Source organism: Oncorhynchus keta, chromosome 1, assembly GCF_023373465.1.
Source record: "Oncorhynchus keta strain PuntledgeMale-10-30-2019 chromosome 1, Oket_V2, whole genome shotgun sequence".
NCBI lineage: Eukaryota > Metazoa > Chordata > Actinopteri > Salmoniformes > Salmonidae > Oncorhynchus > Oncorhynchus keta.
Genome location: NC_068421.1, coordinates 17,141,110 through 17,273,726, shown reverse-complemented (window position 1 = coordinate 17,273,726; position 132,617 = coordinate 17,141,110). Strand labels below are relative to the sequence as shown.

Below are 132,617 nucleotides of genomic sequence, written 5' to 3'. Positions count from 1 at the left end.
AGTATCATAGATTTGAAGTACAGTTTTGCTACCTCTGTAGTCAAACAATTTCGTATAAATCGGAAATTAGCTAGGTTGAATTTGGTTATCTGAATGACCTTTTTCACCTGCTTTTTAAAAGAGAGGTTGGAATCAAGTATGAGCTTCTCCCCTGACACATAGACATCTGGCTCAGTAGCATCTGTTGCCCTCTGTGAAGAACATGCAAACAGTTATTTTCACATTGAGATGCAAACATGAGTCACTGAGCCACTTTGTAACCTGGACCATTACAGTAGTGAGTTCTTGTGCAGCTTGTTGTTTGCTCTTTGCATGCACATATATCACTGTATCATCTGCATACATTTGAACTTCAGATCCAGTACAGACAGAAGGCAGATCATTAAATGTACAGGCTGAACAGGAGGGGCCCCAGTATTGACCCTTGGGGCACGCCCACATCATAGCTAAGAGTGGGCGACAGCTCATTGCTCACTCTGACACACTGAGTTCTAATGTAAATGTAAATTTCATCCATCTCAAGGCATCGGAGGAAAAGTTGAACTTGGACAATTTTGTGATGAGAATCTCATGGTTAACAGTATCAAAAGCCTTCCTTAGGTCCAGAAACCCAACAAAGCCCCCTTTTGTCCATCTTGGGCTTCACATTTTCCAGAAGAAAGCAGTTGTCCGTTTCTGTGGAGTGTTTTGCTCTGACTAAACTGCATGGAGTGTAATGTGAAGGAGCTGTTGTGAGGTGGGCAATCAGTTGTTCTGCTACACACTTTTCAACAACCTTTGACACCACAGGTAGTATACTAATGGGCCTGTAGTTACTCACGTCAGCAGGGTCACCCGATTTAAAGATGGACGTTAATTATGGCCGACTTCCATACCCTTGGAAACACCCCGAGACCAATAGATGTGTTGGTGACCTTAGTAATGGGGCCAATGAGTGACTCTGTAGTTTTTAATAAAGGTAGAGTTCAGCCCAAACACATCTTTTGGCTTTAGAGTTATTTAGTGAGCTAATCACCTTGTTCACCTTTGACTCAGAAACCTCCCTTATGATGAAGACAGGTTGAGTGTCATTCACTAGCACTGAGCTCAAGAAACCAGTAGAGGGGTTTTGTGTCAGTACCCTGACAGGGTCAATAAAGTAGGAATTGAAGGATATTGCTATTTCGACTGCATCCTGTGTTAGTTTGTTATTCACCATGATTTCTACTCTTTTTGCAGTGTTACTATGGTCTTTCCCTGTTAACTTTTTTAGATTCTCCCAGATCAATTTAGAATTTTCCTTTGCTTCACCAATTATGTTAATAAAAAACGTTTGCCTTGGCCTGTCTGATTTCTTTCATCACCTTATTTCTCAACATAGCAAACCTACGTCTGTCATGCTCTAATATGGATCTTAGGGCTATTTTTAGAGCATCTCGTTCTTTCATCAATTTCCATATTTCTCCATTTAGCCAAGGAAGAGGGCTCTTTTGGCCAGGTTTGGATTTGATTTTCTTTAGGAAACCATTTATTGTAGTCTGTATTGTGGATAGAAAAACCTGACTATCAGTTTCCACGTCTGTATAGGACAAGAGATCATTCCAGTTAATTTCCTTAATTGTGTTTTCAAAATAGTTTAATTCACTCTTAGGTATTCTTAGTTGATCTGGCTTTCTAACAGTAGAGAGGTTAAACCTGCTCTTAGACAGCTTTCTGTCTATAAGTGTCAGATTATGATCAGATAGCCCAGTAACCATCCATATTGAATGATTTAGTCACTCTCTCTGGTTTATTACTGAACACCAAATCAATCTGTGTTTTAGAGCAACAAGTCACCCTGGTTGGCCCTTTAACTAGCAGTGTAAGGTCAAAGGTATTAGTGATCCGTTTGAGGGTTTTCCTACAAAACTTGTCTTCATAATTCATGTTAAAATCTCCCATTAAGATGACCTCTTTCCCAAAGTCACATTCCCTAAGCATGTTATTAAACTGATCAAAAAACACACTTTTGGTGGAAGGTGGCCTATACATTCCAATAAGGGTAAAATACATTTGGGTCGACAGTGTAACGTTCAGGCCAATACATTCTAGTTCATTATCACATGACCACTCAATTTGTTTACATCGGATATGTTCTTTAATGTAAATCATCACACCCTCCTCTTCCTTCAATCCTGTCTCTCCTGAAGACATTGTAGCCAATCACAATCAAAGCAGCATATGGAGAGGTTTTATGGAGCCGTGCCTCTGAGAGGCAGAGGAAGTCAAGGTTGGAGACTGTGAGTAGATGTTGAATTTGATCACTTTTTGGAATGACACTACGAATGTTGACATTACATGGTGAGTCAACGCAGAACATTTCAAGAACTTTGAAAGTTTCTTCAAGTGTAGTCGCAAAAACCATCAAGCGCTATGATGAAACTGGCTCTCATGAGAACCGCCACAGGAAAGGAAGACCCAGAGATACCTCTGCTGCAGAGGATAAGTTCATTCGAGTTACCAGCCTCAGAAATTGCAGCCCAAATAAATGCTTCACAGAGTTCAATTAACAGACACATCTCAACATCAACTATTCAGAGGAGACTCAGGCCTTCATGGTTGAATTGCTGCAAAGAAACCACTACTTAAGGACACCAATAAGTAGAAGAGACTAGCTTGGGCAAAGAAACATGAGCAATGGACATTAAACCAGTGTAAATCTGTCCTTTGGTGTGATGAGTCCAAATTTGATTTTTTTTGGTTTCCAACCGCTGTGATGTTTGGTTCTCACCGTAAAGTATGGAGGAGGATGGTGTGATGGTGTGGGGTGCTTTGCTGGTGACACTGTCAGGGATTTATTTTGAATTCAAGACGCACTTAACCAGCATGGCTACCACAGCATTCTGCAGCGATACGCCACCCATCTGGTTTGGGCTTAGTGGGACTATCATTTGTTTTTCAACAGGACAATGACCCAACACACCTCCAGACTGTGTAAGGGCTATTTGACCAAGAAGGGGAGCGATGGAGTGCTGCATCAGATGACCTGGCCTCCACAATCACCCGAAGTCAACCCAATTTAGATGGTTTGGGATGAGTTGGACCGCATAGTGAAGGAAAAGCAGCCAACAAGTGATCAGCACATGTGGGAAGTCTTTAAAGACAGTTGGAAAAGCATTCCAGGTGAAGCTGGTTGAGAGAATGACAAAAGTGTGCAAAGCTGTCATCAAGGCAAAGGGTGGCTACTTTGAAGCATCTAAAATATGTTGATTTGTTTAACTTTTTTTGGTTACTACATGATTCCATAGGTGGTATTTCATGGTTTTGACATCTTCACTATTATTCTACAATGTAGAAAATAGTCCAAATAAAGAAAAGTCCTTGAATGAGAAGGTGAGTCCAAACTTTTGACTGGTACTGTAGGTCCTGGATTTCAGGAAGCTTGGCCCCAGTGATGTACTGGGCTGTTCAGCCCTTCTTTCTTATAATCCATGATCAACTAAATTGTCTTGCTCACATTGAGGGAGAGGTTGTTGTCCTGGCACCACACTCCCAGGTCTCTGACCTCCTTACAATAGGTTGCCTCATCCTTGTCAGGGATCAGGCCTACCACTGTTGTGTTGTCAGCTAACTTAATGATGGTGTTGGAGTCATGCTTGGCCACACAATTGTGTGTTAACAGGGTGTGCAGGAGGGGACTCTGCATACACCCCTGAGGGGCCCCATTGTTGAGGATCAGCGTGGCAGATGTGTTGTTGCCTCCCCTTACCACCTGGAGGCGGCCCGTCAAGGATCCAGTTGCAGAGGGAGGTGTTTAGTCCGAGGGTCCTTAGCTTAGTGATGAACTTTGTGGGTACTATGGTGTTGAACACTGAGCTGTAGTCAATGAACAACATTCTCACATAGGTGTTCCTTTTGTCCAGGTGTGAAAGGGCAGTGTGGAGTGCAATTGACATTGCATCATCTGTGGATCTGTTGTGGCGGTATGCGAATTGGAGTGGGTCTACGGTTTACGGCATCATGGTGTTGATGTGAGCCATGACCAGCCTTTCAAAGCACTTCATGGCTACCAACGTGAGTTTTACTGTGCGGTAATCATTTAGGCAGGTTACCATCGCTATCTTGGGCAAAGGGACTATGGTGGTCTGTTTGAAAATGTCAGTGAAGACACTTGACAGCTGGTCTGCGCATGCTTTGAGTACATGTCCTGCTAATCCGTTTGGCCCCGTGGCTTTGTGAATGTTAACCTTTTTAAAGGTCTTGCTCACATCGGCTACGGAGAGTGTGATCACGCAGTCGTCCGGAACAGCTGGTGCTCTCATGCATGCTTCAGTGTTGCTGGCCTCAAAGCGAGCATTAAAGGCATTTAGCTCATCTGGTAGGCTCGCATCACTAGGCAGCTCGTGGCTAGGATTCCCTTTGTAGTCCATAATAGTTTTCAAGCCCTTCCAAATCCGACCAGCGTCAGAGCCGATGCAGTAGGATTCAATCTTTGTCCTGGCGCTTTGCCTGTTTGATGGTTCGTATGAGAGCATAATGGGATTTCTTATAAGCATCCGAATTAGAGTCCAGCTCCTTGAAAGCTGCAGCTCTAGCCTTTAGCTCGGTACAGATGTTGCCTGTAATGTTGCCTTTAATGTTTAAGGACTCTTGAAAGATTAGTCCAAATTAGGACGAAAAAGAGATCCTAATAAAATCACATCTGTGTGTTTCTATAACAACACACTCTTGTCCTCCTACAGCCGGTCCACAACATGGGCTCCCGTGGTTATGGTAGCCATGGCAGCAACGGTTCCCACTGGAATTGGAAAACTATTGAGAACAGGAATGTGGTTGATGAATCAGGAAAATCCACACCGGTGAGTTGGTACCACTCTCTGCATTTCTTCTGGTTGTCTTCAGTATTCTAAATCATTGTCTTGTTATTTTCTCGGCTAGATCACTTACTCTGTCTCTCTTCCCCACTCAAACCATCTCTCTCTCTCTCGATCTTACAGAGGACATTCCAGGAGATCTGTAAAAGGGTCCACATGTTGAAGAGTCAGGACCAGCAGATTTACTTTCCCTCTCCCTCCAAACCTGAATCCAGGAAAACCACAGACAGTAAGTGGTGTTTGTGTGTGTTGGGAAATATTGACATTTTTTGAGTTTGTATGTGTGTGTGTGTGTGTGTGTGTGTGTGTGTGTGTGTGTGTGTGTGTGTGTGTGTGTGTGTGTGTGTGTGTGTGTGTGTGTGTGTGTGTGTGTGTGTGTGTGTGTGTGTGTGTGTGTGTGTGTGTGTGTGTGTGTGTGTGTGTGTGTGTGTGTGTGTGTGTGTGTGTGTGTGTGTGTGTGAGAGAGTGTGTGTTTGCTAACAGATGCATCTCCAGCAGGAGCACAGCAGCATAAGAGTCCTGTGACGTTTCTGAAGGACTCAGCGGTGCCACCTCTGCTTGTCAAGGACATTACTGCTACTGCCAGTGTGGAGAAGCTCACCTGTTATGACCAGACTGTCTACTCCTACCAGCAGATCAGCTGTCTGGACAGTGTCATCAGGTATCTGGAGAGCTACATCACCCCCGTCACAGTGAAGAGGATGTACCAGTTCTCCTCCTACACCGCATTCTCCATGCATGCTTCACGGTGGGAACTACACATGCATAGATCCTCTGTTCACCTACTCTGCGTCTCACAAAGACACGGCAGTCTCAAATTTGGACTCATCAGAAGTGACTATAGATAATAACAGAGACTAGCAGCAGTGTAAAAAGAGGGGGGCAGGAAATTGAAATTCAAATGCCATTTGATTAAATGTTCAGGAGTCTTATGTCTTGGGGTTAGAAGCTGTCTAGGAGCCTCTTGGACCTAGACTTGGCGCTCTGGTACCGTTTGCCATGTGGTAGCAGAGAGAATAGTCTATGACTAGGGTGGCTGGAGTCTAGCAATTTTTAGGGCCTACCTCTGACACTGCTTGGTATAGAGGTCCTGGATGGCAGGAAGCTTGGTCCCAGTGATAAAAAAAAAAAACTTTATTTAACCAGGTAGGCCAGTTGAGAACAAGTTCTCATTTACAACTGCGACCTGGTCAAGATAAAGCAAAGCAGTGCGACAAAAACAACAACACAGAGTTACACATAAACAAACGTACAGTCAATAACACAATAGAAAAATATATGTACAGTGTGTGCAAACGTAGAGAGTAGGGAGGTAAGGCAATAAATAGGCCATAAAGGAAAAATAATCACAATTTAGCAAATTAACACTGGAGTGATAGATGTGCAGATGATGATGTGCATGTAGAGATACTGGGGTGCAAAAGACCAATAGGATAAGTAATCATATGGGGATGAAGTAGTTGGGTGTACTATTTGCATATTGGTTGTGTACAGGTCCAGTGATCGGTAAGCTGCTCTGACAGCTGATGCTTAAAGTTAGAGAGGGAGATATAAGACTCCAGCTTCAGTGATTTTTGCAATTATTCCAGTCATTGGCAATAGAGAACTGGAAGTAAAGGCGACCAAAGTAAGTGTTGGCATTTGGGGATGACCAGTGAAATATACCTACTGGAGCGTGTGCTACGGGTGGATGTTGCTATGGTGACCAGTGAGCTAAGGTTAGGCGGGGCTTTACCTAGCATATACTTATAGATGACCTGGAGCCAGTGAGTTTGGCGACAAATATGTAGTGAGGGCCAGCCAATGAGAGCATACAGGTCGCAGTGGTGGGATGGCACTGTGATAGACTACATCCAGTTTGCTGAGTAGAGTGTTGGTTGTGCCTAACTATATATTCTCTCAGATGGGACAAATGGGACAGATGGATGAAATATGACAGCTGGGACAGATTGGTCAAATGGCTGCAGCACCTACACTTTTCTTTGTTCCTGAGCAGCCCCCATACCAGCCCCAACCAGCCTACACCTCCCAGCATCCCCATCCCCTGGAATTCCCACTCAGAATACCTTCAACCCCCAGCAGGTCTTCCATGCCCCTCAGATGGCTCACACTACCCAGCAGCCCTTCCAAACCACCTACTCTATCCAGCTGCCTTTCCCAGCACAGACGGCCTACACTACCCAGCAGGCCTTCCCACCCCAGCCCTCCTTCCCAGTGCAGGCTCAGTTTGTCCCCCAGGCTTCCTACCCCACCCAAGCCTTCCCCTTCGGCCTGCCTTCCGAGCCCCCAAAAGCACTGGCCATGGAGACCGGAGAGTGTCCCTCTCCTCCACCCCTTCCTCCACTGGACTGTTTGGTCCTTCTGTAGCTCAGTTGGTAGAGCATGGCGCTTGTAACGCCAGGGTAGTGGGTTCGATTCCCGGGACCACCCATACGTAGAATGTATGCACACATGACTGTAAGTCGCTTTGGATAAAAGCGTCTGCTAAATGGCATATATTATTATTATTATTATATTGTTTGTCTCGCTGCAGCTCGCCCCTGCAGCTCAACCTGCTGCAGCTAGAGGACAACATGGCACCCCCTAGTGGAGCAGTACAGCAGCACTGTACTGCAGTGTTTTCACTGTGAGAACTCTTCCTGTGACCAGCTGGACATCCTGCTGCATGATGAGACCGACTCATCCTCTGGCTCCGGTTCTGGATCTGGGTGTAGATCTTGGTCCTGCTCTGGTGACAGGGGAACATCAAGCAGTGCCTCTGGTAGGAGGAATGGTTAGCACAAACACAGCAGTCATCCGTACCTCACCTTGCCCAACCAAACTGCAACACTGTGTCTCTCTCAAACTCTCAACCTCACATTACCTCACATTATCCCTCTGTCTCAAGGATCATGCCTTTAAATATTCCTCTTGTCTTTAGGGAGCAATGACACCTGCAAGTACTATGGCCGTGTGGACTCCCTGGAGAATGACCCCAAGGCTAAGGCCAGAGAGAGAGTGGAGGCTGAATCCGAGGCTGGAGCCAAGTCCATAGTCAAGGCCAGGGGAGGGGGATGGAGAACACTTAATCGAGTATGTCCACCAGGAACCCCTTTGGCTGCTCATGGCCAACGCTGACGAGAACATCATGATGACCTAATGCTTTCCTAATTGACTGTGTATATTGGTTCCTAACTTCCCTGAAATGTTGCATATTGTGGGGACTATACGATGCTGGTGCAGTACAGGTGTTTTTGTGTTGGTCAAAGGCAGTCAAGTCTGGAGTGAACCAAGGTCTATATCTGTTTTTAGTTCTACATTTTTTTGAAAGGGGCATGCTTATTTAAGATGGTGAGGAAAGCACTTTTGAAGAACAACCAAGAATTCACTACTGACGGAATGAGGTCAATATCCTTCCAGGATACCCTGGCCAGGTTGATTAGAAAGGCCTGCTCGCTAAAGTGTTTTAGGGAGCGTTTGACAGTGATGAGGGGTGGTCGTTTGACCACGGACCCATAACAGACGCAGGCAATGAGGCAGTGATCGCTGAGATCCCAGTTGAAAACAGCAGAGATGTATTTAGAGGGCAAGTTGGTCATGATGATATCTGAGGGAGCCCATGTTTACGGATTTGGGGTTGTACCTGTTAGGTTCCTTGGTAATTTGTGAGAGATTGAGGGCATCTAGCTTAGATTGTAGGACCGCCGGGGTGTTAAACTGAGTTGAGATCTTTCTGCTGTAAAGTTATGAATCTTGTTGCTCCTTGCATCTGTCTATCATCGCAGCAGTGCGCTGGTCCATTTTTAGCCCAGTGGGCCTGTCTAACCTGGGTGTTTTTCCTCAACATTTTCATTATCTGGCAAAAAATTGGGTCCTCAATAGAAAAAATGCGCCTGTGTGGGGGCCTCGCAGGAAAAAATTTGGCCGCATGTTAGAAAAGGCCAGGGGTCCCAGTCCGCCCCTGGCAGTCATACTTGAACAACAGTGACAATCAGACAGTATAAATATATACTTACTACAGATGTTTTATTTTTCTTTCAAACAAAGCCAAATCAATTAATTCACCCAGACTATGCAGTCTCACACTCTCTTGCATATATAAGGTACTGCAGGTTGATCCTCATAAGTAATCAAAGTTACACCATTCTTTTTTTCAGTTTGTGAATGTCCTGTGTAACAGGCTGTGAATGTATAGTCTATATGTCTTCAGGTTTTACCTATATGAGATTATGTGGACTTGGCTTAGACAATGGACAGTCACCTACATAGTTATGTTGGTTTGAAGGAATGGATGCCATTTTAAAGTAGTCATTTATTGTTTTTTCCAAGAGTAGGCAGCTCAGTGGAGCAACAATATTTATAAAACTGAGTTCCTAAACCTCTACATTGTTAGTTAGCGTATTTCCTGTGGATACATGCACAGTGCAAATACTGTAATTTTCTCTCTTTTTTCATGTATAAATTTGAAATGTTGTTGTAAACCTTTACGTGTAAGTACTAGGGAGACTGTATTTTCCTCCGTGCTATTAATGGGAGGTGTGACGCCAGCGCTGAATAAACAGGATATTGGGAACCAAACCAGCTCTATATACAGTGAACAGGGATCCATGTCAATGCTGCTGGACATAAACCATATAGCAACTTGGGTTATGAATGCATAGGAAACTGCCTGGAACAATATCATTATCAAATCACATTTTATTTGTCACGTGCTGAATACAACAGGTACTTTGCCATGATATGCTTACTCACGAGCTCTTTCCCAACCATATAGAGTTGAAAAGTAATAAAAGAACAACAACAAAAGGAAATGGTAACACAATAACAAGGTTATATACAAGGAGTACCGGTACAGAGTCAATGTGCAAGGGTACAGGGTAGTTGAGGTAATATGTAGATGAAGGTAGGGGTAAAAGTGACTAGGCAATCGGCATCAGCGTGTGTGTGCGTATCTATTGTATGTGTGTGCGTGCCTATTGTATGTGTGTGTTGTAGTCTCAGTGTAGCATGTGTGAAAGTGTGGGTAGAGTCCAGTGAGTGTGCACAGAACCAGGGCAAGGAATGTCTGTGCAAAAAACAAATTCATATGTTAGTGTATATTTGTCAAATGGTATATGTCACTGTATATTTGTCTCATGGTATATGTCACTGTATATTTGTCTCATGGTATATATCAGTGTATATTTGTCTCATGGTATATATCAGTGTATATTTGTCTAATGGTATATGTCACTGTATATTTGTCTCATGGTATATATCAGTGTATATTTGTCTCATGGTATATATCAGTGTATATTTGTCTCATGGTATATATCAGTGTATATTTGTCTCATGGTATATATCAGTGTATATTTGTCTCATTGTATATATCAGTGTATATTTGTCTCATGGTATATGTCAGTGTATATTTGTCTCATGGTATATATCAGTGTATATTTGTCTCATTGTATATATCAGTGTATATTTGTCTCATGGTATATATCAGTGTATATTTGTCTCATGGTATATGTCAGTGTATATTTGTCTCATGGTATATGTCAGTGTATATTTGTCTCATGGTATATATCAGTGTATATTTGTCTCATGGTATATATCAGTGTATATTTGTCTCATGGTATATGTCAGTGTATATTTGTCTCATGGTATATATCAGTGTATATTTGTCTCATTGTATATATCAGTGTATATTTGTCTCATGGTATATGTCAGTGTATATTTGTCTCATGGTATATGTCACTGTATATTTGTCTCTTGGTATATATCAGTGTATATTTGTCTCATGGTATATGTCAGTGTATATTTGTCTCATGGTATATGTCAGTGTATATTTGTCTCATGGTATATATCAGTGTGTATTTTTCTCATGGTATATGTCAGTGTATATTTGTCTCATGGTATATATCAGTGTATATTTGTCTCATGGTATATGTCAGTGTATATTTGTCTCATGGTATATATCAGTGTATATTTGTCTCATGGTATATATCAGTGTATATTTGTCTAATGGTATATGTCACTGTATATTTGTCTCATGGTATATGTCAGTGTATATTTGTCTCATGGTATATATCAGTGTATATTTGTCTCATGGTATATATCAGTGTATATTTGTCTCATGGTATATGTCAGTGTATATTTGTCTCATGGTATATATCAGTGTATATTTGTCTCATGGTATATATCAGTGTATATTTGTCTAATGGTATATGTCACTGTATATTTGTCTCATGGTATATATCAGTGTATATTTGTCTCATGGTATATGGCAGGTGTCATATGTCTCATGGTATATGTCACTGTATATTTGTCTCATGGTATATATCAGTGTATATTTGTCTCATGGTATATATCAGTGTATATTTGTCTCATGGTATATATCAGTGTATATTTGTCTCATGGTATATATCAGTGTATATTTGTCTCATGGTATATGTCAGGTGTCATATGTCTCATGGTATATATCAGTGTATATTTGTCTCATGGTATATGTCAGGTGTCATATGTCTCATGGTATATGTCACTGTATATTTGTCTCATGGTATATATCAGTGTATATTTGTCTCATGGTATATATCAGTGTATATTTGTCTCATGGTATATGTCAGGTGTCATATGTCTCATGGTATATATCAGTGTATATTTGTCTCATGGTATATGTCAGGTGTCATATGTCTCATGGTATATGTCACTGTATATTTGTCTCATGGTATATATCAGTGTATATTTGTCTCATGGTATATATCAGTGTATATTTGTCTCATGGTATATATCAGTGTATATTTGTCTCATGGTATATGTCAGGTGTCATATGTCTCATGGTATATATCAGTGTATATTTGTCTCATGGTATATGTCAGGTGTCATATGTCTCATGGTATATATCAGTGTATATTTGTCTCATGGTATATATCACTGTATATTTGTCTCATGGTATATATCAGTGTATATTTGTCTCATGGTATATGTCAGGTGTCATATGTCTCATGGTATATATCAGTGTATATTTGTCTCATGGTATATGTCAGGTGTCATATGTCTCATGGTATATGTCACTGTATATTTGTCTCATGGTATATATCAGTGTATATTTGTCTCATGGTATATATCAGTGTATATTTGTCTCATGGTATATATCAGTGTATATTTGTCTCATGGTATATGTCAGGTGTCATATGTCTCATGGTATATATCAGTGTATATTTGTCTCATGGTATATGTCAGGTGTCATATGTCTCATGGTATATATCAGTGTATATTTGTCTCATGGTATATATCAGTGTATATTTGTCTCATGGTATATGTCAGGTGTCATATGTCTCATGGTATATATCAGTGTATATTTGTCTCATGGTATATGTCAGGTGTCATATGTCTCATGGTATATATCAGTGTATATTTGTCTCATGGTATATGTCAGGTGTCATATGTCTCATGGTATATATCAGTGTATATTTGTCTCATGGTATATGTCAGGTGTCATATGTCTCATGGTATATATCAGTGTATATTTGTCTCATGGTATATATCAGTGTATATTTGTCTCATGGTATATATCAGTGTATATTTGTCTCATGGTATATGTCAGGTGTCATATGTCTCATGGTATATATCAGTGTATATTTGTCTCATGGTATATGTCAGGTGTCATATGTCTCATGGTATATATCAGTGTATATTTGTCTCATGGTATATATCAGTGTATATTTGTCTCATGGTATATATCAGTGTATATTTGTCTCATGGTATATATCAGGTGTCATATGTCTCATGGTATATATCAGTGTATATTTGTCTCATGGTATATATCAGTGTATATTTGTCTCATGGTATATGTCAGGTGTCATATGTCTCATGGTATATATCAGTGTATATTTGTCTCATGGTATATATCAGTGTATATTTGTCTCATGGTATATGTCAGGTGTCATATGTCTCATGGTATATGTCAGGTGTCATATGTCTCATGGTATATGTCAGGTGTCATATGTCATGGTAAAAGACAAGCATCACACATTTCTTTCCACTGTCTTACACTTCTTTCTACCATTGTCTCTCCATCTCTCTCTCTCTCTCTCATGGTATATATCAGTGTATATTTGTCTCATGGAATATGTCACTGTATATTTGTCTCATGGTATATGTCAGTGTATATTTGTCTCATGGTATATATCAGTGTATATTTGTCTCATGGTATATATCAGTGTATATTTGTCTCATGGTATATATCAGTGTATATTTGTCTCATTGTATATATCAGTGTATATTTGTCTCATTGTATATATCAGTGTATATTTGTCTCATGGTATATATCAGTGTATATTTGTCTCATGGAATATGTCACTGTATATTTGTCTCATGGTATATGTCAGTGTATATTTGTCTCATGGTATATATCAGTGTATATTTGTCTCATGGTATATATCAGTGTATATTTGTCTCATGGTATATATCAGTGTATATTTGTCTCATGGTATACATCAGTGTATATTTGTCTCATGGTATATATCAGTATATATTTGTCTCATTGTATATATCAGTGTATATTTGTCTCATGGTATATGTCACTGTATATTTGTCTCATGGTATATGTCACTGTATATGTGTCTCATGGTATATATCAGTGTATATTTGTCTCATGGTATATATCAGTGTATATTTGTCTCATGGAATATGTCGGTGTATATTTGTCTCATGGTATATATCAGTGTATATTTGTCTCATGGTATATATCAGTGTATATTTGTCTCATGGAATATGTCAGTGTATATGTGTCTCATTGCCATTTTGAGAACCTGATATTTTAGCACAGTTCATTGCGTTTTTTGTAGGTGCATTAAAATGTTAATGTTTCCTTTCCCCCCAATGTTGATCTGGACAAGTAAGGGTTTGTTTTGTTGGGATGGTGGTCCATGGGGTTTTAACCCTACATTTGACTTGAATGTCAGCTGGAACCTGATGAAGACAATGAAAACCCAGATGGTAAGATTGTGACTATTGTTCAAAAGCAACAGGCAATTTCTAATATAGGCCAATTGGGATATTGGCTTCCCTGACTCAAATCAGTATAGTCTCTGGGAGGGTTATCTTTGTATGAGTGTTGTGCGTGAAAGCATCAAACACAGCGGGGAAAGCTCAAGTAACTGTCAGAGCGGTGAAGGGCTAGGCTGACGTGTTCTGTTGTCATGTCAGTGTCCCGCCCTGGCCATAGAGAGGCTTTTAGTCTCTATTTTGGTTAGGCTAGGGTGTGACTAGGGTGGGCATTCTAGTTTCTTTATTTCTATCTTTTCTTTTTATTTGTTTTTGGCCGAGTGTGGTTCCCAATCAGAGTGAGCTGTCTTTCTTTGTCTCTGATTGGGAATCATACTTAGGCAGCCTTTTTACCACCTGTGTTTTGTGGGTAGTATTTTTCTGTATAGTTTATTTGCCTTACAGAACTGTTCGTGTTTTCACTTTGTTATTTTTGTTTGAGTGTTTGAGTAATAAAGAATTATGAACACTTGCCATGCTGCGTTTTGGTCCATGCCATCCATAACAATCTGTGATTATTCTTTAGAGTCAAAGACAGCTGAGAGGAGAGACTCATCCAAGGATGAAATGGGAGTCCCAGGGGATCCGTTTCAGAACCATATGCTCCAATCCACGTTTGAAAGCCTCATGCCAACTGGCACCGGTCACTAACCTTTAACCGCGGAATTAAAATTCACCATCACATATCCGCAGCTGATGCGTTAGGATGATGTGCAATTGTTAATTTGCCTATATCATTCACTGGACGCTAAACTGAATTTTGTAATATCACCAACATGTGACCTTAGATTAATGGTGATTATGCGCCTTTATGATAAAGATGGGAGACAGACACGTGGTCCCTGTAATGATGCAACAGACTGCTTTATGCACATTTTGAAATATGGGTTTACCAAGCAGCAACAGGCTTTGAAAAACTAATTAGGAAAATGGCTCATGATACAGACGTCATGATGGCAAAAATCTAGGAATTGGTATTTTAAAAACGATATAGTCGTTTTGCATTAGCCTAAATGATAAATATGTGTTTTCCTACTCTTGAACCTTTAGGTCTACATTTCTCTCACTACGAAATGTCCTTTGACAGGTGCAAAGACGAATCAAAGCTATAGGCTACAGCTGTGTCTGTGTCTGTATCTCTCAATTCGCTGGCTTTGTCGCCATTCTGTCAAATGGTAGCCTGCCGATCCAAAGCTTTGATCATTGCGTCCTCTGCTTCCATGCCGGACGTTCCACCTCGTCAAATGTGTGGGCCAGGTTTGACCAGCGACAAACCCCCCATAGGCTGCTCAACGCTCATCCGACTCGTTAGCCATTCATTCCTTCATCAAAATATGACAACAGTCTGTGAATCTATTAATGTGTATTTGACAAATGCCAAAAGTGCCTGTAGTTGCAAAATCACCCAGCTATTTCAGTGTTTTTTTCCAGTGGACTTTAATCTTTATCATTGGCACTAAGTGTTAGGGCACAGTCGGTCTACTGTAATTGTGATTGAAACATGTCTAAGCAAATCAATGAGCAAAGGAGGTTGAACGTGCTCATACTCCACCGTGAGAGCCTTTAGGACCGGTCATGTTCTTATCAGTAGTCTATATGCAGCGAAGCCGAGTGCGTTTTCATGGTCAAAAGACCAAGTAGGCTAATTGCTTTAGCGCTAATATTCAATTCACAAATGTGTCTTTCAATATTGACTTCTACATGATTTGTGGACTCTGTTTCCAGGTGCTTTAAAAATACTGAATGATTAAATGCCTCAAGAAATGGATTTTGATTATGGGAGCATGGCGCTGGCCTTTCATAGGCCTATCGTTTTGTTTCAATGTCTTTTTGGCAATTGGTTAATTACCTGGCCAGTAAGATGCCTGAAGTGTTAGTTTGTTTCAGGCTGCAGTTACTCTTAATTGATTTGTTTGTCAATTGGGCGATTCCAATTGTCTTGTGATATTAGGTACTCTGCCAATCATTTAAAATGTTATGCAAACAGACGTCATGTCATTCAGCTTGAAATGCCTTTTAATTAGTTTACTTTTTAACCATTCTTTAAGATGGTGTAAACAATCTCATTTTACATATGAAGACTCATTTTCATTAAATTATTTTATTAATCACATTGACATTTTAAGGACAAAACATTCTACACATTGTTACAGCGTCAAGTGGTTGGGGAAATATACGTGTTTAAATGTTACAGGGCGAGTAAACAAGGGCCTTTTTTCTGTACGAATCTTAACTGGAAACATTTTTTATAGCCTATCCAAGGCATCACAATAGCTTTTTCTTATGCAAATCCTCTTTACATATTAAGATATTTACAAAAACAAACATGAGCAGTTCCCAATTGCGCAAAATAGGAATTGAATTTCCAGCGACACGCGCTTTCCAGGTATGTAACAGATGATGTCACAACCTGGGGCCAGGTAGACTCCAAACGTTTCTATTAAATCCCAAAGGCGGACAGTTGACCAGAACGGGCCACTACCAGGGCCTCCACATGGACTTGCAGTAGCTGATAGTGGGCATGTTCTGGGCCTGTTGGTTACCCAGTGCGTCGGTAGCGCCCTGGTTGTGCTCGCTGTCTGTCTCGCACAGGTCCTCACTGGAGGTGGTGGAGGCGACGGGAGAGAGGGCCGAGGAAGAGCCGCTGGATATACTCCTGCATCCGGGTGAGGTAAGTGCCGCGCACACTGCCTCGCCGGCTTGCCAAGTGCTGCCGTTGTTGCTGGAAGTGTCCGACATTATATCCATAACCATGTCCTGGGAGTGATCCTCGTTCAAGGGCATACACTCCAGCAGGTGGTTCAGTAGCTCGGCCGCCACCGTCGCGTCTATCCCGGGACAATTGGACACAAACATATGGACCTCATGCATGCACTGGATGTAGCCTGCTGCAAACCTCTCGCTGGCCTCCCGGTTCATGATGTCAGTCTCTGAGGAAGAAAGGAAATTAGGCCTACTTAGATTCAATTGCACTCCCACTTTGGGCGTTATGATAAGCAGCACCTGATCTATGCCTAAATGCAATTTAATGAGGGGATGGAAGGGTCGATAGTGTATGCCATTGCTCACAGATTACCTTGGGGACGATCCTTGAGAATATGCTCCACTTTTTTCACCGTCATCTCCAGTACCTCTGCGTTCTCCACCTTTGACTGAAACCGAGGGGAGACAAAGTGAAACATATTAGATTACATTCGCTTCTATTGTATGACAGGTGCGCCAGGTGAGTCTACAGCAGGGGAGGTGCGACAAACTCACGTCGGTGTCAGCGAGCAAGGTCCGGAGCTCCTGCAAACTCTCATTGATACGAGCACGCCTCTTCTTCTCCACCAAAGGTTTTCTAGCCTGTAACAATGACACATAGGCCAGTTAGTACCTTGTAACTGCATTACTAGTGTGGGCTACTCTATAGAATGGGATCAGCGACGCTACAACCACAGATGTCCGGTACCGTTCTATCCCCTTTATTAAGCCCGTAGTAGTCATCCTCATCCATGCCTAATCCGTTCTTGATGTGCAGAGCCGAGGGGGCCATGTTGGTTTTGAGCCCGAGCAGTGCAGTCAGTCTGAGATCCCTGTTTGTATTCCACTGCTATTTTCCCGATCCGTGAAAGAGAGCAGCTGGCAAACGGACCCGGTCAGAGAAAATCTAAACACGACAGGCGAGACGCCCTGTGATTATTGTACAATCGTTGATAAACGTACTGCTGGCGCTAAAGAGCTGATGTGGCTATTTATAAGGACTCATTTGCATATGAATGTGTGGTTTGTCTGCACTAGCCAGCGGACAACAGTGTACACACCGTGAGAGCCAATCAGAGCCCTTTCCTTTGTCTTCGGCCAGCCCTAGCTGAGCGGTGAGGATCAGTAGTGGTCACAATAGTTCATATATTGGGTTGCGTATTCGGCGTCAGTGTTTTTTGTTGTTCAACCGAAGGCTATTCATTTAGGCTAAAGTTTAATAATGACAATTGTGGAAAAAATACAAAAGTACCTTAAAAGTACATAGCATGTTAATAACACGTCTTTTGTACCATCTGTTTGTGTCTTCCATAACTGTACAGTATAGGCTATATTCTGTGAAAAGGAATAGGATGGGACAGAGGCTGCTATCACAAATTATATATCCATTTGTAACAGCCTTTGTTGGTGGAAGAAGGTGAGGACCAAGGTGCAGCGTGGTATATGTCCATATTTATTCCAATGAACACGGAAATAATGAAGAGAAACGACCGAAAACAGTTCTGGCTGGTGCAGACACACAACAGAAAACAGTTCTGGCTGGTGCAGACACACAACAGGAAACAGTTCTGGCTGGTGCAGACACACAACAGGAAACAGTTCTGGCTGGTGCAGACACACAACAGGAAACAGTTCTGGCTGGTGCAGACACACAGCAGAAAACAGTTCTAGCTGGTGCAGGCACACAACAGGAAACAGTTCTGGCTGGTGCAGACACACAACAGGAAACAGTTCTGGCTGGTGCAGACACACAACAGGAAACAGTTCTGGCTGGTGCAGACACACAACAGGAAACAGTTCTGGCTGGTGCAGACACACAACAGGAAACAGTTCTGGCTGGTGCAGACACACAACAGAAAACAGTTCTGGCTGGTGCAGACACACAGCAGAAAACAGTTCTGGCTGGTGCAGACACACAACAGAAAACAGTTCTGGCTGGTGCAGACACACAACAGAAAACAGTTCTGGCTGGTGCAGACACACAACAGAAAACAGTTCTGGCTGGTGCAGACACACAACAGAAAACAGTTCTGGCTGGTGCAGACACACAACAGAAAACAGTTCTGGCTGGTGCAGACACACAACAGAAAACAGTTCTGGCTGGTGCAGACACACAACAGAAAACAGTTCTGTCTGGTGCAGACACACAACAGAAAACAGTTCTGGCTGGTGCAGACACACAACAGAAAACGGTTCTGGCTGGTGCAGACACACAACAGAAAACAATCACCCACAAAACACAATAGAAAACAGGCTCCCTAAATATGGTTCTCAATCAGGGACAACGATTGACAGCTGCCTCTGATTGAGAACCATACCAGGCCAAACACAGAAATAGCAAATCATAGAAAAACTAACATAGACAACCCACCCAACTCACGCCCTGAACATACTAAAGACATAATAACAAAATAACTAAGGTCAGAACTTGACACCATTCATTATTCATTGGGTTATCAAAGCTCCAATGTGTCCAATGTATTTCACCAGGTAGGCCAATAGAACTATTTATGGCAGAACACAGATAGATATTATGCAGATACCATGGGTAGGAAAAAAAACATTTTAGAGAGACATTCCTTTGGATGTGGAGTATTTTGTAATATATTTGTTTATTTCAAATCCTGACATCTGATTATCTCAAGACTGAGTCATTTTTTTATCTTCTAATATTTTGTTGCCCTACCCAGTCCCATTTTTTTGTATGTCCCTGTTCAGGGCTCTGAAGATTTCCCCAGCGCGGGCTCTGGGATGTAACGCGATGCCTCAGTTGGCAGCTGCTGGCAGAGGCCCCTGGGCCTAAACTGAATCAGCCTGGGAATTAAGGGTCCTTCCCCAAAGAAAGCGACAGGTGTTAGCCTGCGCCTCATTTGTTCTCTCCCTTTGGTGATTTGGATTCAACTGCACTCTCAGATGCCACATTCCCTTTAAAACGCACAGAACAAATAGGTTCCCTAAACCTGCTAAATAGACCCGACTTAGTTTTAAATTATACTCTTTAAAAATCATGCATGTTTGTATTTGCTCATCACTTACAGTTATACCTCCAAAATAGCTTCAGGTTTTTGTTCAATAACAATTGGGTTATTATGGTTGTGTTCACACAGGCAGCCCCATTCTGATCTTTTGCACAATTATTGGCAAAAGAGCTGATTTGGTTGGTCAAAAGACCAATTAGTGTAAAAAATATCAGAATGGGGCTGCCTGTGTAAACGCAGCATATGTTATGTCTAGAAATGGACTCTTATCCATTATCCCCATTTCACTGTCTGAGTTTTTTTTTAGGTGTTTAACCATTTGGCGTCCTTGCATGTGTACATATGTACAGCGTATTGACATGCAAATGACATGCAATAGCGCATTTGTGTCTATCTAAACAAGCACGAAAATGTGTCCTGTCACCAGATAAACAACATGATACCATTACGAGTGAGTTTTACACACAAGGTTTTTGCTACAGCAATTAGGCACCAATAACAAATACACAACCTAAATGAAGGCCGTGTCCAGAGGCTTTGAAGTGGAGGGGTTTGGCACCTCGCCACCCCCACGCTCCGCTCCAGCTCTCCTCTAAATGGTCTGGACTGGGGAGAGAGCAGCTGTCTCGGCCCACTTTAGTTCGAGAAACCGCAGAGGGATCGGGCGCACTTCTCCATCTCTTCTCTTTTCTCCCCTCTCTGCCGCCACACGGTGGCTTCATTAGCTCTGTGGCCAATTATTATAGAGGGACCATGTACTACAGAAATGTTTTAAATGTTCGAATTCAATAATTTCTTTAAAATGCACCCAGCAGGCTTATGAATAACATTCATTTGTCGGAGAAAAAAAATGATTCACTATTGTAAACAAATAATGGTTTGCCAATACTGTAGTTGAAAATAATTATGAACGTGTTACCTTCTACTACTACCAGTAGGCCCTACACAAATATTACCAGTGATTAACCAAACACTCGTTTACTCAGGGGTTTCTTTTATTTTGACAGTTACCTGTACATTTATGGCCTGTCCAACTGGACCAGATAATGAATTTAATATTACTAAATCCAGTTGCTCATATTCATTCACACTGCAAACAAGAGTCTAATAAATGAAATACAATGAATGTTATAAGCCTAATCATTTTTAACCATTTAGAAATGTACTATAATATGTAGTAGCAGTAGGCCTCAGCATCATTCATATATTTTTAAACATGGATTAATATCATGATGTTGATAGGATCAAAACAGCCCTCTATATATAAGAGGGAGAAAGTGTGTGTGTGTGTTCACATAAAGAAAATAGATAACTGCAGAAATTGCATAGACATTTGTATTAATATTGGTTAATAATATAGACAAAGAAGGGAGCAGAACAAAAGCTATTTGCGACTAGAGCTAAGAAGCTAAATGTTTTTCTTATTTAATAAATAAAGACGTTAATACAATAAATATAAAAAAAATATGAATAAGCGCCTTCTACAATGCAGGCTACGGAAAATAGACTTTGGAGAGGAAGTACTGAAAGGTCTGTATATATAGCACACCCAGATCAGGAACACAACCGCCCCACAATCGAACACTATGTCTTCTGAGTAGCATATCTATAAGATACATAACAGAGGAGGGTCTAACGTAAAGATCCAGCACGCCAGTACAGTTTACCAGGGCCTCCACATCTCCAGCATGCCCAGGTGGGGGCTGAGGTGCTGGGGGCTCCCGAGCAGGAGCAGGGGGCTGTCCTGGGGCCCCACCATGTGGGACAGGGGCCCCTCCCTCTGTCCCTGCCTACCAGACCTGTGGTCCCCTCTGAGGGGTGTAGTGGGGGCTCCATGTCCCTGGCTGGGTGGGTGGGTGTCAGGCCTGAGGTTGGGGTTGGCCTGAGAGAGGCGCTCTTCACTGGAGCGGGGCAGGGATTTGAGCAGGTGGTTGAGCAGGCGGGAGCCAAGAGCTTTATCCATCCACTCGCAGCTGAGCAGCATGTTGTGGACCTCCTGCATGCACTGGATGTAGCCTGTGCTGTACTTCTGCTGTGCATCTAGGTCTAAGTTGGGCTCTGCTGTGGATGGGAGGAGACACTGGGTCAAACATGGGTCATAGCGTCATCTGTTGGTGGCAGGATGTATTGCATCCAGACTGGCCTATTGCCCAAAATAAATTAGTAATTATTATATCGATGTTTTTATTTATTTAACTTGTTAAGTCAGTTAAGAACAAACTCTTATTTACAATGAAGCCTACCCTGGCCAAACCTGGACAACGGTGGACCAAATGTGCGCCACCTTATGGGACTCCCAATCACGGCCGGATGTGATACAGCCTTGATTCGAACCAGGGACTATAGTGACGCCTCTTGCAGTGCCTTAGACCGCTGCGCCACTTGCATAATGCATTGCAGTGTTTAATCCTGTTCCTGAGCACTCAAAGGGGTGCACATGTTTTGTGTTTGTCGCAGCACTACAGGTGTGGAATCAGGTGTGTAGTGCTGCGACAAACACAAAACGAGTGCCCTGGACCAATATTAAGAACACTTGACGAATCAATTGTTTAAAGTTTAAACCAAGAAAGAATATGGATCAAAACTAAATTAAATAATAAAGCAAATTGAGTACTAATACTTACATGATTATTCTTATTGTTCTTATTGACTGTTATTCAATCACTGATGAAAATATTCCCACCAGTCTCCATTAAATGTGTCTAACATTCCAACGTGCTGACACGGCCCCAGCTGCTTACATAGAGTATTACATGCAGGCACAACTTTGAAAACTCTCCTGGCACTTGCGTGCTTCTTCAGTCAAGCCACTTGATCGGACACTTACCACTGAATCTATGAGTCTGAACATTCTGCAGGTGTTTCACTGTCATCTCTAGAATGTCCGCCTTTTCAACTTTCGATTGCTGTTTGGGGAAATGGAAAGTTCGGGTCAACGAATAACTTACACTGTGTCTTTCACACTCCATATAATTGAGCATTTATAACAATTAAAATACAGTGTATATAGGCCTACCCACATCAAGACTGAACGCCCCGACCACGGTTTCTTTCAGTTGATCCAAGCAGTTATTAATCCTCTCGCGTCTTTTCCTCTCAATTATCGGCTTCCGCAGCTAGAGATGGAAAGCAATGGGTTAATGGCGACCAGACAGTCACAAATTGGACCAGACAATCATTAAGTGTGAGCATATCCGATAAAATACACCTGTTGATTAGGTTTATATATATCCGCGAGAACAAAGGCAATACCTTTCTCTCCTTGGTACTCGATTGTTTCCCCACGTTGTGAGCCATGGTGCTAGCTGTCATCTATCCTTTACGCTCCGTATAGTTGTGTAGTTAGAGTATAGCTCTCCTCTCCCGGCTGAGTCTAGGGTCTGTAAGGCCCTCCGCACCACGCACCGCTCTTATTTATAGGGCAGAATTAGCATTTGAATGCTCGAGCTCTTTGGCCGAGGTATTTTCCCACACACGGGGTCGCTCCCAGCGCCCGCTCCCATCAGTCAGGGATGACAGGTCACTGCCTCTTTTCAATAGCCGAGCTACCCGCCCTGGAAAAAAAATACATGAGACAGATGTCCACCCTACCCCCCCATCCCCTCTATCCCCCTCGCTCTCTCTGACTCTCTCTCTTTCTCGTGACGCAAAGCGTGCGGGTCCCCTCAGGATTTTCATTCGCAGTGCCGAACAAGAGTGAGTAAATTCCGTGGTTACACCAGGGACCCCTTGACTACTCATGCCAATGAAATGGGACAGCGTTAGGCTTACCCGAGAAAAGGCGAAACCTATCCGCTTAAGTCTCACATAGAAAAAATACCCACAACGCCCTGTGGTCATTGTTATCAGTCTGTATCGTTGTCGATACTGGCAAGTGGTCAGGGAAGTGTTGATGATGAGAAACTTTAGTGACTAAATCCTGAGTCAAGAGTAAGCCGAAACTAATTGCTCTGAAAAATTAAGCCAAAAGCCTATAACGAAAAGTCAATATTTTTAATTGAATGTAGCCTATATGCTTTTCCTGAGATGTACCCTAAATGATGTTCGCGCAATGGCAAGGGATATTGTATATGTTCATGACTGAAAAGCCTATAGCAATTGCATTCAAAGTTAATGACGATTATATCAAACTATTTTCAACTCTGCCCTCGTTCAGCAATTTAGTAGGTCTAGGCTCCTCAACGGATTTTCTAAAGTTGGTCAGATTTCAATCGAATGAATTGATTAAAATTCAATACATCGATTGAAAGTGCTTGTTTCATGTTCTGAATTTCTTTGTAACCTACTGGTTCTGCAGGTGCGGGATATGGATGAGTGTAGTTAGGCCTAATTCCACATGAATTCCGATGCTCTTTGGGTTGTCTAATATCAACAAGGATAAATGACCTGGACATCCTGTCGGATATTGATCATGATTTATTATTAATGAAATATATATATATATTATACTTACAACTTTGATTAGCCTGAGCCAGACAGAGGAAGGGTTTGAAAACTGTAAGCTAAACATATGTTGTCATTTTTTTAAACTCCGAGTTAGGGAGAGCAGATGTCAGAGTGACCACACCGACAAATGTCCCTCCCGCGAGCCGGCCTTAGGCTAAGGGATTCACGGCGGCGGCTCTGTGTTTGACTTGAGCCACACGACTGCCGGGCGAACGCTAGAACGTGGGAAACCCCACCGAAAAATGGGCGGTATTCAGCCGAACCTAATCACCATGAAGAGAGTACTAACCCTGTGGAAGGACAAGTGGACGGTCCAGACTGGGAGAAGGCTCTCTCTCAGTGAGCCCCGGAGTAGGAAGTGACTAATGGGAAGTTAGGGCAGGTGCGCCCTGACAGCTGTTTTTCTGTCAGGTGTGTGACCATCCAGCATCACAATAAAGCGTCAGTATGAGCAATAGCTTATGTGTGGTCGTTGATCACTTTATTTGGATTATTCATGAGCTATATTTGTATATCACATTGTTATGCATGAGAATAGCATATGGGCCTAGTTGTGAAATTAGTGGTCATAACACTTGTTGAATGTGGTCCTTCTGTGGCTCAGTTGGTAGAGCATGGCGCTTGTAACGCCAGGGTAGTGGGTTCGATTCCCGGGACCACCCATACGTAGAATGTATGCACACATGACTGTAAGTCGCTTTGGATAAAAGCGTCTGCTAAATGGCATATATTATTATTATTATTATTATTATTATTATTGAATTTGCAAACATGAAACAGTGTAGCCTAAAGTGGTCAATTCGAATTGAAGACAGTCAATTCAGGAAGTAATTTGAATTTTTAATAAAAAAAATAATACAACTTTTGAAAATAAATAGCTTCTACTTTTCAGTTTATTAGAAGTCATTGAAAAATAAAATAATAATTGCATTTGAATTTCAGTTTGTTTCCTGAATCCTGAATGGTAGCCTAATAACAATACATGACATGTCAAAACAGTTAACCTAATTTTTGCATGAGCTATGGATGATATTGTTGTTTTGTATTTGATAGATTAATTTAGACTAAAGGGAATGTGGTCCTTAGAGCCTTAACGAACCTTCAGTAGGCAGTTGGCACTGACAGAAGACAGGCAAGTGTACAAGGCTTTGAATTAGTGGACCGGAATGATTTCACTTTCTAAACCACTTATAAATCCAGACAGTAGGCCTATACAGTCACAATGGGTGGCTTTCTGAAGAGGCTGTGTGGCTGATGAATTCAGTGGTGGGGTCTCTTGTGAAACTCCAGAAAACTTGGGTGACTTTTGGGGAGACATTTGACAATTCAAAGCCCAATGGGACATATGGTCACGCGACCCACGTGCAGGCAGCCGCTTGTCTCTCGTCACTCGGAAACCTTCTTCAGAGGGTCACACATAAATACCCCACGGTCGCGGCGCATGCGTCCTTTTCCAGAAAGTAGCGACCACCGACAGAAAAACTTGTTACGTTCACAGGACTGTATCTATAGTGTCACAAGGCAAACACATTTTCGTGGATCACATTTTTATATAGGCCTACCCAATTGATCCAATTGTCTATTCAAGGTTGGAGTGCCAATTTGTTACATTTTTGTGCAGGCACTATAATGGGGACTTATAGAAAGTTCCATCTTGTTATGGGTTGGTGGCAGAGAAGGGCCAAAAATCAACTCGTCGATCAAAATAATTGAGGCAACAGCAGAGAGAATATCAGAGAGCCCGAATTAAAAGGCCAATTTCTAAAGAGGTGCTTGCGCCCTTTCCTGCCGTTCTCTCTATTACCATCTGGTCACGCGTCCCCGTGATCAGAATTCGCTTGAGAATGACAATGCCACAATAGTTCCCATTCCCAGACGCCCTAAACGGCGCTCGTTTTGGCTGCTAATTATGAGGAACACAATCATTCCTGTTGGGCCAGTGTGCCCGTCTACATCCTCTTTTTTAGGTTACTTATTCCGGATCTAGAGGCATATATATATATATATATATATATATATATATATATATATATATATATAAGGCAATTCACACTTGCAACATCAGATTTGAAATGCGCATTGGAAATGCATATAGAGGGACATGCACTACCACATCAACATGTATCTTTTTTTTAATAAGCCTTTAATATTGGCCAAATTGGAAGAAATTGGAAATGTAATATTGGCCAAATTGGAAGAAAATAATTGAAGTCGGAAGTTTACATACACCTTAGCCAAATACATTTCAACTCAGTTTTTCACAATTCCTGACATTTAATTCTAGTAAAAAATCCCTGTCTTATGTCAGTTAGGATCACCACTTTATTTTAATATTGTGAAATGTCAGAATAATAGTAGAGAGAATGATTTATTTAAGCTTTTATTTACAGTGCCTTGCGAATGTATGCAGCCCCCTTGAACTTTGCGACCTTTTGCCACATTTCAGGCTTCAAACATAAAGATATAAAACTGTATTTTTTGTGAAGAATCAACAACAAGTGGGACACAATCATGAAGTGGAACGACATTTATTGGATATTTCAAAAATTTTTAACAAATCAAAAACTGAAAAATTGGGTGTGCAAAATTATTCAGCCCCCTTAAGTTAATACTTTGTAACGCCACCTTTTGCTGCGATTACAGCGATTACAGCTGTAAGCTTTAACTTCCTGACTGATGTCTTGAGATGTTGCTTCAATATATCCACATCATTTTCCTCCTCATGATGCCATCTATTTTGTGAAGTGCACCAGTCCCTCCTGCAGCAAAGCATCCCCACAACATGATGCTGCCACCCCCGTGCTTCATGGTTGGGATGGTGTTCTTCGGTTTGCAAGCCTCCCCCATTTTCCTCCAAACATAACGATGGTCATTATAGCCAAACAGTTCTATTTTTGTTTCATCAGACCAGAGGACATTTCTCCAACCTTTTGAAAATGTTGTAGGTGGGGAAATAATTGTTGTATTTCGATAGTAGTAGGTTAAAGAGCGAGTCAGGATACGGAAGAAAATGGCTTCCTCTCATGTCTCTTAATACACACACAGTGTAAATACCATGTCAGCAGAAGGTGTATGATAATGCATTGGCAGGAAACACAAGGACAGCTGGTTGTTGTCCTGTTTTCCACAGATAGAAAAAAGCAAGAGGAATCAATTTGGTCAAGGATGGGCAACTTTGATGGGTGGGGTCACAAAAAATCTGAACTCTTTATGAGGGGCCACAGTGGCTAATATCTCAATATTATTTTGGGATGATATTATACCGATATTTGACTTATATAAACTTTTTTTGCTATTGTAAGTAACGTTAGATTGTGCTAGTCGGCTGTATCTGCGCCAAAACTCAGGTATTTTTCATCCTATAGCTTAGCTTGTAACTCCTTTTCTCATGCTCTCTTGTCTCTCTGCAGCAGACATATAGTGAGCCATATGTTTGGAAAATCAAATCACAAAATCACAATGCATATAGAATCGTGAGAATTGCATAACCTCGTATCAGCATTTAAGTGTAAACAGTAACCAAAAAAGTGTTAAACAAATCAAAATATATATTTTTAGATTTTAGATTCTTCAAAGTAGCCACCCTTTGCCTTGATGACAGCTTTGCAGACTCTTGGCATTCCCTCAACCAGCTTCATGAGGTAGTCCGGAGACACCTGAAACCCCACCTCTTTAAGGAATACCTAGGATAGGATAAAGTAATCCTTCTCACCCCCCTTAAAAGATTTAGATGCACTATTGTGAGGTGGCTTTTCCACTGGATGTCATAAGGTGAATGCACCAATTTGTAAGTCGCTCTGGATAAGAGCGTCTGCTAAATGACTTAAATGTTAAATGTAAATGTAAATGATAGCTAATGTAATTCCATGCCACATGATATACAGAATGTTTGGTGTGCCAAAAGCCTTTGGCCCTAGTGGGTGCATGATAGGCTGGCTCATTAACATATTTTGAGGCATGTCTTATAAGAGGCTATTGTTGGTAAGAGTGCTGTAGGCCTAACAATTTAACAAGTATGCGCTAATAGTGCACCATAATTTTAAAATGTATAGGGGACAGATTGGAGTGGCAGCAAGCCTTAAATCTGGTTGAGCATTTTGCCATGTCCTTTTAGTCTGTCTTGCCCTGTAGTCACTTACAGTTTGGATGCCGTTGTTAAGGCCTCTTGGAAGTGAAACAGCAAATATTCATTGATATGGTGTACCTCACAGCTGACCTGCTTGTACCAATCCCATGTGATTACAGTAAAATACTGTGACTTACAAACCCCAAATCCCCTCCATCAATTTCATTCGTCCATCCATCCATCCGTTAATTAATGAATTAAGATTGAGGTAGCATGTCCTTTTTTTAAAAGAAGTATAATAAAGTCAATTCTACGGTATTGTACTGTGTCATTACACAGTGCCTGGGTTGATACTGTATTTAGATTACAGAATATGTATTGCAATATGAAGGCTTCTTGCCACTATGGCGCCTGTAGTGACTTTCAAATTCGCGGCAACCCCTTTATAGTGTTGATGGCAGTAGTTATTCAACTTTTTAAGCATGGTGATGGAATGATGGCAGGGGTATTAGGATCTTGTTTTTCCCAACATGATCAAGCCACATTTGATCCAATATGCAACAATTGGCGATTACACTTGTTTTCCATAGGCCTAACAATGAACTATTATGGAATGTCCAAGTGAAAAGAACGTTGTGTGGGCAGTAGGCTATCGCATTTGCACTGAAACCTATTGATCAAGTGAATTAGCCCAATTGTTTCAATATTTCCAGCCCAATCTGAAGATTTGGTGCAGCCGGTGTCTCGGCCTAAACCTGCTTCAGTAGCAGTATTCAATTATATGTTGCAACTTTAGACTAGCTAAATATGGTTTTACAGACAGCCCTTATTTTACCGGAATAATAATGGGCTTAACCAGTTATAATGTAGTCTACTAATTGGTCTTAATTGATAGGCTAGCCTAACCTTGGCATATTTGCCTACGTTTGTAACAAATGTAGGCTAGCTACTTTATGGACATTTTCTTGTTGGTCGCATATGTTTTAAAGGCATTTTCAATCGGTGCTTGAAATCACTTTGAGCCTTTGGTCCGCACTCCAATTCACAGCCTAACTACATAACCGTCACAATTAGCATCTATTCACGTCTATTCACCACGCTGTTTTCTGCATTGAAACCCAAAATATATTTATTTCCCGTGCCTATTGTAGGTGGTCTCTTTTTTTATTGATTCCATAAATACACATTGAACTTGTAAATAGCCATTAATTTCTGTTGTAATATATAGGCCAGCCTAGAACAGCCCTGACCCAGTAAACTTGAATATAGGTTTACATAATTTATCCATTAGCCTATCAGAGTCAGCTGTCCATTATTTAGCAGATGCACACAGAAATGTAATACATTGTTGCATGTTCCTGTGTTGGCCAAAACTCAGGCATGTGATGACACTGCATCTGTGCATAACAAATACATTATTCAAGAGTGTCATAATAACAAGTAGAACATTACAAGAGTTCTAGAACACTACATTGTAGGTTACTTGCTTGATTTGTGATGGCAGTGGAGAGGGTAAATTTTAAAGTAAGGCAGTGAATGTATTATTTGTTGCCAAATTTGAACAAGGTGTCTTTAGAGAATATTTAAGTAAGCAAATGTTGTTTTTTCATTAACAAATGTTGTCTGTCCGGAATGTAATTTGGGGCCTTCTTCTTCCCTCCAGTGATGCAGACAGACGCTTGTAAGGAAGGGTACTGTAAGCCAGTGCGCAGACCCCGTCGTCGCTATATGGTAATTAAGAGCAATATAACGTGGCATATAGGCCTACAACTACCTGCCTTTCTTCTAAATGTATATTGTTTTTGTTGTATATCATTTCTGTAATGTTTTTCCTTAGTAGAGCTTTGAGATAACTCTGTAATGAAAGTGCTATCCTATTTAAATATAGCCTACTATTATTATTATCATTATTGAACATGTGTGATTTACACATGGATTTCCTTATTACCCTATCAGGTAAGCGGACCTATGCTATGGCTTAAAAACAAAACAAATGGTGTTCAAATGCTAGATACATGGATTTGAGTGTAATGTTCTCATGTCATTGTGCTCCCAGTTTGGTCATCTGGTCAGGAACCCAGACTTTGAACCCAGACAGTGTGTGTCCAGAAACAGGAACAGGAGACCTCAGGTGACTATGACACCAACGGGTGTTCTGCAGCCCATCGCTAAGAACCGAGACCCAGTGGAACAGAGCCCGAGACCACCCTCACCTGACAGGACCACCATCAACTGCCTGCCACACACACAGGTAGGACTCCAGTCCTGCAGCATGACCTTATAGTGTGTGTGTGTGTGTGTGTGTGTGTGTGTGTGTGTGTGTGTGTGTGTGTGTGTGTGTGTGTGTGTGTGTGTGTGTGTGTGTGTGTGTGTGTGTGTTCCACTGTGTTCGTCAACTTTAATGTGGCTGTAACTATTTGCATAATACCATAGTAATGTCTATGATTGAGTATTTTTATTTTATTTTGTTATATCCACCTCATTATAATAATTTGTACACTGCAAATTGACCACAATTAAACCCTAAAGAGATTTTATATGAAAATAACAGTCATTTCATACCTTGATTACATTGAGACACAATCACATACAGTATGTCTCTTATTTTATTAGTGGGAATAGTTGGGAACAAATTCCCTGAATTAAACATATTTTTAGCTGAATTCCTGATGATTTTAGTATTTCTCACCAAAAACTAAACTACCTGTTGCTGACTCCTATATGTGTGTGTGTGTGTGTGTGTGTGTGTGTGTGTGCGTGTGTGTGTGTGTGTGTGAATGATACAGACAGTCCCCCTATGTGAGGAGAAGGAGAAAGAGAAGGCCCTGTTGGTTAAAGCCAGAGAGAGAACCATGAGATACTTGAAGGAGGATGTGGCGTACTACCACGAGAAGGTCACCAAAGACCTGGGATCCCTAGGCCAGACCCTGGACAGAGCTCTGGAGGTGAACAAAAATGAAGAGGAAGCTAAACTGGAGGAGAGGATTGATTTTGAAAGGATGGTTAGGAGGTTTGGGAAGGGTGAGAGATTGATGAAGCCAGCGCTAGAGGTTGCAGGAAGAATTGACAGAAAAAGATCAAGACACCCAAAAGTAAAGAAGGTAATGAATGGGAGAAGAGCTGGCCACATAGTGAAGGTGGCAGAAGACGAAGAGAATGAAGCAGGTCAAAATGCGCAGCCAGTGAAAATTGACAAGGAAACGGCTGCGGAGTTCATGCACAAAGTCCAAAATGTGTTTGTAGGTTTTGAGAAAGTACAAGACATCGACATGTGTCACATGATCAGAAAGCAGATCAAGCAAGACCAGATGATGTTGGATGCTTGGAAGCTCCAGCAGGAGTTAGTCATGGGCTCTTTCAGAAACTACTGGAGAGAGCTGGAGGAGGGCATCGAACCCATGCTGGACAGAGTGCAGGAAATAGCCACTGTGGAAGTTGAGGTAACACCACACACCACAGCATGCTGTAGGTCAGCTGGCATAATGGCAAGAACAAGGAGGGAAGAATAGCATTCAGGTTTCTTTACAATTCACATTGTGAACTATAAAAGCCTTCAGTATTGCAGCAGTATTTTGGATTGGGTTAACTCATTGCCTTCAGTATTGCAGCAGTATTTTGGATCGGGTTAACTCATAGCCTTCAGTATTGCAGCAGTATTTTGGATCGGGTTAACTCATAGCCTTCAGTATTGCAGCAGTATTTTGGATTGGGTTAACTGATAGCCTTCAGTATTGCAGCAGTATTTTGGATTGGGTTAACTGATAGCCTTCAGTATTGCAGCAGTATTTTGGATTGGGTTAACTCATAGCCTTCAGTATTGCAGCAGTATTTTGGATTGGGTTAACTGATAGCCTTCAGTATTGCAGCAGTATTTTGGATTGGGTTAACTGATAGCCTTCAGTATTGCAGCAGTATTTTGGATTGGGTTAACTCATTGCCTTCAGTATTGCAGCAGTATTTTGGATCGGGTTAACTCATAGCCTTCAGTATTGCAGCAGTATTTTGGATTGGGTTAACTGATAGCCTTCAGTATTGCAGCAGTATTTTGGATTGGGTTAACTCATTGCCTTCAGTATTGCAGCAGTATTTTGGATCGGGTTAACTCATAGCCTTCAGTATTGCAGCAGTATTTTGGATTGGGTTAACTGATAGCCTTCAGTATTGCAGCAGTATTTTGGATTGGGTTAACTGATAGCCTTCAGTATTGCAGCAGTATTTTGGATTGGGTTAACTCATGTTGGACGCTTGTTAGGTTTTTATAAAAATGCATTGTGCATGTTATGTTTAGCCCAGCCAGGTCACCCATTATACAAGTTAGTATTCAATGTCCATCCATGTCTGAGGATGTCAGGAGATGACGTGGAAACCAGCCACTAGGGGCAACATTGATCACTGTTACCTTCAACTAGGTTTCGGTTTTGCTAGGGTGTTGAGGACAGGAATGGCAGATAGGTGTAAGCATCTGATTCCGAAGGTTGCAAGTTTGAATCCAGCGATAGAAAGTTGTTTTTTATATTTTTGTTTTAAGCCTATCCCAAACTTGACCCTTACCTTAACCATTTGGAGTTAATGCCTTACCTTAACCATTTGGAGTTAATGCCTAAACTTAACCTTAAACATTTCAAAATGTGACATTTGGAACAACTTTGAAAGTTGACGTTTGATAAACATGGATGAACGTCTAATTCTGACGCGAGACTGTGAGAGTTGGTAGGTTTAGCCACATAATCTAACCCTGCACCTCTGTCTCGCCTCTCATGCAGAATGACTTCGCTACACTTGAGTCAGTGGTAGGTTGTTTCCTGGATTCATACAGTATTAATACAGACATATATTAATTACTGATTCATTACTGCAGCTACAATATTGTCCCAGCATGTGAGACCTGTTAGGTTTTGATACACATGTACTCCCACTGGACACACACTGGTTAAATTACCGTTGTTTCCATGTCATTTCAAGACAATTATGTTGAACCAACATGGAGTAGATGTTGAACTGACGTCTGTGTCCAGTAGGCTGTATCTTGTCACTGTGATCTTGTGATTAATAATGTGAACTAATCTTATACCTCTAATCTTCCCATCAAGAGTCAGAACTACAGGTCACCTACTCCAGTGACTATGACCTCCTTGACCTCTGTCTCTCTGACCGCTACTACAGCCACTGCCCCCCTCTTCCTCCCCGTTATCATCCCTCCTTCTAGCCTCCAGACCACCGCCGCTCCACCCCTCCCTCTCCCCCATCGCCTGCCCCCACTGAAGGTTCCACTGCCCACCCTGGCATGGCCACAGACCACGCATCTGCCACCCATTTCCACCCAGACTGAGGGAGGGCAGACATGCAACACCGACAGGACTGAAACCCCGGTACTGGTAAGACGCCTGATAAGAACCAGGCTCCCACTCTCTCTGTCAGTCAGATCCACACACATGGTGTCACGTAGAGGAAAGCTTGTGTAGATTGTCAGATTATATCTGCACTGGAAAGATGTTTCAATGTTGTATTGTGTTTCTCAGGACAGTAATGGAGATCTGACAGGAGAAACCAATGAGATTGATGTTGAGGTAAAGGAGATTATCATCCTGCCTGATGAGATTGATTATGTTGAGGTAAAGGAGATGATCATCCTGCCTAATGAGACTGATTATGAGGAGGTAGAGGAGATTATCATCCTGCCTGATGAGGAAAGGTTCCAAGTGAAGCAAGAGAAGAAGGAAGAAGTGAAGGTAAAGGAGAAGAAGGAACAGGAGAATGAGACAGAGGAGTGGAAGAAATGCCACAAGACCCTCGAGAAGAAGTGAGATTTAAGTAGACAGAAGATAATTATATAGTGGAGGGAGGGAAAAGATAGCAGACAGACGGACACATAAAAGGAGGTAGTAAAGGATGGTGTGACCACAGGAAATTGGTGGCACGGGAGGACAGGCTTGAGTTAATGGTTGGAGCAGAACCAGTGGAATGGTATCAAATAAATAAAACACAAGGTTTCCATGGTTTCCATGTGTTTGATGCCATTCGATTCGCTCCATTCCAGACATTATTATGATCCGTCCTCCCTTCAGCAACCTCCACTGGGTGTGACTCACAATTTTGAAGTGTTGTAGTAGTGTCCACATTGTTACATTCATGTCAGTGGTTACTGTCTCCCTCACAGCTTTATCAGATGTCTGAGGAAGATGTTTTGCTGTGGAGGCTGCTCTCAGAAATGCTGCAACTGAAATCTTCATCACACTGCAACCAGAGACCCCAAAACACGCACACACACACACACACACAAATGTGCGCACACAGACATACACACACACACACATACACACCAGGGATTTATTTCATCCTATTTTTCAATAAACATAAAATCCCATCCTGTTGTTTGTTTTGTTCAGATTGGCAGGTCTTGTCAATTTATTTTTGTTTTTTTGTCCAGGGTTGGTTTTGGGAAGGCTCCAAAGCTAGTAGAATAGAGTGGTCCTATTCATTCATTACAACTTTATAAGATTTAGCCTCTTCACTCTGGGAGACCTGTACACATTTGTCTCCTGGAGCCAAGAGGCTTTATAAGGTTGTGCCTGAAGGGAAAGACTAGTATGAAGAAAAAAAGCTTGCATGCAGAATTGCTCACCAAACATACTTTTTGTCGAGGGTGTGTGGATTCAACATAGCCCTCTTTATTTGTACGTGGATTCCAATAATTTATATATACACCACAGGAGGTTGGTGGCACCTTAATTTGGGAGGATGAACTTGTGGTAATCAAATCAAATTGATTTATATAGCCCTTCGTACATCAGCTGATATCTCAAAGTGCTGTACAGAAACCCAGCCTAAAACCACAAACAGCAAGCAATGCAGGTGTAGAAGCACGGTGGCTAGGAAAAACTCCCTAGAAAGGCAAAAACCTAGGAAGAAACCTAGAGAGGAACCAGGCTATGTGGGGTGGCCAGTCCTCTTCTGGCTGTGCCGGGTGGAGATTATAACAGAACATGGCCAAGATGTTCAAATGTTCATAAATTACCAGCATGGTTAAATAATAATAATGGCTGGAGCTGAATGGTACCAAATGCATCAAACACATGGTTTCCATGTGGTTGACACCATTCCATTAGCGCCGTTCCAGCTATTATTATGAGCCATCCTCCCCTCAGCAGCCTCCTATGATATACATACAGTAAGTATGTTTATATACATAATTGAAGTCATTCATGCACTCTTCCTTGTGCATGAGCGCCTCCCTCTGGACACTCGCGAGGCCCCATGTGCAGATGTTATAGCGTTACACGACCAGCGTGGGGCGGTAGACCTCGATGCCCAACAAATTGCTAAACCAGTCGCACTCGTACACATGAAGGACTAGGAAATATACAACATTTCAAACAAGGGGAGGCGACAAATAAGGAAAACAAAGGAGCCTCCAATCCAACAAGACGAACCGGTACATAGTCGTTAGCGTTTCAGACATCAGTGGAGAGTGATAAGATCGAGTTTGTAAGGTTTGATATTGCATTTGTCATTTGGATAACACAATTAGCTGGCCTGCCTGCATTGGCCAATGATGTTCGCTAACGCCAGGCAGTTATCTGTCTAACTATCGACGTTAGCCAGCTAGCGGAGGCCTGTTAAAGCTTTCAAGCGTATCACGTTATTTGTTCGCTGCTACACGAGACGTTCAAGACCTTGAATGTAAAAAATAGCAAGCAAATTTTGATCTTCCTATCTTCAACTACAGTAGTTAGTACAGTAACTAGCTACCTGGCGCTGTTATAGCCAACTAACTAACTAGATTTCTGGTTAACGTTAGCTAGTTAGACAGCATTGCCGTTGTGGTAGTTAGCAAGCGAGCTAACTACTATTTAAAGGCCTGTTGTGTATTTAGGCCTCCCGTATGGACCACAATATGAGACGTCAGTTGGCAGGATTGCACGACTTTGTGGACACTACCGAGCAGTTTACAATTAGCCAACACGAAATATTGTGCGCAGACGCTGGCTGACATCTGCACCACACACCCTATTTTGAGGCTCCATGGCATGGATAACGAGGGCGGTTCCCTGTTTTAGGGCTTGCTGATGTTAGCTAAGCTACATTAGCAATGAGCGAGTGATGCAAGAATGTTTTGGTAGTTCATAGTTAGTTCGCAACTGCACACGTTGTCTTCAAACTTGCTAGCTACACTACTCTTCTTTCCAATGTCTATCTCCAATGCTAGCCCGTACTACTAGTTAAATTAGGGACCAATACCAGTCTAGTAGGCTACCATTATCGCACGAGTTGAACGTACTATTAACGTTACCAAAATCACAATGGAAATGCACCATGATGGTTTCCAAAGACACTGCTTGCTAGTTGGCTATGTATGCAATCTGCACAGATACAATTGTGAATTCGTTATTCTCTATATAGTACTTAAACATTTTACATCGGTGTTGTCCGCTTATCTACATCATTCTAATAACTAAAGGGGGTCACGTTGAAATAGACCATGGTTGGCCAAATTCTGATCTGGGGCCTCCCCTTCATCCACGTTTTGGTTTCTGACCTAACACTACACAGCTGATTAAAATAACCAACTAATCAAGGTTTGATTATCTGAATCCACTGTGTAGTGTTAGGGCAAAAAACAAAACGTTTGGGAAACCCTGGAGTAGAGGAGTGCTGCCTACATTAATTAACTTTAGCCTGCGAGTGAAATATGGATTGCCCAGAGATTCAGTTCAAACCAGGGGCGGGTGTCTGTGTTTCTATTTTAATCTGTTAACATGGGACACATCAGATATGACCAGGCTAGGTCTTGCTTTAGTGCTGGTTGGTTATATTCTTGAATCCAGTGCTGGGTTCTAATTCTAAATGTAGATGCCAAGACAGGTCAGAGACTGAGCAAGACTGTGCCAGGGTTTGGGTTCACAGGTCAGGGGAAGATCACAGGGTTTGGGTTCACAGGTCAGGGGAAGATCACAGGGTTTGGGTTCACAGGTCAGGGGAAGATCACATCTGGAAACGGGTTGCCAAAGTAGACTGACTGGTCTGGTACATCACCCTGTGTCTCGTTCATTAACCGTTACATTCTGGGAGTTCACTGGTCTTGGCTGTACACATAACAGTGCTATTGGAATCCATGTTGGGTTTTGATAGCTGATGAATGCTCAACTCTTCTCTTTTATATCGAGGAGAAGTTGATTATTGATAACTGGTTGTGTGATTTGACAGCAACAACTGAGTTGCCATCAATCAATATTTTTATCGACTACAATCACCTACTTTCCTGATTTGTGTTGCTCAACTCCGTGTGAAAGCGCTTGTGCCAACTGAATCTGTTTTATGTAGTACATCAAGGCTGTTGCGTCTCCAGTTAAGCAACAACGAGGAGAAAGTAGGTTGTATTCAATGAAAGTATGAATTTCAGTATTCCCCGTGAAAGGACCACAGTTAGTTACAAACGTAGGTACATGTAAAAATCTAAATTCTTAAAAACGCCGACAAGTATCGACTGAGGGGACTCAATGGTGTTGCTATCAAATCAAGCAACCTGTTATTAATAACTCAACTCCATAATATAAGGGACTTGAGTGTTGTCATTGCATTGTCATGAATGTTCTAAAATGGGGTACATTTTCATTGAAAATAAGAATTTGTTCTTAACTGTCTTGCCTAGTTAAATTTGGGAATTCGAGGGGCCGCCAGTTGCCCATCCCTTGCCCTAGATAAAAGCTCAGTGAGAGAAGGTCTGACGTGTCCCACTGAGGGGCTCATGTATTCCCCCGGCTCTCACTGCTCTAGATACGGTTATAAGCACCTTACAGTTTGTCTGGGGAGGGGTGTGTGAGAGGATATGTGGTGGGTTTGTGTTTACACTAGTGGGGAGAGGCTGGAAAAGGGGAGAAGTACCGGTAGATGGAGGTTTCTGTGACCTTAACAACACTAGAAGGGGTCATGTAGGATAGGGCAGTGGACGTTCTACCTCTGTAATCATTGACTACCACTGACCAATCAGTCATGTCTCCATGTCACCTCCTCTTATCATGCAACTGGTCAGTAAACCAATCAATTTGATCCATAGTTAAAGTAAAAACAACCCCCGCAGTTAGCCTGCCCTTTCAACAACCTCATGCACAATTAGAGTAATGCTTAATATCAAATCTCAGTATGAGGGTGAGGATCAACATTTTGCTTCCACCTCTTTTAGCTGTTTCCTGTCTTCAGATCAATCTGTTTAGCCTGCCCCTCTACATCCTGTTGTTTCTTAGCACTATGAATCTTGGTGTCAGTGTGACTTATGAATTGTGAGTCAGTAGGTTATTAATTGTGGGTGAGTAGTATCTTTGTATCAGTATGATTCATGATGAATAGTGAGTCACATTGTTAGTGCCTTTACTGATTTGGCTCCTCCTCACTGAGCTCTGAGTCTGTACTGATGCAGTTTGAACAACTGTCACAGTTTGGTTTAGTCTTTCTCTGCAGAGCCCTTTCTTTCTCTCTTTCTCATTTATCATCTCCAGTTGATATTTTCTCTCTCCTCTGTGGATAGGTAGGACTGTGCACTCGCTGCTTGGTCGACCACGGTAACCACCACCATGCCGTTCCCCTTTGGCAAGTCCCACAAGTCGCCGGCGGACATCGTCAAGAACCTGAAGGACAACATGACGGTGTTGGAGAAACACGACATCTCTGACAAGAAGGCTGAGAAGGTAAACACAAAGACAGACAGTACCTCCAAGTTACACCTCTCTCCCACTTCTCTAACTTGATTAGTGACCTCAGAAATTCTATGGAAGCGATGGAGTGGGGAATTTCAAACCCCTCCCTCTAAGAGTTTGAATTGACGACAGTGTAAATAAATGAATAGGCAGGCCTCTCCAACTCTGTTCCTGGAGAGCTACCCTTCTGTAGGTTTTCATTCCAACCCTAGCTGTAACTAACCTGATTCAGCTTATCAACCAACTAATTATTAGAATCAAGTGTGGTAGATTAGGGTTGGAGTGAAAACCTACAGGACGATCGCTTTCTGGGAACAGGGTTGGAGTGTGAACCTACCGGACGGTCACTCTCTGGGAACAGGGTTGGAGTGTGAACCTACCGGACGGTCACTCTCTGGGAACAGGGTTGGAGTGTGAACCTACCGGACGGTCGCTCTCTGGGAACAGGGTTGGAGTGTGAACCTACCGGACGGTCGCTCTCTGGGAACAGGGTTGGAGTGTGAACCTACCGGACGGTCACTCTCTGGGAACAGGGTTGGAGTGTGAACCTACCGGACGGTCGCTCTCTGGGAACAGGGTTGGAGTGTGAACCTACCGGACGGTCGCTCTCTGGGAACAGGGTTGGAGTGTGAACCTACCGGACGGTCACTCTCTGGGAACAGGGTTGGAGTGTGAACCTACCGGACGGTCGCTCTCTGGGAACAGGGTTGGAGTGTGAACCTACCGGACGGTCGCTCTCTGGGAACAGGGTTGGAGTGTGAACCTACCGGACGGTCGCTCTCTGGGAACAGGGTTGGAGACCCCAGGTGTAATATGGTATCTGTGTTTCGAAAATATATATGAACAAAAATAATTGCCTGTCATGTTTGACTAGAGACATTGGTCCCAACAACCTGTTGAGGGTTTCCTTTCATAACAAACCATCTCTACACTCTGAAGAAAGTGTATGATGGGATAATCTCAGTGCAACATGGGATGGTGGGTGTTAGGGGTTAGCTAGGTCAGAGGAAACAGTATGGTGACTGATGGAGAGCTAGCTTATATAATGTAGAGAGCTCATTTCATCTGTGTCTGGCTCTGTGTGTGTCCAGGCCACGGAGGAGGTGTCTAAGAGCCTCGTGGCGATGAAGGAGATTCTGTATGGCACCAATGAGAAGGAGCCCCAGACAGAAGCGGTGGCCCAGCTGGCCCAGGAGCTTTACAACAGTGGCCTGCTCAGCACCCTCGTAGCTGACCTGCAGCTCATCGACTTTGAGGTGAAACACTTTTACACTGTGTTTGTTTGTCTTTGGGACAGATGCAGGGATATGAGAGATTTCTTTTGAGATGCTGACTAGAAAGGTGGGTCTCCTTTGGGAGGAGTGATATAGATGAGAGAGACCGATTTGTGTCGCTGTACAGAAAGAGTCAAGACTGACTGTGTTCAGTCTCTTCTACTGGCACATGGACATGCTTTCACAGGGACATGTTTTTTTCCTCACTGCAGTGTGTGTGTGTGTGTGTGTGTGTGTGTGTGTGTGTGTGTGTGTGTGTGTGTGTAGACTTCACTGAGTCAATGTGGTGTGATTCTCCTCTTCCTCTTTGACACGCTCAACCTCCACATCCTTCAGTTGGTCTGGGTCATTCTCACCCATCAGAAGAGACATCTGTCTTAGCTATTCCTGCTATAGGGAGGCTGAAATTGATAATGGGTGCAAAAACAACGCAATGATACTAATATGAAATGTTACAATTCACCAATGGTGCTAATAGGTGAATGTTTTTATCACCATAACATGTATAAGAACATTGAATTCAGAATTTCGGTTCAGAAAAACTTTATGGCTGACCCTTTGTGATTTTTAACACTTTTCTGACATGGCTTCATGTCATTTCTGTACAACATCAGGGTAAGAAGGATGTGGCTCAGATCTTCAACAACATCTTGAGGCGTCAGATCGGGACGCGGACGCCCACGGTGGAGTACCTCTGTACTCAGCAGAACATCCTCTTCGTGCTGCTCAAAGGGTGAGGCCTGGGGTGCCCAAACTCACACTACAACCTGTCATTTACAATGTTGGGGTGTCCTGTTTTTGTGTTGGTTACCACATTGTCTCAATACAAAATAATTAAATGCATCGAAATAGAAAGATAACAATTGCAGAAGTTGACAGAAAGCCGATATTGATAGTAATAACTGGAGACTTAACAAAGTCCTATATCAGGGATCATCAACTAGATTCAGCCATGGGCAGATTTGTTTATTTTTTATTGAGTGGATGGTCGGTCGGGGGCCAGAACATGATTACAAATCATTTGTAGACTGCAAATTTACTGAAAGAAACCCAAACAGATGTGTGTGACTAATACACAATCATTTCCAACCTTGCTTACATTTGTATACGATGTCTCTATTATGTGTGGGAATACTTAAACAGATTTCTTATAGTAAAATCACCTGGAACTGATTTTCTGGTGTTTTTACAGTCAGAATGGATAATTATTTTTTAAAGTACCGGACACTCCTGAACTATCTTGTGCTTAGCTGTTTTTAAAAGGCTTAGCCTGTATTCTCTTCTCTTTCTCCATTTGATAGGCTATATGAATGACCTTTGGCATTGCTTCATTGTTTTATGTGTGTCTTTCTCCCGATCAAACAATGAATGTAAAGGAGTTCCATTTCAAAGTAATTTTTCTCGCCTAATAACACAAGTTAGTCAGAGGACTAATAATGAGGGAGAACAAAGCATATCAATATTCTATAAAAACATCTAATAACCAGTTTAAGCTTAAGTAATGATCAGTGCAGACCATGAATATCCCTCCAAGAGAGGTTTAAAAGCTTTACGACAACTTAAAGTTAGAAACACCAGCTTATTTCCCAAATATTCTAGCCTACGAAGGAGTTGTCCTAAAGTTGTGTCTTTCATAAATAACACAAATGAATGTCTATAGCCTAAGACTAGGCATAGGCTATTTTCAATCACAGCTTTATGATAGATAGAAGAAACAACGTTTATTTTCCTATTTTATGAGGCATTTATTATCCAGTTGTGAAGACGGTAGATTGTTTCTATCCAGCCCATGATGTAGTCCTATAACCTACACTACATGACCAAAGTATGTGGACACCTGCTCGTTGAACATCTCATTCCAAAATCATGGGCATTAATATGGAGTTGGTCCCCCTTTGCTGCTATAACAGTATCCACTCTTCTGGGAAGGCTTTCCACTAGATGTTGGAACATTGCTGCAGGGACTTCAGCCACAAGAGCATTAGTGAGGCCGAGCACTGATGTTAGGCCTGGCTCAAAGGTGGCGTTCCAATTCATCCCAAAGGTGTTCGATGGGGTTGAGGTCAGGGCTCTGCAGGCCAATCAAGTTCTTCCACACTAATCTCAACAAACCTTTTCTGTATTGAGGTCGTGTTGTACACGGGGGCATTGTCACGGTGAAACAGGAAAGGGCCTTCTCTAAGCTGTTACCACAAATTTGTAAGCACAGAATCATCTAGAATGTCTTTGTATGTTGTAGCATTTAAGATTTCCCTTCACTGGAACTAAGGGGCCTAGCCCGAACCATGAAAAACAGCCCCAGAACGTTATTCCTCTTCCACCAAACTTTACAGTTGGCACTATGCATTGGGGCAGGTGTTTCCACTGCTCCAGAGTCCAATGGCGCCGAGCTTTACACCACTCCAGCCGATGCTTGGAATTGCGCTTGGTGATCTTAGGCTTGTGTGCTGCTGCTTGGCCATGGAAACCCATTTCATGAAGCCCCCGACGAACAGTTCTTGTGCTGACGTTGCTTCCAGAGTCCGGTTGGAACTCTGTAGTGAGTGTTGCGCTTCAGCACTCGGCGGTCTTGTTCTGTGTGGCCTACCACTTTACAACTGAGCTGTTGTTGCTACTAGACATTTCCACTTCACAATAACATCACTTGTGCCCCAGTTGACCGGGGCAGCTCCTGCAGGGCAGAAATTTGACGAACTGACTTGTTCGGAAGGTGGCATCCTATGACGGTGTCATGTTGAAAGTCACTGAGCTCTTCGGTACGGGCCACTCTACTGCCAGTGTTTGTCTATGAAGATTGCATGGCTGTGTGCTCAATATTTATATACCTGTCAGCAATAGGGGTGGTTGAAATAGCTGAATCCACTAATTTGAAGGAGTTTCCACATACTAGTGTAGCTCACTTCAGTAAGACAGCCTGTTCCTCATGACAGTCAGTCACTGCTCCATCACAGCACACACACCTGCTCCTTGCTAGAGCTCCTCCACAATAAAGGAATGTTAGAAAAGATGTACCTGCTATTAGCCTCTGCCCAGGCGTTCAATAACATTCTCTTTTGTCATGATTCATCCCGTTGTATTGGATTTCACGCTGTAGCCCGACTGTCGTTTTAACTGTTTTCTTTTTCCAACAAGATTTTTTTGTTGTTGGGGGGGGTTGGCCAATAGGGGGCGATAGCATCGTATGTCAATGTTTTATGGGTACATAATTACGTTAGGACAAAGGTTGACATCGCCCAAGCCTACTTGCGTCTTAATAACGGGATACCTCCTTCCTATTCAAATGTCCACCTGGTAGGTACGAGTCTCCAGAGATCGCTTTGAACTGTGGCATCATGCTGAGGGAGTGTATCAGGCACGAGCCGCTGGCCAAGATCACTCTGGGGGCCGAGCAGTTCTACGACTTCTTCAGATACGTGGAGATGTCCACGTTCGACATCGCTTCAGACGCATTCGCCACTTTTAAAGTGAGTTTTCCAAAATGACTGCCGTTTTTCTCAGAACTGTAATATCTCAGACCCCCTAGGACCGTGGGTTTCTTGGGACCTAAATAGAGGGCCTGCATTTTTATCTCATTGGTTAAAATACCTGTATATTTTCCTCTTCCAGGACTTGCTAACGAGACACAAGATTCTGAGTGCAGAGTTCCTGGAGCAGCATTACGACAGGGTAAGTCCTCCACATCGTGCTGAGGTGTCCTCGCCGGGTTACATATCTCCATGACGCGTTTCTTTGAATTCAATTTTTTCTGAATAGCAACCTATCCTGGTTAACGGAGCTTTTTAAGACTGAGGTCACGCCAGGATAAGCTGAGTTTATTTGCGCTAAACCCCAGCCTGACAACGGAGTATTTCAGAGACATCTGAGATCCATGAAAAGTATACCAGGGAATATGGAAATTACCTTGGCAGCACAGTACTCAGTACCTAACAACAAAAAAACAGGCATTCGACACTGGCTGTTTTGAATACAAGGCAGCTCCCTGTCTATCGGTGTGAGAATGTCACTAGTTGGCTTGTCACTGAGTTTGCAAACAAGCAGATGCACTCTGAAATAGCGCTTGACATTCACTATGATTCTTTCTCCTCCCCTCCCTCCAGTTCTTCAGTGAATATGAGAAGTTACTCCACTCTGAGAACTACGTGACTAAAAGGCAATCCCTCAAGGTAAGAACGTTGGTCCTGTTGTCGTAAACCGCTGTCAATTGTATTTTGATGTATACCTGTTTTTCAGGGCTAAGTATAGATGGTCTTTTACATGGTGTTTGGTTACTGAATATCACCAAGCTGACTGATGTTGCATCAGTCTGTGGATGTAGTAGGTTTTAGTTACATTTCATCTGCCTGGTAACGTCCTCTTATTTTTGCCAATGCATAGCAGTATCTTCACTTTGCCTTGTGTAAACCCAACTATAATGACTATCTGTTTATTTACATTTACATTTACATTTAAGTCATTTAGCAGACGCTCTTATCCAGAGCGACTTACAAATTGGATTTATATAGTTTTAGCTGAATCTTGTTTCAAACCTGGCATTTAAATTAATTATTACTTTATCACCTACCACAGACTAATTGCAATTATTACTTCATGTTTTTTTGTCACACTGAAACAATCTAGTTGCTGGGAGAGCTTCTTCTCGATCGACACAATTTCACCATCATGACGAAATACATCAGCAAGCCAGAGAACCTCAAGCTAATGATGAACCTTCTTCGAGACAAAAGCCGCAACATCCAGTTTGAGGCCTTCCATGTCTTCAAGGTAAAATAAAAAAAGGAGAGACTAGCATAAGGCTATAGCAGGCGGTGCAATTTGACGAGTTTAGTTAGATTGTAAGAATAATTTGTCCTTCCTTCCCCTGTAGGTGTTTGTGGCCAACCCCAACAAGACACAGCCCATCTTGGACATTCTTCTGAAGAACCAGACCAAACTCATCGAGTTCCTCTCCAAGTTCCAGAACGACAGGACGGAGGACGAACAGTTCAATGATGAAAAGACGTACCTGGTCAAACAGATCAGAGATCTGAAGAGGCCGTCCCCCCAGGAGGCCTGAGGGAGGGGCTTAAGGGGTCCAGACAACATCTGGATAACGGACTCATCAGCAGCCGCTGCTGTTCTGGTTTTTCCACCATTTTGAGGAAGAAAAAAAATAACTCGCCCACATCAAGTCATCAGGAAGTCTCCCGCTCATTCTGCTGTTCAACGCAATGGACATTAGATTTATTTTTTTCTATTTTTATTTCTAGTATCTCCTTTTAAAAAGATGAACATAATAGATGCTGCTTGTTTCTTCCACATTAAGACATGTGGAAGGGTAACATCAACAACACAACAAAGGTCATTCAAACATAGTAACAACGAAATCTACATTTGAGTGCTATGCAGACTTCTGACACACACGTAGTGCTATAATATGAACATAAACGTTGAGGTGAAAAGGTACTAGCAAAGTGAGCATGGTTGCATGCCTTGTTGGAATGTGACAGATCCATCGCTGTACTTGGCTAAACGCTGGCCCTGTCTACTTGGTGTCACAGTCTGCAAAAAGCACGTACCAGCTACAACTCTGATCTATGCTTTCATCGTATACAGCAGCAACAGTGATACATTTTGAAATGGGTTCTCCAATGGCCTCATACCAAACCATGCAGCTATTGGTGTGTTGTGAAACAGCACAAAGCGAATGATATGGGTAAAATGCTAGATATTATTTCGGTACAGGCCTGACTTGTTCTGGGACAGGGTGAACATGTACATATTGACTTTTATTTTTGCTTTGTAGATTTTGTTGAAACATTGACAAATGAATATATATATTTTACCTTAAATCAAGTTTTACGGTAATTCTAATCAAATTCATTTTTAAGAGGAAAAATCTGTCTTTTTTTTGCATTTAATTTTACTGCTGAATTTAAATGGTGGCTGTTTTTTTTTTGTACATAATGTCCAGCCAGGGCCAGCTCTTACATTGTTAACCTAGAGGACATTACTAATAATTAGTACAGCTGGGGAATGTAATGGTATTAGCCCAGATCTCTTAATCCTCTTATCTTTCCGTCTGTATTTCAGTAACTCGGACGACTAAAATGTGCTGGGGTGCCAGGACAGTGGGGTGGAGGGGAGGCCTGGAGGGAATGGGATGGGGCAAGGTGATAACTAAAACATCAAGCCTGTGTGTTTGTGCTGAGCAGCCAGCCAATGGTCACCTTACCCTGCTCAGACATTGCATGTATCAACCAATGGTTGCGTGCCACGTCATCCACTGAGAGATTGCTATAACATATGTGGTTAGCTGATACGTAAAATATATCCTTTTCAAGCATTGTAAGATCTGGCAGGTGTCAGCAATGCCTGGGTAGAGGAACACGCCCTCCATCACCCAACTGGAATCTGATCCGGGAGGGGGGGTTGAGGGGGATTTCCGAGAATCGCATCATTCTTCCCCCCACTCATCCACTCTGGTTTATTATGATATTCACTGCTTTCTGGGGGTGTTGCACCATATCTAGTGAGCTTCAGGAGTTGACAATTATTTGGCGCATTCAAATGTTTCCCCTTCACCACCCAGTTTGAGCCCTTTTCATTGGGATTGAAATTCCAGTACAATTCCAGAGCATTAAATATGTTCTTTGGAGATTGTTTAAATGTTTACTTTACACTGACTGAGCTAATCTGCCATTTCAAACACCGGATTTATTTGAGGGATGGAGTTGATTGGATAATATGAATATATTGCATATATACCACTCAAAAGACATGTTTACTTGCAGTGAAGGATATGGTCCAAGAGTGATGTTGAGCCAAGTGCTTTTGACTGAAAGCTCAAGATATCCCAATAGATGGCAGATCAACCATTTCATTGTGCAAACCAACAGAGACCAGTATTCCTCAATGCATACTTAAATTGCATGTTCCTCTACTGGCTGCATGGTACTCTCTACAAGCAATGTTGTACTGGAATTTTCTTCCAAAAATAACAAATGACCATTTGAGAGAGCTTGAAATTATTTGGCTATGTCTAACCTTTGACTCCAGTCCCAGCACATTGAGTGTGTGGGTGCTTTCAGCAGTGTCAAAGGCTTTGGCCTTACCATCTAAACATAAATAAATGAAAAACATTTGGAATAAATTTAACCATTGCTCAGTGTTAATTGTTTCTCATTGTCCTTTCCTGTATCTGTCTGCTGAATGTATGGAAGAGTAAAATCTTTATTTTTATTTTTTATCCAGCACTCAATTTACGGTATATACCCTATCCTGGATGTTGACGACGTGTGCGTTATTTAGCTGTACTTGGCTATTGTATACTTTTCTTTTTATAAACAGAATCTGCTAATGATACCGCATAATTATCAGTTCCTCCTTTCTCTATTTTTTTCACAGACGGTACTCTTCACACACTACTCATCATCACGTAGACGTAACTCATTCCAGTGCCTGTGCCTTTAAGTGGGCTTAAAAGTCAAACTTCCGGTAGATTGATACCACCAGCTATATTGTATCAGTAACAACAGAAGAGGCTCGCAAACGAAAGGGGATCTAGCTACTGTAGCTAGAAAGAATCGAAACCCACCCGACCAGTCTTTGACAGGGACAGCCATGGTCAAGATCACTTTCCAGTCCGTCGCGGGACAGAAAGCCGAGAAAGAGCAGAATGATGGCGACAAGACCGATATTCTCATAACCCATCCAATGGTAAATTAGTGATGCATTTCTCTGTTGTGGTTGGCAACATATATCGCTTTGTGTGCTGTGCCCTTCGATAAAAACAGCTAGCCAGCGCTACCTCCAGCAATTATGAAGTGACGCGCGGTGGGCTGTCAAGCGTCTGCAGGGCATTTTACCGGTACAATCATCGACGTAACAGGAGCATTTTTAACGTTATTTGTCAGCAAAGCAGCCATTGTCATTTATAAGGAAATAAAACGATGCTGTGCGGCTAACGAGCTCTTAGTGGACATTTAGCCAAATAGTCTACGGATAAAGGGGAACTGCTAACATTACTATTGAACATAGTTAAGTGGATGTTCTTAGACCGATTAGCTTTATTGACATAAATTATTTAGGCCAACGTTAGACTCTGAGAATTTAACTCTAATGTTGTCAATATTGGAGTTAAATTCTTAGCTCTAAGAACCTAAACCAAGAAGGATCAAATTGTTATTTAAGCATAGGCCTATAATGTTGGCTGTGGGTTATGAATAATTATATCTCTTGGGAAATGTGAATGGATTACAATAAAAACATGTTTACCAAACACAGGCAGCAGACAAAATGGCAGCTGGAGGTTACTGCTGGCCATGCAAGTGTTATTTAATAAGGAGCATCACTGTGCCAGCAGTAGGCTACATTTCTAAACTTGTGATTCAGTCGTTCAAGGAAAGCTTGGCTTCTCAGCATCCTGCTGTTTCAAATCCAATAAAATATGCCTTTCTTTCAGTCAGCCCCCTGCATTCAGTAATGAACTACAATGAAAGCCTGAGACAAGTATTTGGTCAAAGGTTTGAAATCTGCATCTTCACCAATTAGGCTGTATGTGTGCCTGTTTTTATCTCAAGGGTAAGTTGGCAGTGACCTGTTGGCAGTTACCTTCTATAATATAGTGTTTTGTTGGAAATGTAGACAGACTATCGTCACATTTTCAGTCCACCTAAGGCCCTCCTATCTCAATCAGCAGGGAAGAACACTGGTAAAAATCTGTCTCTGTGGGGAAAACGCACACAGACAGTGAAAATGATGCCTAGTCTATCCCTTCATCCTTGTGCATCTTATCTCCTAGTTTATCCTTCACCACAGGTTGTCATAACACTAAGAGTTTTGCTTTGATAGTCTGTGAGCTGTTTTCATACATAGGCAATAGCTGCGTCAGGAGATTTTTCAAGTACCAGCTAAGAATAGCTTGCTTTGTTGTCTCCTATGCACAGAGCTCATCCTCCAGGATAAATGTACCTGTACACCCACCTATCCACCCACGTAGTTGCACATATACGGTAGAAAGGATTTCCGTTCACATCCGTCACATGTTATGTTAATTATCATAAATGGTTACGTGAGCGGTGTAGGCTACAATCGTGCGCCTATTGCCAGCCCGTGCCACCCTGCCAACAAACAGGTTGAGCGTGTGACAGAGGCAGATGGGGTGAGAGACTGGGGGTGGTGTTACACTTTGTCTTTAGAAGTGCCATGTTACTAGCCACTCTGTTATCCATCTCTGCCTCCCACGTTGCTGTTCCCCTGCTAAAACATGCAGATTTATTCTATCTAAGACCAGGAACATAATGCACTCTTAACCCCACCTGACTTAGTCTTCCCTGTTCTGATGTGCCTCCATATAATATCTGTGAAACACTAGCTTTTCACCAAGTACCAAAGCCTTACCAGTAAGCTTTGTCTGAGCTTCTTCTGTAGTGTGAGGCAGCCTGCTGTAGAAGTACACTGCCTGGACAGGACACTAGCCTGTGTTTAAGTATGTGGCCCTGTGTCTCTCCCTGTCAGGAGGATGAGGAGGAGCTGGTTCTGCCTCTGCGCTCAGGGAGATCTCCTCTGAATGGCCTATGCTGCCTGACCTTTGGCCTGGTGGTCTTCATGTCTGGTCTGGTGTTGGCCTCCATCTATGTCTACCGCTACTACTTCATACCCCAGGTACCTAGAACCTACATCCAGTGACTGCATGAGACAATACTCTATCGCTCTGTCCTCTATGGTCCTACACTATATATACAAAAGTATGTGGACACCCCTTCAAAATTGTGGATTTGGTTATTTCAGCCACCCCGTTGCTGACAGGTGTATCAAATGGAGCACACAGCAATGCAATCTCCATAGACCAACATTGGCAGTAGAATGGCCTTACTGAAGAGCTCAAGGACTTTGAACGTGGCGTCGTCAGAGGATGCCACCTTTCCAACAAGTCAGTTCGTCAAATTTCTGCCCTGCTAGAACTGCAACGATCAGCTGTAGTGCTGTTATTGTGAAGTGGAAACGTCTAGGAGCAACTGCGGCTCAGCCAAAAAAGTGGTAGGCCACACAAGCTCACAGAACGGACCACTATAGCGCATGGCATGTAAAAATTGTCCGTCATCGGTTGCAACCCTCACTACCGAGTTACAAACTGCCTCTGGAAGCAACATCAGCACAATAACTGTTCGTCGGGAGCTTCATGAAATGGGTTTCCATGACCAAGCAGCCGCAGACAAGCCTAAGATCACCATGCACAATGCCATGTGTTGGGTGGCGTAAAGCTCACAGCCATTGGACTCTGTAGCAGTGGAAAGTCCGACAGACAAATCTGGGTTTGGCAGATGCCAGGAGAACGCTTCCTTCCCGACTTTATTGTGCCAACTGTAAAGTTTGTTGGAGGAGGAGTAATGGTCTGGGGCTGTTTTTCATAGTTCGAGCTAGGCCCCTTAGTTCCAGTGAAGGGAAATCTTAACGCTACAGCATACAGTACGATGACATTCCAGAGGATTCTGTGCTCTCAACTTTGTGGCAACAGTTAGGGGAAGGCCTTTTCCTGTTTCAGCATGACAATGCCCCTGGGCACAAAGCGAGGTCCATACAGAAATGGTTTGTCGAGATCAGTGTGGAAGAACTTGATTGGCCTGCACAGAGCCCTGACCTCAACCCCATCAAACACTTTTGGGATGAATTGGAACGCCGACTGCAGGCCAGGTCTAATTGCCCAACATCAGTGCCCGACCTCACTAATGCTCTTGTGGCTGAATGGAAGCAAGTCCCTGCAGTAATGTTCCAACATCTATTGTAAACCCTTCCCAGAAGAGTGGAGGCTGTTATAACCGCAAAGGGAGACAATCTCCATATGAATGATTTTGGAATGAGTTGTTGTTCGAGCAGGTGTCCACATACTTCACATGTAGTGGGTCTTCTGATGTTGAATTTCTAAATGTGCATCCTGGTTTAACTGTCTCTGGTGGTGGTATAACGTACATTTTGAGGTCAGTTGTTTATCAGACATTGGTCCTTCTTTCCCAGTCTGAGATCATGAAATGTTCAATAATAGCAGTGACTGATAATGAGGATGGTAGTTAGTGATAGCCTTGCTAACTGTTCCCCTGGGCCTTGACCTAGATCCCAGAGGAGAGTCTGTTCCACTGCAGGGTTCGTTATGAGGACTCTGTGTACGCCCCTCTGAGAGGCAGACAGGAGCTGGAGGAGAACGTGGGCATCTACCTGGAAGACAACTATGAGCAGATCAGCGTGCCTGTGCCCCACTTTGGAGGAAGCGACCCTGCTGACATCATCCACGACTTTCACAGGGTGAGGAGGACTAGTCACATCCACGCACGAACCCACACACCTGATGTAGAGCCAATCGGCCAGGTTTTTGACATGCATAGTTTTATTTAGTTTAGTTTCTGTCTGTCATCAGGGACTGACTGCCTACCATGACATCGCTCTGGACAAATGCTATGTCATCGAGCTCAACACCACCATCGTTATGCCCCCACGGAACCTCTGGGAACTGCTGGTCAATGTTAAGGTAACATAAAGCCTGTCTCTCTCACTTTCTGTTTGAGATGCCATCTCCCATTTTCCATCTCCCATTTTTCCTCTTTGTCCCCGTCTCTCTCTCTGCCTCTGTCTTTCTGTCTCTCTCAATTCAAGGGGGTGTAATGGCTTGGGAAACATGTTTGCAAAGGGCTTTAATGGCATGGGAAACATGTTTACAAAGGGCTTTATTGGCATGGGAAACATGTTTGCAAAGGGCTTTATTGGCATGGGAAACATGTTTACAAAGGGCTTTATTGGCTTGGGAAACATGTTTACAAAGGGCTTTATTGGCATGGGAAACATGTTTACAAAGGGCTTTATTGGCATGGGAAACATGTTTACAAAGGGCTTTATTGGCATGGGAAACATGTTTGCAAAGGGCTTTATTGGCATGGGAAACATGTTTACAAAGGGCTTTATTGGCATGGGAAACATGTTTACAAAGGGCTTTATTGGCATGGGAAACATGTTTACAAAGGGCTTTATTGGCATGGGAAACATGTTTACAAAGGGCTTTATTGGCATGGGAAACATGTTTACAAAGGGCTTTATTGGCATGGGAAACATGTTTACAAAGGGCTTTATTGGCTTGGGAAACATGTTTACAAAGGGCTTTATTGGCATGGGAAACATGTTTGCAAAGGGCTTTATTGGCATGGGAAACATGTTTGCAAAGGGCTTTATTGGCATGGGAAACATGTTTGCAAAGGGCTTTATTGGCATGGGAAACATGTTTGCAAAGGGCTTTATTGGCATGGGAAACATGTTTGCAAAGGGCTTTATTGGCATGGGAAACATGTTTGCAAAGGGCTTTATTGGCATGGGAAACATGTTTAAATTGTCAACGCAAGTGAAATAAACAATAAATTAACAGTAAACATTACACACAAGTTTCAAAGGAATGGAGGCATTTGAAATGTCATTATGGCTATGTACAGTGTTATAATGTGCAAATATTCTCTCTCATTCTCTCTAACCCTGTCCACCCCCCCTCTGTGTTTAGAAGGGGACATACCTGCCCCAGACCTACATTATCCAGGAGGAGATGTTTGTGACAGGGAAGGTTCACAACATGCGCCAGCTGGGGCCCTTCATCTACCGCCTGTGTAACGGCAAGGACACATACCGCCTGAAACGCCGCGCCCGCAGACGTGAGTCGGGAAGGGGGGGTTCAGAGCTTTGTATAAGGTTGTGTGGGTCATTCAGGGTCTGAATGGTCTACCTATTCTCTTGTCTAATAAAAGTCTTTCACTGTCTGACCTGTAGGCATCAACAAACGGGAAGTGGCGAACTGCCATCGCATCCGCCACTTTGAGAACACGTTTGTGGTTGAGACAGTCATCTGTGATGGAGTGTAAACTGTTACCTCAGCATGACCTTCTGGCACGACACCCTAAGGCATAGCCACCTCTCCAGCCACTGTAGCGCATCCCTGTGTAGATACTTAGAATGACCTTTCAGTTGCACTTTAACTATGGTTTTGTCACTTTTTCCATATGTTTAACTCTTCTTTATAAACTATATTAGGAATTGTCAGTAGTGAGGTTTTCCTTGTGTTTCCTGGCTGCAATAATACATGTTTTTCTCTAATTTACCTTGGATGAAATGGTTTCATGTAGCAGAACCACTAAGCCAATTATGTTGGGGAGGTTTTTCCACTTAAGAGAACTGTGATGGCCTTGGCTGTCAGGGAAGACAACAGTTTCCATGTGTTGTCATGGCGACTACTTGATTTCCCTGCTCTTGAAATTACTGCGCGTGTGAAATCCTGCTACTGTCCCCCCCAGCACACCTCATGCTTCTCTTTTGTATTTCTTCTTCTTTAGCTCAGTCACCCTATCAAAGTAAAGGAAAACATGAATGTGAGTTTAAGAACCCTACAAAGTGAGTTAAGAACCAGTGTCCCTACAAAGTGAAGTAGACAAATTGGCCATTATTATTCTTTGTGTGTGTTTGCACCTGTATGTAAGGCCTCAAAAGTATAGAATCATGTACATGATGCTTAATGTAGTTATGTAATATTATAGCAGATTATTTCCAGCCAAGCTGCCCTTCTCCCTGTGAACGTGTCGGACTGTTTCTCCCTCCTTATTGATGCCCCTCTCATCACCTCTTATTGTTTATATTTCAGGGGAGGTCGAGCTTCTCCCCCTTCATTTGCACTCTTTATCAATGCTTTTGTGAGTCATTCTAGTAGAATTCTGTCATTTATTTTTCACCCTGCATGTGTGTTTCTCTAAGGATAAACTGCACTCTTAGAATCTTTTCTAAGAGCACGTTTAAAGCCTTGGTCCAGAGTCAGAGACTGGACTAAAGTAATGATTGCTGTGAGGGAGTTTATTATATCATATGCTAATATATACCTTAGACAGGTCTGTATATTTTGTCTGCTGGTGAAATCTTATCTGTGAATAAATTAGTTAAAACACCCAGGGGCTTCTATCCCTTGTTCTTTCTAAATAACTGTTACCACAAGGCACTACAGAGGGTATTGCGTACATCACTGGGACTCATTTTCCTACCATCCAGCACCTCTATACCAGGCGGTGTCAGAGGAAGGTCCTAAAAATGGTCAGACTCCAGCCACGCTAATCATACTGTCCTCTCTGCCATCGCATGGCAAGTGGTACCAGAGCGCCAAGTCGAGGTCCGAGAGGCTTCTAAACAGCTTCTACCCCCACAAGCCATAAGACTCCAGAACATCTAATCAAATGGCTACCCAGACTATATTCATTTGCCCCCCCCCCCTTTTAATGCTGCTGCTACTCTCTATTACTACTATGCATATAGTCACTTTCATATCTCTACTGCACATTGACTGTGTACCGTACCCTGTGTATATTGCCTCGCTATTGTTATTTTACTGCTGCTGTTTAATTATTTGTTACTTTCATTTCTTATGTTTTATTTTAAAACTGCATTGTTGGTTAAGGGCTTGTAAGTAAGCATTTCACTGTTGTATGTGACACAACATTTGATTTGTTGCGGGCCTTCATGGAACATTTTGCTGTCCCGATTCTCTTTGGTTCTCTGCGTGTGTCACCAGCCTTGTTTCAGTGTCTCGACTCTAGAGGTAACGGATCATATTCTTAAGTGTTAGTGGGTGAAAGTGTGAATCTAGGTTACTTAAAGTGGAGAGTTGTGGTATGCTCTGAGCTGTCTTTTAATAAGGGAAAGTGTAAACAATATCATGCACTGACCTGGTTTGGGCATAGTGGAAAAGCAACTTTGTTTTTCACACAGTTAAGTGTCGCATAGGAGTGGCGCCACCTGTCGGAAGACAATGACTCATTGGATGAATTTATTTGAATGGCACCTTTACACTGGCTTTCCTATACTAGACTCCATAGTGACTTTATGTCCTGTCTGTCTGTCATATAGCCTGTGCACAGATGTCCCTCCATATGGCAGGGCTCTGAGCCACAGAGCTGTTGGGTGGCTGCTGCTGCCTGCCTGGCTCCTCAGCCAGAAACTTCATGAATTATCAACAAAGTCACATGACTATCTGATGGTTGAACCAATCAACAAAGGGAACTGTTGGGCACCTGGCTCCGCATGTGAATGAAAGCCTTCGTAATTATTAGTACTTTGGGGGAAATGACACTGGTCGCTGTACAAAACCTATATACAGTAAATGTCAATGACTTCAGTCTTAACCATCAACATCACGAAGATAAGAGGTAAAATGTTTATTCTATAGAACAATTGTATTGGCACATCTTAAGTACAGATAAGCTCAATTAATCTTACAGAAGAAGAGATGAACTGTTACCACAAAAAGAAAAACTATAACATGTAATTTGACAAAATATCATTCTATATTTAAATATAAATTGTGGCATATTTAGGGACACATTTTGATGCTGTTACCTCAAACTATCTCCACTGGTAGTGGTTTCTCACTGTGTTCTCACCCTTCATCTACTTTCATGTGATGTGGCCTGAGAAACCTCCATGTCAGAACCCTCTTCTTCCAGAAAGCATCTAAAGAGAAGTACTACAACAGTGGATCTAGACAACAGTTGACGCTGGCCAGACAGAACATGGGCATGATAGCCTGCCTGATTTTGAATGACACGACGATGGAGGAGGGCAGGAAGAAGACAAACATCAGAAGGTTGATGGTGAAGATCAGCATGACGTTCATCTTGTTGACCCTGGCGGCATCACAGATGTTAGTGGCATCACAGCTCTTTATCTGACTGATCTGGTAGAGGCTCTCTGGAATGATGACTGCCACTATCAGGACCCAGATGAAGACGCAGGCCTTCCAGGCGTTGGTGGTGGTGCGGAGGTTACAGGACCTCAGAGGGTGGACCACAGCCTGTCCAGGCCAATGAAGGTGATGAAGACAGCGCTGGAGCGGATGTTGTTGTGGAACAGCATGGTGGTGGCTGTACAGGCCTGGATGCCCAGGGGCCAGGTGCCCGTGACGTAGAAGTAGACCCGGGTGGGCAGGGACAGGAGCAGCAGCAGGTCGGACAGAGCCAGGTGGCTCATGGAGACAGCGCTGGAGGATTTGAAGCCATGGCGGCAGAGCAGAACCCACAGTGACACGGCATTGAGCAGCAGGCCCAGCACCACCACGCAATGGCAGAGGCTGTCAGATAATAACTCCCCTCAGAGGAGAGTGCTCCTAAACTATCATTGTTGTTGTTCATGGTGTCTGTGCGTGTAATTTGAAAAGAGACAGAAACCACTCCCAAACCACTCACTCAATATTCTGGTTGCCACTTCCTGTCAGAGCAGTCTGCATAGAGGTTGAGCTGTTCTTAACTTCCGGAATGAAAGTGTTGAAACAGGAAGTGAGGGCGATTTATTTTCTCAGGAAGGTCCTCCCATCCTCTCTGCTGATAAGGTTGAAGACTCTTGACATCATGAATCATGTCTGAGTAACAAACTATCAACATGAAGAATCTCCGATCTCTGACCTATACAGACAGTCTGATAATTTTTTTACGAAAAGTGAGTTATTTGTAGTGAATAGTTATAAACAAACGTGTTGATCAAGAGCAACTGTCTAAAAAATGTAAATACCGTTTTACATTTTGAAATGGTCTGGATGTACACATCTTTACTGTCTAGATTGAGAGTGGGTGGATTGCATCTGAACAGTACATATCTGAACAGTGTATAATTATGTAGAAGCTTCTATTCAGTATGAATAAATGACAAGACTCAGGGTTGTAAATCCCATGCCTTTTGTTGATCAGATCAGTTAGTGTTAGATATGCCCTCTGAGATATTCTGTGGAACCTCTTTGAATCTCAGCCTCCTAAAGGTAAGAGGTAAGACTAGGACCAAAGGCCATGTGTGATGAGTGAGAATACAATGGAAGGCTGGATGATTGATTTAAAAACATTTATTCCAAGTGCTGGCCATTTATTAAATCTTCGAGCAACTTGTCTCCTCTGTCTGCTGTGGGGATCTGAGTTTTCCATTTCCCAGGTAGAGGTGATAGCCATCCATCTACAGGGGAAATGTCTCCACCCTGCTCTCTACTCTGCAGGCACCAAGAGGGGATAAGCCACATCTATCTAGCAAGTCCAATTGATCTCCATTGACCTGGGTGTCTGATCCTGTCTCTCCAGGTTCCTTGACCTTGATGTTGTCCATTGGATGCTGGTTGATTTCCCTGAGCCTCGCCACTGCGTTTCCTCTAGTGGACATCCTCCTCCTCTCCTTGCTGGCAGTCAGCAGGTTCTCCTTCAGGATGAAGTAGTAGCAGACCCCGTCCGTCAGACAGTTGATGCTGCCCAGACACATGCTGATATGGACGAAGTCTCTGAGGGGGTTGATGACGTTCGGGTCCTCCGTGCGGTTCTTGGCCAGGAAGTAGATGACTGCGGCCACGTGGTAGGGGATGAAGCACAGCAGGAAGGCCACCAGGTTGCTCAGGACGATTTTCACAGACTTGTTGTTCCTCAGCTTATCGTCCAGCGGGTTCAGTCGCCGCATGCCACTCAGGATCTGCATCACGCGCACCGAGAAGAACACCATGGCAACCGTGCTGATTGAGAACACTGTCTCTATGGCGATGATGATCCATTTCTTCTTCCAGGTTTCACTGGAGAACTTCTGGAAACACTTGGTTTCGTTGCCTTTGTGCATTCTGGTGTCGTTGTTGTTTTTGTTGTGGAGCTCATAGACGGGTGTGGTGAAAGCGAAAACCATCACCCACACGGCCAGGCATACCAGGGCAGCCTTCCGTGGTGAGTGCAGACGCTTGCCATTGATTGGAAATCGCAAATAAACATAGCGGTCGCCAGAGATGCACACGATCAGTATGATGCTCCCATAGATGTTGACGAACACCAGGCTCTCCAGGAAGGTGCAGAATCCCATGCTCAAGCCCCAGTTGTGTTCATAGGCGTACATCTTGAAGGGCAGAGAGAAGATGAGAAGGCTGTCGTTGATGATCAGACTGCTGAGGTACACCGTGGACTCAGTCCATCGACGCATCCTGAAGAGGAGGAGCCACAGAGCGGCCAGGTTGAGGGGAAGACCCACCATGAACGTGGGGACATAGACAATCCACTGTATATAGCACACTTTGCTGTCACACAGTACCATTTTACTGCAAACAGAGAGGGAAATACATACACATGAATGTAATTTCACTTATGACTCAATAATTTTTAACCAATACTAGAGGCATCAATCAGGATGGTCACTGTGCAAGAGTAAAGAGATTTATAGGGATAGCTTGGGATTCAGGAACCGCATGCTAGCTGTTAATTAGCTAATTAGCAACTTACAGGACAACAACTGAACACAGAGACATAAAAATGGTATCCACGAGTTCATCTGACTCTGGGGAAGTAGATAAAGAGCCTCATTGACAAAATCCTGAACTATCCCTTTAAGCCGCACTGAAATGTGAATGTAGGCTACATGTTATACTAACTTGAGGGGATATCCTTTAGTAAAGCTCAAGTGCATTGGATAATAATGAACCAACTAATCATTTGGATCACAACTGCCATCTCATAGACTAGGCATAGTGTTACTACCTACTAGGCGACGGTAACTAATTTCATCTTAGTGTACCAGGTTGGAGCTTTTTAGAGGTCCATTACTAAGTGGCAGTACTCAATTCCTCTGTAACCCTATAAAAGGGGAAAGGAATTGGCATTCTTGGAAAGGCATCTTATCTGAGATTCTGGGATGATCTCAAAACGCACACTCCATGTGTCCTCTGTCCTCTCTCTTTAAAACCCATTGGAGGAGAAGGTCAGAGGAGCGAGACATCTGGTTTTCTCATCCAATGAATTTTGAAAAGGAGATGAGGAGAGAGGATGTTAGAAGTTTGAAATTGTGATCTTACCTCGTTTGGGCCAAGTCAAAGCTGGATTACTATATTGTCAAGATGTCCTCAAAGATGAAAGGCTGGCATGAGGCAGCAAGATCAGGTGGGACCATTCTATCCAATGAGAGGGGGAGATACGTGTGAGAACAACAGGCAAAACTCAGATATAAAGTCCTTTCCTTCAAAGTTGATAAAATCCCACGTCAGTCCACCTATATCAGTGCATTTGTAACAAACGAACCATTACGAAATGTATTTTCAATCAAATAAGCCTCACATAGCAAATTAGCAATTAAATGTTTTGTTGACCAAATTTTACACTCTCTCATGGACTTCCATTCCTTACATTGTGGTCTTATTTTTGTTGACAGATTTTGAGATGAGTAAACCTTCTCGCTTCGACTCTTCCTCTCTGGCCACGTGCTGTGTGTGTGTTTGATTGTCATGTTTAAGGGGTTGATGGGAACTACTGTGAAAGTAAAGAAGGCCTATTTATAAAACGGCAACACCAGCCGCTGTCCTTTGTGTTATCGGAACAGAGTTGTGTTTAAAATGTTAGAAAACTACTTCCCGTAGCCTGATACATTAGCTTGTAATTTAGTGGGATAGGCCAATAGTTTACCCTTTTGCAGTATGACTTGTCAGACATTTATCACATGTTCAACTGGTATTGGTAGTTAATTAGATTTGCAGTGAAATCAGTGTGGCATTCATCATAAACTGTGTGCAGTGAACCACTTTTATATAGACTATCTCTCTATTTGCCTGTAGCGACTCATTGTAATCAAGCTATTTGTTGTTTTGTACATTAAATACTTCCCAATCAATGATCAGCACTGTACCATTGCTCATCAAAATCGTTATATGTCACATTAAAGCAATTTTGTATAATTCTATCATTCATTTGGTAGGCCTGTTGGGAACCATCTCTTCGTTTGAAGCTCCTCTTTGTTCCTGTCTAAATCAAGGGGTGTTGTACCGCTTATGTCTATGACTATCATCCCACAGACACAGGGCACAGACATCAGTTCAACGTCTAGTTTTGATTTACATTTGGTTGAGTTGTCAACTAACGTGAATTTAACATGAAATCAACAAAACATTTCATCATGTCAGTCAAATTAAGTTAAAAGTTGGGTGAAAAAAATGAAATTTCCTTATGTTGATGACTTTTTTCATATCTAATCAGTTTTCCACGTTGATTTAACTTTATCACATAGAATTTTCGTGTTGAATTATTGTGGAAATAACATTGATTCAACCCGTTTTTGCCCAGTGGGATGTCACATTAGGTTATAGCCTACCACTGTCCTATCTATGCATATAAATATGTCAGTGTAAGTTTAGTACCATTTTACAACTACAGTTGAAGTCGGAAGATTACAATTAGTAGCATCATAGTGAGCGCTAACAGGGATCTACTGTCCATGGGTTATAAATACAGTTGAAGTTGGAAGTTTACACACACTTAGGTTGGACTCATTAAAACTTGTTTTTCAACCACTCCACAAAATTCTTGTTAATAACAAACTATAGTTTTGGCAAGTCAGTTAGGACATCTACCTTGCGCCTGACACAAGTAATTTCTCCAACAATTGTTTAAAGACAGATTATTTCACTGTATCACAATTCCAGTGGGTAAGAAGTTTACATACACTAAATTGACCGTGCCTTTAAACAGCTTGGGTAATTCCAGAAATTATGTCATGGCTTTAGAAGCTTCCGATAGGCTAATTGACATCATTTGAGTCAATTGGAGGTGTACCTGTGGATGTATTTCAAGGCCTACCGTCAAACTCAGTGCCTCTTTTCTTGACATCATGGGAAAATCAAAAGAAATCAGCCAAGAAAAACAATTGTAGACCTCCACAAGTCTGGTTCATCCTTGGGAGCAATTTCCAAATGCCTGAAGGTACCACGTTCATCTGTACAAACAATAGTATGCAAGTATAAACACCATGGGACTACGCAGTCGTCATACCACTCAGGAAGGAGACACATTCTGTCTCCTAGAGATTAATGTACTTTGGTGCGAAAAGTGCAAATCAATCCCAGAACAACAGCAGAGGACCTTGTGAAGATGCTGGAGGAAACAGGTACAAAAGTATCTACATATAGAGAATAGAGAATGCTATATAAAATGAGTCCGATATCGACATAACCTGAAAGGCTGCTCAGCAAGGAAGAAGCCACTGCTCCAAAACCGCCATAAAAAAAGCCAGACTACGGTTTGCAACTGCACATAGGGAAAAATATCGTACTTATTGGAGAAATGTGCTTTGGTCTGATGAAACAAAAATAGAAATGTTTGCTCATAATGACCATTGTTAAATTCGGAGGGAAAAGTGCAAGTTTGCAAGCCGAAGAACACCATCCCAACCGTGAAGCACGGGGGTGGCAGCATCATGTTGTGGGGGTGCTTTGCTGCAGGAGGGACTGGTGCGCTTCACAAAATAGATGGCATCATGAGGAGGAAAATTATATGGATATATTGAAGCAACATCTCAAGACATCAGTCAGGAAGTTTAAAGCTTGGTCGCAAATGGGTCTTCCAAATGGACAATGACCCCAAGCATACTTCCAAAGTTGTGGCAAAATGGTTTAAGGACAACGAAGTCAAGGTACTAGAGTGGCCATCACAAAGCCTTGGCCTCAATCCTAGAGACAATTTGTGGGAAGAACTGAAAAAGTGTGTGCAAGCAAGGAGGCCTACAAACCTGAGTCAGTTACACCAGCTCTGTCAGGAGGAATGGGCCAAAATTCACCCAACGTATTGTGGGAAGCTTGTGGAAGGCTACCCAAAACGTTTGACTGAGGTTAAACAATTTAAAGGCAATGCTACCAAATACTAATTGAGTGTATGGTAACTTCTGACCCACTGGGAATGTGATGAAAGAAATAAAAGCTGAAATATATCATTCTCTATACTATTATTCTGACATTTCACATTCTTAAAATAAAGTGAATTTTTACTGGGATTAAATGTCTGGAAGTGTGAAAAACTGAGTTTAAATCTATTTGGCTAAGGTATATGTAAACTTCCGACTTCAACTGTATGTCCACTGTTGACATGGAAACAAGGAAATAGTTGCCCACCAAGAGGTTAAAGGAAAACTCCACCCAAAAACAATATTTTGGTGTTTGTTTTATAAGTCCATTGTTGACATAGTCCCAAAAGGTTGTGTAACTTTCAAAACACAGAAATCATCCCTTCCGAGTGGCGCAGCGGTCTAAGGCACTGCATCTCAGTGCAAGAGGCGTCACTACAGACCCTGGCATGATTCCACAACCGGCCGTGATTAGGAGTCCCATAGGGCGTAACAATTGGCCCAGCGTCATCCGGGTTAGGGTTTGGCTGGGGTAGGCCACCATTGTAAATAAGAATGTGTTCTTAATTGACTTGCCTGGTTAAAAAAATATATATTTAAAAAACTCTGTTGCAAAATGCATCATACAAGGGTGATTTAGAGCTACATACCTTGACAACTTGAGTGCTGACAAGCTAAATATTTTGGGACTATGTCAACAATGGGCGAATGAAACAAATACCAAAAGATAGTTTTTGGGTGGAATTATCCTTTAATGCGTGATGGTCTGCTATGACTGTTTATTCAACACCATAAGAAAATGATCAAATACATTGTTTGTTTGCATCCTACTAAGATGAACATTTACTGTATATTAAAGTAATAATGAGTTCAAATCCATTGTTGATATACATACGTTTTTTAAAAACTAATTTGAATGTCGCAGGTTTAAATTTAACATGATGTCTGAACCAATGACTGTATAGGTCTGAACAGTGTGATTTTTCCCCCCTTTGTAGAATGTGCATGAGTTTAAAATGTGTTTCCATTGTTGTAGGGATCATGACATATGAATTTGTCTAGATGATTTACGATTATATGGCACAGTATCTCCCAACAGCATGGCAGAAACCTCAGGTGATTGTAAAGATAGAATTAGGTTAACTAAGGCATGCACAGTGAAGAACTGGGTGCAAAACTCCAGTCCAAAACCATTACAGTAGGCTACTTTAAAAAAACACTCACCGAAATCGCTTGGGATAATTGTCTCCTCTCAACTGGAGCCGAACCTCGTGGCTTTGAGTCCTTGTTTGGTCAAACAGACTTTAACCTACAGTAAATAGCCCATGTCGTGCCAATATGTATTCCTCTGATTGATAGTGAAACCCGTTGTGCACGCTGCTTTCCAAAGAGCACTACACAAACCACACTGGACCTGCAATCTGCTCGAGGCTAGTACCGCTTTGATTGACTAGTTTGCATTGACTAGGTTAAACGAAGCAGTGTATTTCAAATGAAACTACTATAATCAGATATACACATGCAGTAGCTAAAAGAAGACACTCTTCACTTGCTGTGTGTATTCATACCCACCACTTCTGCTTAGGCCACAGACCTGGTTAATCACGCTCAGTTTTTTTTGTATGTAAAACTTTTCACTACCTTTGTTAGATATGTAGGTTAACAGAAGGCGTTTCCCCTTTGACATATATACCTTTCCCACGCAGGTTTGAGGTTTTCATTTCGTCTTTTCTAGAAAGAACCAAGCTGTATATTCAATTGTAAATCTTTTTAATCATGATTCCATCAACTGTCATTGCTCATGCACACATTCACATACGAGTGGGTGACTTTCTAGAAAATAGTCTGAAACAGTGAAATATAATGTCGCTGTTTCGTATAAAGTTGCACTAGAGGGTCCCCAGTAAGGGGACATTTTGAGTACTCTGTCAGGAGCCAATTCAAATTCATGTGTGTGTGTGTGTGTGTTTGAAATATCATTACTAGTGGTGAAATCTAGCTCTCTGGAAACCGCCCCCTTGTTCTTGCCTGAAAGTACAAGTAGACTTTTGACTGTGAAGTCTGTCTGATAATGTAGGCCAGAGAAAAATGTCGTTATGGCATAGAGTCCAGTACATCACCACCACAGCCACATCCTCATTTATTTTCCATCTTCACTTTTCATACTTTGAATGAGTGATCTTCCAGTCATTGTCAAACTAGTCATCATTGCCTGGGCCCCCCATACTTTTTAATGAATCCTCTACAGATCAGTAATCCATATTTGGTCTAGAAAAGCAATTAAGGCCTACTCTACATGTCTCCTGTCACATTTCCTCTCAGCCTAGTGTACAGTGCATTCGGAAAGTATTCATACCCCTTCACTTTTTCCACATTTTGTTACTTTACAGGCTTATTCTAAAATGGATTAAATCGTTTCCCCCCCCCCCCCAAATCAACCTACACACAATACCATATTATAACAAAGAAAAAACTGGTTTTTAGAAATGTTGGGCAAATGTATATAAAAAAAATGTAACATCACATTTACATAGTTATTCAGACCCTTTACTCAGTAATTTGTTAAAGCACCTTTGGCAGCGGTGACAGCCTTGAGTCATCTTGGGTATGTCACAACAAGCTTGGCACACCTGTATTTGGGGCGTTTCTCCCATTCTTCTCTGCAGATCCTCTCTAGATCTGTCAGGTTGGATGGGGAGTGTCTCTGCACACCTACATTCAGGTCTCACCAGAGATGTTCGAACGGGTTCAAGCTCTGGCTGGGCCACTCAAGGTCATTCAGAGACTTGTACCGAAGCTACTCCTGCGTTGTCTTGGCTGTGTGCTTAGGGTCATTGTCCTGTTGGAAGGTAAACATTCGCCCCAGTCAGGTCCTGAGCGCTCTGGAGCTGGTTTTCATCAAGGATCTCTCTGTACTTTACACCGTTCATCTTTCCCCCGATCCTGACTAGTCTCCCGGTCCCTGCCGCTGAAAAACATCCCCACAGTATGACACTGCCACCACCATCCTTCACTGTAGGGATGCTATTGGCCAGGTGATGAGCAATGGCCACTCTACCATAAAGGCCTGATTGCTGGAGTGCTGCAGAGATGGTTGTCCTTCTGGAAGGTTCTCCCATCTCCACAGAGTAACTCTGGAGCTCTGTCAGAGTGACCATTGGGTTCTTGGTCACCTCCCTGACCAAGGCCCTTCTCCTCTGATTGCTCAGTTTGGAACCACCAAGAAGAGTCTTGTTGGCTCCAACCTTCTTCCATTTAATAATGATGGAGGCCACTGTGCTTTTGGGAACCTTCAATGCTGCAGACATTTTTTGGTACCCTTCCCCAGATCTGTGCCTTGACACAATCATGTCTCTGAGCTCTACGGACAATTCCTTTAACCTCATTGCTTGGTTTTTGCTCTGACACGTACTGTGAACTGTAGGACCATTACAGTCCAGGCTGTATCACATCCGGCCGTGGTTGGGAGTCCCATAGGGTGGCGCACAATTGGCACGGCGTCGTCCAGGTTTGACCGGGGTAGGCCATCATTGTAAATAAGAATGTGTTCTTCACTGACTTGCCTAATTAAATTAAGGTAAAACATTTTTTTAAATTAAATAGTCAGGTGTGTGCCTTTCCATATCATGTCCGAATCAATTAAATTTACCACAGGTGGTCCAATCAAGTTGTAGAAACATCTCAAGGAGGATCAATTGAAACTGGATGGGCCTGAGCTCAATTTCAAGTCTCATAGCAAAGGGTCTGAATACTTATGTAAATAAGGTATTTTTAGTATTTTATTTATTTATTTATTTTCATCAATTTTTTTCTAAAAACCTGTTTTTGCTTTGTCATTATGGTATATTGTGTGTAGATTGATGAGGAAATAAAATCATTTGATACATTTTAGTATAAGGCTGTAACGTAACAAAATGTGGAAAAAGTGAAGGGGTCTGAATACTTTCCTAATGCACTGTATGTGTGCATTGTGCAATAGATACAATATACTGAATGTGGTAACACATTTGTCAAATTAATGAAACAAGGTGTAAGCCTAAGGTCATATTTCAAGACCATGTACAACACAGACAGCGATTGAGAGACCTACTGAGTTTTTGTCACCTGCGGTGATACTTGAACTTAACACGATTAACCAAACATTTTGTTTGATTAGCTACTGTACATAACCAAGGAGTTAACACTCCTTGTATCACATTTCCACACAGGCTGCCAAGACTGTGACATTAATAACATGATCCACCTGCCTCCTGTTACAGGAGCAATGGATGCAGGTGGAAGGTAACCAGTAAATTAGGCTTAATTATATTTAATTAACTAATTATCACCAGGGGTTTGCCAATATATTACTCTATTTTTATTTTATTAATCTTTTAATGTCATGTAATATTATCTTATGTTGTTCTTGTCTGTAACTGGTCCTTACTCAGTCATGTGTTTGTACATTTTATGTGGAAACCAGGAAGAGTAGCTGCTGCATGTTCAATAGCTAATGGGGATCCTAATCAATTATAGTGAGCTTCAAATGTATTGGGACAGTGACACATTTTTTGCTGTTTTGGCTCTGTACTCCAGCCTTTTGGATTTGAAATGATACAATGACTATGAGGTTCAAGTGCAGACTGACATTTGAGAGTATTTTCATCCATATCAGGTGAACCTTTTAGAAATTACACCACTTTTTGTACATAGTCCCCCCATTTTAGGGAACCAAAATTATTTGGTCCATCCTAGCAAGCAATGATTATGTTAAGCTTGTAACATTACAAACTTGTTGGATGCGTTTGCTGTTTTTTGTGTGTCAGATAATTTTGTGCCCAGTAGAAAATAATGGTAAATAATGTATTGCGTCAATTTGGAGTCACTTTTACTGTAAATAAGAATAGTATATGTTTCTAAACACTTCTACATTCATGTGGATACCACCATGATTAATACAAAACATCAGCTATGCTGGTTAACGCTGGACCTGATTGAATCCAGGCCTACATTTAACCAATAGTAATGCTTTTTGGTTAGTCAATAGCAGATGGAAATTGTGACTTTAATCTTTAATGATTGTAAGAAACTGTTTTGCACAATAAGATTATTTAACAGATGTGTCTGTTGGGGAGAGGTTTCCCTCTAGTGGATAGATTAGTAAATCAGATCAGGGTAAATTAGGTTTCCCTCTCATGGATAGATTAGTAAATCAGATCAGAATAAATTAGGTTTCCCTCTAGTGGATAGATTAGTAAATCAGATCAGGGTAAATTAGGTTTCCCTCTAGTGGATAGATTAGTAAATCAGATCAGGATAAATTAGGTTTCCCTCTCATGGATAGATTAGTAAATCAGATCAGGATAAATTAGGTTTCCCTCTCATGGATAGATTAGTAAATCAGATCAGAATAAATTAGGTTTCCCTCTCATGGATAGATTAGTAAATCAGATCAGGATAAATTAGGGTTCCCTCTCATGGATAGATTAGTAAATCAGATCAGAATAAATTAGGTTGCCCTCTAGTGGATAGATTAGTAAATCAGATCAGGATAAATTAGGGTTCCCTCTCATGGATAGATTAGTAAATCAGATCAGAATAAATTAGGTCTCCCTCTAGTGGATAGATTAGTAAATCAGATCAGAATAAATTAGGTCTCCCTCTAGTGGATAGATTAGTAAATCAGATCAGGGTAAATTAGGTGTCCCTCTAGTGGATAGATTAGTAAATCAGATCAGGATAAATTAGGTTTTCCTCTCATGGATAGATTAGTAAATCAGATCAGGATAAATGAGGTTTTCCTCTCATGGATAGATTAGTAAATCAGATCAGGATAAATTAGGTTTTCCTCTCATGGATAGATTAGTAAATCAGATCAGGATAAATTAGGTTTTCCTCTCATGGATAGATTAGTAAATCAGATCAGGATAAATTAGATTTTCCTCTCAGGGATAGATTAGTAAATCAGATCAGGATAAATTAGGTTTCCCTCTAGTGGATAGATTAGTAAATCAGATCACGATAAATTAGGTTTCCCTCTAGTGGATAGATTAGTAAATCACATCAGGATAAATTAGGTTTCCCTTTGGTGGATAGATTAGTAAATCAGATCAGGATAAATGAGGTTTTCCTCTCATGGATAGATTAGTAAATCAGATCAGGATAAATTAGGTTTTCCTCTCATGGATAGATGAGTAAATCAGATCAGGATAAATTAGGTTTTCCTCTCATGGATAGATTAGTAAATCAGATCAGGATAAATTAGGTTTTCCTCTCATGGATAGATTAGTAAATCAGATCAGGATAAATTAGGTTTCCCTCTAGTGGATAGATTAGTAAATCAGATCAGAATAAATTAGGTTTCCCTCTAGTGGATAGATTAGTAAATCAGATCAGAATAAATTAGGTTTCCCTCTCATGGATAGATTAGTAAATCAGATCAGAATAAATTAGGTTTCCCTCTCATGGATAGATTAGTAAATCAGATCAGGATAAATTAGGTTTCCCTCTAGTGGATAGATTAGTAAATCAGATCAGAATAAATTAGGTTTCCCTCTCATGGATAGATTAGTAAATCAGATCAGGATAAATTAGGTTTCCCTCTAGTGGATAGATTAGTAAATCAGATCAGAATAAATTAGGTTTCCCTCTCATGGATAGATTAGTAAATCAGATCAGAATAAATTAGGTTTCCCTCTCATGGATAGATTAGTAAATCAGATCAGGATAAATTAGGTTTCCCTCTAGTGGATAGATTAGTAAATCAGATCAGGATAAATTAGGTTTCCCTTTGGTGGATAGATTAGTAAATCAGATCAGAATAAATTAGGTTTCCCTCTAGTGGATAGATTAGTAAATCAGATCAGGATAAATTAGGTTTCCCTTTGGTGGATAGATTAGTGAATCAGATCAGGGTAAATTAGGTTTCCCTCTAGTGGATAGATTAATAAATCAGATCAGGGTAAATTAGGTTTCCCTCTAGTGGATAGATTAATAAATCAGATCAGGATAAATTAGGTTTCCCTCTAGTGGATAGATTAGTAAATCAGATCAGGATAAATTAGGTTTCCCTCTAGTGGATAGATTAGTAAATCAGATCAGGGTAAATTAGGTTTCCCTCTAGTGGATAGATTAGTAAATCAGATCAGGGTAAATTAGGTTTCCCTCTAGTGGATAGATTAGTAAATCAGATCAGGATAAATTAGGTTTCCCTTTGGTGGATATATTAGTAAATCAGATCAGAATAAATTAGGTTTCCCTCTAGTGGATAGATTAGTAAATCAGATCAGGATAAATTAGGTTTCCCTCTAGTGGATAGATTAGTAAATCAGATCAGGATAAATTAGGTTTCCCTCTAGTGGATAGATTAGTAAATCAGATCAGGATAAATTAGGTTTCCCTCTCATGGATAGATCAGTAAATCAGATCAGGGTAAATTAGGTTTCCCTCTAGTGGATAGATTAGTAAAACAGATCAGGATAAATTAGGTTTCCCTTTGGTGGATAGATTAGTAAATCAGATCAGAATAAATTAGGTTTCCCTCTCATGGATAGATTAGTAATCAGATCAGGGTAAATTAGGTTTCCCTCTATTGGATAGATTAGTAAATCAGATCAGGATAAATTAGGTTTCCCTCTCATGGATAGATTAGTAAATCAGATCAGGGTAAATTAGGTTTCCCTCTAGTGGATAGATTAGTAAATCAGATCAGGATAAATTAGGTTTCCCTTTGGTGGATAGATTAGTAAATCAGATCAGAATAAATTAGGTTTCCCTCTCATGGATAGATTAGTAAATCAGATCAGGGTAAATTAGGTTTCCCTCTAGTGGATAGATTAGTAAATCAGATCAGGATAAATTCGGTTTTTCTCTCATGGATAGATTAGTAAATCAGATCAGGATAAATTAGGTCTCCCTCTAGTGGATAGATTAGTAAATCAGATCAGGATAAATTAGGTTTCCCTCTCATGGATAGATTAGTAAATCAGATCAGGGTAAATTAGGTTTCCCTCTAGTGGATAGATTAGTAAATCAGATCAGGATAAATTAGGTTTCCCTCTAGTGGATAGATTAGTAAATCAGATCAGGATAAATTAGGTTTCCCTCTAGTGGATAGATTAGTAAATCAGATCAGGGTAAATTAGGTTTCCCTCTAGTGGATAGATTAATAAATCAGATCAGAATAAATTAGGTTTCCCTTTGGTGGACAGATTAGTAAATCAGATCAGGGTAAATTAGGTTTCCCTCTCATGGATAGATTAGTAAATCAGATCAGAATAAATTAGGTTTCCCTCTCATGGATAGATTAGTAAATCAGATCAGAATAAATTAGGTTTCCCTCTCATGGATAGATTAGTAAATCAGATCAGAATAAATTAGGTTTCCCTCTAGTAGATAGATTAGTAAATCAGATCAGAATAAATTAGGTTTCCCTTTGGTGGATAGATTAGTAAATAAGATCAGAATAAATTAGGTTTCCCTCTAGTGGATAGATTAGTAAATCAGATCAGGGTAAATTAGGTTTCCCTCTAGTGGATAGATTAGTAAATCAGATCAGGATAAATTAGGTTTCCCTTTGGTGGATAGATTAGTAAATCAGATCAGAATAAATTAGGTTTCCCTTTGGTGGATAGATTAGTAAATCAGATCAGGGTAAATTAGGTTTCCCTCTAGTGGATAGATTAATAAATCAGATCAGAATAAATTAGGTTTCCCTCTCATGGATAGATTAGTAAATCAGATCAGGGTAAATTAGGTTTCCCTCTAGTGGATAGATTAGTAAATCAGATCAGGATAAATTAGGTTTCCCTCTCATGGATAGATTAGTAAATCAGATCAGGGTAAATTAGGTTTCCCTCTAGTGGATAGATTAGTAAATCAGATCAGGGTAAATTAGGTTTCCCTCTAGTGGATAGATTAGTAAATCAGATCAGGATAAATTAGGTTTCCCTCTAGTGGATAGATTAGTAAATCAGATCAGGATAAATTAGGTTTCCCTCTCATGGATAGATTAGTAAATCAGATCAGGGTAAATTAGGTTTCCCTCTAGTGGATAGATTAGTAAATCAGATCAGGATAAATTAGGTTTTCCTCTCATGGATAGATTAGTAAATCAGATCAGGATAAATTAGGTTTCCCTCTAGTGGATAGATTAGTAAATCAGATCAGGATAAATTAGGTTTCCCTTTGGTGGATAGATTAGTAAATCAGATCAGAATAAATTAGGTTTCCTCTAGTGGATAGATTAGTAAATCAGATCAGGGTAAATTAGGTTTCCCTCTCATGGATAGATTAGTAAATCAGATCAGGATAAATTAGGTTTCCCTTTGGTGGATAGATTAGTAAATCAGATCAGAATAAATTAGGTCTCCCTCTAGTGGATAGATTAATAAATCAGATCAGAATAAATTAGGTTTCCCTTTGGTGGACAGATTAGTAAATCAGATCAGAATAAATTAGGTTTCCCTTTGGTGGACAGATTAGTAAATCAGATCAGAATAAATTAGGTTTCCCTCTAGTGGATAGATTAATAAATCAGATCAGAATAAATTAGGTTTCCCTTTGGTGGACAGATTAGTAAATCAGATCAGAATAAATTAGGTTTCCCTCTAGTGGATATATTAGTAAATCAGATCAGGGTAAATTAGGTTTCCCTCTAGTGGATAGATTAGTAAATCAGATCAGGGTAAATTAGGTTTCCCTCTAGTGGATAGATTAGTAAATCAGATCAGGATAAATTAGGTTTCCCTCTAGTGGATAGATTAGTAAATCAGATCAGAATAAATTAGGTTTCCCTCTCATGGATAGATTAGTAAATCAGATCAGAATAAATTAGGTTTCCCTCTCATGGATAGATTAGTAAATCAGATCAGAATAAATTAGGTTTCCCTCTAGTGGATAGATTAGTAAATCAGATCAGGGTAAATTAGGTTTCCCTCTAGTGGATAGATTAGTAAATCAGATCAGGGTAAATTAGGTTTCCCTTTGGTGGATAGATTAGTAAATCAGATCAGGGTAAATTAGGTTTCCCTCTAGTGGATAGATTAGTAAATCAGATCAGAATAAATTAGGTTTTCCTCTCATGGATAGATTAGTAAATCAGATCAGAATAAATTAGGTTTCCCTCTAGTGGATAGATTAGTAAATCAGATCAGGGTAAATTAGGTTTCCCTCTAGTGGATAGATTAATAAATCAGATCAGGATAAATTAGGTTTCCCTCTCATGGATAGATTAGTAAATCAGATCAGAATAAATTAGGTTTCCCTCTCATGGATAGATTAGTAAATCAGATCAGAATAAATTAGGTTTCCCTCTCATGGATAGATTAGTAAATCAGATCAGAATAAATTAGGTTTCCCTCTAGTGGATAGATTAGTAAATCAGATCAGAATAAATTAGGTTTCCTCTCATGGATAGATTAGTAAATCAGATCAGAATAAATTAGGTTTCCCTCTAGTGGATAGATTAGTAAATCAGATGAGGGTAAATTAGGTTTCCCTCTAGTGGATAGATTAGTAAATCAGATCAGAATAAATTAGGTTTCCTCTCATGGATAGATTAGTAAATCAGATCAGGGTAAATTAGGTTTCCCTCTCATGGATAGATTAGTAAATCAGATCAGGGTAAATTAGGTTTCCCTCTAGTGGATAGATTAGTAAATCAGATCAGGATAAATTAGGTTTTCCTCTCATGGATAGATTAGTAAATCAGATCAGGGCAAATTAGGTTTCCCTCTAGTGGATAGATTAATAAATCAGATCAGGATAAATTAGGTTTTCCTCTCATGGATAGATTAGTAAATCAGATCAGGATAAATTAGGTCTCCCTCTAGTGGATAGATTAGTAAATCAGATCAGGATAAATTAGGTTTTCCTCTCATGGATAGATTAGTAAATCAGATCAGGATAAATTAGGTTTCCCTCTAGTGGATAGATTAGTAAATCAGATCAGAATAAATTAGGTCTCCCTCTAGTGGATAGATTAGTAAATCAGATCAGGGTAAATTAGGTCTCCCTCTAGTGGATAGATTAGTAAATCAGATCAGAATAAATTAGGTTTCCCTCTAGTAGATAGATTAGTAAATCAGATCAGAATAAATTAGGTCTCCCTCTAGTGGATAGATTAGTAAATCAGATCAGGGTAAATTAGGTTTCCCTCTAGTGGATAGATTAGTAAATCAGATCAGAATAAATTAGGTCTCCCTCTAGTGGATAGATTAGTAAATCAGATCAGGGTAAATTAGGTTTCCCTCTAGTGGATAGATTAGTAAATCAGATCAGAATAAATTAGGTTTTCCTCTCATGGATAGATTAGTAAATCAGATCAGGATAAATTAGGTCTCCCTCTAGTGGATAGATTAGTAAATCAGATCAGAATAAATTAGGTTTCCCTCTAGTGGATAGATTAGTAAATCAGATCAGGGTAAATTAGGTTTCCCTCTAGTGGATAGATTAATAAATCAGATCAGAATAAATTAGGTTTCCCTCTAGTGGATAGATTAGTAAATCAGATCAGAATAAATTAGGTTTCCCTCTAGTAGATAGATTAGTAAATCAGATCAGAATAAATTAGGTTTCCCTCTAGTGGATAGATTAGTAAATAAGATCAGAATAAATTAGGTTTCCCTCTAGTGGATAGATTAGTAAATCAGATCAGAATAAATTAGGTTTCCCTCTCATGGATAGATTAGTAAATCAGATCAGAATAAATTAGGTTTCCCTCTAGTGGATAGATTAGTAAATCAGATGAGGGTAAATTAGGTTTCCCTCTAGTGGATAGATTAGTAAATCAGATCAGAATAAATTAGGTTTCCCTCTCATGGATAGATTAGTGAATCAGATCAGGGTAAATTAGGTGTCCCTCTAGTGGATAGATTAGTAAATCAGATCAGGATAAATTAGGTTTTCCTCTCATGGATAGATTAGTAAATCAGATCAGGATAAATTAGGTCTCCCTCTAGTGGATAGATTAGTAAATCAGATCAGGATAAATTAGGTTTTCCTCTCATGGATAGATTAGTAAATCAGATCAGGGCAAATTAGGTTTCCCTCTAGTGGATAGATTAATAAATCAGATCAGGATAAATTAGGTTTTCCTCTCATGGATAGATTAGTAAATCAGATCAGGATAAATTAGGTCTCCCTCTAGTGGATAGATTAGTAAATCAGATCAGGATAAATTAGGTTTCCCTTTGGTGGATAGATTAGTAAATCAGATCAGAATAAATTAGGTTTCCTCTAGTGGATAGATTAGTAAATCAGATCAGGGTAAATTAGGTTTCCCTCTCATGGATAGATTAGTAAATCAGATCAGGATAAATTAGGTTTCCCTTTGGTGGATAGATTAGTAAATCAGATCATAATAAATTAGGTCTCCTCTAGTGGATAGATTAATAAATCAGATCAGAATAAATTAGGTTTCCTTTGGTGGACAGATTAGTAAATCAGATCAGAATAAATTAGGTTTCCCTTTGGTGGACAGATTAGTAAATCAGATCAGAATAAATTAGGTTTCCCTCTAGTGGATATATTAGTAAATCAGATCAGGGTAAATTAGGTTTCCCTCTAGTGGATAGATTAGTAAATCAGATCTGGGTAAATTAGGTTTCCCTCTAGTGGATAGATTAGTAAATCAGATCAGGGTAAATTAGGTTTCCCTCTAGTGGATAGATTAATAAATCAGATCAGGATAAATTAGGTTTCCCTCTCATGGATAGATTAGTAAATCAGATCAGAATAAATTAGGTTTCCCTCTCATGGATAGATTAGTAAATCAGATCAGAATAAATTAGGTTTCCCTCTAGTGGATAGATTAGTAAATCAGATCAGGGTAAATTAGGTTTCCCTCTAGTGGATAGATTAGTAAATCAGATCAGGGTAAATTAGGTTTCCCTTTGGTGGATAGATTAGTAAATCAGATCAGGGTAAATTAGGTTTCCCTCTAGTGGATAGATTAGTAAATCAGATCAGAATAAATTAGGTTTTCCTCTCATGGATAGATTAGTAAATCAGATCAGAATAAATTAGGTTTCCCTCTAGTGGATAGATTAGTAAATCAGATCAGGGTAAATTAGGTTTCCCTCTAGTGGATAGATTAATAAATCAGATCAGGATAAATTAGGTTTCCCTCTCATGGATAGATTAGTAAATCAGATCAGAATAAATTAGGTTTCCCTCTCATGGATAGATTAGTAAATCAGATCAGAATAAATTAGGTTTCCCTCTCATGGATAGATTAGTAAATCAGATCAGAATAAATTAGGTTTCCCTCTAGTGGATAGATTAGTAAATCAGATCAGAATAAATTAGGTTTCCCTCTCATGGATAGATTAGTAAATCAGATCAGAATAAATTAGGTTTCCCTCTAGTGGATAGATTAGTAAATCAGATGAGGGTAAATTAGGTTTCCCTCTAGTGGATAGATTAGTAAATCAGATCAGAATAAATTAGGTTTCCCTCTCATGGATAGATTAGTAAATCAGATCAGGGTAAATTAGGTTTCCCTCTCATGGATAGATTAGTAAATCAGATCAGGGTAAATTAGGTTTCCCTCTAGTGGATAGATTAGTAAATCAGATCAGGATAAATTAGGTTTTCCTCTCATGGATAGATTAGTAAATCAGATCAGGATAAATTAGGTCTCCCTCTAGTGGATAGATTAGTAAATCAGATCAGGATAAATTAGGTTTTCCTCTCATGGATAGATTAGTAAATCAGATCAGGGCAAATTAGGTTTCCCTCTAGTGGATAGATTAGTAAATCAGATCAGGATAAATTAGGTTTTCCTCTCATGGATAGATTAGTAAATCAGATCAGGATAAATTAGGTTTCCTCTAGTGGATAGATTAGTAAATCAGATCAGAATAAATTAGGTCTCCCTCTAGTGGATAGATTAGTAAATCAGATCAGGGTAAATTAGGTCTCCCTCTAGTGGATAGATTAGTAAATCAGATCAGAATAAATTAGGTTTCCCTCTAGTAGATAGATTAGTAAATCAGATCAGAATAAATTAGGTCTCCCTCTAGTGGATAGATTAGTAAATCAGATCAGGGTAAATTAGGTTTCCCTCTAGTGGATAGATTAGTAAATCAGATCAGAATAAATTAGGTTTCCCTCTAGTGGATAGATTAGTAAATCAGATCAGGGTAAATTAGGTTTCCCTCTAGTGGATAGATTAGTAAATCAGATCAGAATAAATTAGGTTTCCCTCTCATGGATAGATTAGTAAATCAGATCAGAATAAATTAGGTTTCCCTCTAGTGGATAGATTAGTAAATCAGATCAGAATAAATTAGGTTTCCCTCTAGTAGATAGATTAGTAAATCAGATCAGAGTAAATTAGGTTTCCCTCTAGTAGATAGATTAGTAAATCAGATCAGAATAAATTAGGTTTCCCTCTAGTGGATAGATTAGTAAATCAGATCAGAATAAATTAGGTTTCCCTCTAGTAGATAGATTAGTAAATCAGATCAGAATAAATTAGGTTTCCCTCTAGTGGATAGATTAGTAAATAAGATCAGAATAAATTAGGTTTCCCTCTAGTGGATAGATTAGTAAATCAGATCAGAATAAATTAGGTTTCCCTCTCATGGATAGATTAGTAAATCAGATCAGAATAAATTAGGTTTCCCTCTAGTGGATAGATTAGTAAATCAGATGAGGGTAAATTAGGTTTCCCTCTAGTGGATAGATTAGTAAATCAGATCAGAATAAATTAGGTTTCCCTCTCATGGATAGATTAGTGAATCAGATCAGGGTAAATTAGGTGTCCCTCTAGTGGATAGATTAGTAAATCAGATCAGGATAAATTAGGTTTTCCTCTCATGGATAGATTAGTAAATCAGATCAGGATAAATTAGGTCTCCCTCTAGTGGATAGATTAGTAAATCAGATCAGGATAAATTAGGTTTTCCTCTCATGGATAGATTAGTAAATCAGATCAGGGCAAATTAGGTTTCCCTCTAGTGGATAGATTAGTAAATCAGATCAGGATAAATTAGGTTTTCCTCTCATGGATAGATTAGTAAATCAGATCAGGATAAATTAGGTTTCCCTCTAGTGGATAGATTAGTAAATCAGATCAGGATAAATTAGGTTTCCCTTTGGTGGATAGATTAGTAAATCAGATCAGAATAAATTAGGTTTCCTCTAGTGGATAGATTAGTAAATCAGATCAGGGTAAATTAGGTTTCCCTCTCATGGATAGATTAGTAAATCAGATCAGGATAAATTAGGTTTCCCTTTGGTGGATAGATTAGTAAATCAGATCAGAATAAATTAGGTCTCCCTCTAGTGGATAGATTAATAAATCAGATCAGAATAAATTAGGTTTCCCTTTGGTGGACAGATTAGTAAATCAGATCAGAATAAATTAGGTTTCCCTTTGGTGGACAGATTAGTAAATCAGATCAGAATAAATTAGGTTTCCCTCTAGTGGATAGATTAATAAATCAGATCAGAATAAATTAGGTTTCCCTTTGGTGGACAGATTAGTAAATCAGATCAGAATAAATTAGGTTTCCCTCTAGTGGATATATTAGTAAATCAGATCAGAATAAATTAGGTTTCCCTCTAGTGGATAGATTAGTAAATCAGATCAGGGTAAATTAGGTTTCCCTCTAGTGGATAGATTAGTAAATCAGATCAGGGTAAATTAGGTTTCCCTCTAGTGGATAGATTAATAAATCAGATCAGGATAAATTAGGTTTCCCTCTCATGGATAGATTAGTAAATCAGATCAGAATAAATTAGGTTTCCCTCTCATGGATAGATTAGTAAATCAGATCAGAATAAATTAGGTTTCCCTCTAGTGGATAGATTAGTAAATCAGATCAGGGTAAATTAGGTTTCCCTCTAGTGGATAGATTAGTAAATCAGATCAGGGTAAATTAGGTTTCCCTTTGGTGGATAGATTAGTAAATCAGATCAGGGTAAATTAGGTTTCCCTCTAGTGGATAGATTAGTAAATCAGATCAGGGTAAATTAGGTTTCCCTCTCATGGATAGATTAGTAAATCAGATCAGAATAAATTAGGTTTCCCTCTAGTGGATAGATTAGTAAATCAGATCAGGGTAAATTAGGTTTCCCTCTAGTGGATAGATTAGTAAATCAGATCAGGGTAAATTAGGTTTCCCTCTAGTGGATAGATTAGTAAATCAGATCAGGATAAATTAGGTTTCCCTCTCATGGATAGATTAGTAAATCAGATCAGGATAAATTAGGTTTCCCTCTCATGGATAGATTAGTAAATCAGATCAGGGTAAATTAGGTTTCCCTCTAGTGGATAGATTAGTAAATCAGATCAGGATAAATTAGGTTTCCCTCTCATGGATAGATTAGTAAATCAGATCAGAATAAATTAGGTTTCCCTCTCATGGATAGATTAGTAAATCAGATCAGAATAAATTAGGTTTCCCTCTAGTGGATAGATTAGTAAATCAGATGAGGGTAAATTAGGTTTCCCTCTAGTGGATAGATTAGTAAATCAGATCAGGATAAATTAGGTTTTCCTCTCATGGATAGATTAGTAAATCAGATCAGGATAAATTAGGTTTCCCTCTAGTGGATAGATTAGTAAATCAGATCAGGATAAATTCGGTTTTCCTCTCATGGATAGATTAGTAAATCAGATCAGGATAAATTAGGTCTCCCTCTAGTGGATAGATTAGTAAATCAGATCAGGATAAATTAGGTTTTCCTCTCATGGATAGATTAGTAAATCAGATCAGGGCAAATTAGGTTTCCCTCTAGTGGATAGATTAGTAAATCAGATCAGGATAAATTAGGTTTTCCTCTCATGGATAGATTAGTAAATCAGATCAGGATAAATTAGGTTTCCCTCTAGTGGATAGATTAGTAAATCAGATCAGGATAAATTAGGTTTCCCTTTGGTGGATAGATTAGTAAATCAGATCAGAATAAATTAGGTTTCCTCTAGTGGATAGATTAGTAAATCAGATCAGGGTAAATTAGGTTTCCCTCTCATGGATAGATTAGTAAATCAGATCAGGATAAATTAGGTTTCCCTTTGGTGGATAGATTAGTAAATCAGATCAGAATAAATTAGGTCTCCCTCTAGTGGATAGATTAATAAATCAGATCAGAATAAATTAGGTTTCCCTTTGGTGGACAGATTAGTAAATCAGATCAGAATAAATTAGGTTTCCCTTTGGTGGACAGATTAGTAAATCAGATCAGAATAAATTAGGTTTCCCTCTAGTGGATAGATTAATAAATCAGATCAGAATAAATTAGGTTTCCTTTGGTGGACAGATTAGTAAATCAGATCAGAATAAATTAGGTTTCCCTCTAGTGGATATATTAGTAAATCAGATCAGGGTAAATTAGGTTTCCCTCTAGTGGATAGATTAGTAAATCAGATCTGGGTAAATTAGGTTTCCCTCTAGTGGATAGATTAGTAAATCAGATCAGGGTAAATTAGGTTTCCCTCTAGTGGATAGATTAATAAATCAGATCAGAATAAATTAGGTTTCCCTCTCATGGATAGATTAGTAAATCAGATCAGAATAAATTAGGTTTCCCTCTCATGGATAGATTAGTAAATCAGATCAGAATAAATTAGGTTTCCCTCTAGTGGATAGATTAGTAAATCAGATCAGGGTAAATTAGGTTTCCCTCTAGTGGATAGATTAGTAAATCAGATCAGGGTAAATTAGGTTTCCCTTTGGTGGATAGATTAGTAAATCAGATCAGGGTAAATTAGGTTTCCCTCTAGTGGATAGATTAGTAAATCAGATCAGAATAAATTAGGTTTTCCTCTCATGGATAGATTAGTAAATCAGATCAGAATAAATTAGGTTTCCCTCTAGTGGATAGATTAGTAAATCAGATCAGGGTAAATTAGGTTTCCCTCTAGTGGATAGATTAATAAATCAGATCAGGATAAATTAGGTTTCCCTCTCATGGATAGATTAGTAAATCAGATGAGGGTAAATTAGGTTTCCCTCTAGTGGATAGATTAGTAAATCAGATCAGAATAAATTAGGTTTCCCTCTAGTGGATAGATTAGTAAATCAGATGAGGGTAAATTAGGTTTCCCTCTAGTGGATAGATTAGTAAATCAGATCAGAATAAATTAGGTTTCCCTCTCATGGATAGATTAGTAAATCAGATCAGAATAAATTAGGTTTCCCTCTAGTGGATAGATTAGTAAATCAGATGAGGGTAAATTAGGTTTCCCTCTAGTGGATAGATTAGTAAATCAGATCAGGGTAAATTAGGTTTCCCTCTAGTGGATAGATTAATAAATCAGATCAGGATAAATTAGGTTTCCCTCTAGTGGATAGATTAGTAAATCAGATCAGGGTAAATTAGGTTTCCCTCTAGTGGATAGATTAGTAAATCATATTAGGATAAATTAGGTTTACCTCTAGTGGGCAGATTAGTAAATCAGATAAGGGATAAGTGAGGTTTCCCTCTAGTGGATATATTAGTAAATCAGATTAGAACAGATTAGCTTTCCCTCGTGTGAATAGATTAGTAATCAGATTAGGATAAATGAGATTTCGCTCTAGTGAATAGATTAGTATATCAGATTAGAATAAATTAGATTTCTCTCTAGTAGATAGATTAGTAAATCAGATTAGGATAAATGGGAGTGACAATCCCTCATATTAGTAGGGGAGAGTGGGGTAAATTGTGCAAAAGGGTTCAATTGTGCTAAAGGGGTAAATTGAGCCAAAGGGGTAAATTGAGGGTCCCTTCCCACTGGGCACAGACGTCAGTTTAAAGAAAACGTTACGTATAAAGTGTGTGTTAGGTGTTAAATCTGTATTCAAATTTGCTTAAAATTAGAGGATTGTGATTGTGTTGAATTGTGTTTTGGAAATAAAGAAGACATTTAAAAAGGTAGTGGAAATATTTAATTCAGTACAGAAATGTGTAGGCGGCTTAATTTACCCTTTCCCGTTGTGCCACTCAACCACTTGCTTTGGACAAGCTATGTTTGTTAGAAAGAATACTACATTTCCCTTGATGGAGTGATTCTGAATGTAAAAATGGCTCAACTAAGCCCACTCTCCCTTACAGCTTTGACTGAGTTTAATTATTTCAGTCCCTTGTGAGGTGAAACACTAGCAAGCATCTCTCTCTCTCTCTCTCTCTCTCTCTCTCTCTCTCTCTCTCTCTCTCTCTCTCTCTCTCTCTCTCTCTCTCTCTCTCTCTCTCTCTCTCTCTCTCTCTCTCTCTCTCTCTCTCTCTCTCTCTCTCTCTCTCTCTCTCTCTCTCTCCTCTTCCTCCCCACTTCTCACCCATAAAAAAAGCTGATACGACACTTCAGCCAGAGGAGTTGATATACATTATGACTGAGTCCATAAAAGCACTTTGTAGACATGTTCTATCCTGGAGCATAAGTTAATAGTTAACCAGTAGGTGTCATATTATTCTCAACAGGCTTCAGGTGTGGAATTTTAACAATGCCTTGAGCAGGCAGATTAAATCCATCGCTCGACTCAGATAACCACACTGTGGTTGGAGTTTACAAACGGCACTCTTAACCTGTGAACTAGAAAGACAGGGCTTGGAGAGTGAGAGCAGAAATATGTCCAACCAGGTTACACAATACTGCATCCTCAGGGAGGGACATATTGCATACCTCAGATGTCTGACTTGAGCTCAAGGAAAATTCTCAGTGGACAAAACGCATTCCGCCCCGAAACCCATCATCTCTCTCTCTCTCTCTCTCTCTCTCTCTCTCTCTCTCTCTCTCTCTCTCTCTCTCTCTCTCTCTCTCTCTCTCTCTCTCGCTCTCTCTCTCTCTGTGTGTGTTCAGAAACCAACCTGTTCAATATACTGTTGACAAAGGGAGAATAAGAGTACTGATACAGTCACTATAAGTAAACATTCCTATTTGGATCACTGATTTGAGAAATCCTTTACACTTTCACTTCTCTCTCTTTTCTTTCTACTGTACCTCTCCTCCCTATACACGTTCTCTATACTGAAACATTACTGTAATAGAGATCTATCTGATTGGTTGGGTAGATCCAGTCAACAAAGCTGTGTGAATCACACAAACACGCCCGTCTGAGGAGAGGAGTCAGTAGGGTGAGTCTGGAAAAGTGTGGTGCCTTGCTCAATCTGCATTGTTATTTTGTCAGTGTGACGTGAGATTGTTTCTGTTGTTATTGAGACGTCAAGAGGATCTGTGTGCCTTATTGCGCCTCTAATATATTATTAGATATGAGAATCTTTCCCAGTGACACAATAACTATTGTAGTTGGATGATCAAGACAGAAACAGTTCTGTATAAGACATGCAGCTTCAGATAGCTTGTGTTGTTACTCTGTCAGCCTTCCTCGATTATCTTTTGGATGTTGTGTAAATGTGTTTGACCCCCAGACCCTCTCCATCTGGTCTGATTAGAGGGAAGGAGTTTGATGGTGCGAGGCGAACACTCTGCTCATACAACGAGGCCTCACTTAACCATTCTCTGCATAAAGGAGCCCTGGCATTCTCTCTCATGCTGCTGCGTGAACTGTACTGATCAGACAGCGGGGCGCAGGTTTACAGAGACCATCATCCACCACAGACAAGCAGGACAACAGGCTACATATCATCTGAACACACAGTTCTGTACCACACTGGAGGACCTACAGGAGAACTGGCAGGTGTACTGGCTTTTAGTGTGTTCTCTGAGGTGTGACTAACCCCTATACAGGAGAATACAAGGTATACACCACTGGGGAACACACTGAAGATCTTGAGAGGAGGGATATAAAGAAAAGGAGTACTAAAGGAGTGATCAGTGATCGCCATGAGGCTGAATTCCCTGGCACAGGTAAGTGGCTTTTCTGGTTCTCCAGAGCACAGAAGAGCAAAGCAGAGAGAGATGGCATGCAGGTGAGGCCAGGCCGGGCTCTGGAATATCTTTCAGCAGGCCCCATACAGACAGTACAGCAGTGTTATTCAAAGTCGGGGTCTGCAGTGGGGTCAGCAAATTAAAAATTAAGAGAACAGATTGTTGTATGGGACAATATACAAATGTTTTTGAGAAAGATTATTAGAAAAAAAACATGTTGAGTAAGTGTATTTTTTGGTTTCTTTTCATTTTGATAAGAGATGAAAATGTAATTAATGAAAGGATATTTGTTGATGTAAAAATAGAAATGTAACTATTTTAAGGTTGTGTCATTATATTTGGAGTGAGGTGGGATCATGAGAAAAAAATGGTGTCCCCAGAAATTCTGGTGGAAGAAATGGGGTCCCTGCTGCAAAAGTTTGAATACCACTGCAGTGCAAGGCGGTACACAGAGGGAGGGAGGGAGGGAGGGAGGGAGGAAAAAAGAGGGCGAGTCATACACAGAATCATTACAGCTTAGGGAGAGAGAGGGGGCTGACTCTGATTGGCTCCATGGCTGTTTGAGTAACTAACAACACTCCTGCCCCCCAGGCAGGGGGTGGAGGAAGAGGGAGGAGTAGAGAGAGAGGGGAGAGGAGAGAGAGGAGGAGGGACTAGGGAGAGCTACTTTGGCCTCACTGTGCCGGGCAGTCGCTAACCTATGTGAGACTGAGCCCTGAAGTGTGTGTTGTGTTGTTGTTGTTGTGTTGCCTCGCTGGGACTTGAGATTGACAGAAATGGATTTTCTCCTGGATTCTGGCTAACATTTGATGGATTCTACGCTCTCCTCTGCCCTGAAGCCAAACCCGACTGGAACTACCACACCATCCCGGATCTGAGAACAGGAGGGGGACACACACCCCACGGAGCCCATTGCCATGGCGATGACGGCCCTGTTCAGGGGCAAGTGGGGACAAAAGTCGCAGGAGCCACCTGAGAAGCAGCCCGCAGCATCGGTGCACTCCACCAACCACGAGGAAGAAGAGGAGGATGACAGGGTCATCGCCCCCATCCGCAGGAACTCCCGCTTCTACCGTTCCATGAGGAAGAAGAGGCTGGCCTCGTCAGAACAACTTGAAAGTAAGAATAGAATACCCCCTCTTCCCTTCCGCTCTGAATTTCACCAAGCAGAGGCTACCTGAGGCAGCAGGGAGCCTAGTGGTTAGAGTGTTGGGCTAGTAATTGAAAGTTTGTCTTTTGTCTGCTGCAGTAGAGTGTCATTACGTTTGAGAATACAATAAAGCATTCAGTTTGAAAATATCTGGGATTCAGGTAGCATGGAATGCTGATAATCTATGTGTACAGCAGTTTTACCACAAAAAATGACTTGAAAGTATTTTTACTTAGTTACTTTACACCACTGATCTTTATATCCCAGTGATGGACACAGGAACCCCTGACCTCTTTCCTAAAATCATCCAGCCAGTCTGTCTGGGGTATCATTGTTGTTATTCTGTGGTGTTTTATAGACCGCAGAACAGCAGCGGTTGTATTGTTCCACAGAGAACATAGGCTTGACGGTCGGACGGTCCTGAGAGCTAATGAAAGCTAATGAAACCAGAGGAACCGGTTCCATTGTTTTATAATATGTGTTGTTTTAACAAATCTGAATGAGCGATGCCTGTTCTTCTAGCCTACCACCTTTAACCTCCAGCCTACACACTTCATATAGCCTGAGGCTGGAGAAGAGGAGAGCTGCCGTCACGGAAATACACCCTTCCCACTGGGCATAAACTGGTTGAATCAACATGGTTTCCACGTCATTTCAATGTGATGACGTTGAATCAACTTGGAAAAGTGATTGGACTCTCAAAAAGTCAGCAACCCGGAAGGGTGAAATGTTTTGTTGATTTCACGTTTAATTCACATTAGTTGACAACTCAACCAAGTGAAAATAAAAACTCTACGTTGAACTGACGTCTGTGCTCAGTGGGTTGTTACACACCCTAATATATCGCTATTGTCAACAAAATATTCAGATACATGAATGTATAGGCCAATGGACTAAGAACTGTGCGACTACACCAGTGCATTCTACCACAGTTATGGTATGCTGTTTTTATTTCAGCCATTCAGCCATTCCCCTTTTAGTTTTTACCCCAAATAAATATCTGCACCATGTACACCTGTACATGGTGCAGGCTTCCAAGAATATACACAGACAGTTCATTTCTCCAGGACTCTTTCCTGGTCCCTGGTAGACTTTGCCCAGCCTGTGAGATAGGCTTTTAGGGTGTGAGGGACATTTCTTTATATATGACCAGTTAGGTCCGGAGAGTCAAGCGCCCTAGTTAAACAAGAGCACGTTGTAAAATTTTGTGGGACCATTATAAAACAGGATGAAAAGAGATGATGCTCTTCAAAGACTGTAACCCTTGATATTTTTTTGAGTCAAAGTCAAACCATTATTCAACCTCTAGTGAAAGCTGTTTACATTTTCTTTTAATTTAACTACGCAAGTCAGTTAAGAACAAATCGTTATTTACAATGACAGTCTAGGAACAGTGGGTTAACTGCCTTGTTCAGGGGCAGAACAACAGATTTTTACCTTGTCTGCTCAAGGATTCGATCTAGCAACCTTTGCGGTTACTGGCCCAACGCTCTAACCGCTAGGCTCCCTGCTGCCCCAAAGTTGGTTACAACTTTCAGTTTGGTAGATAACCTTATCTTATCTGATCAATTGCTTTTTCTTATAGGAATAGTACAATTGTTGATTAACTTTTTCATTCCTCATACTCTCTCAAAACAATCTTGAATCTACAGGAATGATATACAGTAATGGGTCGATGAGTTTAAAAAGATAAGTAGAGTTTTGTGTAAACGACCTACATGAGGTGTATGGGACTGGATTGGCTGTTCCATAGTTATTGAGGTGTATGGGACTGGATTGGCAGTTCCATAGCTACTGAGGTGTATGGGACTGGATTGGCTGTTCCATAGCTACTGAGGTATATGGGACTGGATTGGCTGTTCCATAGCTACTGAGGTGTATGGGACTGGATTGGCTGTTCCATAGCTACTGAGGTGTATGGGACTGGATTGGCTGTTCCATAGCTACTGAGGTGTATGGGACTGGATTGTCTGTTCCATAGCTATTGAGGTGTATGGGACTGGATTGGCTGTTCCATAGCTATTGAGGTGTATGTGACTGGATTGGCTGTTCCATAGCTACTGAGGTGTATGGGACTGGATTGTCTGTTCCATAGCTATTGAGGTGTATGGGACTGGATTGGCTGTTCCATAGTTATTGAGGTGTATGGGACTGGATTGGCTGTTCCATAGCTACTGAGGTGTATGGCACTGGATTGGCTGTTCCATAACTACTGAAGTGTATGGGACTGGATTGGCTGTTCCATAGCTACTGAGGTGTATGGGACTGGATTGGCTGTTCCATAGCTACTGAGGTGTATGGGACTGGATTGGCTGTTCCATAGTTATTGAGGTGTATGGGACTGGATTGTCTGTTCCATAGCTATTGAGGTGTATGGGACTGGATTGTCTGTTCCATAGTTATTGAGGTGTATGGGACTGGATTGGCTGTTCCATAGCTACTGAGGTGTATGGGACTGGATTGGCTGTTCCATAGCTACTGAGGTGTATGGGACTGGATTGGCTGTTCCATAGCTACTGAGGTGTATGGGACTGGATTGGCTGTTCCATAGCTACTGAGGTGTATGGGACTGGATTGTCTGTTCCATAGCTATTGAGGTGTATGGGACTGGATTGGCTGTTCCATAGTTATTGAGGTGTATGGGACTGGATTGGCTGTTCCATAGCTACTGAGGTGTATGGGACTGGATTGGCTGTTCCATAACTACTGAAGTGTATGGGACTGGATTGGCTGTTCCATAGCTACTGAGGTGTATGGGACTGGATTGGCTGTTCCATAGCTACTGAGGTGTATGGGACTGGATTGGCTGTTCCATAGTTATTGAGGTGTATGGGACTGGATTGGCTGTTCCATAGTTATTGAGGTGTATGGGACTGGATTGGCTGTTCCATAGCTACTGAGGTGTATGGGACTGGATTGTCTGTTCCATAACTACTGAAGTGTATGGGACTGGATTGTCTGTTCCATAACTACTGAGGTGTATGGGACTGGATTGGCTGTTCCATAACTACTGAAGTGTATGGGACTGGATTGGCTGTTCCATAACTACTGAAGTGTATGGGACTGGATTGGCTGTTCCATAACTACTGAGGTGTATGGGACTGGATTGGCTGTTCCATAACTACTGAAGTGTATGGGACTGGATTGGCTGTTCCATAACTACTGAAGTGTATGGGACTGGATTGGCTGTTCCATAACTACTGAGGTGTATGGGACTGGATTGGCTGTTCCATAACTACTGAAGTGTATGGGACTGGATTGGCTGTTCCATAACTACTGAGGTGTATGGGACTGGATTGGCTGTTCCATAACTACTGAAGTGTATGGGACTGGATTGGCTGTTCCATAACTACTGAAGTGTATGGGACTGGATTGGCTGTTCCATAACTACTGAAGTGTATGGGACTGGATTGGCTGTTCCATAACTACTGAGGTGTATGGGACTGGATTGGCTGTTCCATGGCTACTGAGGTGTATGGGACTGGATTGGCTGTTCCATAGCTACTGAAGTGTATGGGACTGGATTGTCTGTTCCATAGCTACTGAGGTGTATGGGACTGGATTGGCTGTTCCATAGCTACTGAGGTGTATGGGACTGGATTGGCTGTTCCATAACTACTGAAGTGTATGGGACTGGATTGGCTGTTCCAAAACTACTGAAGTGTATGGGACTGGATTGGCTGTTCCATAACTACTGAAGTGTATGGGACTGGATTGGCTGTTCCATAACTACTGAGGTGTATGGGACTGGATTGTATGTTCCATAACTACTGAGGTGTATGGGACTGGATTGGCTGTTCCATAGCTACTGAAGTGTATGGGACTGGATTGGCTGTTCCATAACTACTGAAGTGTATGGGACTGGATTGGCTGTTCCATAACTACTGAGGTGTATGGGACTGGATTGGCTGTTCCATGGCTACTGAGGTGTATGGGACTGGATTGGCTGTTCCATAGCTACTGAAGTGTATGGGACTGGATTGTCTGTTCCATAGCTACTGAGGTGTATGGGACTGGATTGGCTGTTCCATAGCTACTGAGGTGTATGGGACTGGATTGGCTGTTCCATAACTACTGAAGTGTATGGGACTGGATTGGCTGTTCCATAACTACTGAAGTGTATGGGACTGGATTGGCTGTTCCATAACTACAGAAGTGTATGGGACTGGATTGGCTGTTCCATAGCTACTGAGGTTTATGGGACTGGATTGGCTGTTCCATAACTACTGAAGTGTATGGGACTGGATTGGCTGTTCCATAGTTATTGAGGTGTATGGGACTGGATTGTCTGTTCCATAGCTACTGAGGTGTATGGGACTGGATTGGCTGTTCCATAACTACAGAAGTGTATGGGACTGGATTGGCTGTTCCATAGCTACTGAAGTATATGGGACTGGATTGGCTGTTCCATAACTACTGAAGTATATGGGACTGGATTGGCTGTTCCATATCTACTGAAGTGTATGGGACTGGATTGGCTGTTCCATAGTTATTGAGGTGTATGGGACTGGATTGTCTGTTCCATAGCTACTGAGGTGTATGGGACTGGATTGGCTGTTCCATAACTACAGAAGTGTATGGGACTGGATTGGCTGTTCCATAACTACTGAAGTGTATGGGACTGGATTGGCTGTTCCATAGCTACTGAAGTATATGGGACTGGATTGGCTGTTCCATAACTACTGAAGTATATGGGACTGGATTGGCTGTTCCATAACTACTGAAGTATATGGGACTGGATTGGCTGTTCCATAACTACTGAAGTGTATGGGACTGGATTGGCTGTTCCATAGCTACTGAAGTGTATGGGACTGGATTGGCTGTTCCATAGCTACTGAAGTATATGGGACTGGATTGGCTGTTCCATAACTACAGAAGTGTATGGGACTGGATTGGCTGTTCCATAACTACTGAAGTGTATGGGACTGGATTGGCTGTTCCATAGCTACTGAAGTATATGGGACTGGATTGGCTGTTCCATAACTACTGAAGTATATGGGACTGGATTGGCTGTTCCATAACTACTGAAGTATATGGGACTAGATTGGCTGTTCCATAACTACTGAAGTGTATGGGACTGGATTGGCTGTTCCATAACTACTGAAGTATATGGGACTGGATTGGCTGTTCCATAACTACTGAAGTATATGGGACTGGATTGGCTGTTCCATAACTACTGAAGTATATGGGACTGGATTGGCTGTTCCATAACTACTGAAGTGTATGGGACTGGATTGGCTGTTCCATAGCTACTGAAGTGTATGGGACTGGATTGGCTGTTCCATAGCTACTGAAGTGTATGGGACTGGATTGGCTGTTCCATAACTACTGAAGTATATGGGACTGGATTGGCTGTTCCATAGCTACTGAAGTATATGGGACTGGATTGGCTGTTCCATAACTACTGAAGTATATGGGACTGGATTGGCTGTTCCATAACTACTGAAGTATATGGGACTGGATTGGCTGTTCCATAACTACTGAAGTATATGGGACTGGATTGGCTGTTCCATAGCTACTGAGGAGTGTGAATGTAAACTGAACTCGCTGTTCTGTGGGTGTAATAAATACAACAGATGTTCAGTGGAGTGTGTGGTAGATGTGTGCCCATAGTATTAAATGGCCTTATTTTGTCCAAGCTGGTAGGCTATTGCATCACAACTTATTAGAAGACTAATGGCCAATGTAATGCATAATACCTCCAGCAGTCTTTAAGTACAAAGTCTGTTTTGAAATCATTTTTAATTTTATCCTGCTACAAATACCTGAACAGGGATAGATTATCTCAAAGGATTCTATTATATTTTATATATAGAACATCATGTGACTTTGGCCAATGTGGTGTTAGATCAGCAGAAAAGGGTGGCGCTTTGCAACTCCGCTGAACTGAAGCATATAATTCCTGACTTAATGGGTGGGTAGATCTTCTGTTACAACAATAACATTGAGCATATGGAAGCACTTGCCCCCGAATAAACAGGTGGTCATCTCAGAAAAGCAGAGGGGAATTTACCTGAGTTTGAAGGCGAGCTATCTCCATCGGTCATATCTTTGGGACATCCCTACCCCATTGAAGTTGAAATTTAAAATGGTAAAGGTAAGGGTTAAGATTATGGTTAACGTCAGGGTAAGGGTAGAGGATTCGCACAGCTGTTTATCAAGAGCTTATAACTGACTAATTCAAATGTCACTGTGTGAGTGTTCTCATGAGATAATCAGTCTCTTAACTCGCCATCTTAATGCCAGTTTGCCAGAGGGAAATCAAGTGCTTGCAGGTCTGGGCGGTGTTAGTCAGTGGTGCAGGAGCTTATATAGAACCAGAATGGAGCTGCCAGGCAAACAGTGCCATTGAAAAACAATTCCTAAGTAGACTAGTTTAGCACTGGGAGGAAAACCCAGTTATTCACGTGTCCCAGGGTACAGTAATCTGCTGAAAACACACTCTCTCTCAATCCAACTCAGGAGACTCCCCTAGCAACACATTCTTCTGTCTAAAGTGGGCTTCAAAGTCATAACTACCTGCATATCAGCCCTGTACTCTAAAGAGTCACTGTGTGTGTGTGTGTCTGTGTTTAATATAGGAAAATAGAGATAAAGTACTTTAATTTCCTTGTCCCTAACTCATTGTTCACTCTTTGCCCACTCACCCTTTTCCCTTAAACCCTTACTTATCAACTCTTCTCTCATCTCTCTCTCTCTCTCTCTCTCTCTCTCTCTCTCTCTCTCTCTCTCTCTCTCTCTCTCTCTCTCTCTCTCACCATCTATTTTTCTCTCTCTCCCTCTTCCAGGCCCTGCCTCTCTGAGGCCTGGTCCAGAGCCCAGCCCAGGCAGCAGGTCAAGCAGCAGCTCCCTCTGTGTCCCTGATCTCCAGAAACCTTCGCAATCTCCCCGGGCACAGCGGTGAGCCTTGCCGTAACCCAGCCCAGACTGATTCAAACACACACACACAGACACACACTCAAACTGAGGAGCAACCAGGAGCAACCATTGTCTTTTATGAGCTGCTTTTCCATTGAGTGACATGTGAGCCTAGAGCAAGACAATACAGGACACTGTTCTTTGTTGCATATATTGTGTAAAGGAATATCAGTGTTCTGAATGCGCTACAGTTATATTTACATGTTAGTCATTTAGCAGACACTCTAATCTAGAGCAATTTACAGTATTTACTGCATACATTTTCATACTATTCCATTACTCTAATACAGTTAGAGTTAAATTTGCCTCCTCATCTTCAAGAAGAGATATCACTCTTGCTTATTGTTATTACAGCTGCTTATTACTGTGTACCTCTTTTATGTAGTACGCCAACCTCTCCACGCCAACTCCATTCCGGAACTGCGTTGCCGAGCAACGGGGAGCTCAGGAGCCCACACACACTTACTAGCGCGGCCTCTTCCCCTCTTTGGACTAGGAGAGGAGGAGGAGGGGGAGGAGGAGGGAGGAAGGGTGCAGATGCTTCTCCAGCTAGTGGTCAGTGTGGAGGGGGCTCCACTTCCTCCTCCTCTGTTTCTAGCGCTCGGTTGTACCGGACACACGGCATGCACACACACACTGAAGACATGGAGAGCCTCTCAGAACGCACCGCCGCCTGCTCCGTACGGGAGCCCGGAGGGGGTACACAGTCACCGCAACCAGCGGAGGAGGAAGTCAATGAAGAGGGCGTCAAACTCAGGTAAAAATATGTGGAGTGGGGTGGGGGAGAGAGGAACTGTTGGGTTCCGCAATAGTTGATAAATGGTAATTATGTGCTAATTGGTAATTGATTATTGAAAGTGCAGTATGTTGCAGGTGATGTATTTCTGTGTAATAATATGCTGAAGAGGGTGATCTTTTTGAAGAGGTGCTCAGTGAAGTACTAACAGTGTGTAGTGAGCTAGGCAGGCTGGAGATAGATGTGTAGTCCTCTCATTTTTCTTGCCGCATTTCAACAAGTGTGTCGAGAATGAGAGGAAGTGGGAGTTGCAGCATTTCTGCACCTTCTATCAAACCCATCTTGGTAGAAAAAAGGAGTCCCTGGTTAAAATATTGGGCCACGAATATATGTCTTGTTTTATGAGAACGTGTCTTTTAAAACACATATTAATGATCTTGAGTATGGACACTCTCATAATATAAGGAATGGGGAGAACCAGAATTTCTGATAGTCTGTTGAGATGTGAATATCTAATATTTCTAATGTGGTGTTAGTCAGCCCACACAAAATTAACAGATGATATTTGACAATGTGAAATGAAGTGCTCTCAATCTGACTCCCATAGACCTCCGCATGATCCAATGAGTGTCCTTGAATTGTTGTAAATTATAGGATGAATAGTGGTTTGTCGTTGACTTTGTTGCTCATCTCTCATCTTCATTTTTCTATCTTTCTTTCTCTCATTCTCTCTACTCAGGTTGGTGAGCAACAGGGAAAGAGCGAGCTCAACACCATTGAAAGTAGAACCCATCTGCTACAGTCTCAACATTGTCAAGAACGTTGGTGAGAAAAATATAGCCAGTAGAACTGTCAATTCCATGCAAGGTGGAGGCAACGTATGTATTCCACCCACACTACAGTCTCCAGAGCTGCTGCTGAACTGACATAATGATCTTCTCTGTTCCACCACCTACACACGCACAGGTGGTGGTACACACAAACATATGCAGGCACATACACACACACACACACACACTGCTGTTAACAACAACATATCCCATAATATTGCCTTAAAAATAACAAGATTTGCCTGAAGTTGCATCCATCTATCACTTAAAACTTCACTGTGCATCCGTCAAGGTTGAAGGCTGAGTTTAGTGTGTGGTGGGCTCTGTTCTCTGTACTTACAGTAATGGGTATAGATGAGTTGAGATACTGATGTTCAGAGCAGTGTCACACCTAATCTGTGGATGTAAATAAATGGATGTCCTTTGAAAGGATGCATTAATGGAATAACTCAGCAGAAAGTGCTTTTTGTCAACATGTTGGTTCAAGCATGCCTCCCTCTTTCTCCTCTCTCAATCTCACCCTCTCTCCATCTCTCGCTCTCCCTGTCTTCTATATCCCTCTTTCTTTTCTTTCTCTCCCTCTCTTATGTAAGTGTCAATACCATACGCCCACCTACAGTAGGTGAGCATTTGAATTTGACTGAGGGGGCTTATGCAACCATTTCCTGTTGTTCAACATGACCTTAACGTCTATGTAGTGTGAGGACAGAACATACACATTCACACACGCACAGTGCTAATGTTCTCCTCCGCAACTAACCACCCTGCTTATCAATGTGCAAGTATCCAGCCCTCTTTCACCTGAAACTGGCTGAGAGAGAGGTAAAGAGAAAGAAAGGAGAGGACTGATAGAGAAATGTGAAGGAGATGAGATCCATTATTTCAAATGAGATGAGATCCATTCTTTCCAAATTGACTCTACACAATAACTAATGTAGTTACAACTCCACAATGTCACACAAATATGAAAGGAACGTTTTAGTTCTGGGTCACGGGGGTCAGTGTAAAGACAACAAAGAGTGGTTGTGAGTTACAAGTTTGATTCCCCCATGGGCCACATATACTGTGTGATGTGGCCTCAGACTAAAGTTCTGCTAAATAACCCAAATCATATTTTATTGTTATCAAACAAACATGACCATGTGCTCAGACTCATGTTGTCTTGCTTCTGTCCTTTTTCATTTCTATTTTGTCCCTTTTTGTCCCTCCAGCCTTCCTGTACCAGGAGTACCGGGACACATCCAAGCAGCAGGAAATCGAGCAGCGACGGCAGCAGGATGGGTTGACCTCGGGGGTCAGCGCGGGGTTAGGGGTGACGTCCCCACCGGCCCTGCAGCTGCAGCTGAGGAACAACTCTCGCTCTCTGAGTCTGTGGCAGAACCTGGAGGTCGTGCAGCAGAGCGGCCTGCTCACCCAGCTACCGCAGAGAGAGGTCATCATACAAGAGGTGAGGGGTAAAGTTCATACAGTAGAGAGAGAGAGAGAAAGGTTATACTGGAGGGTGAAAGGTCAGAGAGGTCTTACTGGATGGTGAATGGTAAGTGAGAGCCTTACATGACCTGTGTCCTTGCTCTGTTCTCAAGGCCATGTTTGAGCTGGTGACCTCAGAGGCATCCTACTACAAGAGTCTGGAGGTGCTGGAGACCCACTTCCTGAAGAACCCTATGCTGGTCAACACACTCAGCCAATCAGACATGCACTTCCTGTTCTCCAACATTGAGGAGGTGATGAAGGCCAGTGAAAGGTAAGAGAAGCCTGTGTGTGTGACTAATCAGCCCCCCCCCCCCATGCTCTCTGCAACATGTGATTACTGATCCCTCTAAACTGCTATGTTAAGCTTTCTGAAAGTAAAAGGTAAACAAGTCCTTATTCATCTTTCATTCCAGATCATACTGTAATACTTGTATGGTGACCTTTATTCAACTGTCCCCTGCTGATGATGTCATACTATACATCTTCCTTAGGTTCCTGATGGACCTGGAGAACCGCATCGAACAGTCCCTCCAGATCTCAGAGGTGTGTGACATCGTCCACGACCACGCCGTCAAGCACTTCCACGTCTTTATCACCTACGTCATCAACCAGGTGTATCAGGAGAAGAACTACCGACGCATTCTGTGAGTACCCCTCCAACTAATGTCTACAGCAGCATGATATGTGGGTTAACCTCTCTGTGCAGTAGTACAATAGGGATGGTGTTGTGGTTGGTATTGTAGCTGTGCTAAACTGTTGCCCAATCACAAATCACTATCAATTTAGAATTGACAGTTCAAATCATGCTTTAACTGAGTAAGACCATCTATGCGATTTATGCACAGTAGGCCTATGTACTGTGTGTACTGACTGAATAAGATGAAGGTCTGTGAGTTGTATGACAGCATACCAGACTGAATAACATGTGACTTTCAGCACAATGGGAAGTGGCTGTCTATCAAAGTAACTGAACAGAAAGAACCTTAAGAACCTTGAGCTGTGGCTATGATAACAACAGAACACCTCTGCATTGAATAACATTCTGTTCACCTGTCCTGACCTGGGTGAAGCACACATTTCCCTCGATATGTGTATATATCTGTGTGTGTGTGTGTGTGTGTGTGTGTGTGTGTGTGTGTGTGTGTGTGTGTGTGTGTGTGTGTGTGTGTGTGTGTGTGTGTGTGTGTGTGTGTGTGTGTGTGTGTGTGTGTGTGTGTGTGAGAGAACTGGGTTTGTGTAATGATGGCAGGTTGATTGTGTGTATTAGTGTTTTTAATGAGAGAACACAACAGGGTTTGTATTGATTATGATGGCAGGTTGATCGTGTGTGTGTGTGTGTGAGTGTGTGTGTGTGTCAGCCTGTATTAGTGTTTTTAATGAGAGAACAGAACAGGGTTTGTATTGATAACGATGGCAGGTTGATTGTGTGTGTGTATTAGTGTTTTTAATGAGAGAACAGAACAGGGTTTGTATTGATAACGATGGCAGGTTGATTGTGTGTGTGTGTATTAGTGTTTTTAATGAGAGAACAGAACAGGGTTTGTATTGATAATGATGGCAGGCTGATTGTGTTGCGTAGTAGCAGCAGCAGGGTGTGGTTGTTTGTCAACGTAGATGTCTGTCCTGTCCCTCACCACCATCACCACATACCTGAGAGAAAGACTGTGACGTTCCCACGCAGGCAGCCCTACTGGACAGACCGCATGGATGGTAGAGACGCACTGGGAGCTAAGCCAGTTACCAAACACCAGACGCCCACTGGAAAAAACATACCATGGAGTTTAGAGCTGTGAAGCAATTCCAAAATATGACACACTGTAGGTCTGTATCAAGAGATTTAGGGTAGGAAACTCCATGGCATTGGGGACAGATTTTAGGAACTCCATCACCTACATCACCTAACATATCATTACATTTACTCACACCTTAGTGATGTACATGTAACTGCCAAAATAAAGGAAACACCAACATAAGTGTCTTAATAGCACATTGGGCCAACAGGAAACAGAACAGCTTCAATGCACCTTGGTATAGATTCTACATGTGTCTGGAACTCTATTGGAGGTACGCGACACCATTCTTCCACAAGAAACTCCACCATTTGGTGTTCTGTTGATGGTGCTGGAAAACGCTGTCTCAGATGCCGCCCTCGAATCTCCCATAAGTGTTCAACTGGGTTGAGGTCTGGTGACTGGATGGCCATGACGACATATGGTTTGCATCGTTTTCATACTCATCAAACCATTCAGTGACCACTCGTGGCCTATGGATGGGAGCATTGTCGTCCTATTGGGGCATACCATGGTAGCCCAAATAATGGCCTGCCCAGCATTTTTATACATGACCCTAGGCACGATGGGATGTTAATTGCTTAGTTAACTCACCAACCACACCTGTGTGGAAACACCTGCTTTCAATATACATTGTATCCCTCATTTACGCAAGTGTTTCCATTATTTTGGCAGTTACCTGTATGTACTGTGCTGACGTGTTCCATATAATGTGATATAGCGATCATCGGCATAGCATTAATAACCATTAACAACAGAGAGTCAGTGACGGTGCTGTGAGTCACCTAGGTATTGGTGACAGTGTGAGCAGCTGTTTTGCTCTGCAGTGAGTGCATTCTCCCCTCAAGGCTGGCTGGGAGATTCTTAAGAAATTTTCACTGCTGCTTCTCATTCCTAATCAGATTATTGATAGACTCCACACAGAGAGGGCAACAATCGCAAAGTCGATGCAAAAAAACACCTCTCATTCTTATAAAACACTATGGGAAAGAACTAAACTTGCTGAGCTCGAGATAAGGCTAACTTTAGAGAGGGAGACCTCTGCTGGGCAGTTGGTTGTACTGTCAAGACAGGGTGACACCATAGTCAGTAATAATAATAATAATAATATATGCCATTTAGCAGACGCTTTTATCCAAAGCGACTTACAGTCATGTGTGCATACATTCTACGTATGGGTGGTCCCGGGGATCGAACCCACTACCCTGGCGTTACAAGCGCCATGCTCTACCAACTGAGCTACAGAAGGACCACAGTAGGCGGCTGTGGTTTTTCGCAGGACACATGGCATTGATGGATGGATCTGTGGTCGGTGTGTTTGGACCTGCCTGGATGACGTCAGTGTGGTGATTTGTTGCTCTGAGTAAAAGTTCCGCTAACATCATAAAGCATTAGTAATAGTAGTCTGCTGCAACATCTAGCAGTTCTATGAAGCGTGTCTACTCTCTGCGTAGAATGTCTGTGGTCAGACAACCTCATTGATTCAGTCTGTGGTGGTTTTAACATGCCTGTGTTTTGTGTTGGCTGTCTTTGTGGTCGTTTGAACATGCCTGTGTTTTGTGTTGGCTGTCTTTGTGGTGGTTGGAACATGCCTGTGTTTTGTGTTGGCTGTCTTTGTGGTGGTTTTAACATGCCTGTGTTTTGAGTTGGCTGTCTTTGTGGTGGTTTGAACATGCCTGTGTTTTGAGTTGGCTGTCTTTGTGGTGGTTGGAACATGCCTGTGTTTTGAGTTGGCTGTCTTTGTGGTGGTTTGAACATGCCTGTGTTTTGAGTTGGCTGTCTTTGTGGTGGTTTGAACATGCCTGTGTTTTGAGTTGGCTGTCTTTGTGGTGGTTTGAACATGCCTGTGTTTTGAGTTGGCTGTCTTTGTGGTGGTTTGAACATGCCTGTGTTTTGAGTTGGCTGTCTTTGTGGTGGTTTGAACATGCCTGTGTTTTGAGTTGGCTGTCTTTGTGGTGGTTGGAACATGCCTGTGTTTTGAGTTGGTCTGTCTTTGTTGGTGTCTTTGTGGTGGTTTGAACATGCCTGTGTTTTGAGTTGGCTGTCTTTGTGGTGGTTGAACATGCCTGTGTTTTGAGTTGGCTGTCTTTGTGGTTTGAACATGCCTGTGTTTTGAGTTGGCTGTCTTTGTGGTGGTTTGAACATGCTGTCTGGCTGTGGTGGTTTGAACATGCCTGTGTTTTGAGTTGGCTGTCTTTGTGGTGGTTGGAACATGCCTGTGTTTTGAGTTGGCTGTCTTTGTGGTGGTTGGAACATGCCTGTGTTTGAACATGCCTGTGTTTTGAGTTGGCTGTCTTTGTGGTGGTTGGAACATGCCTGTTTTGTGTTTGTTCTTTGTGGTGGGAACATGTCTGTGTTTTTGTTGGCTGTCTTTGTGGTGGTTGGAACATGCCTGTGTTTTGTGTTGGCTGTCTTTGTGGTGGTTGGAACATGCCTGTGTTTTTGGCTGTCTTTGTGGTGGTTGGAACATGCCTGTGTTTTGTTGGCTGTCTTTGTGGTGGTTTGAACATGCCTGTGTTTTGAGTTGCTGTCTGTCTTGTGTTTTGAGTTGGCTGTCTTTGTGGTGGTTTGAACATGCCTGTGTTTTGAGTTGGCTGTCTTTGTGGTGGTTGGAACATGCCTGTGTTTTGAGTTGGCTGTCTTTGTGGTGGTTGGAACATGCCTGTGTTTTGTCCAGACAGGGAAACCAGTCATTCCGTGAGGCCATGGCTCACCTGGAGAACCAGCCGCATGTCCGAGGCCTCTCCTTCACCTCCTTCCTCATCCTCCCCTTCCAGAGGATCACACGACTCAAAATGCTGGTCCAGGTAAGTGGAGCAAGAGAGTGGGCTGAACCAAGATGCGGGAGCATAGCATTTCTGAATCACGAATAATAGTTATGATAATGCTTTACTCTGTGCTAATATATTGCCGTATCCAGGATGTAAGTTTTGCGTTGAGCTTCTGCTGCTGTGTTTGCTTGCAGAACATTCTGAAGAGGGCAGAGGAGAATTCAGATATGGAGGCCAATGCCATCAAGGCTCACCATCAGCTGGAGCAGGTACGGTAACAGTACCAAACCGTTTACAGTACTAAACCAGTTTACAGCACTAAACCAGTCTGGGAGAGATGACAGAGTACTGGATTTGGTTCAGTACTGCGGGTTGTGATTATGGGCTCAGGGCCTGTCATGGTGTTGAGTGTTGCATTAAAAACAATCATCACCATCATCATGTTGGGAAGACTTAGTCTTGCCACGACTCTCTACGCTTTGTAAGGAATGATGACTGTCATGATGAGGTTAGTTGTAGTTGCCACAAACAAAGGAATGTGGTTTTAATTGGAGCATCAAGTATAGCCTCTACATAAATATTTGGTTCTCTCTAAAACAGGTCTAGCACTCTTTCCTTTGGACTCACAATCTGCATATATTCTTTGCCTCCCAGTAATGTTTGTTAAAGAGATTCTCTGGTACTTTTATATAATATTTTGGAAGTAGTTCTGAAAGTGGCACTCATGAGCCACTCAACCTCGTCCCGGGCCTAACACCTGTGCCAACACATCCTCCAAACACCGGCTTCTTGGGCATGATCGCTTAATTATACCATGTCATTGATGAATACTCCTTTCTGATTGACATGAATGTCATTCTAGAATGTGCATAGAATGTGCAACTCAGTTTTTCACAATTCCTGACATTTAATCTGAGTAAAAGTGTCATGTCTTAGGTCAGTTAGGATCACCACTTTATTTTAGGAATGTGAAGTGTCAGAATAATAGTAGAGAGAATGATTTATTTCAGCTTTACCTTCTTTCATCACATTCCCAGTGGGTCAGAAGTTTACATACACTCAATTAGTATTTGGTAGCATTGCCTTTAAATTGTTTAACTTGGGTCAAACATTTCAGGTTGCCTTCCACAAGCTTCCCACAATAAGTTGGGTGAATTTTGGCCCATTCCTCCTGACAGGGCTGGTGTAACTGAGTCAGGTTTGTAGGCCTCCTTGATCGCACACACTTTTTCAGTTCTGCCCACAAATTTTCTCTAGGGTTGAGGTCAGGGCTTTGTGATGGCCACTCCAATACCTTGACTTTGTTGTCCTTAAACCATTTTGACACAACTTTGGAAGTATGCTTGGGGTCATTGTCCATTTGGAAGACCAATTTGCGACCAAGTTTTAACTTCCTGACTGATGTCTTGAGATGTTGCTTCAATATATCCACATAATTTCCTCCTCATGATGCCATCTATTTTGTGAAGTGTTCTTCGGCATTGCAAGCCTCCCCCTTTTTTCCCTAAAAACATAACGATGGTCATTATGGCCAAACAGTTCTATTTTTGTTTCATCAGACCAGAGGACATTTAAAAAAACGTACAATTTTTGCCCCCATGTGCAATTGCAAACCATCTGGCTTTTTTATAGCGGTTTTGTAGCAGTGATTCCTTCCTTGCTGAGCGGCCTTTCAGGTTATGTCGATATAGAACTCGTTTTACTGTGGATATATACTATTGTACCTGTTTCCTCCAGCATCTTCACAAGGTCCTTTGCTGTTGTTCTGGGATTGATTTGCACTCTTCGCACCAAAGACACAACGCGTCTCCTTCCTGAGCGGTATGATGGCTGCGTGATCCCATGGTGTTTATACTTGCATACTATTGTTTGTACAGATGAACGTAGTACCTTCAGGTGTTTGGAAATTGCTCCCAAGGATGAACCAGACTTGTGGAGGTCTACAATTGTTTTTCTGAGGTCTTGGCTGATTTATTTTGATTTTCCCAAGGTGTCAAGAAAAGAGGCACTGAGTTTGAAAGTAGACCTTGAAATACATACACAGGTACACCTCCAATTGACTCAAATTATGTCAATTAGCCTATCAGAAGCTTCTAAAGCCATGACATAATTTTCTGGAATTTTCCAAGCTGTTTAAAGGCACAGTCAACTTAGTGTATGTAAACTTCTGACCCACTGGAATTGTGATACAGTTAATTATAAATTAAATAATCTGTCTGTAAACAATTGTTGGAAAAATTACTTGTGTCATGCACAAAGTAGATGTCCTACTGACTTGCCAAAACTATAGTTTGTTAACAAGAAATTTGTGGAGTGGTTGAAAATGTGTTTTAATGACTCCAACCTAAGGGTATGTAAACTTCTGACTTCAACTGTATATAGTAAACATGCTAGCTACTTCAGTGGATGTTGAACAAATTTATATTGGCAAATGAACACATTTCTAGTAGCAAATGTGATAAATTATAGCCAAGGTATAAAAGGGATAATCAACTTGGGGCTCTTTGTGTTCTCTGAAAAATAATGCAACTCTGTAGGTCAGTTCCGAACACACCTTCTACGTCGTTCATTATTTTCCATAGAGCGCATAACCCTCGTTGGTTATCCCTTACATAAACTACACATTCACACATCCAGCCCAAAGCGGGAGATTTAAAAAACACTTACTAGTCGCCAAAGTTCCGGAGCATGTCTTTAACGGCCTATATACAATTCCAAGGGAGTGTTGGGATGTGTTCCTTATATAATGGTTTGTTTGCCCGATTGTCAGATTGTGAAGGAGTGCAACGAGGGTGTGAGGAAGATGAGTCGTACAGAGGAACTCATCAGCATTGAGAAAACACTGGAGTTCAAGTCTAAGGTACCTGCAGTCACCAGTCATGTGACAACATGTCTATATTCTATATAGTCAGTGAAATTGCCAGACTGGCACAGACAGACTTGGTCAAAGGTTATCTATCTCAGTTAGGTTCCAAGCATTTGGCTACACCCTCAGTAAGATCTGCTAAATATATGTATGTGAACTATGAAATTTGATTTGATTGCTTGTTTGATTCCTTTAACCTTTCTGGGAAGCGGGTTCCTTTAGCGGAACACCTGGCCTACAGCCAGTAAAATTGCAGGGCGCCAAATTCAAACAGAAATCTCATAATTAAAATTCCTCAAACACAATTATTATACACCATTTTAAAGATAAACTTCTTGTTAATCCAACCAGTGTCCAATTTCAAAAAGGCTTTACGGCGAAAGCACACCATGCGATTATGTTAGGACAGCGCCTAGCCACAAAAACCAAACAGACATTTTCCAGCCAAGGAGAGGTGTCACAAAAGTCAGAAATAGCGTTAAAATTAATCACTTACCTTTGATGATCTTCATCTGGTGGCACTCCCAGGACTCCATGTTGCACAATAAATGTTTGTTTTGTTCGATAAAGTAAATCTTTATGTCCAAAAACTTCCTTTTTGTTCATGCGTTTAGTTCAGTAATCGGTATGCACAAATTCCAGACGAAAAGTTTAAAAAGTTCCATTTAAGTTCATAGAAACATGTCAAACGATGTTTCTAATCAATCCTTAGGGTGTTTTTATCATAAGTATTCAATAATGTTTCAACAGGACAATGCTGTTTTCATTAGAAAGGAAAGGGAACAAATGTCGCGCTCACGGCCACCCGCGATAAACAACTCATGCTTTCGACTGAGCCACTTACTCTGAGTGCTCGTATTCTCTCCCCTTTCACAATAGAAGCCTGAAACAACTTCCAAAGACTGTTGACATCTACTGGAAGCCTTAGGAAGTGCAATCTGACCCCACAGACACTGGATATTCGATAGGCATTCACTTGAATACTACAAACCCTCAGAATTCCCACTTCCTGGTTGGATTTTTCTCAGGTTTTCGCCTGCCATATGACTTCTGTTATACTCACCGACATTATTTTAACAGTTTTGGAAACTTTAGAGTGTTTTCTATCCAAATCTAATAATTATATGCATATTCTAGCTTCTGGGCCTGAGTAACAGGCAGTTTACTCTGGGCACGCTTTTGATTCAAACTTCCCAATGCTGCTCCCTATCCCAAATTAAGGAGGTCGAAAGACCGAAATGTTGGCATTTCAACAGCAAATAAACAGATGTAAAAAAGAGATCTCTATGATATATAATAACCTTGAGTTGAACCTGTGACCCTCTCCCTCCAGTCGGTGCCGGTGATCTCCCACTCCCGCTGGCTGCTGAAGAAGGGTGAGGTGCAGCAGATGGCCGGGCCAAAGAGCACTAGGACCATGCGGAGCAAGAAGCTCCACCACCCTGTCTACCTGTTCCTCTTCAACAACCTGCTGCTCATCACCAAGCGCAGCTCCAGGTCAGCACATGACATCACCACACAGAGACAGCTAGTGGTCATTGGGGGTCGCAGTGCACAACCACTTTCAGTCTGGGACTTTCTATTGCCCTCCCCAACACATAATTCTGTATACAGGCTGTTTTGAAGTCTACTACCTGCCAAACTGCCCTTTGTCACATGAGGCTTTGTATATGTGTGTGTCTCTTCGTCAGTGGTGAGAAGTTCCAGGTGCTGGACTCGTGCACGCGGGCCATGCTGAGGACTGAGGACATGGAAGACCAGGGTCAGATGCTGGCTAATGTGTTCAACCTGAAACTTCTGGAGAACCAGGAGGAGAGGCATGTCAGCTACATGCTCAAGACCTCCAGCATGTAAGTGACTACAACTAACAGCATTATTTAAGAGTCTCAAGCCCCCTCGGCACCTAGTCTACTCAGTACAGTACTTCTCTGTATGTAATTGATCTGTTATTAACAATCTCCAATGTGTTCCTGTGTGCTGCTGCCAGGAGTGACAAGCTGCGCTGGATATGTGCTCTCACGCCAAACCGCCGCACGCGATTCATGTCCACCAGCGCCCACCAACCAGGTGAGACTTACACAAAGATGACACACACAGACACAGAGATGACATGCACTACTAACAGCTGAACTTTTAGGTACCAAATAACAGGTGGTAAACACTACCACTCAAAAGTTTGGGGTCACTTAGAAATATCCTTGTTTTCCATGAAATGATTTGCAATATGAATAGGAAATACAGTCAAGACATTGACAAGGGTTTCCCATGATGTCAAGCAAAGAGGCAGTGAGTTTGAAGGTAGGCCTTGAAATACATCCACAGGTCACCTCCAATTGACTCAAATGATTAGCCTATCAGAAGCTTCTAAAGCCATGACATAATTTCTTGGAATTTTCCAATCTGTCTACTAAAGGCATAGTCAATTTAGTGTATGTAAACTTCTGACCCACTGGAATTGTGATACAGTGAATTATAAATTAAATAATCTGTCTGCAAACAATTGTTGGCAAAATTACTTGTGTCAGGCGCAAAGTAGATGTCCTAACCGACTTGCCAAAACTATAGTTTGTTAACAAGAAATGTGTGGAGTGGTTGAAAAACTAGTTTTAATGACTCCAACCTAAGTGTATGTAAACTTCCGACTTCAACTGTATCCAGTAAACTTGCTAGCTACTTCATTGGATGTTAAACACATTTCTATTGGCAAATTAACACATTTCTAGTAGCAATTGTGCTAAATTATAGCCAATTAACATTCCTCAAACATACAAGTATTATAAACAATTTAAACTTCTTGTTAATCCAACTATATTGTCCAATTTCAAAAATGCTTTATGGCGAAAGCACACCATGCGATTATGTTAGGACAGCGCCTAGCCACAAAAACCAAACATACATTTTCCAGCCAGGGAGAGGTGTCACAAAAGTCAGAAATAGCATTAAAATTAATCACTTACCTTTGATAATCTTCATCTGATGGCACTCCCAGGACTCCATGTTACACAATAAATGTTTGTTTTGTTCGATAAAGTTAATCTTTATGTCCAAAAACCTACTTTTTGGAAAAAAGGGATAATTAACTCGGGGCTCTTTGCGTTCTCTGGAAAATAATGCAACTCTGTAGGTCAGTTCTGAACACACCATCTACGTTGTTTCTTGTTTTGCATAGAACGCATAACCCTCGTTGGTTATCCCTTACATAAACTACACATTCACACATCCAGCCCAAAGCAGGAGATTTAAAAAAGACTTACTAGTCGCCAAAGTTCCGGAGCATGTATTTAACTGCCTATATACAATTCCAAGGGAGTGTTGGGATGTGTTCCTTATATAATGGTTTGTTTGCCCGATTGTCAGATTGTGAAGGAGTGCAAAGAGTTTGTGAGGAAGATGAGTCGTACCTAGGAAATCATCAGCATTGAGAAAACACTGGAGTTCAGTCTAAGAAATGTCCTTGTTCTCCATGAAAGCATACATGAAATGAGTTACAAAATGAATAAGAAATATAGTCAAGATGTTGACAAGGTTAGAGACAATGATTTTTAATTGAAATAATAATTGTGTCCTTCAAACTTTGCTTTTGTCAAAGAATCCTCCATTTGCAGAAATTACATTCTTGCAGAACTTTGGCATTCCAGTTGTCAATTTGTTGAGGTAATCTGAAGAGATTTCACCCCATGCTTCCTGAAGCACCTCCCACAAATTGGATTGGCTTGTTGGGCACTTCTTATGTACCACAACAGCTCAATAGGGTTGAGATCCGGTGACTGCTGGCTACTTCATTATATACAGAATACCAGCTGACTGCATCTTCCCTAAATAGTTATTGCATAGTTTGGAGCTGTGCTTTGGGTCATTGTCCTGTAATAGGAGGAAATTGTCTCCAATTTTAAGCGCTGTCCACAGGGTACGGCATGGCATTGCGAAATGGAGTGATGGCCTTCCTTCTTTTACCCTGTACAAATCTTCCACTTAACCACCACCAAACCATCCCCAGACCATCACATTGCCTCCACCATGCTTGACAGATGAGGTCAAGCACTTCTCCAGCATCTTTTCATTTTTTCTCTGTCTCACGAATGTTCTTCTTTTTGATCCAAACACCTCAAACTTAGATTCGTCTGTCAGTGTCTGTGTTTTTGCCCATATTAGTATTTTCTTTTTGTTGGCCAGTCTGAGATATGGCTGTTTCTTTGCAACTCTGCCTAGAAGGCCAGAATCCCGGAGTTGCCTCTTCACTGTTGACATTGAGACTGGTGTTTTGCGGGTACTGTTTAATGAAGCTGCCAGTTGAGGAGTTGTGAGGCGTCTGTTTCTCAAACTAGACACTCTAATGTACTTGTCCTCTTTCTCAGTTGTGCACCGGGGCCTCCCACTCCTCTTTCTATTCTGGTTAAGCCAGTTTGCCCTGTTCTGTGAAAGGAGTAGTACACAGCGTTGTTTGAGATCTTCAGTTTCTTGACAATTTCTCGCATGGAATAGCCTTCATTTCTCAGAACAAGCATTGACTAATGAGTTTCAGAAGAAAGTGCTTTGTTTCTTGCCATTTTGAGCCTGTAATTGAACCCATAAATGCTGATGCTCCAGATACTCAACTAGTCTAAAGAAGGCCAGTTTTATTGCTTCTTTAATCAAAACAACAGTTTTTTGCAAAAAGGTTTTCTAATGATAAATTAGCCTTTTAAAATGATAAACTTGGATTAGCTAACACAACGTGCCATTGGAACACAGGAGTGATGGTTGCTGATAATGAGTCTCTGTACATCTATGTAGATATTCCATTAAAAATCAGCCGTTTACAGCTACAATAGTCATTTACAACATTAACAATGTCTACACTGTATTTCTGATCAATTTTATGTTAATGGCAAAAAAAAATGTTTTTCTTTAAAAAACAAAAACATTTCTAAGTGACCCCAAACTTTTGAATGGTAGTGTATATGGTATTAATGTGCCTGTGTGTGTGTGTGCGTGCGTGTGTGGTCAGCCTCTCCTCAGGTCCAGTGTATTCAGTCGTATTCGTCTCAGGAGCCAGATGAGCTGTCCATTGAGATGGCTGACGTGTTGAACATCCTGGAGAGGACAGATGACGGTGAGATCAGACAACATATCTCCTGGGAGATCTTATAATATAATAATAATATATATATAATATATGCCATTTAGCAGACACTTTTATCCAAAGCGACTTACAGTCTTAGTACTAGGAGCTCTAGTGTAGATTCAACAGGCTGCCTGTTAGTTAATATCTCTCCCTTTACTCCCTCTCTTTCTTTACCTACACTCCTCTTCCACTCTTCCCTCTCTCTCCCCCTCTCTCTCTCTCTCTTGCTCCTCTCTATCACCCCCTCAGGCTGGATGATGGGTGAGAGGCTCCATGATGGAGAGAAGGGCTGGTTCCCTTGTCGGGTAGTAGAGGAGATCAAGAACCAGGAAGTGCGGGCCCAGAACCTCAGGGAGTGCCAGAGGATTCACCTGGCCCAGGAAGGGGGCGCTTCCTCAGGGTCCAGGCTGGGCTCCAGGGGTGGCAGACGCACCCCCAAAACCCCCAAAGTCTCAAATTTCTTCGGTACCTGGACTGACCAGTCAGAGGAGGAACAGTGAAGCACATGATATTCCACACTGAAAGTGATTGGTTGGAACCCCCTGGCATCGATTTTTACTGGACCACATGGATCAAATGACAGAGATCATGTGATTTGAGCATGGGATTGCATTGGAAGAAAGTGACATCATGCAATGACATTATTTCCTATGAACTGTTTCCCTTTCTCAAGTGGTTTTGGTGTGCCAGGGTTTAGGGTCCCAGGCTACATGGTTTAGGGTCCCAGGCCACAGGGTCCCAGGCTCCAGGGTTTAGGGTCCCAGGCTCAGTGGTTTAGGGTCCCAGGCTCCAGGGTTTAGGGTCCCAGGCTCCAGGGTCCCAACCCCCAGGGTCCCAGGCCCCAGGGTTTAGGGTACCAGGATCCCCTGATCGGTCCTACGATCAGAGCACTTCTTCCATAACTCCAACAAACTGCATGTCTTACAGTACTTCCAGTGGAATGATTTGAAATGATTCAGCACTACCAGTCTAACTGAAACAAGGCTCCGGTGGAACAGGAGCTACTCATGTGATGGGAGAAGATGATAACCACAGAAACAGTTCTCAAGGAGATGGTAACATGTGAATATATCGTAACCTTGCCTCAACTGCATGGGCCAATTTTTTTCTTAATTTTTTTTTAAAGCGCTTCTGTGCTAGAGATTTAATTACCCCAGAACAACGGCTTGACGATCCACCCTTTTGTAAAGAGCAACTCCTCTATTGAAACCATACAAGAAGCACGTTTTAAAATCCACCCACTAGCACTGAATGGAAATTAACCGTGAATGTTTCATGATTCTGTACAGTAAATAGAACAATCACATGACAGAGTGCTCAGTATTGGGCAGGAAGTAATTGACTGGAGAAGACGAGCCCTATAGAATCACAGGCCTTGCTTAATCAAGGCCAATACTGATATGCCACTTACGCGCACACACACACACACACACACACACACACACACACACACACACACACACACACACACACACACACACACACACACACACACACACACACACACACACACACACACACACACACACACACACACACACACACACACACACACTTGGGGAAATCTAGCACAACTTCTCCAACTTGAAAAACCCTCCACAGACACCTGGTCCTGAAGCATCTGCACAGAATGTGCCAACACACCGACAGCACTGGAATGGCATGCGAGTGACAAAACATGTGGGTGTATGATGAGTATGAATACGTGTGCATACTGTATGCCTTGAATGTTCAATATACAATTAAATAATTACTGAAACATTGTGTAATTTAATTATGTAAGAAGTAATTTATTGTTAATAAAATCTAAATCTGACATTTAAATGGACATGATTTGTGTATTATGTTGACAACTGGTTTGACTGGTATTTAACCCACCTGTTAAGCCCTGATTTAGGTTCATCTCTGAATTAATCCCTGGTAATATGGAGATGTCATTTAACCTGCATAAAGGTTAATAATAACCGTGTCTTGCTGACACAATATTCTTGTTTACAAAACATTAAATTAAACATTAAACCATCTTTTAACATATTACCTGAAAAATTGAGCATTACTATATATACACTACATGAACAAAAAGTATGTGGACACCTGCTTGTCGAACATCTCATTGCAAAACCGTGAGCATTAATATGGAGTTGGCCCCCCCTTTGCTGTTATAACAGCCTCCACTCTTCTGGGAAGGATTTCCACTAGATGTTTTGAACATTGCTGCAGGGACTTACTTCCATTCAGCCACAATAGCGTTAGTGAGGTCAGGCACTGATGTTGGGCAATTAGGCCTGGCCTGCAGTCGGTGTTCCAATTCATCCCAAAGGTGTTCGATGGGATTGAGGTCAGGGCTCTGTGCAGGCCAGTCAAGTTCCTCCACATCTCAAGCCATTTCTGTATGGACTTCACTTTGTTTATGGGGGCATTGTCATGCTAAAACAGGAAAGGGCCTTCCCCAAATTGTTGCCACAAAGTTGGAAGCACAGAATCATCTAGAATGTCATTGTATGCTGTAGCGTTAAGATTCCCCTTCACTGGAACTAAGGGGCCAAGCCCGAACCATGAAAAACAGCCTCAGACTATTATTCCTCCTCCACCAAACTTTACAGTTGACATTATGCATTTGGGCAGGAAGTGTTCTCCTGGCATCCGACAAACCCAGATTCGTCTGTCAGACTACCAGATGGTGAAGCATAATTAATCACTCCAGAGAACACATCCACTGCTCCAGAGTCCAATGGCGGCGAGTTTTACACCACTCCCACCAATGCTTGGCATTGTGCATCATGATCTTAGGCTTGTGTGTGGCTGCTCTGCCATGGAAACCCAGTTCATGAAGCTCCCGACTAACAGTTCTTGTGCTTCCAGAGGTAGTGAATTTTGCATCCAAGGATAGACGATTTTTACGTGATATGTACTTTAGCACTTGGCGGTCCCGTTCTGTTAGCTTGTGTGGCCTACCACATTGCGGCTGAGCCGTTATTGCTCCTAGACGTTTCCACTTCACAATAACAGCACTTACTGTTGACCGGGGCAGCACTAGCACGGCAGAAATTTGACGAACTGACTTGTTGGAAAGGTGACATCCTATGATGGTGCCATGTTGAAAGTCACTGAGCTGTTCAGTACAGGCCACTCTACTGCCAATGTTTGTCTATGGAGATTGCATAGACAGAATGATGCTGTCACCACCATGCTTCACTGTAGGCACTGGTGGAAAAAGTACTCAATCTCATACTTGAGGAAAAGTAAAGATAACTTGATAGAAAATGACTCAAGTAAAAGTGAAAGTCACCCAGTAAAATATTACTTCAGTAAAAGTCTAAAAGTATTTGGTTTTAAATATACTTAAGTATCAAAAGTAAATGTAGTGCTTAAATATACTTAGGTATCAAAACTACAAATAATTAAAAATTCCTTATATTAAGCAAACCAGACGGAACACTTTGCTTGTTTTTTATTTACATTTACGGATAGCCAGGGTCCCACTACAACACTCAGACATAATTTAAAAATAAAGCATTTGTGTTTAGTGAGTCCACCAGATCAGAGAAGTATCCCAAATGTACCCAAGTGGCCAAATTGGTGAAGGTATACATTTTGAAACAAATAACTATATACAAAATACCAAAATGGTATTCTAACACACCCCCCCAAAAAAATAATTGAGAAAAAAAATGAAATAAACAAATATTGATTAAAAAAAAGAAAAAAATATATATACACATTTACAAAATAACATGGGTAACTATTTACACACTTTCAATATTTGGAAGACCCTCAGTCCTCTATCAAATCAAATCAATTTATATAGCCCCAGCCTAAAACCCCAAACAGCAAGCAATGCAGGTGTAGAAGCACGGTGGCTAGGAAAATCTCCCGAGAAAGGCAAAAACCTAGGAAGAACCAGGCTATGAGGGGTGGCCAGTCCTCTTCTGGCTGTCCCAGGTGGAGATCACAGTGGTTGTAGAGGGTGCAACAGGACAGCACCTCAAGAGTAAAAATGAAAAGTTTAGGGTTCCATAGCTGCAGGCAGAACAGTTGAAACTGTAACAGCAGCAAGGCCGGGTGGACTGGGGACAACAAGGAGTCATCATGGCAGGTAGTCCTGAAGCATGGTCCAAGGGCTCAGGTCCTCCGTGAGAAAGAAGGAGAGAAAGAGAGAGCAGACTTAAATTCACACAAGACACCGGATAAGACAGGAAAAGTACTCCAGATATAACATACTGACCCTAGCCCCCACCCACTTTGCCATATAACCCCACCAACTTTGCCAAAACTTTAGACAATATTCTGCAGCTGATGCCAGATGCCATAGCAGTCTCTTTCTGATGTAAAGCAGAAATATATATACAGTGGGGCAAAAAAGTACTTAGTCAGCCACCAATTGTGCAAGTTCTCCCACTAAAAAAGATGAGAGAGGCCTGTAATTTTCATCATAGGTACACTTCAACTATGACAGACAAAATGAGAAAAAAAATCCTGAAAATCACTTTGTAGGATTTTTAATGAATTTATTTGCAAAGTAAAGTACAGATACCCCCCTAAAATTACTTAAGTCGTACTTCAAAGTATTTTTTACTTAAGTACTTTACACCTACTGACCGTAGGGATGGTGCCAGGTTTACTCCAGACATAAACAGGTTTCCATCCAACCTTTTTGCCAGATAAAAAAATGTAATGACAGGCCTAATGTAAACAGACTTGATATTTTCCAAATGTCGACAAAACAAAATAAACTAGACAAAGTGGGATATTTTCTTGTCGGTAAAATTAAGTTTGCGAGACATTTCGTTGGAAAAGCTTTTATGCACAAATATTTATATAATAACCATCCGATTGACGTAAATTTGAAGTCAGGCGATGACATATTGTGTGGTCCTCCCACTACCACTCGTCTGGAAAGCAATCAAAGCATGCAGTAGGCTACCGATGAATTAAATGATAATGGACTTCACAGCGTGGTGTAAATGCACGGTGATGTGTTTGATGCTTCTTTCATATAAATATCGAGGGCTCTTATTCTGGAGACATGATCATCGATGCTTGGCTGCCGTTTGACAAATACAAATAATCTTGCTCTTTTGTCCATAATCCCACCATGTAGGGAAGGCCCTCTAGCCAACAGAGCTACAGAACACGTCCCAATACCAGAGTGGGCACACTCGCTATATTGCTCCATGTTTTTGTGAGAAAATTATCAATAGAGTTAAAAATGCGATGGAAACCCATTTCACATATTTTTTATTCGGTACGTGGGAATTTAACCGCAAAAGGCATTTTTATGTTACACGTCATCACGCACAGCCTCTTATCTGCAACAATTTTGATGTTAACCTGTGTGGAAATGCACATATTTTTTCTAGGCGGATTTTTGAATATACACATGAAAATCTCTTGTCAATTGGGTGGAAACCTAGCTATAATGGTGAACAGATTCGTGAGAATTACCTTCCAGTAGCTGTACGGATTATATATTGTCTACAACAGTTGAGGTGTTTAAGGCCGGTTAGCTCAGTTGGTTAGAGCGTCGTGCTAATAACGCGAAGGTCGCGGGTTCGATACCCGTACTGGCCAGTGCTTTTTACCACAGTTTTACCATAGACAGAGGGCATTTAATGAAGTACCCGTCTCGGCCGTTTGAAAACAATGAGAACAAGGGTCGGCTAACTATGTCTGTATTAACCAATTCATCAAATCATTTTTACAATCTGTCATATCAATATATAATTCAGTGAGTACTAGCTCGATTACACTAAATCAGAATTTGTCCTGCTTGGTGACCTATACTGGGACATGCTTAAACCACCTGACCAGGTCCTAAAGTCGCTATAGTCACTATAATATCTGCTAAACATGTGTATGCGACCAATAAAATGTGACTTGAACTGACCGAAAAAATACAAAATCTGAAAATGAGGGCTCGTCCGGGATTTGAACCCGGGACCTCTCGCACCCAAAGCGAGAATCATACCCCTAGACCAACGAGCCGCTTGAGTTTCGGTTACACAACTCACAATTTGAAACATTGGTAATGAATATATACAATATGCGTAAAATAATCGAAATACATCCTCGGTATGGCCACACAACACAAAACGTAGCTAGACGATTGTATAGCTGCTAGGGAGAGACAACATAAATGTATCTATCGCCTGGTGGCAAGATATTCAAGAGTTTCTAAACGTTCTGCAACGTATATTTCAATTATATTTGGTGTACCTGCTATAGTAACCTAACAGGCATAAAACGAGGCCTGCGCGAACTCGCCACATTCGTTTATCAGGGTAGACGGGGTGTTCCTGCCTGTGGGCCACCCTCGAGACACCGTAAGCTAACTAGCTGGCAGACTAGCCAGCAGACCAGCCAGCTAATACGCTTTTTGACGGCTCTGCGGAGAGTGCTGCCACAGATAGAACAATGAGATAGATATTTAGTTTAAAACATCTTTGTTGCTGCCTGACTAAAGCTGAATTGTGGCAGTAGCTAGCTAGATACAGTAACCTAGCTACAACTTTGTATTCTACCATCCCACTATTCCAACACAATCTCACACTCGATTTGTGCAAATATGTACAAAAACTATTTCAGCGTTTTTGTGTGGCTTAATTCATGTAAGAATACACCAACTTTTGTTACAATTAATTTGTAGGAAAAGGCCCACATTTTTGTGCGACTTCATTCATAAGAAAATACATTTTTGGGGGGCAAACTTTGGAACAATCTTTTTAAAGTTATTGAAGCAATGCATTTTGGCCCTTTTTTGAGTCCCACATGTATTTATATTGTAGCGACCCGCACAGACAGCTGTGTGTTATGTGTTAGGCTAGGAGGTGGTTGTGTTGTACTGACCAGTACCCGGTGTTCGCGGGGTCCGACATGTCAATCAACCTGCTATCTGCCAATCACGGGAATGCCTGGAATGTTCTGATGCAGGGGGGTGGAGCATTGGAAGTTAAGACCAGGTTCAGCCTTTGTTCTCTCTCTCTTACGTCTGGGCTTCACAAGAGAAGGTCACGTTTGGCTTGTGGGTTATCTGTCATCTATTTGGCGTGTGCTACGGCCCAAACAGTAGCCTGTGTAAAGTTGGTTTAATAAACCGTCAATTCGCAAACTCAAGCCTCTGTCTGGACAATTGTTCATTTATGATCTAGTCAGGTCATTACATTGGTGTCAGAAGTAAAAACGTTGATACAAGTTAGCCAGCTAGCTAGCTGACTTATGTGGCTAGCTACCGTAGGTGAGAACGGGGGATTGAAAATGCTTCGAGGGAATCCGAAAGTGAAGGTGGAGGTAGGGGACGATTATGGCCAAGGAGGTGCGTGTGAATGGACGTCGGGGCTCTGTCTGAGGAGATCGCCAGGGCGTCGGAGCGCAGAGGCCGCTTGAGGGAGGACGTTAGAGCGATGGCGGCTGAAGCGGGCATGAGTGCTTTGTCGACTGTATTTCGCGCGGATTCTGGTGGGCGGACCGAAGTGGTGACGTCGACGCGGCGTGACGAGGAATCTGGGGCTCAGGATGTAAACAAACATGGCGGCGCCCAGTTCCCGGCTGCGTCCGTATCCGTTAAGACCCCGAAGTATTCCGGTAAGGCGGATTGGGAAGCTTTTCATGCTCAGTTTGAACTGTTAGCTCATTTTAGGGGTGGTCGGATGAAGAAAGGGCACTGCAGTTGGCTTTATGCCTCACGGATGAAGCTCTGGCCTGTTTGATATTGATTAGCCCCGAGGACAGGCATTATTATGGTGCTTTAGTGGGAGCACTGAGGAGGCGCTATGGACAGTGTGTACAGCCCGGGCTACTGCGCTCCGAACTGAGTAATAGACGCAGGCAGCCTGGAGAGCCTCTACGGGTGCTAGCTAATGACATTGAGAGCCTCTCTCGGCGGGCATATGCCCCCCTCCGTGCAGAGCGAGCTAGCACGGGACCAGTTCATACAGGCGCTCTCTCCTACGGAGCTGCGCATACAGACCCAGCTGGCTCATCCTGAGTCATTGCAGACAGCCTTGGAGATGGCTTTGGAGAGGGAGCTGGTGTGGGCTGGGGCTTCAGCTGGGGCTTTGGTGGGGTGCAGGGACACACACCCTCTGTGCGAGCTGGGGGCAGAGCAGCCCGGAGCCGGAAAAGCCTGCTTGGGTGGCCGAAATTACAAAACTAATTCGTGCTGTGTCGCTACAGGCGGAACGAAACACACGCCCTGGTCCCAGGGTCTGCTGGGGTTGTGGCCAGCCAGGCCATCTGCGCCGAGATTGCCCCATGTCCCCCAGAGCTCAGGAAACGGCTCGGGGTCCGCATAGACCGGGTAGTGCGGACCCCTGGCTTTCTATCCCAACCACCATCATCTTCAGGAGGAGCCCACCGGCACAGACGGGAAGCAAGGCTCCACTTCCCCCAGAAGCAGACGAGGGCAAGCGGATGGAGCCTGTTGTTGTGGTGGGCCGGACCTGTGTTGGGGACTTTTGTCATGTCCCTGTCACTGTGGAGGGGGTGCCCTGCTCCGCCCTGGTGGACACTGGGTCCACAGTAACCCTGGTGAGGCCAGATATTGTGCCAGGTTGGACTCAGTGTGAGCCTACAACTGTGCAGCTCCGCACAGTCACAGGTGAGCTGGCACCCATGAAAGGGAAGGGAATAATGACTCTGACAGTAGGGGCAGGACTGTGCGTCATCCTGTGTGGGTGGCGGCTGTGCAGGACCCTTGTATCCTGGGGTTGGACTTTCTTAGGAGCACAGGCTGCCAGTTAGACCTAAATAGGGGCACACTGAGCTTCCAGGGAGGGACGGAAGTCACCATGGCCCCCCCTAATGTCACATTCACTCAACCCAACAAACCCTTTACTCCAACAGTTAAAGCAGCAGAGACTCATGGCTGCGCCCCCTCCCCCACAGCTGTGTGTGACTTTTCCCCAGTCCCCCTGTCACCTACGGCGGTGTGTTACATTCCCCCAGCTACCTCCATGACACAGCCCTCTGTGAGCCCGGGCCGCACCCCCCCAGCCCAGCTACCCCAGATGGGAGAGGAGAGGACACTGTCTGCAGTGAGGGAGATATGGGGAGGAACTGTGTTGGTCTTGACCCCGAGCAGCAGGAACGGTTGTGGCGGTTGCTGTTTGAATTCAGAGACAGCTTTGCGTTGAGTGAGGAAGAGGTGGGTCAGACTCATCTGGTGCAGCATGAGATCGACACAGGTGATGCTCGACCCATCAAGATGCGTCCCCGCCGTATCCCGCTGGCACGCCAGGAGGCGGCAGACAAGGCTGTGTTGGAGATGCAGCGGGCAGACTTCATTGAGCCTCAGACAGCCCCTGGGCGGCGCCAGTCGTCATGGTTCCGAAGAAGGGGGAAAGCTGAGGTTCTATGCGGACTACAGGCGGCTGAATGAGGTAACCAGGAAGGACTCATACCCCATACCACGTATCGATGAGTCGCTGGACCTGGTTAGGGGGTCCTCCTGGTTCTCCTCACTAGACCTCCGCAGTGGCTACTGGCAGGTGCCCCTCTCCCCAGAGGCCAGAGCCAAAACTGCGTTCTCCACTAACAGAGGACACTGGCAGTTCAAGGTCCTGTGCTTTGGCCTGTGCAACGCTCCAGCTACTTTTGAGCGTTTGATGGACAGGATGCTGGATGGCATCCCCCTGACAGCAGTGTCTGGTATACCTCGATGACATCCTGGCCCATGGCAGCTCCTTCCAGTCAGCCCTGGGGGCGCTACGGCGTGTGCTGGAGAGGGTGGCTGCCGCAGGTCTGAAGCTCCACCCCGAGAAGTGCCACTTCATGAGGAGAGAGGTGTCCTTCTTGGGCCACCGAGGGGGAAGGAGGGGATCAGCACCATGGAGGACAAGGTAGGGGCTGTCAGAGACTGGCCCACCCCCACCGACCAGCGTCAGCTGAAGAGCTTCCTGGGCCTGGCCTCGTACTACAGGAGGTTTGTACGGGGCTTCTCAAGCGTTGCTGCTCCACTGAACCGCCTGCTGCCGAAGGACAAGGCTTTCACTTGGACAGTGGAGTGTGAGGAGGCGTTCAACACCCTCAAACGTGCACTGATCGAGGCCCCCGTGCTCGCCCCCTGACCTCACCTCGCCCTTTATCCTGGACACAGACGCGAGCAATGTGGGCATGGGTGGGGTGCTGGCCCAGGTGGGGCCAGAGGGGAGAGAGTGGTGGCGTACTTCAGCAAAACATTTGACAAACATGAGCGCCGCTACTGTGTCACCCGACGGGAGCTCTTGGCTGTTGTGGCTTCCGTCAAACACTTCAAGTACTACCTGGGTGGTCTGCCCTTTACTGTAAGGACTGACCACTCTGCTCTCCAGTGGCTCATGTCTTTCAGAGAGCCAGAGGGGCAGGTGGCACGCTGGTTGGAGGAGCTTCAGCCGTATGACTTCACGGTGGTGCACAGGGCAGGGGCACGCCACCCAACGCCGACGCCATGTCCCGTCGGCCCTGTACTGCAGACGGCTGCCGCCACTGTGAACGGAGAGAGGGATGGGAGAGAGAGCTGTGGGCAGAGGAGGGTGTCTGTGCCACAGTGTGTCGGGCGAGCGGGCCTGTCTGCTGTGAGCTGCAGACTGTCGACGTGGCTGAATGGCGGCAGCAGCAGGGACGGGACACAGACCTACAGCCAGTGCTACAGTGGGTAGAGGCGCAGGTGAGGCCACCATGGGAAGAGGTGACAGCGCTCTCACTCGCGACCAAAGGGTTGTGGTCGAAGTTTGAGAGACTGCGGCTGGCTGATGGCGTGCTACAGCGGGCATGGAAGGAGTCAGCTACGGGAGAGGAGAGGTGGCAGGTGGTGGTCCCAAAAGCATTGCGGGAGGCTGTGCTCCAGAGTACTCATGGGGGGGTGGGGACTGGACACTTTGGGGTCACAAAAACACTGCGCCGTCTCCGTCAGGGCTTCTACTGGGGGCAGCACAAGAGGGATGTGGAGGACTTTTGTCACCGCTGTGACAACTGCACAGCGAGAAAGGGCCCCCCAGGCCGCTCTCATGCTCAGCTCCAACAGTTCCCAGTGGGGGCTCCCATGGAGAGGGTGGGAGTGGATGTAGTTGGGCCGTTCCCCACCACAGACAGTGGAAACCGCTGGGTGCTCACGGCCATGGACTATTTCACAAAATGGCCAGAGGCCTATGCTCTGCCTGACCAGGAGGCAGAGACCATCGTCGACGCCCTGACAGTGGGGATGTTCAGCAGGTTTGGAGCTGCAGAGTCCATCCACAGCGACCAAGGCAGAAATTTTGAGTCCCGTGTGTTCGCCACCATGTGTGAGAGGCTGGGTATGCACAAGACCCGCACTACTCCTCTCCATCCTCAAAGTGATGGCCTTGTGGAGCGCTTCAACAAAACGCTTGGACAGCAGCTGGCCATCGTCTCTTCCAAACACCAGCGTGACTGGGACAAGCACCTGCCTATGGTCCTCATGGCATGCCGCTCCGCTGTCCAAGACTCCACTTCCTGCATGCCTGCCTTCCTCATGCTGGGGAGAGAGATCCGCACCCCTGCGGAGATGGCGTTTGGTCGGCCCCTGGATAGCCCTCATGTTCCTCCGGGGCCGGAGTATGCCCGGAGACTCCAGGACCGCCTGGAGACAGCCCACACCTTCGCCAGAGAGCAGCTGGTGAATGCAGGTGTGAGGCAGAAAAGGAACTATGACGTGCACACCCGGGGAAGGCACTTTGTGGCTGGGGAGCTGGTCTGGGTCTACAGCCCCCTAAGGAAAAAAGGCAGATGCCCAAAGTTGGACAGTCACTGGGTGGGACCCTGCAGTGTCCTGGAGAGGGTAGGGGAGGTTGTGTACGGGTGCAGCTTCCTCCCAGGGGAGAAAGGTGGCACTGCACCGGGACAGGTTAGCCCCATACAGAGGGGCCTCTTCTCCCCAAACCCCAGGAACCCCCACAATTCCCCTCTCTGGCAATGACATTCTCCAGGCACCCACCCTCAGGTGCCGCAGACAAGGCTCCAGACAGCCCACTCCCCTGTCTCCCCCTGTGTCACCGCGTGGTTCCCCAGAGCCACGGACTGTATTACCCGTTCCCGCTTCCTTGTCCCCCATATCCCTGCCTTCATCCCCTGGTTCCCAGAGGGGCACTCTGCGACCATCACGGCCACGCAGGCAAAGGAGACCTCCGGGTCGCTTCAGAGACTTTGTTTGTTCCCTCGGGGACGAGGGACTTTGTGGTGGGGGGGCTGTGTAGCGACCCGCACAGACAGCTGTGTGTTATGTGTTAGGCTAGGAGGTGGTTGTGTTGTACTGACCAGTACCCGGTGTTCGCGGGGTCCGACATGTCAATCAACCTGCTATCTGCCAATCACGAGAATGCCTGGAATGTTCTGATGCCGGGCATCCTGGTGGTTGGCGGAGTGGCGTGGAGGGGGTTGGGCAGGGGGTGGAGCATTGGAAGTTAAGACCAGGTTCAGCCTTTGTTCTCTCTCTCTTACGTCTGGGCTTCACAAGAGAAGGTCACGTTTGGCTTGTGGGTTATCTGTCATCTATTTGGCGTGTGCTACGGCCCAAACAGTAGCCTGTGTAAAGTTGGTTTAATAAACCGTCAATTCGCAAACTCAAGCCTCTGTCTGGACAATTGTTCATTTATGATCTAGTCAGGTCATTACAATATAAAACAACAAAAGTGTTAGCAGTTACAGTTCCTGGTTCAAATCCAGGCTGAATCACATCCGATTGGGAGTCCTATAGGGTGGTGCGCAATTGGCCCAGTGTTGTCTGGGGTAAGCTGTCACTGTAAATAAGAATTTGCTGTTAACTGACTTGCCTCTTCCATTTCCTGTTAACTGACTTGCCTTCTCACCAAGCTGCTTGCCTGTCCTGTAGCCCATCCCAGCCTTGTGCAGGTCTACAATTTTACCCCTGATGTCCTTACACAGCTCTCTGGTCTTGGCCATTGTGGAGAGGTTGGAGTCTGATTGAGTGTGTGGACAGGTGTATTTTATACAGGTAACGAGTCCAAACAGGTGCAGTTAATACAGGTAATGAGTGGAGAACAGGAGGGCTTCTTAAAGAAAAACTAACAGGTCTGTGAGAGCCGGAAATCTTACTGGTTGGTGATCAAATACTTATGTCATGCAATAAAATGCTAATTAATTACTTCAAAATCATACAATGTGATTTTCTGAATATTTGTTTTAGATTCCATCTCTCACAGTTGAAGTGTACCTATGATGAAAATGACAGACCTCTACATGCTCTACATGCTGCCCAGTGGGTCAGCCTGGCCCAAGTGGGTTGACCTATGCCCTCCCTGGCCCACCCATGGCTGCGCCCCTGCCCAATCATGTGAAATCCATAGATTAGGGCCTAATGAATTTAATTAAATTGACTGATTTCCTTATATGAACTATAACTCAGTAATATCGTTGAAATTGTTACGTGATGTGTTAATATTCGTCTTGATGAGCACTGCATTAAATCTTTCAGTTATAAAGCGAAATATTTCAATTTTCTTCATGGCTCGTTGGTCTAGGGGTATGATTCTCGCTTAGGGTGCGAGAGGTCCCGGGTTCAAATCCCGGACGAGCCCTAATTTTATTAATGTACTATAGGCTAATCTTTTTCCATGAAAAGTATGCAGATCTTCAACTATAATATCTGCCAATAGCAGAGACCAAAACGATGCAACACAGTCGAGCGCTGTTGTGTAAATGTGTTTTTCTTTTACAAGGTGGATGGCGGATAGGGCTCTCTTCTCATTTAGCTTTCAAACTGCAACCTAGGAACAACGATAGTTACAAGGTGGATGGCGGATAGGGCTCTCTTCTCATTTAGCTTTCAAACTGCAACCTAGGAATAATGATAGTTTTACAATCAAGCAACACGGAGTTTATACAAAGACAACACATACTAAGAAAAATAATGACCCCGACGTGATTTGAACACGCAACCTTCTGATCTGGAGTCAGACGCGCTACCGTTGCGCCACGAGGTCTATAATATGCAGTTGTACATCGTCTGTAAAAACAGTTGTTCAATGTCTCTATTTCGCTACATTGATTGTAACGCTCTAGGGAGCTGATGTGATATGGCAAGAACTAACTGGCACTACAACAATGTCACAAAATTGTTGCAAAACACCCCTTTGCGTGTTACAAAATACCTGCATTGTCTTTAGCCTATGACCAGACAGAAAAAAAAGATTTAAAAAACCCACAGGTCAGGTGTATTCAGGATGCTTTGAAAATTAAATGAAACACTCAAAAATCAACTACTTGGTATTTTGAGATTTTGGAGGAATTAAATTTTATCTACAGTAATCAGGGAATCACCCGCAGCAAGAGCGACATCATTGATATATACACAGAAAAGAGTCAGCCCGAGAATTAAACACTGTGGTACCCCCATAGAGACTGCCAGAGGTCCGGACATCAGGCCCTCCGATGTGACACACTGAACTCTGTCTGAGAAGTAGTTGGTGAACCAGGCAGGGCAGTCATTAGAGAAACCAAGGCTTTTGAGTCTGCCGATAAGAATACGGTGATTGACAGAGTCGAAAGCCTTGGCCAAGTCAATGAAGACGGCTGCATAGTACTGTCTTTTATCGATTCCGGTTATAATATTGTTTATAAGAGTATGGCTGAGAGTATGGCTTGAGCGTAGCTGAGGTGCACCCGTGACCGGCTCGGATACTGGATTGCACAGCGGAGAAGGTACGTTGGGATTCAAAATGGTCAGTGATCTGTTTATTAACTTGTCCTTCGAAGACTTTAGAGAGGCAGGGCAGGATAGATATAGATCTATAGCAGGTTGGGTCTAGAGTGTCACCCCCTTTGAAGAGGGGGATGACCGCGGCAGCTTTCCAATCTTTAGGGATCTAGGACGATACGAATATTGATGTGGAATAGAGTTCCATGTAGTCATGGCTCTATGTAGTACTGTGTGCCTCCCATAGTCCCATGTGTGCCTCCCATAAATTAATTTGCGATTTCCAAATTGTTGTGTAATGTTTATGTGTAATGTTTGTGTAATGTTAATGTCCAATGGCCGATGAGCACCTATTTGTTTTAGCTATAATTTTTCTTCATTATTTCTCTTCATATGACCCGTATTAAAAAAGGATTTGCCAGTAGATTGTTGACTTGATTCATGACTTCTAACTAAGATTATGAAAGTATGATGTTGACATGATTAGTCCTATCAAAGCTACGTGATTTGACATTTTATGGCCAATGACCTTGAGCCTTCTTGGATGGGCACTTCCAATGAAACTCTATGGCAGCACTGAAGGGGCTTGAATTTTTGAGCTCTACCCTTTGATTTGGCGGTGACATACTGTCCCCATGAGTGACAGAGCACTGAGCCTATCACGTTTTAGGGAAGACCCAGGTGCAGTCAGTGTCGAAGTAACAAAAGGTAATTACTAGAACAGAGGGCAGGCAAAACCACAGGTCAAGGGTTGGCAGAGGTCAGTAATCAAGGTACAGGACAGCAGGCAGGCAGGGTCAGGGCAGGCAGAATGGTCAAAACCAGGAACTACAGAAAAGACAGGCGCAAGGGGAAAATCAGAAGTTTTAGAACACCTACTCATTCAAGGGTTTTTCTTTATTATTGCTATTTTCTACGTTGTAAAATAATAGTGAAGACATCAAAACTATTAAATAACACATATTGTCACCCCCATGATCTGTTTCACCTGTCTTTGTGATTGTTTCCACCCCTATCCAGTTGTCGCCCATCTTCCCCATCATCCCCTGTGTATTTATACCTGACTTGCCTAGTTAAATAAAGGTTAAATAAATTCATTATGTACTAATCTATGGATTTCACATGACTGGGAAAACAGATATGTATCTGTTGGTCACAGACACCTTAAGAAAAAGGTAGGGGTGTGGATCAGAAAAGCAGTCAGTATCTGGTGTGACCACCATTTGCATCATGCAACGTGACACATCTCTTTCGCATAGAGCTGATCAGGCTGTTGATTGCGGCCTGTGGAATGTTGTCCCACTCCTCTTCAATGGCTGTGTGAAGTTGCTGGATATTGCTGGGAGCTGTAACACGCTGTTGTACACGTCGATCCAGAGCATCCCAACAATGCCTAATGGGTGATATGTCTGGTGAGTATGCAGACCATGGAAGAACTGGGCCATTTTCAGCTTCCAGGAATTGTGTACAGATCCTTGGAACATGGGGCCGTGCATTATCATGCTGGCAGTGCCCCTGTGACAACAACCCCATTGTGGCCCCCCTAAATGTGGAGTATGAATTTTGTTTTACATAACACATTTTTGCTATCGTTCTTTTTTTACATCCGTTATTAGACAGTGGCAACGATGATGATTATGAACATGGTCTTTTGCCTGCTAATGCCTGCAATGCAGTGAAGAAAACGATAACAACAATAATGTCTAATGTAAATGGCCCCTCTAACAGTACAACTGGCCTCAGCTTGCCCCCCAGTTGAAATGGTCTAAAACCACCACTGCAGGTAGGCCAGTTGAAAACAAGTTCTCATTTACAACTGCGACCTGACCAAGATAAAGAGTTACAGATAAACAAATGTACAGTCAATAACACAATAGAAACATCTACGTACAGTCTGTGCAATGGTAGAAGATTAGGGAGGTAAGGCAATAAATAGGCCATAGAGGTGAAATAATTACAATTTAGCATTAAATACTGGAGTGATAGATGTGCAGATGATGATGTGCAGGTAGAGATACTGGGGTGCAAAATAACAAAGAGATAAGTAACAATATGGGGATGAGGTAGCTGGGTGTGCTATTTACAGATTGGCTGTGTACAGGTACAGTGATTGGCAGAGGTGTGGACTTGAGTCACATGACTTGGACTCGAGTCAGACTCGAGTCACAAATATGATGACTTGCAACTTGACTTTGACTTTAACCCCAATGACTCGTGACTTGACTTAGATAAGAAGAAAAAAATCCAGAAAATCACATTGTAGGATTTGTAATTAATTTATTTGCAAATTATGGTGGAAAATAAGTATTTGGTCACCTACAAACAAGCAAGATTTCTGGCTCTCACAGACCTGTAGCTTCTTCTTTAAGAGGCTCCTCTGTCCTCCACTCGTTACCTGTATTAATGGCACCTGTTTGAACTTGTTATCAGCATAAAAGACACCTGTCCACGACCTTAAACAGTCACACTCCAAACTCCACTATGGCCAAGACCAAAGAGCTGTCAAAGGACACCAGAAACAAAATTGCACCAGGCTGGGAAGACAATACATAATAGGTAAGCAGCTTGGTTTGAAGAAATCAACTGTGGGAGCAATTATTAGGAAATGGAAGACATACAAGACCACTGATAATCTCCCTCGATCTGGGGCTCCACGCAAGATCCCACCACGTGGGGTCAAAATGATCACAAGAACGGTGAGCAAAAATCCCAGAACCACACGGGGGGACCTAGTGAATGACCTGCAGAGAGCTGGGACCAAAGTAACAAAGCCTACCATCAGCAAGGGCATTGAAGATGAAACGTGGCTGGGTCTTTCAGCATGACAATGATCCCAAACACACCGCCCGGGCAACGAAGGAGTGGCTTCGTAAGAAGCATTTCAAGGTCCTGGAGTGGCCTAGCCAGTCTCCAGATCTCAACCCCATAGAACATCTTTGGAGGGAGTTGAAAGTCCATGTTGCCCAGCAACAGCCCCCAAACATCACTGCTGTAGAGGAGATCTGCATGGAGGAATGGGCCAAAATACCAGCAACAGTGTGTGAAAACCTTGTGAAGACTTACAGAAAACGTTTGACCTCTGTCATTGCCAACAAAGGGTATATAACAAAGTATTGAGATAAACTTTTGTTATTGACCAAATACTTATTTTCCACCATAATTTGCAAATACATTCATTAAAAATCCTACAATGTGATTTTCTGGATTTTGTTTTTTAATTTTGTCTGTCATAGTTGAAGTCCACCTATGATGAAAATTACAGGCCTCTCTCATATTTTTAAGCAGGAGAACTTGCACAATTGGTGGCTGACTAAATACTTTTTTTGCTGCACTGTATAGGTGGGAGGCAAGGGGCGCCTTTTTCCTGTCATGCATGTTGGTTTGTTTTGCACAGAACATGGAAGCAGATGGCAACATTTATTTATTTAGCTAGATCATACATATTTCTTGGCAGGCTGAGATTTAGCTAGTTCGCTAGGCCATTACTATTTTACCCGGTCCTCGCTATTAATGTGGCCAACGTTACTGTTTTGTTTGTCAATCCAGCCCACACTTGTTTGACTGACACTATACTCCGCTATTTCAGTAATGGGAGTCGTGCTATTTGTGCGCAGAACATGTAAACATGTAAACAAATAATGTTCAGATCAACTCCAATGCTTCTGTGAAGTTAGTAAAGATTCATTTCGTAATAGTCGAGCGTTGGTGGTATAGTGGTGAGCATAGCTGCCTTCCAAGCAGTTGACCCGGGTTCGATTCCCGGCCAACGCAGATAAGTTTTTCCTCCGGAGTTCCTTTTTTGATGTAGGCTACATTTTAGTACCTGCGTCACCGGTATAATAATTAGGTTCGATAAAAAGGATGATCAAGTAAACATACCAAGAATGTCTCTCAAATACTAGCTAAAATCAAAACAATTATCCATCAACACCTTGACTGCTCGTGTTGCACCTTTTCTGCTCTTATTTGTTTGGGCTCGCCTGTGGTTGGTTTCAGATGCTGTAATATAGCTCAATTTATGTTTTTATGCTGATGTTCCATTGTGCTCCGCCTCCTCGAAACTGTCCAGGGTGAGAGGAGCTCTGAGTCACGAGCTGACAGACACAGCTGACCACCCTGAGTGCTCGGCACACGCTCCCATCGCATCAAGTCCGAAAGTATCCTACGCACCATGGCATCGGACGAATTAGCGAGGAAACTGCAGCCCAGGATGGCCGCAGAGCAGGCTCCCCAATTCATCCGGTGTGCACCAGAGGAGACCCCGGTGAAACCGAGCGACTCTGTCCCTGAGCCGCAGGAAAAAGCGGTGGTGGTCATTGTCAGTGATGCCACATCGGAACTCACGGCGAAACTCAACCGGAGACTAGACATCAACGATGGGAACGCGGCGCCCAAGCAAGCCAAGGTATTCAACCCCTACACGGAATTCAAAGAATTCTCCCGCAAACAGATCAAAGAAATGGAGAACATTTTCAAACGGTAGGCTAATCATTTATTTTTATTTGAATGTCATTCTTGTGGCAATGGTTATAGCCTATGTTGTGACTTGACTTGATAAAGAGGTGTCCTTAGTTTTGTCTGCAGGGGAGACCAGGGAACAAAGTAACAGCGGATCAGTTTTATTTATTTATTTCACCTTTATTTAACTAGGTAGGCTAGTTGAGAACACCTTTATTTAACCAGGTAGGTTAGTTGAGAACACCTTTATTTAACCAGGTAGGCTAGTTGAGAACACCTTTATTTAACCAGGTAGGCTAGTTGAGAACATCTTTATTTAACCAGGTAGGTTAGTTGAGAACACCTTTATTTAACCAGGTAGGCTAGTTGAGAACACCTTTATTTAACCAGGTAGGCTTTATTTAACCAGGTAGGCTAGTTGAGAACACATTTATTTAACCAGGTAGGCTAGTTGAGAACACCTTTATTTAACCAGGTAGGCTAGTTGAGAACACCTTTATTTAACCAGGTAGGTTAGTTGAGAACACCTTTATTTAACCAGGTATGCTAGTTGAGAACAAGTTCTCATTTACAACTGCGACCTGGCCAAGATAAAGCATAGCAGTGTGAACAGACAACACAGAGTTACACATGGAGTAAACAATTTAACAAGTCAATAACACAGTAGAAAAAAAGGGGAGTCTATATACAATGTGTGCAAAAGGCATGAGGAGGTAGGCAAATAATTACAATTTTGCAGATTAACACTGGAGTGATAAATGATCAGATGATCATGTACAGGTAGAGATATTGGTGTGCAAAAGAGCAGAAAAGTAAATAAATAAAAACTGTGGGGATGAGGTAGGTGAAAATGGGTGGGCTATTTACCAATAGATTATGTACAGCTGCAGCGATCGGTTAGCTGCTCAGATAGCTGATGTTTGAAGTTGGTGAGGGAGATAAAAGTCTCCAACTTCAGCGATTTTTGCAATTCGTTCCAGTCACAGGCAGCAGAGTACTGGAACGAAAGGCGGCCAAATGAGGTGTTGGCTTTAGGGATGATCAGAGAGATACACCTGCTGGAGCGCGTGCTAAGGATGGGTGTTGCCATAGTGACCAGTAAACTGAGATAAGGCGGAGCTTTACCTAGCATGGCCTTGTAGATGACCTGCAGCCAGTGGGTCTGGCGACGAATATGTAGCGAGGGCCAGCCGACTAGAGCATACAAGTCGCAGTGGTGGGTAGTATAAGGTGCTTTAGTGACAAAACGGATGGCACTGTGATAAACTGCATCCAGTTTGCTGAGTAGAGTGTTGGAAGCAATTTTGTAGATGACATCGCCGAAGTCGAGGATCGGTAGGATAGTCAGTTTTACTAGGGTAAGCTTGGCAGCGTGAGTGAAGGAGGCTTTGTTGCGGAATAGAAAGCCGACTCTTGATTTTCAATTGGAGATGTTTGATATGAGTCTGGAAGGAGAGTTTGCAGTCTAGCCAGACACCTACGTACTTATAGGTGTCCACATATTCAAGGTCGGAACCATCCAGTGTGGTGATGCTAGTCGGGCATGCAGGTGCAGGCAGCGATCGGTTGAAAAGCATGCATTTGGTTTTACTAGCGTTTAAGAGCAGTTGGAGGCCACGGAAGGAGTGTTGTATGGCATTGAAGCTCGTTTGGAGGTTAGATAGCACAGTGTCCAATGACGGGCCGAAAGTATATAGAATGGTGTCGTCTGCGTAGAGGTGGATCAGGGAATCGCCCGCAGCAAGAGCAACATCATTGATATATACAGAGAAAAGAGTCGGCCCGAGAATTGAACCCTGTGGCACCCCCATAGAGACTGCCAGAGGACCGGACAGCATGCCCTCCGATTTGACACACTGAACTCTGTCTGCAAAGTAATTGGTGAACCAGGCAAGGCAGTCATCCGAAAAACGGAGGCTACTGAGTCTGCCGATAAGAATATGTTGATTGACAGAGTCGAATGCCTTGGCAAGGTCGATGAGGACGGCTGCACAGTGCTGTCTTTTATCGATGGCGGTTATGATATCGTTTAGTACCTTGAGTGTGGCTGAGGTGCACCCGTGACCGGCTCGGAAACCAGATTGCATAGCGGAGAAGGTACGGTGGGATTCGAGATGGTCAGTGACCTGTTTGTTGACTTGGCTTTCGAAGACCTTAGATAGGCAGGGCAGGATGGATATAGGTCTATAACAGTTTGGGTCCAGGGTGTCTCCCCCTTTGAAGAGGGGGATGACTGCGGCAGCTTTCCAATCCTTGGGGATCTCAGACGATATGAAAGAGAGGTTGAACAGGCTGGTAATAGGGGTTGCGACAATGGCGGCGGATAGTTTCAGAAATAGAGGGTCCAGATTGAAAAGCCTAGCTGATTTATACGGGTCCAGGTTTTGTAGCTCTTTCAGAACATCTGCTATCTGGATTTGGGTAAAGGAGAACCTGGAGAGGCTTGGGCGAGGAGCTGCGGGGGGGGGGGGTCGGAGCTGTTGGCCGAGGTAGTTGTACTGAAACAGTTTAATAACTCAAATTAGAGACTATTTAGAAAGATGTTAGTGCTTAGTGTGTATATATGCCTAATGCGTTTAGTTCAAATCAATCAATGATGTATTGTATTTTTAAATATACTTGCTGCCTCTCTTTTGTTGGTAATAGACCTGTGGAACCATTCTCCATGTATTTATACATGTATACTTGTATCAGTAAGATGGGGTCTTTTGATTGGTATAGTTGATGCCAATAATTGTTATTGTATTTTGTGGAGGGTGTTTTTATGTAACACAGTACTTAAAATCGTACATAATATTTATACACATTCACATAATTATATAAAATGTCACTTCTTTATATCAAGTTTAGCAGTACAATTAAGATAATACATTAGAATTAAAAAAAAGTCTAATTCAGACTTTTGAATGCTAAAAAGATCTTTATAAATATATTCATTTTGGCTACTCCTTTTTGGTCAATGTGACATGCCTAAAAGATCAAATGGAAATATCTATTTGACATTTTTGTGTATTTTCTTCGAAATATCAGTTTCAAATCATCCTTTTTTAATTGCCCATACTTTTCTACCATTGAAGACGGTGTTACATTTAACTTTTCAGCCTGTTATGTTTCATCCTGGATACGGTGTCAATTGTAATGTTTTACTTTCGGCTGAATTGTAAAACTTGTATGTCTTAGAAATGTAGTTAATCTATCTATGTTGTTTGTATAAAATATTATGAATCTAACATGAATAGCCTTTTCATAATAAGAAAAAGCCCGAAAAGTGTTACTTTGTTCCCTGGACTCCACTATGCATGTTGCAGGCTAGTCACATCCAGGTATTGAGTGAGCTTGAGGGATTGATGTCAGAGACAACTTACTGAAAACAGAATTGACAAGGTGAACTGAGATTGCTGAGTGACCTCTGTCTACTGCTTGTGGAGTGAAATTGTTGTGGAACTTCAGACTGAATGTTCTTCATCTAGCCTTCAACACTTTCCATTTCTGCCATGAATAGATATGAATAATATATAACCCTATGTTGCTTACATGACAATAATTCATCTCTAGGTTGTTAAACTAGTGTTATTATTGTATAGGGCGAATCCCCCCTTTTTTCTTTACCACTCATTTAATCCGCTCATAGACTATGTACTGTAATAACCTGCTGCGTGTGTGTGTGTGCGTGTGCGTGCGTGAGTTCGTGCGTGTGTGTCTAGAGCCTGCTTTGTCACTCCAGTCTCTGCAGCACCAACCCTTTAGGATATTTGTGGACCCAGTGGGGGGATATGGGGCTATACTGGGCTTTACTGACATCCTCTGTACCAGGCCAAAATAATGTTTTCTCCTGGGCCAATGGAACTGTACAGTCATTGTGCAACAGTCCTTTTTCACTGGAGGGACAAGGGCCACTCTTCTCAAACACTGGGTCCCCAGTGACACCCCCTCTCCTGTGCGATAATGGTATCTTTGTGTGTGTGTGTGTGAGGGAGGGGGGTGCTGACGAGAGTAGATTTTACTGTATACAGTGCTTCTCTGGTGAGGGAGAGAGAGGAGAGATTGAGACTGGACAGCCTTTGCTTGTGAGACTAGTAGTGTCCATGTACTGTATTTGCTCAGAGCTATAGGGGAAACTATTTCAGAGCTATAGGGGAAACTATTTCAGAGCTATAGGGGAGGCTACTTCAGAGCTATAGGGGAAACTATTTCAGAGCTATAGGGGAGGCTACTTCAGAGCTATAGGGGAAACTATTTCAGAGCTATAGGGGAAACTATTTCAGAGCTATAGGGGAAACTATTTCAGAGCTATAGGGGAAACTATTTCAGAGCTATAGGGGAAACTATTTCAGAGCTATAGGGGAAACTATTTCAGAGCTATAGGGGAAACTATTTCAGAGCTATAGGGGAGGCTACTTCAGAGCTATAGGGGAAACTATTTCAGAGCTATAGGGGAAACTATTTCAGAGCTATAGGGGAAACTATTTCAGAGCTATAGGGGAAACTATTTCAGAGCTATAGGGGAGGCTACTTCAGAGCTATAGGGGAAACTATTTCAGAGCTATAGGGGAAACTATTTCAGAGCTATAGGGGAAACTATTTCAGAGCTATAGGGGAAACTATTTCAGAGCTATAGGGAAACTATTTCAGAGCTATAGGGGAAACTATTTCAGAGCTATAGGGAAACTATTTCAGAGCTATAGGGAAACTATTTCAGAGCTATAGGGGAAACTATTTCAGAGCTATAGGGGAAACTATTTCAGAGCTATAGGGGAAACTATTTCAGAGCTATAGGGGAAACTACTTCAGAGCTATAGGGGAAACTATTTCAGAGCTATAGGGGAGGCTACTTCAGAGCTATAGGGGAAACTATTTCAGAGCTATAGGGGAAACTATTTCAGAGCTATAGGGGAAACTATTTCAGAGCTATAGGGGAAACTATTTCAGAGCTATAGGGGAAACTACTTCAGAGCTATAGGGGAAACTATTTCAGAGCTATAGGGGAGGCTACTTCAGAGCTATAGGGGAGGCTACTTCAGAGCTATAGGGGAGGCTATTTCAGAGCTATAGGGGAGGCTACTTCAGAGCTATAGGGAGGCTACTTCAGAGCTATAGGGGAGGCTATTTCAGAGCTATAGGGAGGCTACTTCAGAGCTATAGGGGAGGCTACTTCAGAGCTATAGGGGAGGCTACTTCAGAGCTATAGGGGAGGCTACTTCAGAGCTATAGGGTAGGCTACTTCAGAGCTATAGGGGAGGCTACTTCAGAGCTGTAGGGGAGGCTACTTCAGAGCTGTAGGGGAGGCTACTTCAGAGCTATAGGGGAGGCTACTTCAGAGCTATAGGGGAGGCTACTTCAGAGCTATAGGGGAGGCTACTTCAGAGCTATAGGGGAGGCTACTTCAGAGCTATAGGGGAGGCTACTTCAGAGCTATAGGGGAGGCTACTTCAGAGCTATAGGGAGGCTACTTCAGAGCTATAGGGAGACTATTTCAGAGCTATAGGGGAGGCTACTTCAGAGCTATAGGGGAGGCTACTTCAGAGCTATAGGGAGGCTACTTCAGAGCTATAGGGAGGCTACTTCAGAGCTATAGGGAGGCTACTTCAGAGCTATAGGGGAGGCTACTTCAGAGCTATAGGGGAGGCTATTTCAGAGCTATAGGGAGGCTACTTCAGAGCTATAGGGGAGACTACTTCAGAGCTATAGGATAGACTACTTCAGAGCTATAGGATAGACTACTTCAGAGCTATAGGATAGACTACTTCAGAGCTATAGGGGAGGCTACTTCAGAGCTATAGGATAGACTACTTCAGAGCTATAGGGGAGGCTACTTCAGAGCTATAGGATAGACTACTTCAGAGCTATAGGGGAGGCTACTTCAGAGCTATAGGGGAGGCTACTTCAGAGCTATAGGGGAGGCTACTTCAGAGCTATAGGGGAGGCTACTTCAGAGCTATAGGGGAGGCTACTTCAGAGCTATAGGGGAGACTACTTCAGAGCTATAGGATAGACTACTTCAGAGCTATAGGATAGACTACTTCAGAGCTATAGGGGAGGCTACTTCAGAGCTATAGGATAGACTACTTCAGAGCTATAGGGGAGGCTACTTCAGAGCTATAGGATAGACTACTTCAGAGCTATAGGATAGACTACTTCAGAGCTATAGGGGAGGCTACTTCAGAGCTATAGGGGAGGCTACTTCAGAGCAATAGGGGAGGCTACTTCAGAGCTATAGGGAGGCTACTTCAGAGCTATAGGGAGGCTACTTCAGAGCTATAGGGGAGGCTACTTCAGAGCTATAGGGGAAACTATTTCAGAGCTATAGGGGAGGCTACTTCAGAGCTATAGGGGAGGCTACTTCAGAGCTATAGGGGAGGCTACTTCAGAGCTATAGGGGAGGCTACTTCAGAGCTATAGGGGAGACTACTTCAGAGCTATAGGGGAGGCTACTTCAGAGCTATAGGATAGACTACTTCAGAGCTATAGGGGAGGCTACTTCAGAGCTATAGGGGAGGCTACTTCAGAGCTATAGGGGAGGCTACTTCAGAGCTATAGGGGAGGCTACTTCAGAGCTATAGGGGAGGCTACTTCAGAGCTATAGGGGAGGCTATTTCAGAGCTATAGGGGAAACTATTTCAGAGCTATAGGGAGGCTACTTCAGAGCTATAGGGGAAACTATTTCAGAGCTATAGGGGAGGCTACTTCAGAGCTATAGGGGAGGCTACTTCAGAGCTATAGGGGAGGCTACTTCAGAGCTATAGGGGAGGCTACTTCAGAGCTATAGGGGAGGCTACTTCAGAGCTATAGGGGAGGCTACTTCAGAGCTATAGGGGAAACTATTTCAGAGCTATAGGGGAGGCTACTTCAGAGCTATAGGGGAGGCTACTTCAGAGCTATAGGGGAGGCTACTTCAGAGCTATAGGGGAGGCTACTTCAGAGCTATAGGGGAGGCTACTTCAGAGCTATAGGGGAGGCTACTTCAGAGCTATAGGGGAGGCTACTTCAGAGCTATAGGGGAGGCTACTTCAGAGCTATAGGGGAGGCTACTTCAGAGCTATAGGGGAGGCTACTTCAGAGCTATAGGGGAGGCTACTTCAGAGCTATAGGAGAGGCTACTTCAGAGCTATAGGGGAGGCTACTTCAGAGCTATAGGAGAGGCTACTTCAGAGCTATAGGGGAGGCTACTTCAGAGCTATAGGGGAGGCTACTTCAGAGCTATAGGGGAGGCTACTTCAGAGCTATAGGGGAGACTACTTCAGAGCTATAGGGGAGGCTACTTCAGAGCTATAGGGGAGGCTACTTCAGAGCTATAGGGGAAACTATTTCAGAGCTATAGGGGAGGCTACTTCAGAGCTATAGGGAGGCTATTTCAGAGCTATAGAGGGAGGCTACTTCAGAGCTATAGGGGAGGC

General features: G+C 42.5%; 8 protein-coding genes, 5 non-coding genes and 1 pseudogene across 16 annotated transcripts in view; 8 read left to right on the top strand and 6 right to left on the bottom strand.

Moving 5' to 3' along the window:
- Positions 1–15,920: 15,920 nt before the first annotated feature.
- Positions 15,921–17,576, bottom strand: LOC118392292 (transcription cofactor HES-6-like). Its single transcript, XM_035784167.1, has 4 exons — positions 17,290–17,576; positions 17,097–17,183; positions 16,915–16,990; positions 15,921–16,768 (listed from the first exon to the last, which is right to left on the bottom strand). The coding sequence occupies exons 1-4, from the start codon at positions 17,371–17,373 to the stop codon at positions 16,317–16,319; spliced, it is 699 nt and encodes a 232-aa protein (XP_035640060.1). The 5' UTR covers positions 17,374–17,576; the 3' UTR covers positions 15,921–16,316.
- A 2,970-nt stretch (positions 17,577–20,546) lies between these two features.
- On the bottom strand, positions 20,547–23,097 carry LOC118394867 (transcription cofactor HES-6-like). The gene is made up of 4 exons (XM_035788478.2): positions 22,811–23,097; positions 22,579–22,674; positions 22,386–22,464; positions 20,547–21,619 (listed from the first exon to the last, which is right to left on the bottom strand). The coding sequence occupies exons 1-4, from the start codon at positions 22,868–22,870 to the stop codon at positions 21,222–21,224; spliced, it is 633 nt and encodes a 210-aa protein (XP_035644371.1). The 5' UTR covers positions 22,871–23,097; the 3' UTR covers positions 20,547–21,221.
- Positions 23,098–29,735: 6,638 nt separating this feature from the next.
- Positions 29,736–34,417, top strand: LOC118394860 (uncharacterized). Its single transcript, XM_035788465.2, has 7 exons — positions 29,736–29,801; positions 30,127–30,321; positions 30,857–31,510; positions 32,834–32,860; positions 33,161–33,445; positions 33,590–33,870; positions 34,228–34,417. The coding sequence occupies exons 1-7, from the start codon at positions 29,736–29,738 to the stop codon at positions 34,289–34,291; spliced, it is 1,572 nt and encodes a 523-aa protein (XP_035644358.1). The 3' UTR covers positions 34,292–34,417.
- Positions 34,418–35,368: 951 nt separating this feature from the next.
- LOC118392191 (calcium-binding protein 39-like) lies at positions 35,369–47,169 on the top strand. Of its 2 annotated transcripts, none has more exons than XM_035784036.2 (9): positions 35,369–35,502; positions 38,593–38,752; positions 39,853–40,017; positions 40,650–40,768; positions 43,331–43,499; positions 43,642–43,701; positions 44,133–44,198; positions 44,653–44,796; positions 44,900–47,169. In XM_035784036.2, the coding sequence occupies exons 2-9, from the start codon at positions 38,639–38,641 to the stop codon at positions 45,086–45,088; spliced, it is 1,026 nt and encodes a 341-aa protein (XP_035639929.1). In that variant the 5' UTR covers positions 35,369–35,502; positions 38,593–38,638; the 3' UTR covers positions 45,089–47,169. The 2 variants fall into 2 exon arrangements, with proteins under 2 accessions (XP_035639929.1, XP_035639841.1); XM_035783948.2 differs by having other exon boundaries at positions 35,383–35,560.
- A 334-nt stretch (positions 47,170–47,503) lies between these two features.
- Positions 47,504–53,082, top strand: LOC118392128 (integral membrane protein 2C-like). Its single transcript, XM_035783821.2, has 6 exons — positions 47,504–47,730; positions 49,531–49,677; positions 51,124–51,312; positions 51,425–51,535; positions 52,550–52,697; positions 52,813–53,082. Exons 1-6 carry the CDS (start codon positions 47,635–47,637, stop codon positions 52,902–52,904), a joined length of 783 nt encoding a protein of 260 aa, XP_035639714.1. The 5' UTR covers positions 47,504–47,634; the 3' UTR covers positions 52,905–53,082.
- Positions 53,083–55,211: 2,129 nt separating this feature from the next.
- Positions 55,212–56,618, bottom strand: LOC118394555 (lysophosphatidic acid receptor 6-like; annotated as a pseudogene).
- A 275-nt stretch (positions 56,619–56,893) lies between these two features.
- LOC118391970 (lysophosphatidic acid receptor 6-like) lies at positions 56,894–63,295 on the bottom strand. 3 transcript variants are annotated; one of them, XM_035783628.2, is made up of 3 exons: positions 63,252–63,295; positions 58,874–58,969; positions 56,894–58,123 (listed from the first exon to the last, which is right to left on the bottom strand). In XM_035783628.2, exon 3 carries the CDS (start codon positions 58,117–58,119, stop codon positions 57,016–57,018), a length of 1,104 nt encoding a protein of 367 aa, XP_035639521.1. In that variant the 5' UTR covers positions 58,120–58,123; positions 58,874–58,969; positions 63,252–63,295; the 3' UTR covers positions 56,894–57,015. The 3 variants fall into 3 exon arrangements, with proteins under 3 accessions (XP_035639521.1, XP_035639436.1, XP_035639597.1); XM_035783543.2 differs by lacking the exon at positions 63,252–63,295 and adding an exon at positions 62,908–63,245; XM_035783704.2 differs by lacking the exon at positions 63,252–63,295 and adding an exon at positions 62,908–63,245 and having other exon boundaries at positions 56,894–58,009.
- Positions 63,296–81,626: 18,331 nt separating this feature from the next.
- On the top strand, positions 81,627–107,942 carry LOC118391847 (ephexin-1-like). The gene is made up of 16 exons (XM_035783419.2): positions 81,627–82,459; positions 83,320–83,599; positions 90,419–90,530; positions 90,934–91,305; positions 92,024–92,109; positions 93,326–93,561; positions 93,698–93,858; positions 94,079–94,231; positions 98,055–98,184; positions 98,343–98,417; positions 100,919–101,008; positions 102,348–102,511; positions 102,706–102,864; positions 103,002–103,081; positions 106,002–106,106; positions 106,368–107,942. Exons 2-16 carry the CDS (start codon positions 83,398–83,400, stop codon positions 106,616–106,618), a joined length of 2,376 nt encoding a protein of 791 aa, XP_035639312.1. The 5' UTR covers positions 81,627–82,459; positions 83,320–83,397; the 3' UTR covers positions 106,619–107,942.
- Positions 107,943–111,615: 3,673 nt separating this feature from the next.
- On the top strand, positions 111,616–111,689 carry trnai-aau (transfer RNA isoleucine (anticodon AAU)). The gene has a single exon. It is a non-coding gene; the product is annotated as a tRNA-Ile (tRNA).
- A 342-nt stretch (positions 111,690–112,031) lies between these two features.
- trnap-ugg (transfer RNA proline (anticodon UGG)) lies at positions 112,032–112,103 on the bottom strand. Its single transcript has one exon. It is a non-coding gene; the product is annotated as a tRNA-Pro (tRNA).
- A 7,472-nt stretch (positions 112,104–119,575) lies between these two features.
- Positions 119,576–119,647, top strand: trnap-agg (transfer RNA proline (anticodon AGG)). The gene has a single exon. It is a non-coding gene; the product is annotated as a tRNA-Pro (tRNA).
- Positions 119,648–119,980: 333 nt separating this feature from the next.
- On the bottom strand, positions 119,981–120,052 carry trnaw-cca (transfer RNA tryptophan (anticodon CCA)). Its single transcript has one exon. It is a non-coding gene; the product is annotated as a tRNA-Trp (tRNA).
- A 4,412-nt stretch (positions 120,053–124,464) lies between these two features.
- Positions 124,465–124,536, top strand: trnag-ucc (transfer RNA glycine (anticodon UCC)). The gene has a single exon. It is a non-coding gene; the product is annotated as a tRNA-Gly (tRNA).
- Positions 124,537–124,622: 86 nt separating this feature from the next.
- Positions 124,623–132,617, top strand: part of LOC118394854 (EF-hand domain-containing protein D2) — a 29,011-nt gene continuing 21,016 nt past the window's right edge. The window contains exon 1 of the mRNA XM_035788452.2: positions 124,623–125,244. Within this exon, the coding sequence (XP_035644345.1) occupies positions 124,937–125,244 (308 nt within the window). The 5' untranslated portion in view covers positions 124,623–124,936. The remainder of the gene's footprint in view (positions 125,245–132,617) is intronic.

What these genes read in the sequence shown, in the direction of transcription:
- LOC118392292 (XM_035784167.1), bottom strand. Translation starts at nt 17,373, where the DNA reads ATGGCCCCCTCGGCTCTGCACATCAAGAACGGATTAGGCATGGATGAG. An exon ending in CCTTGCTCGCTGACACCGAC is followed by an intron (nt 16,991 to 17,096) that starts GTGAGTTTGTCG and finishes CCTCGGTTTCAG; the next exon opens with TCAAAGGTGGAGAACGCAGA. An exon ending in TCTCAAGGATCGTCCCCAAG is followed by an intron (nt 16,769 to 16,914) that starts GTAATCTGTGAG and finishes TTTCTTCCTCAG; the next exon opens with AGACTGACATCATGAACCGG.
- LOC118394867 (XM_035788478.2), bottom strand. Translation starts at nt 22,870, where the DNA reads ATGACAGCTAGCACCATGGCTCACAACGTGGGGAAACAATCGAGTACC. An exon ending in CGAGTACCAAGGAGAGAAAG is followed by an intron (nt 22,675 to 22,810) that starts GTATTGCCTTTG and finishes TTCCATCTCTAG; the next exon opens with CTGCGGAAGCCGATAATTGA. An exon ending in TCAGACTCATAGATTCAGTG is followed by an intron (nt 21,620 to 22,385) that starts GTAAGTGTCCGA and finishes TCCCATCCACAG; the next exon opens with CAGAGCCCAACTTAGACCTA.
- LOC118394860 (XM_035788465.2), top strand. Translation starts at nt 29,736, where the DNA reads ATGCAGACAGACGCTTGTAAGGAAGGGTACTGTAAGCCAGTGCGCAGA. An exon ending in GACCCCGTCGTCGCTATATG is followed by an intron (nt 29,802 to 30,126) that starts GTAATTAAGAGC and finishes TTGTGCTCCCAG; the next exon opens with TTTGGTCATCTGGTCAGGAA. An exon ending in TAGCCACTGTGGAAGTTGAG is followed by an intron (nt 31,511 to 32,833) that starts GTAACACCACAC and finishes CCTCTCATGCAG; the next exon opens with AATGACTTCGCTACACTTGA.
- LOC118392191 (XM_035784036.2), top strand. Translation starts at nt 38,639, where the DNA reads ATGCCGTTCCCCTTTGGCAAGTCCCACAAGTCGCCGGCGGACATCGTC. An exon ending in CTCTTCGTGCTGCTCAAAGG is followed by an intron (nt 40,769 to 43,330) that starts GTGAGGCCTGGG and finishes TCCACCTGGTAG; the next exon opens with GTACGAGTCTCCAGAGATCG. An exon ending in TGGAGCAGCATTACGACAGG is followed by an intron (nt 43,702 to 44,132) that starts GTAAGTCCTCCA and finishes CCCTCCCTCCAG; the next exon opens with TTCTTCAGTGAATATGAGAA.
- LOC118392128 (XM_035783821.2), top strand. Translation starts at nt 47,635, where the DNA reads ATGGTCAAGATCACTTTCCAGTCCGTCGCGGGACAGAAAGCCGAGAAA. An exon ending in TTCTCATAACCCATCCAATG is followed by an intron (nt 47,731 to 49,530) that starts GTAAATTAGTGA and finishes TCTCCCTGTCAG; the next exon opens with GAGGATGAGGAGGAGCTGGT. An exon ending in GCTACTACTTCATACCCCAG is followed by an intron (nt 49,678 to 51,123) that starts GTACCTAGAACC and finishes GCCTTGACCTAG; the next exon opens with ATCCCAGAGGAGAGTCTGTT.
- LOC118391970 (XM_035783628.2), bottom strand. Translation starts at nt 58,119, where the DNA reads ATGGTACTGTGTGACAGCAAAGTGTGCTATATACAGTGGATTGTCTAT.
- LOC118391847 (XM_035783419.2), top strand. Translation starts at nt 83,398, where the DNA reads ATGGCGATGACGGCCCTGTTCAGGGGCAAGTGGGGACAAAAGTCGCAG. An exon ending in CAACATTGTCAAGAACGTTG is followed by an intron (nt 92,110 to 93,325) that starts GTGAGAAAAATA and finishes TTGTCCCTCCAG; the next exon opens with CCTTCCTGTACCAGGAGTAC. An exon ending in ATGCTCAAGACCTCCAGCAT is followed by an intron (nt 102,865 to 103,001) that starts GTAAGTGACTAC and finishes TGCTGCTGCCAG; the next exon opens with GAGTGACAAGCTGCGCTGGA.